This window comes from Xiphophorus hellerii, chromosome 20 (genome assembly GCF_003331165.1).
Source record: "Xiphophorus hellerii strain 12219 chromosome 20, Xiphophorus_hellerii-4.1, whole genome shotgun sequence".
Lineage (NCBI taxonomy): Eukaryota > Metazoa > Chordata > Actinopteri > Cyprinodontiformes > Poeciliidae > Xiphophorus > Xiphophorus hellerii.
This window is the reverse complement of record NC_045691.1, coordinates 2734807-2868157: the sequence shown is the minus strand read 5'-3', so window position 1 is coordinate 2868157 and position 133351 is coordinate 2734807. Positions and strand designations below refer to the sequence as shown.

Below are 133351 nucleotides of genomic sequence, written 5' to 3'. Positions count from 1 at the left end.
GACTCTGTGACGATTGGCAAATCTGGAACATAAAGCAGAGGTCTTCAGAAGGGCCCTGCGGGCCTGACGCCATACCTGCTGGCACTTCAAAGCAGAGGCATGCGCAGATGGAACTCTAATGGGCCATTCTTGAAGGGACAACACAGGAGGCTGGTAACCGTAGACAGTGTAAAAGGGAGACCGCCTGTAGAATTAGAAGGGAGAGAGTTGAGTGCATACTCCACCCATGGTAGGTTTTGTGACCAAGAAGAGGGATCATGTTCACAGAGCATACGAAGCTTGGTCTCCACTTCTTGGTTGATCCTCTTCGTTTGTCCGTCCGTTTGGGTTATTGAGAAAAGAAGAAACAGAAAAAACTAATTTCTGTTCAAAGTAATCCGTCAGCAGAGCTTCAGCGTCTCTGGTCTGGATATTAGTTACTTTCTTTTAGTCATGGGGCGGCTGTGTGACATGCATCTCATGAATCCTGCATAGTTCAGAGTCCATTCAGGAAAAAACACAGCTTTTCTTCAGTTTCTGCAATCAGGCAACCCATTTGATCAAAGCTGATAGAAAATTAGTTTGAAACATCTTGTTTTCGAGAATGATAGATAAACATGCCTGCATCCAAACAGTCTAACGTTTAAAATGGTTCAAGTTCAAAATAAGGTTTAAAATGGTTCGAGTTCAAAATAAGGTTTAAAATGGTTAATTGAATTCAAAATAAGGTTTAAAATGGTTCATAGAGTTCAAAATAAGGTTTAAAATAGTTCATAGAGTTCAAAATAACATTTAAAATGATTCGAGTTCAAAATATTGTTTAAAATGGTTCGAGTTCAAAATATTGTTTAAAATGGTTCATCGCGTTTAAAATATTGTTTAAAATGGTTCATCGCGTTCAAAATATTGTTTAAAATGGTTCCAGTTCAAAATATCGTTTAAAATGGTTGGAGTTCAAAATATTGTTTAAAATGGTTCAAGTTCAAAATATCGTTTAAAATGGTTCACCGCGTTCAAAATAATGTTTAAAATGGTTCGAGTTCAAAATATCGTTTAAAATGGTTCGAGTTCAAAATATCGTTTAAAATGGTTCAAGTTCAAAATATCGTTTAAAATGGTTCACCGCGTTCAAAATATTGTTTAAAATGGTTCAAGTTCAAAATATCGTTTAAAATGGTTCACCGCGTTCCAAATATTGTTTAAAATGGTTCACCGCGTTCAAAATATTGTTTAAAATGGTTCAAGTTCAAAATAATGTTTAAAATGGTTCGAATTCAAAATATTGTTTAAAATGGTTCAAGTTCAAAATATCGTTTAAAATGGTTCGAGTTCAAAATATTGTTTAAAATGGTTAATCGAGTTCAAAATAACGTTTAAAATGATTCGAGTTCAAAATATTGTTTAAAATGGTTCATAGAGTTCAAAATAAGGTTTAAAATGATTCAAGTTCAAAATATCGTTTAAAATGGTTTGAGTTCAAAATAAAGTTTAAAATGGTTCGAGTTCAAAATATTGTTTAAAATGGTTCGAGTTCAAAATAACGTTTAAAATGGTTCGAGTTCAAAATATTGTTTAAAATGGTTCGAGTTCAAAATAACGTTTAAAATGGTTCATCGAGTTCAAAATATCGTTTAAAATGGTTCAAGTTCTGGATCGTTTTATTTCGTTTTTATTCAGGCGTCATTCTAGATGGATATTTTTTCCACTCTTTTCAGTATGGTATCTACTGTATGTAACCGTTATTTAATGGCTCAGTGAGATTAAAAATCAGTTTTTCCAAGACCACATTGACAATTACAAATCAAAATACAATTAAAATACAATCTGGATAATAAAGAAAAGTAACAAGGACCAAACAGCCATAAAAGTAAAAAATATTAAAAATAAATAAAAAAGCTGGTCTGAAACCAGATACTTTCAGCCCTTTCCAAAACCAGATTGCGAATCCCAAATTAGCTGCTTTACAGTCCTTGACTCAGGGGAGCACCTGCATACTTTCTGAGGTGTAGGCGAACATGTCATCGGCACTCCCCCATCCCACCCCAATAACATAAACTTGTACAACTCATCTTTAATTAAAGTATCAATAATAATAAATCTACATATATGTGAATAAATTGCTGCCTACAGGGCAATTATAAAAGAATGAAACAAAAAACAGGGCAATATTTCATAATTTAATATATAAGTGAGCCAAAGAGCCACTTCTGTGTCTAGAACCGCCTATGAGCTGCAGGTCTGAGGCTTTTTTTTAGCATGTTTTCTATCATTCTTCTAGCTTGATAGGAAGCCTGATCGAAACTGGCAACCCACGTTAATAAAATGGTGAAATAATATTGTCCACAAAACACTGTATTTATAAAAGATATCAACATTTTTCCTACACAATCCTAACAAACGTTTTTAACGTTCTCTTCACAATATTTATTTATTTACTATTACTTTATTTGTATGATTTGTTCCTTAAATTGCCATTTATATTATTTTTCGGTCTCAGGAAATGACTGAGGGATGAAGAGACTGATGTTCTGGTTCTTTAGGTTCTGACGGGTCTGCGGTTCCTCTCCTGACCCATTCTGTCTGATATCAACAAACCCACTGTGCGCCACTGAATATCGCCGACATATTTTTTTAATGCCCCTATTAAACGTCACTGTGGTTGTTTAGCCTGTGTCTTCCCACTCACGTCTGTATTTTTGCCAGAGGTTTTACTTTAAGGACGATGTTTTATCGGGTGGACATTTTGAAAAGACGCGGGTTGATAGCAACTCACCGCGGCTGCGTAGCAACCGTCTCTAAGCAACCGTGACAACAGCGTCAGTTCGTGGGGGGAGAGGAGGGGGTTGTATTTAGGTCCCGCTACGAAAATTTAGCTGACCTTAATATTTTCCGTGTTTTGTTTTGGTCATTATTATTACACTTATTGTTGAGATGTGTGGTAGGTGTGTCTATCAAACATTTATAGCAATACGGAACAAATCGCGTCCCGTATTGGTTCAATACGTGGCGGAGACAACAACAACCTGTCATTGTAGCCTAGCTTAAGCTAACCTGAATATTTACAACTCTCTTGTTGATACACTGATATTAATTACCTGCCGTCTTTCAACCACTTTGAAAAGCTTTTCTTTGTCTCTCCAACATCTTTATCCCCCACCAGTGTTGTATAGTAACGAAGTAAAAATACTTCACTACTTTACTTAAGTATATTTTGGAGTACTTCATACTTTCCTGGAGTATGAAAATTTTTGATGACTTTCACTTTTACTTCACTATATTTCCGAACTTAATTGCGTACTTTTACTCCGATACATTTTCAATGTGTGGTTTAGTTACTCGTTACAAAAAAGCGAGAGAGAGAAACGCAAGTGCTTTGACCCCACCTACTGATTAGCAAGTAGCAAGTAGGCTACCGAACAAAGTCCGTAGCCTGCTTGCCTGGGCTTGTTCATCACCACCAATAGGATACTTCTTCTTCTTCTTCTTTTCTATTATGGCGGATCACAAGCAACTTTAAGGTGCATACCGCCACCTACTGTACATGAGTGTGTAGAAGCATTACTTCATATCTATTAAATTCTACTTTTTAATTTTGTATTCTTAAGATAAATAAACAATGCTTTCCTTAATTTGTGAATATCTGTTATGTTTCCTTCATTTCCTAATATACCTTTAAGATTCCATTCATGCCCCATATTTCTAACTATTCTCTTTAATTCTTCCCTTTCGAGTTCATTTGACTTACAGTTCATCAATATGTGTTCTACATTTTCTTTCTCTCCACATCTCTCACATTTATCATTATTTTTCCTCCCTATTTTATAAAGCATGTCATTTAAGTAGGTATGACCTACTCTTAATCTACTAATTATTATTTCTTCTCTTCTGTTTCGTTCATTAATGCTTCGAATTTGAACTGACTTTTGTACTTCATATAATCTTCTTCCTTTCTTATCTTCATTCCACATTTTTTGCCATTTCTTGATTTCTTTACTTTTAATTAGGATACACCTGTTTCGCTTCTCCCATTAAACACAAAGCAAGTCTCGCAATCAGTAGCAGTCACATGGAAATTCTATCTTACAAAAACTCCCCGTCCAACTTGAAGAAACACATCGAGGTAACTTCTTATGAAATGGTTATAATCCTCCTGTTTCAGTAACTATAGCTTGGTCACTAGGCACTACTGTATTGTGAAATCTTGACCATAAATGAACTTTGTTTGGCATTGTTTCAGTTCCACACGTGGTGTATTTAGCTTAGGCCTAATGTTGACTGTAGCAGGCTACCTAGACTCCTCTGTTCAAGGGGGGACAGAAGCCATAGCGATAGCAATTTAGACTAAATTTAACGAATATAGGAAAGGCATGCAAGTTCAAAACCAGGTTTACAGATGCCAATAAGCTGCATTTCCCTCCCAATTCTTTTTTTCTTTTGCATAATGACCAGTTGTGTGCACCACCTACTGACTGTAGCATTGACTGATTCACTGATTTGTGAAGTAGAGTAATCGTAACAGCTCTTTTTCTTCATGTTGGCCGCATTTTCTGTACTATTTATTTTTCTCATTTTCAGCACTGACCTTACTTGAAGGGAAAACTTAAGGCTTACAAAAACTTTGTATTTTCTGTCCTGGAGGGTATACTAAGAAGCTGGTTCAGTTGTAAAGCAGGTTAAGTTAACCTTGTGCTATAGGGAAAGCACCTAATTTTCTTAACTAAATGATGCCTGCAGGTATATCTATTAGCAGGTTTAATTTTGCCTGCACTTGGTTGGGTACATTATTTTAAGTGTATTTGACAAGTTTACCAAAATATAAAAAATGTCATTCAAACTGCATTTGCTTTGTTTTACTTTTTACTTGTACTTTTCATTACATTACTTGAGTACATCCATTTTTACAGTAATTTCCATACTTAAGTACAAGAAGTTTCAAATACTTTAAGACTTTTACTCAAGTAACATTTCAGTCAGTGACTTCGACTTTTACCAAAGTCATATTTTGGAGAGGTACTTGTACTTTTACTTGACTCTGAGATTTCAGTACTTTATACAACACTGTCCCCCACCCTTTTCTGTTTTGTGCCCCGGAGTTTTTTCTGCCGCCCCATCTTTAGCTTCCTGTAGTCGAGTGCATGCTACAATTCTAATAAAAAAATTAAATAAATAAAAAAAAACTCACCTCAGGGCCGCTGCCCAATCTACCTGTATGGGAGGGGAGAGCGGCTGGCTGGAGGGGAGAGGCGCCTAATCAGTGCTGTTCCTCTGTTATTTATCATTTCATACACAAACAGCTGTTAAGTACATAAAATGCTGACTAGAAAAAAAAATCCCCACATCGTTTTTTGCGCGCCCTCTAGTGCAGCGCCCCTATGCGTTGCATACACTGCATACCCACTTTTTGCGCCACTGTTTGTGATACTGAGTTTGGCAGCGCCCCCTGCTGTACGGGCATGCAAGTACTACCAACAAGACACTAAACTTTAACCGTGACAAATGGTAGGAAACTGCAGTGCAGTGTGGCTTTTAAAAAAATGTTTTATGACTCGCATCAGCAGTTTTGTATGGTTTCATTCATTAACTTGCGTCTGTGTTAAGGAAAAACAGCTGTACCCATCTTAAACAAAAAGAATTAAATCTTTTGACGAAAAGGGAAAGTACTGAGACGGTTTTAGGCAAAAAATAATGCGCAACTAAAGAAATTTACACGAAAATGTTCAAATTTGCACAAAAACATAAAGATAGAACTCTAACCTATTTAAACAGTTTGTCAGGGGGACCACCTGATTTAGAGGTTAGTTAGACTTTAAATAGTTGAAAATAAACTGTTGCATTTTGAATCTGGTAGAAGAGAAGGAAGATGCAGAATTTACAGAAATTTAAAAACATCACAGAATCTCTTTCGGACTGCTAAATCTTAATTTCTCAGTTTTGATGCATGAATTTGCCAGATTTTGGATCATTTTCTGCAGATCTGGAATCTGTTTTATGATGAATTAATTCAGGGAGAACACATTCTAGAGAAGTTAACACTTAAGAGATTCCACATATCTGAGGACAGCTGGTGGAATTAACTTCCTGAGAAAATCTCAGCCTGTGTTTTATCTCAAACGGAGTACTGCCGTATTTCTGACGGTCCGTGAACGCAGCACGTTCGTTTCGATTGAGGGAAGGATGAGCAGCGGTTGTATAATTTGGGTGAAGGAGGAGAAAAGAGGAGACTGAAGGAGTGAAGCAGGAGGAGCTGTGCAGGTGCGGCTTTTTTCTTCTTCTGCTCAACAGGTGCTTCTGTTCAGGTGTTATTCGGTCGGGATTCACGGTGTGCAGGTTTTCCGTTTTTTCTGCCGGTCCTGGTTTTATGTAACCGACGTTGTTCACCGGTTTTGGACGGTTTCCCTCTTCTATTAAAAAAAATCGTAACGAAGCTGGATGTTATTAAAATCAGAGAGAAGTTTCCTTATGTGCTGCTGATAATCTGTCCGCTGTAATAATCTAGAATATCCTCCAGCTTCACTGCAAACTTTCACCACCTGTTGGGTGATAATATTGATTTTCTAATAAATCATAACGGAAACAACCCAACTGATTCCTGATTGTCGGTCCAGAACCTCCACTGATTTCTGTTGAGTCCATCTTGGGTTCTGGATCATTATTTTTAAATATTGAATTTTGTCCCATGTTCTCATCCCACATAATCATCACTCCACTTCCGTGTTTCAGGGGAGAAATGGTGACCTTAGTGACCCCTCCTTATGGTCAATGTAGGCCAGGAAACTTTTATTTTGATATTCTTTGAGGCTGTTTTTTTTTTTTACTTTAAAGTTCCTCCATGTCTCTTCGTCTTGAAACAACTTCACCTCTTAATTTCAAAAAGTTTGGTGAGTTAGCTGAAACTGAAACCCTCATGTTTTTCTACACCAAAATTGATTTAGTTCAAACAGATTCCAGGTGAAACATTTAAAGCCTTGTGTGTTAAAGGATGGAAACTCTGGAAGCTTATGATCGCATTAATTTGGGTTGTTTCTGTTATGATTTAAAGAGAAAATACTGTTTGATAATAAATGGCTTCACCTTCACCCAGAATTAAAGGGTAATTATGGTTTTACTATATGCAGAGATTTTTTTAAAAGTTATACGTCAGTTCACACCCCGTTGACTGCTTTTAACTTTTATTATGATTGCATTAATAATAAATTTGATTTAAAGTAGCAAAGTCAGTTTCAGAATGCTTCACAAGATATTTAAAAGTAAAAACCACTGAATAAGGAAAACAGTTTAGAAACAGCCTTATAAAACAGCAATTAGTAAAATAGCACAAAATATATGAATAAAACATTTTCTAAAATATCTATAACTTCAGTAAAGAGGCACAAAAAGCAATCAGAGAAAAATATTCCAACATTTTTGTTTAACTTTGCAAAGATAACCTTCAGTAAATCTGACTTGTTCTGTTCGTATTACAAGCCTGTCACAATAATCAATAAATCAATTAATCGCACGATAATTTAAAACAAACTAAATAATTTCCATTTCCATGATTTAGTGTTTTTGTCTTTCTACCAAAAACTGGATGAAAAGTGTTCAGTTTTTGGTTTTCTGTCTCAAATAGCCATTTTTTTGAAGAACGGTTTTGTTTATAGAGATTTCAGAATAAATTTTTTGTTCCTTCTGTTGTTTTGTTTATTTATTTTGGATATTTCAAATGTTTTCCACAATCTGATCAGATGTTTGGTTGCTTTTCAAGACGTCTGCAGCAGCGATGGAGCTAAGGTGGGCTAAAAAATTATTGCTAACAGGAGGAGTTCTGCTTGTTCCTGTTTTCGCCCTCGTTACGTCCGTGGTGTTCTGGCCCGGAGTGCTGCTGAAGGCCTACGGCTGGTAAACACACACAGAACGCGCTGCCTCCATTAACGCCTCGCGCTTGATGAGTCACTGAATGACCTTTTACCTCAACATGTTCTTCATGTCAGCACTTCTCCATACGTTCTATCAGAGGTTTCAAACTCATTTTCATTTTGTGCCACATCAAGATTGTGAATGTCCTCATAGGGCCAGTTGTGGCAGGAAATATTGATGAAACCCATGAACAAATTACAAACATATAAATAAATAAATTAAATAAATACCTCTCTCTGCATTCTACTTATAAAAGTTAAATGGTATCGAACATCTTCTTACATTGATATAATCTGGCACTATGCAAAAAAATCTGCATTTATTTGAATGAATTATGAAAGCAGACTGTTTATTGATAAACAGCTCGTCTCCGTGGCTGCAGGGATCCTTATCAACGTCCATATCAGGGCTGGTCCAAGCCGTTTTGGGGCCCAGAGCAGATTTTCATTTGGGTCCTTAGAGGAAAGCCTGTCTGTTTGGAGGGACGCTCTGGATCCAGAGGTCGGTTCTGGGTTGCTGGGTCTAACCCTCTGCTCTCCTCCTCAGGTACATGTGCCTGTCGCAGGGCATGGCGGTCTGCTACTCCCACAGTGGAAGTTACCGCTTCTGTTATTCCACCCGCGGGACACCAGGGGGCGCCACGCCGACTCTGCTGCTGCTGCACGGGTTCTCCACCTCCAAGGAAATGTGGCTGTCTGTCATCAAGGTAACACACACACACTCACTACTTCAGATCACCGAGGTTCCAACTCAGCATTTCAGCCAGGTTGAGTTCTGAACTTTGACTAACCCACTTTTCTCTCCAGTCCTGTGGTTGTATATCTGTTGCTGCGTTTCGGTTCGTTGTCATTAGGGCCCAAGTCAAGATGCTGTTAGTGCACCAGAGGGTGGCTACTGTTTGTTACCACCCCAAATTTGTTTGTCAAAATGTTCACCTGTTGGGGCGGGGTGTGGTGGCGCAGGGGTTAGCACGCCCCACGTTTGGAGGCCTTAGTCCTCGACGCGGACGTCGCGGGTTTGACTCCCGGTCCCGACGACCTTTACCGCATGTCTTCCCCCCTCTCCTCACCCTCCTTCCTGTCTGCCTACTGTGGAAAAAATACGAGCCACTGGCGCCGCAAAAACTCTTCGGAGAAGAAAAAAAAAAAAATGTTCACCTGTTCATCAGATTATTTTATACCCTCCTCCTCTCTTCCCTGTTTGTGATTGGCCATGTGAATCTGACCAATCACAAACAGCCTCATCGCTGTCTTTTTGATATCGGGAATGTGTCACATCGCGTCTATATGTACAAATTTCATGACAGCAAGTCAGAAAACCTTCACCTTGATGACCTGGAACATGAGGGGCCTCAATCATCCTATTAGAAAAACAATATTATCAAGAAGAAAATAACAACTCTCAATAAAACTAAAAAAGTGGATGTTTTCCTACAGGAGACACATTTGCTGCCCCTGGAGTTGGAGAGACTATGCCGAGATTGGGTGGGTCAGGTATGTTATTCATGTGGCAGCAGACAAAGCAGAGGGGTAGCAATACTCATTCACAAGCAGTTACAGTTTAAAGCTAACCGGGTGGTTAAGGATGAGGACGGACGAGTACTAATAATCCTGGCGGAGATTCAAGGCCACATCATATTTACCGATACATATGCACTAACTCTTGTTGAAGGCAGATGCTGTGTTCCTCTGCTCCCTCCCTGCCCTGCTTGCTCTGTTTTTGTCCTGTCTTTTTCTATATTTTTGGAGCCTTTCTTTGCACATCCTCCAAACATACAAATTACGGATCTGGTCAACCGGTCTCTAAATGCAATTGATCAAATTTTCTTGACGAGAAGACTGGGCACAGGAGAGCCCTCTTGGACACACCCGGCGGGATACACCCTGGATTTATTCATGGTAGCAGGATTTCTGCTGTTTGGAGCTTGTGGATACCTGGCTTATTGACAAATTTGTGACGGACTTGGCCAAACGAGCGAACACTCAGACTTGTGGTGTGGACAGAGACGCAAATTGGATGTGAGTCTTGCTGAAACTCGCAGCCCATCTGAGGACTCTAAAACTCACTAACATGATGGAATCGATCTTGGAGAAGTTGCTAGCTTCGGTTCAGTGGAACAACCAAACTAATTTGGATAATTGGGAACTGAGATGTATCGGAGAGACTTCAGGGAAGACTGAAATTTGTAATCTACCTGACCTAAAACATTTTATATCTGAATTGGCTTTCCCTGTGTTGCCTTGGAAGGGCTGCATATTTCCAATCTCTTTGAAGATATGTAAACATAACGTTCCTTCCCACCTCACGCCTACTGTTATCCATGCAGCTGTGGAGCTGAGCACTCCCAAGGACATGTCTTGATAACAACATCTTATCGGACTTCTGCCTGGAGGCTGAGCAACGTGGTTTCATGGCCCTGTGATGTCACCGCCTCCACTCATGTCTTTGTTTTGTCCTTTGTTTTGTCTGATTGTTGCCATGTGCCCTAATGTGTCCTTTCCTCTTTTTATTTCAAAACTTTTATTATTTAGAAACTGTAGAGTACTCACTTTTAACCCAAAAAAGGAATTAGAATAAATTTAGAATACAGAGAAATAAATTTAAACTGTGGAGTACTCATTATTCCGACCAATACTATGCTTTTTAGATTATACTTACTTATCAGTATTTTTAGAAATTGTGGAGTACTCATTATTTAGATCAGTAACATGTTTTTTAGATTACTTTTTAGGTTAGGAATTTAGCACCCCCACATCTCTAAGATGGAGGCTAAATTCAAGGCTACTTCAGGACGCTGATTTTCTGAATGCCTTAAGAGCTCAAATTAACTTATTTCTGGAGACTAATCTCAGTACAGCTCCCTCTGCTGGTGCAGCTTGGGAAGCGCTAACAGCTTAAATCGAAGATTTTCTAATATAACATGCCTCATACAAAAAGAAAGCTACAATTGCTAGGCAGTAAGGATTTCTCTTTAGTCTGACTAAAAACCAGGAGCCATTTCTCCTTCTAGCACTGGGCTAGCACATTTGTTTTGCTTGTATTTACCCAGAAAGCCTTGCATTGTAGTCCACTTCCTGCTTTTGGAGCAGTGTTCAGTCCACTTGATGTTCACAAATGCATTCAAACCAAACCAGTCTTTATAGTTACATACTTTAATTTCCACCCACAGTTTCTACGTTCTGTGTCAGTTTTTGTTTTTGCTTCCAGTACCTCCCCAGAAACCTGCATGTGGTTTGTTTGGACATGCCTGGACATGAAGGGACGAGTCGAACTGGTGCAGAAGATTACAGCATCCAGGGTCAGGCCAGGCGAGTCCATCAGGTCCGTGCAAACGCTTCCAGCTTTTACCATATCAATAAAAACCATAAACTTGATTTAAAGACATATTGACACAGCCTGGATGTTCTAATTTTGTTGAAATAAAGCATCTTTCTCATCACATCCCTTCAGGTTGTGCTCGGTTTCCATGGAAACCTCTAACATGAGGCAAACAATCATGATTCAGTAAATGGTCTGAACTTATATAGCGCATTTCCAATCAAAATGTTGAATTTTGATGGTAAAAATCTCCAGCCTCAGACAGGAAGCTGCTGACTTTAGACACCATGTAGCTCACAAATCTGGCTAGGCTAGCTTCATTGTTGTGTTTATGAATCTATTGATTAGCTTTTCAGACTGATGTGAAATTGATTATTGTTTTTAAACACACAAGCAGTTTACATCAGTAGTTGGTAAATTACTGCAGTCCATAATCCTCCTGGTGGCGCTAACACCAGTCCCTAAGATGGCAACAACAAAATCTGGGAGAAAACTCCAGAGTCAGTTGGTTGTTCAACAACAATGTAATACATTTTTCAAAAACAGTATCTCCTGTTGATTATTCGTTACCCAATCGATGTGAGCATAATGAAAAATACTTTGACCTTTTTGAATTCAGCACCTGAAAATGATCCAAAGTATGAAATAAGTACTATAAAAAAATAAACTACAACTGAACAAGATTTAACTAAAAATAACTAATAGAAACCAGTTAACACTCTAAAAACTGATAAAAACTAATTGAATTAAACAAACAGTCACAATAAAACCAAACTATAATGAAAATCCAGAGTTATTATTATAAATCTGGTTTCTACATCATGAACCTACATCAGCATGTTGAAAATGGCCGCCCGTCTGTTTTGTGTCCGGTCAGTTCGTCCGCAGCGTCGGTCTGGATAAATCGCCGTTCCACCTGGTCGGCGCCTCCATGGGCGGGAACGTGGCGGGCGTCTACGCCGGTCTTTACCCGGCTGACGTCTGCAGCCTCACCTTGGTGTGTCCAGCAGGTAAATCTGCTGCTTTCTTCAGGTTTCACTTCCCTGTAAACCTCTAAGGCAGGGGTGTCCAAAGTGCGGCGCCAGGGCCATTTGTGGCCCTTGGCGTGATTTTGAATTTGGCCGTTCCATCACAGGTACAGATGGAAACCAGCTTTTATCTAATTGATTAAACTTGGCTAAATAAAGCAAGTTTTGAAAGAAAGTAACTCAAATATTTGGTAACACTTTACTTGAGTTGGTGAACATAAGAAGTACCGTTTAATAGTGTTATTATGAAGTGTTATTGTGTAAATAATGACACTTTTAATGGACTTTTAATGCAACTTTGCACTAAAAGTGTCATAATTTACCGAATTCTTGGTAGCAGTTCTGAACATTCATGAAGACTCCTTCATGTTGTTATGTCAGTCTTCGCTCCCCTTCAAATAAAAAGCTACCAAATCTTTTTTTAATAACAGAATAATTTTGTTCATTCAAGCCCATAGAATCTGAAACCTCAATGAAATTTCTTTTAATACAGAAAACATGTAAAATTATTCAAAAGTTTTGGATCTTCAATAAATAACAACCTTTTCCACAAAAAAACAGCAAAATCAGAAAACTTTAAATGCTTGATTTAAATTAAATCTTTATATTATTATTATTATTATTATTTATTTATGTTTTTTTTTTTTATTTGGCCTGCAATATTTTGTCTTGACGATATTTTGGCCAACATAATAAAAGTTTGGACAGCCCTGCTCTGGGGACTTTGTCTGCTTCTTCATAGATTTTCTATTTTTCTGGCTTCAGAAACGTTGGGTATTTTAATTTGGCGTCGTTCCTGGTGCTTTCTGCTCCTCCTCGCTTCCCTGCAGGTCTGGTTTACCCCACAGAGTCCAGCTTCATCGTCCTTCTGAAGGAGCTGGACCTGGAGAAGCCCATCGCGCCCATCCCGCTCATCCCCACCTCTATGCAGGAGCTGGAGGCCATGCTGAAGCTGTGCTGCTACAAATCGCCCACAATCCCCCACCAGGTACGGCGCCGAGCCCTCCAGGCTTCCCTTCGTGGCGCGGCGCTAACAGACATGTTGCTCTGATTGCTCCTGCAGTTCCTCCGGGGCCTTCTGGCCAACAGGATCCCAAACAACAACTTCTACAGAGAAGGTCAGTCTTCCTGTTTTCACTCTCCATCGTTCCTCAGATTTAAATAAAATAGACACAAGTTGCTAAAGTATTTTATTTTTTATTTCAGGACCAAAGTTGTTCAGAAATTTTACTCAAGTCAGAGTAGAAATACTTCATCATAAAATTACTCAAGTAAAAATAAAAAGCGTAGATACTAAAAATACTCCTAAAAGTAATTTTTTTTTCGGAAAAGTTATTCAAGTAAATTTAATTGAGTAAATATAATGACTTTTAGCGACTTTTATAATTTCTGTTCAGTTTGATTCTCCTTCCTAAACCTTAATCACATGATAAATTAAAATTAGCTCAATAATTTCAGTTTCAGTCTTCAAAGAGACGCTCGCCTTTAAAGACGCCATTTTGAGAAAATGCACTACCTGCAGCTTTTGCCTGTTTTCCCTTTTAAGCTGAATAACCATTATTACTTTTTAATACAGTTTGATGCCTTATTTTCTCATTTGTGACTTTGAATTAATCTTGTATGCAGTAATTAAGTTTCATATTCTATTTTTTACAATTATGTACAGTACCTGTAATTATTTCTGTAAAGTAATTATTCTGCAGAAATATAATATAAATCAATATATAGAATGTTGGGTTGTGACAGGTCTACTTATTCCTGTTTGGTTCTTTAATGAGTCCATTGTTTTTGCAATTTTTTACAATCAAAGTCTCTGATTTTGTGGTGCTACTTTGGAAATATTTGCAAGGATTTTTGTAATATTTTTTTCCCTCATTTGTCCCTTTTCCAAAATCTGCATACAAAAAACAACAAGCAGACAAATTGGACACAAACATTTTTATTCTTTAAAAAACTTCAAAAACTGAAGTGAAGCTGAGGCAGCAGTGTAATAGAAGAAATACTGCCACCTGCAGGTGGAAGTTAGCATCGCATAACCCCAATGTTTTTAACTATTTTTGTGGAAAATTTGCAATAAACTCACAATTATGCATTAGTGAGGAAAGAATTAGCGAAAGATTGCGAAAAGGCAGAGGTCAAGAAAGGTTCACCAGTTTGGTTGTTTGTCTCATAATCTGTGCAAAATTTTTTAAACTTCTTATGATGAGTAATAAATGATATTTGTTTAGTGTTCCTGGCGATCATTGGGGAGAAATCTCGGCACTCGCTGCAACAACACCTGAATCTGATCACAGCGCCCCTGCAGGTCATCTGGGGGAAGAACGACCAGGTAAATACGGCAATGCTGGAAAGTCTTACACACAAAAAATTATTCTGACCCCATTTGGACTTTGAATTTAATTCAGTCTCTACAAATGCCTCCACTTTCCCAGATCCTGGATGTTTCTGGAGCCGCGGTGATCCAGAAGGCGCTGCCTCACTGCCAGGTGGATTTGCTGGACAACTGCGGTCACGCCATTGCCTTGGAGAGGCCGAGGAAATTTGCTAACCTTGTGCTGGACTTCCACAATAAAGCAAAGAAACAAGCCTGAGCGAAGGAGGAGCCAAAACCAGAACTTAAAGCATTTATTTTAACTGACAGATGAGTCTCTTCTTGTTAGCAAAAATCATTCCAGGGGAGGAATTTGACTAATTGTTCTCTGAAAAAGCGTTTGTTTCTTTCTTTGTAGGGAAAAATTGGTGATTTTAACTTCACAGGAAACAAGTCTAAGAACCAGAGCTGAGGGTAGAGACTTTCCAAAAAGAAAAACTTCCCGTTAACAGGAAGAATTTCCATAAAAAGTTAACGCTGCACCAATTGTTTAAGTTGGTTAAAAATTATACAAGTAAGCTCAAGCAATGCCTCATATTGAGGATCCATCTGGTGACAGTGGAGGAAAAACTTCCCTTTAACAGACTTTCCAGAAATTATTTTAACACTTCACCAATGATTTAAATGGGTTAAGCCCGTGTGAACGTTACCTCTGTGACCTCCGACCTGCAGCTGCAGCTGTTCTCTCCACTGACAGTTGTCATCCATAAAAAAACGAAGTTGCGTGAAGCCTCATTGCAGAAAATGAGGCTTCGTGTCGTCCGGAAGAAATGAAATTCCATGAGGACGTGAATTGTTTCAATGCAAAAATAAAATCGGTTTTCACGTTTGAATTTTCAAATATCTGATCTGATCGTCTCTCTGAAAGGACCAATGATCACAAACTGCTCTCTGCTTTAGTTTACCTTCAACTGAGATGTTTCGTTCCAAAGTCCAGATTTCCATCTTTGAACTGCTATAAAACTCACTAATTAACATGTTTTATTTTTCTCTGCTCTGACTTTTTTTCATACAATACTTTTCCATGTCCCAAATGGCATCTCTTCTATGATCCCAATGACAACACGAACCTTCGGGTGTCGAGTGTCTCTCGGTTTCTGCGGATCATGGACACCTCAGTTTCGGTGTTTAGTAGGTAGGTTCTCCTTCCACTTCTGTGTGGATCTTCTCCCCACCAGTAGGTATTTTCTAGGGTGACCTGGGGTCGTTTCATCATTATCTGGGTGGCCCCCTGTCTCTGTCCTGTGAGACTTGTAGATGGCCTTCTTCTGTGGTCAGTTTGCTGTGTTCTTCTTTAGGGAAAAATATCTTGTGGGCCAGGAGTTATGGGTTGTCTGGAAAATTTTCTCTGGGGCTCTTAGATCCCCTGGAGTTGCGACCTGCGTTGAGATTTGGCCAGATACTTTACACCGGCTTTAGTTTGAGACCTGAGACCTTCCTGCCTACCCAGACTCCTTTCTCTTTTCTTAACACTGTTGCTCCATGCGACACGTTTTCACTGCCAGGGCTATCTGTGGAACTGTTGTGCATTGGACTGGCATTCTAACAAAAGTAATTTCTCCTCTTTTTTCTTTTTTTATTCCTCTAAGGGACTTCACATACCTTGCAGGAGAGATAATCCGTCTTAGCATGTACCACCCAGGTGTCAGGCACTGACCTCTGTCCATCCAGCTTGGCTTCTTTGATTTGAGCATTTTTTTCATCCACATCCTCCAACACCAACGTCTCATAATGGGTTTGAACAACGCCTTGCTTCTCGAAGAGACTCACTGTCACATGGCTCAACCACAATCTTTTTGCTTCATTATTCTCAGTGGCGTTATTAATCATTGGCCAGATGTCTTTGATGTAATCTTCACAGATTTCTTCTGGCCTAATTCAGGGAGAACACATTTTTAGAAGTTAACACTTAAGAGATTCCACATGTCTGGGTCACCAGGTGGAAGGAACTTCCTGAGAAAATCTCCCTGTGTTTTTATCTCTAACGGAGTCCTGCCGCATTTCCCACGGTCCGTGAACGCAGCACGGTCGTTTCTCTTTAAAGTGCGGATGAAAGGCTGAGCAACGATTGTGTAATGTGGGTGAAAGAGAAGAGAGAAGTCGGGAGGAGCTGAACAGGTTCGGTTCTGTCTCTTCTTCTGCTCGACAGGTGCTTCTGTTCGGTTCGGTCGGGATTCACGGTGTGCAGGTTTTCCGGTTTTTCTGCCGGTGCTGGTTTTATGTAACCGACGTTGTTTACCGGTTTTGGACGGTTTTCCTCTTCGGTAGGAAATTATTAATGAGGCTGGATGTTATTAAAATCAGATAAATTTCTTTCTGTGCTGCTGATAATCTGTCCGCTGCAATAATCGAGAATATCCTCCAGCTTCACTGCAAACTTTCACAGCCGTTTTTTAAAGTATTGCAGTTTTATCCGCGCCCACTTTGATCTACTAGTCCAGGTAAGCAGCTCATAAGTTTACATACGCGGGCAGCATTTCTCTTTCTTCCGTTCTGATTGATGTTCTTCCTGGATCTTTATTTTTCATTCGTGGTTTTTAGTTGGGTGATAATATTGATTTTCTAACAAATCATAACGGAAACAAACCAACTGACCCTGATCATAACCTGGTTTCTGACCAGAGTCTGAGTGTTGGTCCAGAACCTCCACTGGTTCCTGTTGAGTCCATCTTGGGTTCTGGATCATTGAATTTTATCCCATGTTCTCATCCCACACCATCATCGCTCCACCTTCCTGTTTTGGGGGAGAAGTGGTGACCTTACTGACCCCTCTCTGCATGTGGCCTAGGTTAATGTAGGCCAGGAAACTTTAGTTTAATTCACCCCCAGTCGGCTGTTTTCAACATTTATTATGATTATATTAATTTGATTTAATAGCAAAGTCAGTTTCAGAATGCTTCACAAGATGATGAAAAGTAAAAACCACTGAATAAGGAAAACATTTTAAAAGCAGCATTATGAAAACAATACCAGCAGAAAGCACTAAAATAACATAAAATATGAGCAAAACATGTAAAAATATTTGTAACCTCAGTAAAGAGGCACAAAAAGTATTCAAAGAAAAGTACTCCAACATTTTCTCTTTTTTTGGTTCACTTTACAAAGAAACCCTTTAGTAAATTGGATCTGTTCTGTTCGTATTGCAGGCCTGTGGCAATAATCAATAAATCAATGAATCAGCATGAAAGATTAAAACGAGCTCAGTAATCTTAATTTACATGATTCATTGTTTTTTTTCTTTCTACCAAAAGATGATCAGTATAATGTTTTGGTCTCAATTAAACATTCTTTTTTTTTTTTTTAAGTACAACATTATCGTTTCTCATGGTAACTTTATTATCGTCCAGCGACATTTGTTACTGTGACCGAATTGCAGCTGAAGTTCAGTTTTTATTGATAAAGATCCGGGAGGAAAAAACGATCTGATCAGATGTTTGGTTGCTTTTCAAGGCGTCTGCAGCAGCGATGGAGCCAACGTGGGCTAAAACCTTATTGCTAACAGGAGGAGTTCTGCTTGTTCCTGTTTTCGCCCTCGTTACGTCCGTGGTGTTCTGGCCCGGAGTGCTGCTGAAGGCCTACAACTGGTAAACACACACAGAACGCGCTGCCTCCATTAACGCCTCGCGCTTGATGAGTCACTGAATGACCTTTTACCTCAACATGTTCTTCATGTCAGCACTTCTCCATATGCTCCAAATTACAAACATATAAATAAATAAATAACTTAAATAAATACCTCTCTCTGCATTCTACTTATAAAAGTTAAATGGTATCGAACATCTTTTTACATTGATATAATCTGGCACTATGCAAAAAAATCTGCATTTATTTAATTCATTGGTTTTTTGCAATGAATTATGAAAGCAGACTGTTTATTGGTAAACAGCTCGTCTCCGTGGCTGCAGGGATCCTTATCAACGTCCAGATCAGGGCCGGTCCGAGTCGGTTTGGGGCCCAGAGCAGATTTTCATTTGGGTCCCCCGCCCCACACCAACATGTCAACACCAGATGCTTTAGCTCAACTACCAACCCTCGTTAGCATCATTTTTATGACTGTCAGGACACTAATGCAAAATAAATCTTTGATCTGAAGGAGTTTTATCCTGGTTAAATACAAGTTGAAGAAGAATTAACTTAAAATGTACCAATGTTTATATGACAGTTCATTTTCACCTTATAGGAGTAGCAAATAAAAAACTAAATTTTAAATGCAGAGTGGTATTTAAGTGTGCCATATTATTTTAATTATTTAAAAGTAACATCAGCTGAAAAACATTAAATTTATTTCAATTCCCCAACAGTGGCAGCAGCCAACAGAAGGAAGAGATTAAAAGCAGCTACGAGGGGCGTGCTGTGGTGGCGCAGCGGGTTAGCACACCCTTAGTCCGCGATGCGGACGTCGCGGGTTCGACTCCCGGTCCCGGCGACCTTTACCGCATGTCTTCCCCCGTCTCCTCGCCCTCTTTTCTGTCTGCCTACTGTCGCAAAAAATACGAGCCACTAGCGCCCCAAAAACTCTTCGGAGAAAAAAAAAAACAGCTACCAACTGTAAAAATAACATAGAAAATCCATTTTGTTTTAATAGCACGTTTTTTAAATTAATTTATTTTATCATGTTAGCTTTTTGCTCTGGAGGGACCCCTGGTGGAGTGGAGGCCCTAAGCATAACTGGCATTGAATTGGTCCAGATGGTGGCACCGTGTTCTGGTACCGAATTGTCTGTTTGGAAGGACGCTCTGGATCCAGAGGTCAGAGGTCGGTTCTGGGTTGCTGGGTCTAACCCGCTGCTCTCCTGTCAGGTACAATCGGCGCTTGCAGGGCATGGCGGTCCGCTACTCCCACAGCGGAAGTTACCGCTTCTGTTATTCCACCCGCGGGACACCAGGGGGCGCCACGCCGTCGCTGCTGCTGCTTCACGGGTTCGCCGCCTCCAAGGACATGTGGCTGCCTGTCGTCATGGTAACACACACAGTCAGGTTGAGTTCTGAACTTTGACTAAGCCACTTTTCCAGTCATGCTGTTGTTGATGAACTGTTGCCTTTCGGTTCTTGCCATGTTCCCGACCCGATTCTCCAGGTCGGGAACAGCAAGTTCTGTTGCTGCAGAACAAGCCCAAACAGAAAGGAAAGGAAGGAGTATTTGAACTGATTATTCAGGTTTTCCCTCTTCTAAAGAACGACAACACCTGTCATTTTCGTCATGAGACCTCAGCTCACCTCAACTCCACGACTCGGAATCTAAAAAACAAGAAAATCCCATTGAATTGATTAATTTGCATTTTATTACATTAAATCAGTGCTTGATACGAGAGGAAACTGTAACTCTGATATTTGGTCCAGAACCTCTGAGAACCAGCTTTGCTCTGGATCCGTGCTTCCCGGTTGGGATGGCCAAGTTTGTAATCAGTTCAGCGTTCAGAGCAGCGAACGTTGCATCACCTTTCTGAAAGGAAATTTGATGTCTTTTGTGCAGATCCACCATTTTGTTTCTTTTTTAGGTTAAGAAAGAGACAAAAACTTAAAAAGTTTGTAAAATATTAAAACGGAACATAGTTTGCAATCTCATGAGAAGAAAAATAGATCTGAAGACATGATTTGTGCTTTTGATCTGATTCTGATTTGGAAATTTAATAAACGGAAAAATGACTAAGATCAGCATTTTTTAATTGTCTATATTTAAAAAATATTAGAGATTACTTCATAGGTTTTAACCAAAGTGATTCAGAACCTTTATTGAAGGCAGGTTGCAAGTTGGTGGAATCTGATTGGTTGGCTGAAGACAGGTGTCTTTTCTCCAGGTGATGAGTTGAAACCAGTGCAATTAATCCAGGAGGGTTTCTTATAGACGGTCAGTGAGACCAAGAATTGGGCTGTTTTCCCTCCTGGAAGACCCGGTTCTACTAGAACCAGAACATCTGCTCCACCTCCAGCTGCTGTGGTTGTCTGAGTCAAACCAACCTGTTCCCCTCCTGGCCTGTGGGGGCACTGCACCAAGAACCACTGAAGGAAACGACACAAAAACCTCTGAAGACACTGAGAGCAACTTCCTTCTTCACCAGATGGAAACAAGATGGAGGCGTCAGATTTTAGTGTTGGAGGATTTCTCTTTAGTCTTTGGCTAAAGACCAGGAGCCATTTCTGCTGCTAGCGCTAGGCTAGCATGTTAGCTTTGGCTGTATTTACCCAGAATGCCCTGCACTGTAGTTCACTTCCTACTTTTGCATTCAAACCAAAGCAGACATACAGTAGTTACCCTACTTTAATTTCAACTCACAGTTTCTATGTTCTGTGTCAGTTTTTGCTCAATAAACTGGTTGCAACATTAATTCTGATTTATTTAATGATTTATTTGCTTCAGTTTAGGAAAATAGAAGGATCAGAACATTGTAATAATTTGTTTATGTTTGTTTTTGCTTCCAGTACCTCCCCAGAAACCTGCATGTGGTTTGTTTGGACATGCCTGGACATGAAGGGACGAGTCGAACTGGTGCAGAAGATTACAGCATCCAGGGTCAGGCCAGGCGAGTCCATCAGGTCCGTGCAAACGCTTCCAGCTTTTACCATATCAATAAAAACCATAAACTTGATTTAAAGACATATTGACACAGCCTGGATGTTCTAATTTTGTTGAAATAAAGCATCTTTCTCATCACATCCCTTCAGGTTGTGCTCGGTTTCCATGGAAACCTCTAACATGAGGCAAACAATCATGATTCAGTAAATGGTCTGAACTTATATAGCGCATTTCCAATCAAAATGTTGAATTTTGATGGTAAAAATCTCCAGCCTCAGACAGGAAGCTGCTGACTTTAGACACCATGTAGCTCACAAATCTGGCTAGGCTAGCTTCATTGTTGTGTTTATGAATCTATTGATTAGCTTTTCAGACTGATGTGAAATTGATTATTGTTTTTAAACACACAAGCAGTTTACATCAGTAGTTGGTAAATTACTGCAGTCCATAATCCTCCTGGTGGCGCTAACACCAGTCCCTAAGATGGCAACAACAAAATCTGGGAGAAAACTCCAGAGTCAGTTGGTTGTTCAACAACAATGTAATACATTTTTTAAAAACAGTATCTCCTGTTGATTATTCGTTACCCAATCGATGTGAGCATAATGAAAAATACTTTGACCTTTTTGAATTCAGCACCTGAAAATGATCCAAAGTATGAAATAAGTACTATAAAAAAATAAACTACAACTGAACAAGATTTAACTAAAAATAACTTATAGAAACCAGTTAACACTCTGAAAACTGATAAAAACTAATTGATTTAAACAAACAGTCACAATAAAACCAAACTATAATGAAAATCCAGAGTTATTATTATAAATCTGGTTTCTACATCATGAACCTACATCAGCATGTTGAAAATGGCCGCCCGTCTGTTTTGTGTCCGGTCAGTTCGTCCGCAGCGTCGGTCTGGATAAATCGCCGTTCCACCTGGTCGGCGCCTCCATGGGCGGGAACGTGGCGGGCGTCTACGCCGGTCTTTACCCGGCTGACGTCTGCAGCCTCACCTTGGTGTGTCCAGCAGGTAAATCTGCTGCTTTCTTCAGGTTTCACTTCCCTGTAAACCTCTAAGGCAGGGGTGTCCAAAGTGCGGCGCCAGGGCCATTTGTGGCCCTTGGCGTGATTTTGAATTTGGCCGTTCCATCACAGGTACAGATGGAAACCAGCTTTTATCTAATTGTTTAAACTTGGCTAAATAAAGCAAGTTTTGAAAGAAAGTAACTCAAATCTTTGGTAACACTTTACTTGAGTTGGTGAACATAAGAAGTACCGTTTAATAGTGTTATTATGAAGTGTTATTGTGTAAATAATGACACTTTTAATGGACTTTTAATGCAACTTTGCACTAAAAGTGTCATTATTTACCGAATTCTTGGTAGCAGTTCTGAACATTCATGAAGACTCCTTCATGTTGTTATGTCAGTCTTCGCTCCCCTTCAAATAAAAAGCTACCAAATCTTTTTTTAATAACAGAATAATTTTGTTCATTCAAGCCCATAGAATCTGAAACCTCAATGAAATTTCTTTTAATACAGAAAACATGTAAAATTATTCAAAAGTTTTGGATCTTCAATAAATAACAACCTTTTCCACAAAAAAACAGCAAAATCAGAAAAATTTAAATGCTTGATTTAAATTAAATCTTTATATTATTATTATTATTACTATTATTATTATTATTATTATTTATTTATGTTTTTTTTTTATTTGGCCTGCAAATATTTTGTCTTGACGATATTTTGGCCAACATAATAAAAGTTTGGACAGCCCTGCTCTGGGGACTTTGTCTGCTTCTTCATAGATTTTCTATTTTTCTGGCTTCAGAAACGTTGGGTATTTTAATTTGGCGTCGTTCCTGGTGCTTTCTGCTCCTCCTCGCCTCCCTGCAGGTCTGGTTTACCCCACAGAGTCCAGCTTCATCGTCCTTCTGAAGGAGCTGGACCTGGAGAAGCCCATCGCGCCCAGCAAGCCCATCCCGCTCATCCCGCTCATCCCCACCTCTATGCAGGAGCTGGAGGCCATGCTGAAGCTGTGCTGCTACAAATCGCCCACAATCCCCCGCCAGGTACGGCGCCGAGCCCTCCAGGCTTCCGTCCGCGGCGCGGCGCTAACAGACATGTTGCTCTGATTGCTCCTGCAGTTCCTCCGGGGCCTTCTGGCCAACAGGATCCCAAACAACAACTTCTACAGAGAAGGTCAGTCTTCCTGTTTTCACTCTCCATCGTTCCTCAGATTTAAATAAAATAGACACAAGTTGCTAAAGTTTTTTATTTTTCATTTCAAGACCAAAGTTGTTCATTAAAATGTATTTATGTGAGATTTGTTGGCAGAAATGTGAAAAATGAGGCTGAACTTTTAGCAAAGGTGGGCAGAGTTCCCAAAGTTCCCAAAAATTTTACTCAAGTAAAAGTAAACAGTAGCCACCAAATTACTCCAGTAAAGAAATATTTGGTTAAAAGCACTGAGTAACTGATCAGATTATCAATCATTTCATATTTTAAAATTACATCAAACAGTCGAAAATATAAAGTAAAGTTTTGGGATTTTTTTTTACAATCAAAATTTCAGATTTTGTGATGCTACTTTGGAAATATTTCCAAAATCTGCATATACGTAAAAAACAACAAGCAGACAAATTGGACACAAACATCTTTATTCTTTAAAAAACTTTCGAAACTGAAGTGAAGCGGAGGCAGCAGTGTAATAGAAGAAATACTGCCACCTGCAGGTGGGAGTTAGCATCACAAACTCAATATTTTTAACTATTTTTGGGGAAAATTTGCAATAAACTCACAGTTATTCATTACTGGGAACAATTTGCGAAAGATCACAATTTGAGACAAATAAATAGTTAACTAATTATTTGTTTCATAATCTGCACAACAAATACTTATAAGTTGTAAACTAATCATGGCGCTATTTCATCAGACAGTCGGTGTCTGATTTTGTTTTGTTTCCTCTGTTGGTTTAAACAAATACTATTTGTTTAGTGTTCCTGGAGATCGTTGGGGAGAAATCTCGGCACTTGCTGCAGGAACACCTGAATCTGATCACAGCGCCCCTGCAGGTCATCTGGGGGAAGAACGACCAGGTAAATAAAGCAATGCTGGAAAGTCTTACATTCAGATAAAACATACACTGCTCAAAAAAATAAAGGGAACACTCAAATAACACATCCTAGATCTGAATGAAAGAAATATTCTCATTGAATACTTTGTTCTGTACAAAGTTGAATGTGCTGACAACAAAATCACACAAAAATCATCAATGGAAATCAAATTTATTAACCAATGGAGGCCTGGATTTGGAGCCACACACAAAATTAAAGTGAAATAACACTACACGCTGATCCAACTTTAATGTAATGTCCTTAAAACAAGTCAAAATGAGGCTCAGTATTGTGTGTGGCCTCCACGTGCCTGTATGACCTCCCTACAACGCCTGGGCATGCTCCTGATGAGGTGGCGGATGGTCTCCTGAGGGATCTCCTCCCAGACCTGGACTAAAGCATCCGCCAACTCCTGGACAGTCTGTGGTGCAACGTGACGTTGGTGGATGGAGCGAGACATGATGTCCCAGATGTGCTCAATCGGATTCAGGTCTGGGGAACGGGCTGGCCAGTCCATAGCTTCAATGCCTTCATCTTGCAGGAACTGCTGACACACTCCAGCCACATGAGGTCTAGCATTGTCCTGCATTAGGAGGAACCCAGGGCCAACCGCACCAGCATATGGTCTCACAAGGGGTCTGAGGATCTCATCTCGGTACCTAATGGCAGTCAGGCTACCATGGCAGTCAGGCTAGCACATGGAGGGCTGTGCGGCCCTCCAAAGAAATGCCACCCCACACCATTACTGACCCACTGCCAAACCGGTCATGCTGAAGGATGTTGCAGGCAGCAGACCGCTCTCCACGGCGTCTCCAGACTCTGTCACGTCTGTCACATGTGCTCAGTGTGAACCTGCTTTCATCTGTGAAGAGCACAAAGCGCCAGTGGCGAATTTGCCAATCCTGGTGTTCTCTGGCAAATGCCAAGCGTCCTGCACGGTGTTGGGCTGTGAGCACAACCCCCATCTGTGGACGTCGGGCCCTCATACCATCCTCATGGAGTCGGTTTCTAACCGTTTGTGCAGACACATGCACATTTGTGGCCTGCTGGAGGTCATTTTGCAGGGCTTTGGCAGTGCTCCTCCTGTTCCTTCTTGCACAAAGGCGGAGGTAGCGGTCCTGCTGCTGGGTTGTTGCCCTCCTACGGCCTCCTCCACGTCTCCTGGTGTACTGGCCTGTCTCCTGGTAGCGCCTCCAGCCTCTGGACACTACGCTGACAGACACAGCAAACCTTCTTGCCACAGCTCGCATTGATGTGCCATCCTGGATGAGCTGCACTACCTGAGCCACTTGTGTGGGTTGTGGAGTCCGTCTCATGCTACCACGAGTGTGAAAGCACCACCAACATTCAAAACTGACCAAAACATCAGCCAGACAGCATAGGTACTGAGAAGTGGTCTGTGGTCCCAACTGCAGAACCACTCCTTTATTGAGTGTGTCTTGCTAATTGCCAATAATTTCCACCTGTTGTCTATTCCATTTGCACAACAGCAGGTGAAATTGATTGTCAATCAGTGTTGCTTCCTAAGTGGACAGTTTGATTTCACAGAAGTTTGATTTACTTGGAGTTATATTGTGTTGTTTAAGTGTTCCCTTTATTTTTTTGAGCAGTGTATTTTCGGAAATCAGAACATCAAAAACATTTGATTCTGAACCCAGTTAGACTTTGAATTTAATTCAGTCTCTACAAATGCTTCCACTTTCCCAGATCCTGGATGTTTCTGGAGCCGCGGTGATCCAGAAGGCGCTGCCTCACTGCCAGGTGGATTTGCTGGACAACTGCGGTCACGCCATTGCCTTGGAGAGGCCGAGGAAATTTGCTAACCTTGTGCTGGACTTCCACAATAAAGCAAAGAAACAAGCCTGAGCGAAGGAGGAGCCAAAACCAGAACTTAAAGCATTTATTTTAACTGACAGATGAGTCTCTTCTTGTTAGCAAAAATCATTCCAGGGGAGGAATTTGACTAATTGTTCTTCTGAAAAATAGTTTGTTTTTTTCCCCTTTTTTGTAATGAAGAAATTATGATATTAACTTCACAGGAAATGAGACTAAAAACCAGAACCGAGGGTAAATTCTGATTCCTGACTAATTTTTATTCTGTTTGTAAACTAAAAATATCGATGAATGAGTTAACAGAATGACTTTGCACAAATATTTCTCAAGGGTTGAAAAATTAAATTAAAAGAAGAGGAAACTGGGTTTGATTCTTTTTTTTTTTTTTGCTTGCGGTAACATCATTTAGCCACTGGAGGGCAGCACCCTACACCGCTTTAACATCTCTGTCAAAGAGTAAACAAACTATCCAAGATGTTTCAGTCCATGGATTTTTTTTCCAGACAACATCCAAACAATTAGATACAGCTCAACAGATAAGGAATATTCTGATAAAATTTGAATGCAAGTACTTTATAACATACCAAACAGTAAAATTTGTTTTTACTGTTTTAAATAGATTAAAACAAGTCACAGAAGAACATAGAAAACGTATTTGAGCAAGAATGTACTGTATTTCTTTTATATAATTTTTCCAAATCTTAATTTTAGCTCTGGTCAACATAAAGCAGTTCATTTACATTCAAAATACCCCAAGAATATCCAAGTTAAGTTTGCCGTTTGAGGAAAAACTCCCGATTAAAATGAACAAGATCGGTTCCTGTGACAGAGTGAGACCTCCTGTTCACAGAGAGTTATGAGGTGAGTGCGCATGCGTCAATAATTTTCATGGCGGCAGGGTAAACACGCTACAGTTCTCTTTCCACGGACATGTAGACGGTGAGTAAAAACATTTATGGTGTTCCGTCAGAGTTCTGGAGATTCTGATCCGATCCGGAGATGTTCTAGCGGCCTGGAGCTACTTGCTGCTCCGCCCTGACCTCCTCCTGGGGTTGGAAGGTGTAACCCCAGTCTGTCGGTGTTTCAGATCTGTCGGTGGTCCAGTCTGAGTACGACGCTGTTTTTGATTCTCCAGGCGACCGTTAATCCGTTCTACAGCTAAAAGTCTAAATGTCATAAAAGGTTCGGCATTTTCTGTCCCTCATTGTGGAAAGTGCTAATATAGATTCATCACGCATAGTTTTCATTTTGTTTATTTCAAACTACATGTCCTACGTTTTATTTGGAATAAAGGTATATATTGGTAAGAATAACATTTCAGTCTTGATTTTTTGTAATTTTTATGATTTTCTTTTTGTAGATATGAGCCTTTTAAATTTCTGAACTTTATTTTCCGGCTCGTCGTTTGTTTTATGTCCAGCGATTTGTCCAAAAGATTTTTAGAAATATAGTATTTTAAAAATGAGCTTCTATTAGCTTGAATGCTAACAGACTTGATTAAAATGTTCCTATTTCTTCTCTGTTCTGGTTCTGTTGAGTCCAGTTAATGATCCAGACCCTTAAAACCTTCGAATACATTTCTGTAAATAAAAACCTCTTAACTATTCATTAAAACCAAAACTCCTTGTGCAGGAAAACCTGTTAATAGAGGAGCTGTGGTGTGTTCACTGACTGTAGGAAAAAAATTTAAATGACTGCATCCTTCAGGTTTCTGATTTATTCGTTTGAAGAGATCAACCAACAGATTTCTGGATCAGCTGTCAGAAGTGAAAGAATTGGACCGCTATTTTCTGCCCTGTGACCTCTCAAGGTCATGTCCTGTGACCTTTTCCTCTTCAGAGTTTTCAGTCTGCAGAAAATGAGAGCGGGCACTGAGGAGGCAGAATCTTCTGGGTACCAACGGGTCGTACTGAAAAACGCTTCGCCGCATCACTACCTCAAAGTCCGTCTGTAAGTTTCGACTACTTAGACCTGTGTTTGCCAAAGTGGGGGCCGCGGGCCACCTGGGGGCCACCGGAGGGCACTGTAGGGACTTAAGAAAGTTGGAGGGAAGATAAGAAAAATAATTTACAAAATAAAAAAAAAAATTAATCCCAGAAATGTCTTTATTTTAAGTTCTTCATCATGTTTGTTTTTTGTTAATCTTTTTTAAAAAAATAATAAAATAATTAATCAAACTACTTTGTTTTTCAAGCTAGAATAGCAGCAAGAAGTGGAAAAGTTTCTGTCAAGACAAAATCCATGAAAACTGTGGGAATAAAATATCATCTGAAGTGATCAATATAAAATATTACATATTTTCTTATCAAAAGAGGGGATTGTGAGGAACAATGGTGATATATATGATCTGATAATAAAACTTTCTGCTGCAGAACTCCGTGGCGGTTTAAAATCAGACGGTGCGATGTTAGCATTTACGCTGAATTAATGTAATAATTATTAAATAGTGAATAAAAAAGTTGATGTTTGTTTACATATCTTGTCTGTGGGTTTGCTAAAGAGGTCAAAGGTCAATGCTTTTTGGGAATGTTTGGGAACCCTGTGCGCTGGTTCTGTTTGTTTGCGTTAAGTCCGATCTCCCCCCAGGGTACTGGAGGATGAGTCGGCCAGAGTGAGCGCCGTCGACCTGAAGACCTTCATCACTTCCTGCCTGAGGAGTTTGTTCGGAGAGGTGGGATCCTCACGGTTCTGCCCGGCCGCTCGGATCCAGACCTTTCCTCTGATAACTCGGTGCTGGTGTTCTTCAGGTCGGAGCGGCGCTGAATGTGGACGTGCTGAAGTACGATGAGGAGACGCTGACCGCTCTGCTGCGTGTTCCCAGCAGGTACCGGTCCGAAGCCGGCTCTGCCCGCAGATCCTGGAGCCGGTTTGGGTTTTCATTTCTCTCCTCTGGGTTCTGTTCCAGGGGTTTGGTGAAGCTCTGGAGCTCCCTCACCCTGCAGGGGTTCTACCAGAACCGGGCCTGCGCCTTCAGGGTTTTGCAGGTCAGTACATCTCAGTCATCAGTGATTTCCAAATTTAAAGGGGCAGTACCTTGTTAAATCGACTTTTTTTTTTTTGTTTTATGAAACATACCTAACCTTTAATCTCCATGGCAACCATTCAGCTGTTCAAAACGCCTGGTTGGACCTAGCCCCGCCTTCTAGACTCAGCTCCTTCAGACTAGCCAGCAGCAATTAGCAAACATCTGCTGAGTTCATTATAGGAGCTACTTCTCAGAGCAACCCTGGTAAAAATGTTAAAGGGTTAATAGAGGAGCCATGTTGGGACGGCTTCCTGGGGGCGGAGCTTCAGAGAGAGCAGGAGATTCTTAAAGAGACAGAGGCCCAATTTCAAGGCGCTGAAATACAAAGTAACTTTGATGAATGGATTTTAGTAAACGTCAGTGGATGTTTGTGGTCCCACTTTCCATTAATGTTCAATAAAAATAACAAGAAAAATAAATATGACTAATTACAGACTGTATGTTGTGACTAACAGTTTCCAGTTTAAGAAGATTTAAAAATCTTTCCCTATAAGATTTAAAATGTCCCCATGATCAGCCTGATTGGCTGATCATGTTTCCATCTTGATTCTGATTGGCTGATCATCTGAGGAAGATGCTTTCTGCAGCTGTAAGACTTTTGCTGCGTTCTTGTAAAACGTTGTCGCTCCTATCAGCGACGTTGCTGCCCGGCTCATCGCCAGGCGAACAGGAAGCCGCATCAGAACCACTTTCAGCTCAAAAAGTCGGTTTGTTCTCGACTCCAGAGCAGAAATGGAGCCAAACTGCTGAAGGAACAACAGGGATCCACGATCCGGACCGGACTCTGCTGCAGAACCTAAACTCAGGTTCTGATATGAGCGGTTCCAGCTGAAATATTAATTTAATTCTTTATTTAATAACCTGACACAAAGTTGTGTTTTCTTTATTTTTAGACAGAAGAACATTTATTTCCATAAATTAAACTCATAATTATGGATGAAAAATAACCAAAGTAATTTAGCTAAAAACTAATTCTGACCCAAATGCAGTTTGCTAAAAGTTTTAGCTTGTTTTAATTTTACTTGAGCAATTTAAAATTTTATAATGGATTTTATTTAATAACACAATATAAAGTTCTGTTTATTATTATAAGGGAAAAATTTAAACTTTTAAACTTATAATTGTGGCTTAAAAAGTAACCAGAGTCATTTAATAATAACCTGACTTGCATCATCTGAAGACAAATTTGCTAAAAGTTTTAACTTGATGTGATTTTATTTGAGTAAAAATAACAGAACTACTGTGAAAGCCATAAAACGTTTTAGTTTCTTCTAGGTGAGGTAATTTTCTAATTTTGCTTTTTTTATTTGTATAGCTGCATGCTGTTTGTATTTATGTTTCTCAAATACAAATATTTATGTTCACTATATTAGATAATTTTTTTATTTAACAATCTTTTCATTAATAACTTTTTTTATTGTTCTGTTGTATTTTAAAATGTTTATATAGTCAAGATTTTTTAATTTTTGTTAAGTATGTTTAATTCATTTTAATAATATTTTTCCTGTTATATTTCTGTTGCTGATTAAAACTACAACTCACTTGAATAGAAATAAACTTTATTTGCTGACTCTGACCTCATGGTGCGTTCAGGTGTCTCCGTTACTCCTGGCGCTGACTGGAAACAGCCGCGACCTGCAGCTGGACTGAAGCAGGATGACGTCAGCCTGGACGCCGCTCTGCGTTAGGCTCCGCCCCTTCCGCCTCCCGTTGGCCCCGCCCCTCGGACGGCGCCTCCACGTCGGCCAGCGCGCCTCCATCACCAAAGCGTTCTCGGCGCGCGACGTGGAGCTGTTCGCCGAGCTAACGGGCGACAGCAACCCGCTCCACGTCGACCCGGCCTACGCCAGCACCACGTCCTTCGAGGCGCCCATCGTCCACGGCGTCCTCATCAACGGCCTGATGTCGGCGGTGCTCGGCACCCGGATGCCCGGCCCCGGCAGCGTCTTCCTGTACCAGGAGATCCGCTTCCCGGCACCGCTCTTCGTCGGCGAGGAGGTTCTGGCTGAGGCGGAAGTGCGTAAAATCAAGATGTCGTTCGCCTTCATCGCCGTGACGTGCTCCGCCAAGGACAAGGTGGTGATGGAGGGGGAGGTGATGGTGATGATGCCCGAGAAGCAGCAGCAGGAGTGATGAAGATGGTGGCGGTTAAATCCGGGTCCCTGACAGCATTTCTGTCAATTTTAACTTTATTTAAGTGTTCTGTACGGAGGCCCCTGAGGGACATGCGGGAATGTCTTTCTTTTGCGTTTCCTCGCAATAAATTAGCTAACACATGGTCTGTTCTGTACACAGTCACAGTTTAATAAGTTAATTTAAATGTTCAAACGCCTTTAATGAGCCTCAGTAAAAAACTTTTTATACATTATTTACTCTTTGGTGTAAAAAACTGAGTGATTTTCAATCTATAAATTGCGTTTTCATGTTTGTAAGATCGAGATGGGAAACAGAACTTTATTAAAGGACATAATCAAAACTCAAATGACTATTAAACCATAAAAATAACTCAAAAATATTCCAGATAGTTTGTATTTTTTAAAAACTCCACAGAAAAGATATAAAACTTCAGATATCACACTAACAGTTGATGGAAAAACCTTGCAGCAGACTGGTACGTTACTGCGTGAGAACGCGAAAGAAAAAAACCTCCATGTCCCCTAGAGGCTTCCGTAGATTAGAGATGATAAACATGTTTGATGTTGGGTTTCTTGTTTCTTGTGTTAATGCTCTCAGTTTTGTGTGAAATCTTTCATTCAATAAAACGTTTGATATTTTCAAATTAAATGCTCTGTTTTTACTTTGTTGACGTGAAACAACCAGTTATTAGGTGAATTAAGGTTTCAGCTCACATTGGCTTAAATTGACGTTTTCCCTCCAATTATTTAAAAACCTCTTTTCAGATTATTTTTGTGTGATATTTTGATAATACGAAACATTAGGGCTAACTAGCTAGTTAGCCATACTTTCAGTTCAACCAGGTAAAAATTAATTGATCATATTTTGCCTTAATTTTCTCTAAAACATCCAAAGTCCATTGATTAAATGTCAAATTAAGGTTACCTTGTCATTCTCCACTTAAAGTTCAAGAAATATTTTATTTTTTGCCTGTTTCTTTATTTAAATTATCATCTGAAAATATTTTCAGTGACTAAAAAGAAAGTCCCTTCAGACAGATTTGAGACTGATTATGAATGAATGAATATGCTTTATTAATCCATCCATCCATTTTCACACACCTTTGTCCCTGGTGGAGAGGCGGCGTCACCCTGAACAGATCGCCAGCCTGTCGCAGACTTTATTAATCCCACAGGGAAAAATAAAGTATATTCATTTAGAAAAATGTTTTCTTGACAGGACTGGTAATAGAGTTAACGGGGGAAAAATCACATTACTTAATGATAAACATCTGACAAAGCGATGTACCGGAAGAGTCCATCAGATGGCGCTCCAACCTTGGAAATAATCAGGAACCGAATGGAGACTGAAGCGTTTTTCAGTCTGGATGTTTGGATCTCAGTTTGTTTCCATCAGCAGAGCTTTCAACGTTTACCTGCTCATGAAAACAACCAGATGATCATTTCCGCAGAGTTTCATCTGATCTGCTGTTTGCTGACTGAGATCTTCATCGGTAAGATTTCTGCTTTATCCATAGTGGTGATGAAAGGAAACATCTTCTCACTGAAGGTGTGTGTGAAGGTGTGTATGTGTGTTAGTATCCAGATCAGAGAATGTCAGTTTTCCTCTGTCCCAGTCCAGATTCACTCTGATCCTCTGGAGTTTCTTCTTTAATGAAAGAACTGTGGGAGCAGCTGGTGGAGATGCTGCTGACTATTTACATTCAAAAACCCCAATATGCAAAAATCCAGACTGTAAGTCTCCCTTCCTCTGGACAGACTCTGCTAACACACCAAGAGACCAATGTGAACCGTCTCCAACATGCTGTGGTTCCCTGAGTTAAAGCCCTGAGACGTCTGCAGCTCTCAGCTCCTCCTCTGTGGCTCTGACTGTGTCTGAAAGAGCTGCTATCTCTCTGCTCAGAGCCTCCATCTTCTCCTCCATCATCCCTCTCTTCTGCTCCTCTTCCTCCCTCAGTGCAGCCAGCCTGGCCTCCTCTTCCTCTGCTAGAAACTGATGAAGCTTCTTAAACTGCTCAACAATCTGCCTCTCTGTGTGTCGGGCCTGGACCTTCATGTGTTCTGCTGTCTGATCAAACTTCTCTTTAACTTCCTTCTTCAGCTCCAGTTTCTTCTTTAAAGGTTTCAGAGTTTCCTGAAGTTTCTTCCTGTGTTGCTGAGCAGCTTCATCGATGGGCCTGAATCTGTGGTTGAATCTGCAGACAGAACAAACTGGCTGCTGATGGTTCAGACAGAACAGTTTGAGTTTCTCAAAGTCCAGACTGCAGAGACCCTCTGAAACATTTTGGTTTCTCTGCAGTAGGAATGATTCAAACTCTTCAGAACCAGATTACAGGGTGGATTCAACTTCAAAGACCTTTTCTTACAAACCGGACAGTGTTGCATCCTTCATAACCCCTCTAGGGATAAGTGTGTAGGATAATGGATGGATGTCATTCTCACGCGTCTTCAGGCTATGGAAGACATTGTGACCGGATTGAGGAGCTCCTTAAAGTGCTTCTTTCACTACCCAACGATATCCTCAGTTTGGGTCTGCAGTTCCCCTCTTCACACACTGGGATGAGCCCAGTTTCTTCCTTCTGAGTTGCTGAATTGTTTTCCAGAAGTTCCTTGATGCCAACTGAAAGTCTCTTTTCAAAGTCTCTGTCCGAATTCCTCCCAGGTCCTAGTTTTTGTTCCCCAGCAGAAGGCACAGTGTTTCCAGCCTCCTGGTACTTATCAAGCCCTTAAAGCCTCTTTCAGCCTCACGGCTTCCATCACCACTGGTGTCAACTAGCAAATCCTGTGGTTTTAACCACAAAAGGCATTAAAAATCTTCAGCTTCTGGAAGCTGCATCCACAGTGACAAGTCATGAGCATGGTCCATATAGATTCCATTTTTCCAATCTCCCTTCAGGAAAGAGACCAATTCTGCAGCAGACATTCCCAGTTCACCCTGACCAGCCGTTGGATTCATCCGGTCTGTCTGGCAGCTTCTCCTGCCACCATGTTTAACTCTCCACCAGGAGGAGATTGTACACTCTGCCTTCACCAGGACATAACCCTGCAGGTCTGATATGACTGCTACATCAATCAGCTAAGAACAATTATGAACCACCTTATGGTGTTTGCTGTGGACATTCAGTGCTTTTCATAGATGTCCAACAACAAACCAATGCTCAGCCATCCTTTCCACTCATAGCCCCCCAGGTAACAACGTTGCTGCCCAAGGGGCTGTGAAGTCCAACTGCTGTTGGGTTCATTGTCAGAAACAACAGAACTTTTGCAAAGGCGCAGTCAGGGGCTTGTGAGTATTCCCAACGCCTGAACTTACATGACAGGATGAAGCTGGAATTGAACCTTCAACCTTCCGATTGCTCTATCTTCTTGAGACAGTCACACTAATGACCTTCCATACAGAAAATGTTTTCAGTTTTAACCAAAACCTGCTTAGAGAAGCTAAATATCCAGGATATTAACCAACGTTTTTACATCGGAGAATAAAAGCAGTTTGTAACAGTGAAGCTTCAGCTCTGAACCGTAAGAATTATTTTAATTAGAAGAGAATAAAGTGGGAAGCAAACAGAGTCCAGTAAAAATGCAACGTTTGAAGAAACTTCATTAAGCCTGAATTAAATCAAATCTAATGGGCCCGACTAGTAACGCAGGAAGGGAAAGAGGAGCAGATGGAGGGATGGATGGCAGGAACATTTATCCCTGACCTGATTCAGCCGTCAGGTACTGAGCTGCAAAACCTGCAGATCCAAACCACGGTTCTGGAGAACTGGGTGAGCCGGCATTTATTCATCACAAACAAACTAAAAACTCAGTTTGATCTTTAAAAGAACCACAAACCCACAGTTTTATTTCAAATTTCAATGGCTTTATTTTTTATGTATATAGATTTGTATATATTTATATATATATTATATATATATATATATTTATGTAACAACTTGTTCTCAGTTGCTTGATTATCATCTTTTGTTCAAACGACATGACACTAAGACCAGGGCATTCCACATGATCATATCTTACAAAAGAGTAAAGAAAAACCAGGAGTGTGTGCACACACGCGCATCCATCAGCGTGTGTGTGTGTCGTGCTTCTGTCTGCACGGAGAACCGAAGGTCACAGAAATAATGAGACGAGCGGACAGGGAGGAAGAGGAGGAGGAAGCAGGTGGAGAACGGGACTATTCTGTTGCATAGATCGAAGCAAACAGGAGGACGAGAGACAAACGGACGGGATGAGAGTCTCACACACACACACACACACACACACACACACACACACACACACACCCGTGGGGAAGCACAGGACGTTTTGGTCCAAATCTAAACCGAGGCTCAGAACCAGAACTGAGCGCCAACACTGAGGTGTCTGCAGCAGCCAGGTGGTGGCGCTGCAGATCTGAAGCTGCTGCTGTGAACCAGATGAGTTTTAAATGAAATACAATCTGAGTCGATATCAAGCAGTAAATACAGGCTTTTATTCTGAAAAACATTTTTCAAACATTTCTGACTGCATCAGCTTTTGTTTACTTTAATAACAATATTTCTAATAATAATAATAATTTCATTGGCCTCTTAAATTTGAACTGAAATGGATTCCTTGGAATATTTCAGTTTTCCCTCTCAGCGTCAGTCGGAAGCTGCAGAGGTAAAAACATTCACGCAAAAAAAAAAAAAAAAAACCCTCCAAAATGTTCCAGACAGTCCAGATGTCTCATGTTTTACAGCTTCAGACTGGTTCCTGTTAATCTGGTGTCACACCGGATCCGGGGGCGCCTCAGAATCTGGTGTGACACCTGAACCGGGTCGGATGGAACCATCCAACAACCAGAGAGAAAAAAAAATGCTTTGGACAAATCTCGAAGACGTGTTCATACGTAAAGCAGCAGATAATTTTTCAGAAACTGAATTTCTGACGTCAGATTTTAATTTTTGGAGAGGACAAAATGCTGATGGGAAAGTTTGGATTCTGATCCAGATATCGGAGGTTTAGTTTTTCGGATCAATTGATGCGATTGGTGAGAGTGAGCGATGAGTTCAGGGACAGTCTGTGAACCTGAGTGCTGTGATGGGGGATGATGGGAACAGAAAGATGAGATTCCAGGTTTGCTCAGTGTTTTCTCCTCTCAGTGTAACGGAGACTGACTGTGTGTGTGTGTGTGTGTGTGGGTGTGTGTGTGTGTGTGAGTGTGAGTGGAGTCAACAGTTGGGATGTGTCATTCCGTACTAAAACATGCAGAACACAGAACATTGAACACGGATACTGAACAGCTGCTGATTCTTTTTTCTGGGTTTTGTTGGGTTTTTTCTGGCTACACAGAACACGACGGAACCAATCGCACCAGGTCGGACATATTGCTTTAAACCACCAAAGTCTGTATATATGTCATGCATGCCACATAGATGATATCATGTTTATACAAAAATAACACCAACGCCTATAACTGGCTATCATAGTAATTACAGAAACTAAAACTTTCAGTCTTTTTTGCAACAAAGTTCAAACAGAGAACCGGATTTCTGCCTTCATATTTAAATCTGATATATATTCGTACATATCGGAGATAAATACACTCGGAATGTAAATGTGGCTTCCAGCTGTGATGTTCCAGTTCGTTTTGCAGACGATGAGCAGGGTCGTAACGGAAGAAGCTCCTTCATGATGGAAAACAAAGTTCTGCTGCTGCAGGGGCGTCCGGGATGAGGTCCAAGCAGCCGGACGCCCCGCGGAGCCACTGAGGCTACGGCAAGAGCAGAGGGACAATCCTGAACCAGGCCGAGGGAGGGAGGTGAGAGAGGATGGAAACGACTTTGGCAGAACATTCTTAAAGCTATGCTGGGTGATAATTGGCTGATTGGCCGCTCTCCCACTTCCTGGTTCGCCTCATTCGGTATGGGACATTATTTACACACGCGCCACCTGCTGGTCAGGGGCAGGAGTTCAGCAGGAAGAGGAAGTGATGTCAGAGAGCTTAGACAGTCCCACCCTCTCCACAGTATCCTGAAAGTCAGACGGAGCGCAGCGGCACCTTGTGTCCCGTTCCAGGCTCCAGAACCAGGCGCCGGACCGGAAAACGACTCGGCTCTAACTGCTGCAGTCAGAATCTACAGGATGGATAAGTCTGGGTTCTGGAAGAACCTCTGGCCCAACCCGGTTCTACCGGCACTAAGCTCAGGTTTTTTCTGGAATTCTGTTCTCAGGTCCGTCTGGACTTGGGTAATCGTCTCCGTGTAGAAACGGATCAGAGACCAAACTGAGTGTTTGAGACGAGGCTGAAATGTGGTTGGGTCTGAACACTAACCTCAGGAGTTGGTTATCGTAGGCCCGGTTCTGACCCAGAGTCCCACAGAGGCAGTAAACGGATGACTAACCCAACCGGCGCCGAGCTCTGGATGAGGGGCGGAGCCTGGAGCCGGACACAACATGATCCAGTGAACAAACAAACCCAGAAGTTGGAGGAATAACGATACATTCCTGTTTAATGTTGGACTCAAACCAAGTCAGAACCGTTACAACAAAGAAACCAAACTGGAGCCAGAGGGGCTGATGGGAAGTGAACAGCCAACAGGAAGTAAACAAGTCACTGCAGGTTTGGGAGCCCTAACGTCAGGTGACTCGGACGCCACACGTGGCAGAAACATTGGGAGCTGTAAAAACAGAGTCCACGGCAGATTCCTATCATTCAGGTTCTGAACGCTCACCAAACTCCTCAGCCTGTACACAGATTCATACATCTGCAAAATATTAAAAAGTACTCAATATAAAAATACAGAAGAATTGTAAAAAATGAACAAAACATTGAATTTTATATGAACACCATGCAAGAAAGGTTTCCTACTCAGGTAAACAGTAAGATTGAGGAGAGGAACAGATGAGGGGGTCAAACCGCTTCTCATGTAAACATCGGAGAGGTCCTTCAAACACGGTTCGGCAGTGACAACTGAAGAGTTTCTCCTCGCTTTTTGGTCGTGTTTGGAGGGCAGGGTGGGGCCTCTGGAATAATGACGGAAAACAACATTCTAGAAAATATGGCTCTGAGTACTTAGAAAAAGCTCGTCGAGGGGAAAAGATTAACCAAGTCATGGAAAATATGGCAGTAGTAGCACATCGGCTCCGTCAGGAGAGGCCGACGGCTGTTTGAAGGGATCGGACGCGCCGCTGCGGGAAGCGGCGGGGACACAGTGGATTCAACTCTACAGGCCGACTGGTGACATCATCAGTCTCCTATAAACCTCAGCGTGGCCTCCACACTAACGCCTGTCCAACACAGCAGGGCAGAGCGGTGTCGCCGGGGTAACGGTGATGATGATGAGCAGACGCCGGCTCCGCTGCTGGCCGTGTGATGTCACTGACAGCTCATCGAAAATCAGACAAATGAGGAACGACGGCAGACGACTCAGGAGCTCCAGGAGCGCTCAGCGAGGAGCGATCTGGGAGAGCCTGGCGGAGAACCATCTAGGAACGCCCAGTGGCAATCGATCTGATAGTGCCTGATGGCGAACAACCCAAGAGCACCTGGTATCGGAAAACCCAGGGACGCCTGGCGACAAGCGATCTAGGAACGCCGGATGACGAATGACCCAAGACCGCCCAGTGGCGAGCGATCAGGGAACGCCCAGCGGTGAGCGACCCAGGAGCTCTAGAACTGCCCGTTGGTCGAAGACGCAGGAGCACCTGGCGGAAAACCCAGGACTTTCTGGCCGATCCAAGAGCTCCAAGAGCTCCTGGCGACAAATGATATGGGCAATCCAGGAAGGCCTGACAACGAGGGACCCAGGAGCTTGTAGCTGCAGACACTGAGCCTACTGTCCATTACTGGCTTTAAATGCTTTGCGCTCTGCCAGTCAGTGTCTGCAGCCTCATTCTGACTCTGTTCATGGCTCCACTTTAAGGGAACTTCCTGCATTGATCCAACCAACGGATCAGTACTGCAGTCAGCTCCTTCTGAATGTTTAAACTCCTTAGTGTTTGATGACGGGAGCAGAGGAAGCTTCGTTCAGCTGCCTGAGGGGGCGGGGCCTCTGTGATGGAGAGGTGGAGCTCCAGCCAGGCCTCCATCATGCACAGCAGGAAAAGTGGGCTCTACGTTTGAGTCGGGGCAAACGCTAAACACGCTGGTGTTTGAAATGAGTTCTGATTTTTTTCTGTGATTTTTAAAGGGGGGGTATTATGCAAAATTTTGAGCTGTACATCAGGTTATGATGTTATTCCTCCAGGAGGCAACACCTGGAGGCAACACTCCAGGTATCAAAAACCTACCTGGAGTGTTGCCTTGATTCTTTCATGCATGTTTGAGAAATCCTTTAATCTGCATGGAAACCACTCTGGGTGAAGAAATGTGTAGTTTAACTGAGCTGCAGTCTCCAAGCAGAAAGTGTCAGAAAGAGCAGGAGCTTCTAAAGGTGACAGAGTCCCAATTTCAAAGCGTTAAATTGTAAAGAAATTTATTTTAGGTCATGTTTAATATATACAGCATTTTTAGAACTGAAGGTACAATAGTTACTTGATTGTGTTATAAAATGGCACTTTGTGCCTGGAAAATACATAATAATACCCCTTTAAGTTGAACCTGACCCGGTGCAGCTCAGATGGGCCGACCGGCGCCGGCGTCTCCGCCGTGCGGCGTCAGAGGGGAGGGGAACGAAACGAAGCGGTTAGTGTTTAATGCGACGGTAGTGATCAACAGAGCCAACCATGTCGTGGCGAAACAGCAAAAGATCTGCCGGATGTTTCCTTCAGGTTCTCCAACGTGGGACAGACAGGAAGATCATGGAGCTCTGAACAGAGACGCGTCCAAACAGCTGGACTCGCGGCCATCATGAGACTCAACAGGAAATCAAAACATGCATCAGGTTAAGACAGACGCTGCAAATAAACCGGGGCAGGGGGAAACAGAACCCGGCTCAGACGGGACGAGGTCGGAGAGCGGGTCGTCTCTGCATGCTGCCGTGTTGGGAAGAGAACAAACTGCCTTCCCATGATGCACTGCAGCATGCAGAGGTGAAAAGGGGAGGAAGATTTCTATAAGTGAACTGAGGGAGTCTAAACGAGAAGCAGGTATTCCTGGTGAGGAGGCTCCGCCCCCAGCTGATGGGATGGAGGCGATGGAGGAACAAACTGAACAACATCACAGTCAGGATGGAGACAGCGTGGGGCGAGGATGTGTGCTGATGAGAGGGTGAGTCATGATGCCCCTCCTCAGAGCAACAACCCAGCTGGTGGATGTGATGAAGAGAAGGGGAAGGAGGAGGAGCTCCTTGCTGCCAGGTGCTTCTCCTTCGCCGAGGATCAGTGAAGTTCCTCGATCGCGTCGCTGTTCTCCTCAATGATGCTGAACCGAGGCGCCTCCTCCTCAGAATGCGGCAAAAACTCAGGATGGGCCATGAAATTATGGATGGAGCTACGGGAATGTGGACTCTCCACCTCGAAGATGGAACTACGGAACGCGTTCACCACCTTAATCTGAAACAAACAGAGAGAAGACGTCAGGAGCAGGAAGATGAACAGCAATCACACTGATTTTAACAGGCAGCGGGGCTGATGGGACATTCATGAGGTGTGGGGGTGCATCCGGATCTGGGCAGGGAGATGCAAAATCACAGATCACAACAATTACAACGAAGGAACGATGACTGCAAACTTTGGAGGAAAACCGAGAAAGATTCTTAAACACAAGAGGACCAAAAATGCTCGTCATGATGTTGGAGGCAGCTAAATATGGACACACACACACACACACACACACACACACATCTAGGCATCATACAGTTATTTCTAACACCCCATCACACCACAAGGATGCTCCAGCCTGCCTTCCACATAAACGACCCAATCTCCATCACGGCTGCTAAACCGGCACAACCACTACTACAACATCACAGCAACAACTGAGTCAAAGTGTCACCTAATCTCATGCAACACTAAGCAAACGCTCCATCTACACTCATAAAGATTCATTCATGAAGGTTAAACTGATGGCATGACCTACTTTCTGATCAGTTTGGCTAATAATAATAATAATCACTGAAGGGCCTTAATAGAATATTGAAGCTTCATTCCCAGAAATGTGTTTATCTTTACTTGTGGAAAAGAAGGAATAAAAAGCTGAAATTACAAAAACATTACAACACTCCATTCTGATGCAGTAGGTTAGTTCACACCCTTGATCCCAGCATGCACTATTCCAACCAGGAGAGCATTAAAACCCCCCTTCTGTTCCTCACATTTAGAGCCCATACTGTTTTCCAACACGCCACCACAGTTCCTCACTGCTCCGCAGTGATGCAGCGCTTTCATTTTAAAAACTACAGACTTCTGCATGAATTCCACATAAAGACTCCCCGTTAGAGATTAGGTGGTCCAAACCAGAAAAAACAGAACAAAGTCACTTTGACCAGTTCTGGACTGGGTTTTCAGACTTCCTGCAGTTTAAGGCTTTGTCCACATGTAGCCATTATCTGGGAAAACTAATACATCTTCGTGCACTTTGGCCTTTCATCCACATGAAAACTCAGTTTAATATCAGTAAAAACAATTATTTATAAAAACTCTGATCAAAATGGAGATTTGAGAAAACTCTTTTTAAGTAAACACAATAAGAAATTTAGGATCCCACACATTACAGCCTATGATAAATAATGCACCGATATCCACTGGCTATCTGTCAAACTTACTTTCCCAATCAACATCCTCTTGTGTTTTATTAACTTTATGTTCTAATATGCAATTTAAAAGTAGTTCAGCCTGCATACCTGTCCATACTGATGATCGCCACGTTTAATTCCTAACAGGAAGTGGAGTTCATTTTGAAGCAATCTGATTGGCTGACACATGTCTTAGCATTGCTCTACGATGCCCCCTATAGTTCTGGGATGTTAAAACAACGCTCAGAGAGGATTTGTGCGAGTTAATGTGGATGAAAACTTCTCTGGAACAGAAAACAATGAAGAGAAGATATTTGTTTCCATAAAGATCGGCTTCCTGTGGACAAGGCTTAAATTTCCCTCTGGGATGCAGCACTCCCTGATCCTGAACAAGATCATCCATTTTACCACAAACCGGGACGGGAGGCTCAGGTAAATCCTGACTAATATCCGGTTCTTTTCCGGGTCAGCAGAAATAACTCTGAACAGTCACACTTCCACCTGAACTGCCGTTAGATTCCTCGTACAGGTCAGACCGTAAACTTCACTCCTGAAGCCTTTATCCTGTTGGGTTACCATGACAACCGCAGCCTCAGAACCAGAAACCAGGGCTCAGTTAGAGGAGGTCGGGCCTCAGCGGGTCATGAAGTCATGTCAACCATCAGGGTCACTGGGAGCCTTCGGAAAACACAGCCCAACATAATCCCGCTCTGTCCTCTGGAGACCTTTCCTCTGATGAGGCGGCGGCTGCCGATCACCCTGATTTATACGCACCAGCACACACTCTCTATTATAATTAATAACCTGCAGCTCAAAGCTGAACCACAGGGGAGCTGCAGCTGAGCGCACACACCCTCACACACACGCACGCGCACCCCTACACACATGCACACACAAAGTTTAGACACTGCTGGATGTTAAACCATGAGAGACTTGCGGAGCCCGAAGGATTTAAACCCATAAAATGATCTTGGTAACCAGGCTGCTGCCTCTGAGCAGCGGATTTATGGATCGTTTAGCCTGCAGGGCGACCAATCAGAAGCTTTCTTCTCTTCTGTTTCCGATTCGACGGCTGCAAGTCTCACCAGGTCTTTACACGAGTTCACAGGTCAAACGTCCAGAACATGCAGAAGAAACGGCTGAGAGCAAGCTGAAACTGAAAGAGATGAAGATGAAGCAGAGGAGGCTGTCTGCATGTTCTCTGACCCTTCTACGCCTGGCTCCTGACCTCTGACCCCAGTAGGGATGCTCCAGTACTCTCAAACACTTTCTGGGTGGCTTTCCTCCTGCAGAGCCGTTACTTCTTCGCCTTGCTGGTTCTGGTTTGACTGGGGCTCATTTTGAGATTTTTGATCAGAACTAAAACTCTCCTGGCCTCCTGTCTAGTTTGTGATCAGACGAGGACATGCAGACACCTGTCAGGGACAGACGCGGTTTCATGCAGATTAAACAGAGTCCAGCCTGGCTGAGGCGCCGTGTGAGCTGGCCTCCAGTCACACACTCACTGCCTGCGGCGGAGGAGGAAGCAGCAGCAGAGGCCGGAGCCCCTGCTGAGTTGGTGAGAGAGGAGGAGGAGCTAAGCCCTACATGGGTGGGGCTAGAGAGAGTTTTGGCGGCAGTGGCGTCATTGTGCTGGCTGACGACGGACGGCTGGCGGCGCAGGGCACCGGGCACCGCCGCCTGGCCTGTCTGGAAGGTATAGACCACATCCATCTGGGGGAGGACAGCCACAGTTAGACAGCAGAGACAGAGCGAGAGGACAGCAGGACGGGGACATGTCCACAGAGGGGTTAGAGAGGACAGAGAGTTAAACAAAGGCAGACCTGAACAGAGTTAGGAGGTCAGAGGTCAGTGGAAAGGTTCCTTCAGGCTCCAGAAATCCACCAGAACTACGTCTAAAAAAGGATCTGCTGGATTTCTGTCCATCAGCAGAAAACAAACCCTCTCCTTTTCCGACATCAGAGCCGCACATTTCTATGAATTTCACTGACGTTTTATGATATGATGGATGAGTTTCAGACTATTGAATATAATCTGTAAAGTGTGGTTCTCATTTTTATTCAGCTCTCTGTACTGTGATGCATCTTAAACAACAAATTCAGAAGCTGCTTAATGTTGGTCTGCATCAGAGGCGGGGAAGAATCAAGACAATCCTGGTAGCAAATCTTTTAGAGGCTGCAGAGACTGGGGTGGAGCAGAACCCTGAACCCTGTTCAGTGGCCTAGTCAAAGACCAGACCTAAATTGAGCTGAGAATTTGAATACTGATGTTCTGCTCCCAATCTGAACTGGAGATGTTTAAACCTGGACGTGACAAACCTGCAGCAGACGGTTGAGCTTTTTGCTAACTTTGAAATGTTTAGCGCTCTTAGTTTCCCCTAAATTAATTTTTCAGAAAATTTTTTAAAGCAATAATTAATTTGGCTGTTTCGTAAACTTTCGGTTAAATAAAGTTCAACATCTGTGTTGAGGTTTTGGTTCTCGACTGTTAAGTATTCTTTAAGTAGCTAGACGTTCATGCTCTTATTTTGAAGTGGATGAAGACTATTTACGCATCAGTAATGTTTCCTTACTTCACAGGATGCGGAGCAGAAAATGACGTTTATTTCTTATCTACAGTTTAAAATCTACCCATGTCCTGCATGCCTATTGTGGTCAACAAAGCTAAACCAGCAGCAGAGTTAGGAAAAGTCAACTTCTGTAAAACTGAAACCTTTAGAGGAAGATCTGATCCAAAGAATCACTTCCTGAAGAGAAACCCGAACAGGAAGGTGTGTAATGGCAGATTTGATCCAGTCGAGGGCAAAATAACACATGGGGGTATTAAGATGGTTGAATTTAGTGCTTTAGCGTTAGCGGAACTAATGTTTGTGATTAGCGGTTGGCATAGCTAACATTTTACCGATGCTCACCGCTGGATAAAACCTTGAGGTTCACTTTGTTAACCTGAGCATCTGATCTGTTCTTCATTAAAGAAAAATGTTTTATGTTTTCGCAAGAAATCAGAAAATGAATCAGGCTGGAAACCAGGATAAGGTTCTGCTTTGGTTCCCTCCAGGACAAACACCACAGTCCTGAGGAACACCGTGAGTTTGATGCGTGAAGAAACAGAACCATGAGGGAGAAACAAACATGGAGGCAGAGAGAAGAGGAAGTCACGGAGGAACCGCTGTGATTTAGAGACGCGTTCATCCGCGGGACGGAAGCGGAGCTGGATGAATGGAGAACGCTCAGAGGAACGCAAGCAGCAGAAAGAGGAGAAATGTCATTTGGAATGACTGATAAAGTCTCAGCGACGAGGTGCTGCTTGTACCAATTATTCCCCCTCTGTGTTTGACTGCTGAGGCGTCAAGCGGAGCAGCGCCGCCCCACCGGATTAGGGAGGAGGGCGAGACGAAGAGGAGCACGGAGAGATAAGAAGCTAATTAGCTCGCCTCCCCGTCCTGCCGTCCTCCCGTCCCAGCAGGACGATCGTACTGATACACAACAACAAGAGGAAATGGCTTTCTCATTTCTCAGGTGAGCGCTTCGACTGGATCTTGTCTCTCTGAAACATTCGGACCTGTTGGGCTCCGAATGATCTGGTGCCGATCAGATCCTCCTCAGTGGAAGACCAGACAGACAGGCTTAGCTTATCCTGGGCTAGCGCTGTAGTTAGGCTGCTGTAGGACATAATCCACTTCTGCTCACTCTGGTACTTTCTCCTACTGCTCTCCATCGATGGATAATCTACAGCTGCTGCCATTAGCGCTGTTCTTTATAATGTTTCTGGTTCTGTAGTCGATTCCTAACTGGTTAGCTTTCCGAAAGCCCAGTTAGAACCACATGATTAGAAGCTTAGAGAGCATGAAGACATTTTAGCTATAATGACTTGACTATATTTCTGCAAACAGAAGGCTTGCCATCGCCTCATTAACTAATAAACCAGGAGAGTTTTGTTTTCTGATGCTAATCCGTCATCTTCCTGTTGAAGCACGAAGGTTTTACTGTTTTTGGAGTGCGCTGTCTTTTGATTGGTCGCTGTTCCCCATGAGCCCGCCTCCAGCTCACGATAAGAGCAGTTATTCGTGCTGGTGCAGCAGCAGACTGGTGCTGAGTATCCTGTTTTACCAACCAGTTTAACAAACTGGCTACAATGTGTGTACTGACTTTTATTAGCGTTAAGAAGATTCTGTTATTATTGTTTTTATGTTATTTGTTGATGATGTAACAGAGTCTCTCTTGTAAATGAGTTTCAAGAGATTTTCCTGTATAAATAAATGATTAATAAAAAAAAAACAATCGGGACTAAAATAGGAGTTTAAATGTGTCGATGCGATTGGACGGATCTTAATTGATTGAATGCAGAAATGAATCAGCAGCAGTGATAATTCACACACTGAGCTGCTTCTGTTTACCGAGAAGAACTACGAACTGTGTGTGGGCGTGTGTGTGTGTGTGTGTGTTGGCTGCTGCTACTGGACGTGGGTGTTAGCATCAAGGCTAATGAAGCCAGCAGGGACAGAATGGACCGACTGGACATGTTGAGGCTCAGTGTGTGTTGATCCTGTAGGAGGATCTCACACACACACACACACACACACACACACACCCACACACACACACACACACACACACACAGTATCCAGCCTGGTTTCCATGCCAATGTGTGTAAGTGTTGCACTAACTAGAGGATAACTGGTCCTGTGGTCTGTCAGAACTGGTTGAACTGGTAACCAGTTGTAATCCTGACTGGTCTTAGCCGGAGTGTCTGTGGCTGTCAGCGGGTCGCCTGCCACTTTAATTGGAGGTTTTAATGAAGAGGTTCTGGGCTGCGGATCTGCAGCAGAGTGTGAAATTAACAGAACCTCGGTCTTGTCGCTGAAGACAGGAGACACTGTGAAGCCGACACGTTGCCCAGTTCAGCAGAGCTTTGATGTGAGGAGTAAAACTAGTTTGAACCGGGACGGTTAGCGGTACCTGGGTCTGGATCCGGTTGAGCCCTCGGAACCAGAGGATCTGGCCTCGCCGCAGCTCCATCTCTGCGTGGTCGATCTCGTCCGTGTCCTCCGTCAGCTCCTCCTTGTGGATCTCCTCCTTGGTGATGCCGTGGCCCGCTTCCTTCAGGAACTTCAGGTGGTGGGTCGGGATGGCCGAGATCAGCTGAGGACGGGAGAACCAGTTTACTTCCCGCTTTCCAGAACATCCTGCCAGTTTGGACTGGTCAAGCTCGGCTCCACCAGCAGTGGAGGAGTTTCAACATTTAGTCCATAGTTTAAATAATTCTAGTTTCCATGTTTGCTGTTGGCAGGCCTGTCACAATAAATGTTGCTGGATGATAAATTATCCCATAAGTTATTGCAATAAATGATAATATAATAACTACATAATAATGCAATGATAGGTTCTCAAAGATCAATAAATGTTAAATTTTAATGAACATTTAACACTGGAACTGCAGGACATTTTAAAAATCCATTTACCATTTTGTTGATCATTTATCATGATGTGTTTCTTAACAGAATTTAGATTTATCACTATCACAATAAATTCCAATTAATGATTTTTAAAACTCCCAAAAGTGTCTGCATCGTCAGGATTGTTACTTTTACTATTTTCTCTTTTTTTTTTGTTAATTAGAGTATAAATATCCCTAAATTTGAAAATGTGATTAATACAGTTACTGTGTGCAGTTTAGTGATACAAATCACACTTCTTTATCTAACTGGTGTCCTAAAAATATTTTTCAAGATTAGTAATTGTTGAGCTCTGACTAAAGTTGCTTAAAAAATTAGTAATAAATGGTTCTTATTGTCACTTTAATATTTATCACAATAGTACCTCAAAATAAAACTTTAAGTTCAGATCGCACAACTTTATCTAAAATAAACAAAACAACAGAAACAACAAATAAAATGAAATATAAAAACAAAATTGTCTAGTTGAGACCAAAACACTAAACTGAAGACTTTAATCATTCAGTTTATGGTGAAAAGAGAGAAACAATAAATAATGCAAATGTAAATCATTGAGTTTGTTTTAACTTATAGTGTGATTAATTGATTTATTGCAAAGCTGTTTGGTTCGGTCCAATCAGCTTTCATCTTTACCTCAGTTTGAGCCAGAGCGCCATCAAACCACACAGAGGGACTGATGCTGCGGCTCGTTCTCCCTCGCAACTCGTAAACAGGAGCTCATTGCCATGCCGATGGTTGCTACGGCAACATGGCAGCGGCACAAAGCTCCCCTGCAGCCAGGTGTGTGGGTGGAACTCACCTGTCCCCACAGCAGCTCGCCCATTCCCACGAAGACGCACCACAGCCACTGGTCGATGGTGAGCGGCGCGCAGGAGAACGGCTTCCCTCCGAACTGAACGATGATGATCTGAGCAGGAGAGGAAGAAACGGACCGTTTTTCATGCTTTCACCAGAGGAATCCAACACCAGCTGTTTGTCCTGATCACCACCTGAATGTGGGTCAGATCCTTCCTTTTCCATTTCCCACCTGGAAACAGATCTAGAATACAACAGCTACCAGACAGCATTCAGCACCTTCCAAAGCATCAGAATGTGCTTTGGAGATATTCTAGTTATTTATAAGTCTATAAACAGTTTTTATTTAAAGACTTTAGTTGAACGATTTTCTCAGTCACTTTAATATATTTTGGATTATTTCCTATACCTTTTTGACCGTCTCAGTAGGTCCACCTTTCTGTTAATATTTTGGGGTTTAGTTTGAATGAATTGAGAGCATCTAATTTTCTCTTTTTCTTCATAGAAACTTAAAAGCAGTTGAACAAAAGAAAGTTTTTTTTATTTAAATAAAAAGAATGTTTAGACCCTCATTTTGGACGTAATATGATCATGATGATGATGATGGTACCTGCAGGGCGAAGGTGCCCAGGACCACGCTGCAGAAGATGGGGTTCTTGTACACGCCCTCGAACACGTTCCTCTCGCCGTGGATCTTCCTGGCGTTGATCTCATTGAAGAGCTGCATCATCACGAACACGTTGAAGACGATGGTGTAGTGTTCAGACGGCGGGGAGTGCAGCGGAGCGTTGCGGCCGCTGTCGATGTTGAAGAACTTTTCCCCTGAGAAACGACCAGAAGCTGTAGCTACAACCTGCACGCTGTTAGCATTAGCTAGCATTGAGCTAAGCTCACCTGCAAACAGCAGAGTGAAGATGATGATGAGCTGGAACACGGCGTGGCCCAGAATGTTCTTCATCATGGTCCGGGAGATGAGGGGCTTGTCGCGGCCGTAGGGTTTGCGTAGCAGCAGCGACTCGGTGGGCGGTTCGGTGGCCAGGGCGAGGGACGCCAGAGTGTCCATGATGAGGTTGACCCACAGCATCTGCACGGCCTTCAGAGGGGAGTCCTGCAGAGCGGAGCGTCCGTTAGCTCTGAGGTCAACAATAACACGACTTTCAAAGCAGTCCTTTGGGTTTTCAGTTAAAACCACGTCTGTCACCATGGTAACCGACAACAAAGTCTCGCCATCTTGCTAGTTTTAGGCTCAAATAAATGTTTCCATATGGTGCCGTTTCACATCTTTTCTCCAACACAAATAAATTCGCTTATTAGCGATTAGCATCTAAATCTTCTGTAGCTTCACTATCTGATTAATGGAAATATGAGTTGTGATGTGGCAAAAGGTAAAAGGTCACGATTTGATTAGTCCAGTCGTAATAAGCAATAAACCAATTTAAAGCATTATACCTTATAACAAACTTCCATTTCGATAATTTATTGTTTTTCTTTTCTGTCTTTCTACCTAAACTCTTCAGCCTGGTGTTTTGGTCTCAACTAGTCTTTTTTTGAAGGATAATTTTGTTTTCAGACACTTCATAATTCATTTTATTTGTTGTTTTGTTTATTTATTTTGGATATTTAAAATGTCTTCCAGCTCCAGTGTAAAATGTTCTTTAGAATTTAAAGTTTATTATTTTGCCAATACTATTAGATAACTTCAAAATGGTCTCAAAAGAACAAAATTAACATAAATTGCAATAACTTCTGGGAAAGTTTGTCATAGACTAAATGTAGTTATTGTGCCAGGCCAAGATGAGAAATTCAGGTTAAAACAACCTGATGTTTATCTTTTAAATAACAGTAAAGAAGAAATAAAATCATTTTATGAGTGTGACTCACTGCATGTGCCATGTCGGTGCAGAGAGCGTGTATGTTCACGGCGAGGCTGTCACTATCTGGTCACATTATTTTACTTCGTTAACACCCCCACCTCCAGATTGTTCAACACAGACCCACTTTAATGATGCGTGTCAACATGCCGGTGGCTCAACACGCACCAAGCGCCGCCGCCGCTGCTGCTGATGGGGGAGAATCCGAGCCCGCAGACCTGCTGAGTTCCTGTTTTATTTCAGGACCACGGATGTGACGGGTTGCCATGGTTTCAGGCTGAATCCCGGCCTGGCTGATGCTGCCGGTGCTGCAGAGCGGTTAGTTATCACTGTGCCAGCTGTGAGCTTCTTAATTAACACACAGCCTCCAGATGTTCTGCTCTGCCGCGGTTCAGGAGTTCAGCTTCCTGGTCGCATCACTTCCTGACACAATGAAGACGACCAGAAACTATCATCTTCTTCAACACTTCAGTCAGAGCCCTCTTCCACGGAAATCACACGATTCAATCAATAAGCGACAAATTCACTAATGTGTTGATTAGCATCTGATTAGCTGGCTGGAATTACTGCTGCCAGACAGAAACGACATACAAACATATTTTTATTAAATCAGTTCAAACTAGAGTAGTTAAGGGTTTTTCATTATTGTTTAGTCTTATTTTGTTGAGTTTTTGTTTGTCTAATTCAGTGTTAAGAGTTTGACAGTTTTTATTAGTTAAATATTGCTTAGTTGTAGTTTAGTTTTTATTAGTTATAGTAGTAGTTTTAGTTTTTTCATACTTAATTACATTTTTAATTTAATTTTCAGGAGCAGAATTCACCTAAAGATTGTGATTACGTAAACATCGATTGGATAATGAACACTCAACAGAAAGTTGTTTTCTCCCAACTTTAGGTCTTGCCATTTTGTGGGTTTCGGTAAACGCCGTAATTTGCCGACAGCTGACGTAAACTGCTTGTGCGGGACAGAAATCTATTTCACTTCAGTTCGAAAAGCTAATAAATAGCTTCATAAACACAAAAAAGAACACTACATGTACAAATTCAGATTCGGCCTGGAGGGGTGGAGACGGACGGTTACCTGGGTGATGCAGGCACCGGTGAAGGCCACGATCACGGCCACCACGTTGACGGTCAGCTGGAACTGCAGGAATTTGGAGATGCTGTCGTAGACATTCCTGCCCCACATAACGGCCTTCACGATGCTGGTGAAGTTATCGTCGGTCAGGATGATGTCGGACGCCTCCTTAGCCACGTCGGTACCGGCGATGCCCTGCAGGTGAAACGCAGGATGAGCTGCACATCTCTGCAGGATGCTAACAGAGCCCACAAAGGGATGAAATTAGGAAGGAGCTTCAACGAAGACATCCTGGTCAGAGGACGGGTCAGCAGAGGTCTTCCTCTGATTGCTTGGACCCGTGATTTCATTCATTTGGTCTCAACTCAAAGTCACACGACCACAGATGAGGGTAGGAAAGTAGATCGACAGTCCGTGGTACCCCATGGTGACCCCCACAGGGTTCCCATGGCTCAACGCTTTATCTAAGTTCACAAAGCATATGTAGACTGGCTGGGCGAACCCTGGAGACTACTGTTGAAAATTTACCACTGATGCCTGTTGATGAATTTTAAACACGTAGCTGGATTCATAGTGGCAGTCCTTCGCTGCCATCTGCTGGTCAGTGATGTTATGAGTTCCTTCAGGATTTTTTATGATTACTGATTTTGTAACACCTTTTTCAAAAAGTTGCAAATCTTTTAGCCTTCATATTTGTCATAACATGATTTTACAAAAAAAGATTAAATTCTTGCACATAACTTTCCCTTTCCTTGTCTTTTCTTATCAGGTTATAATCCCTCCTTACCTGAGAAAACCCTGCATCATCATCATCATCATCATCAGCCTCACCGTCCTGCTGCTGGCCTCTGGTCTAATGTCTCCTCCCTGACTCTTTGCTCTTCTAGTGTGACAATAAAAACGTATTTTAAATATGTGAAAAGAAACACTGAGAACAACTTCTGTAGAGAAATGAAAGCTGATCAGGAGTATTCCTGGTATTAATTAGGTTATAAGGGATGTAAAATAGGTAAGGTCAACATTATAATATTCTTGTTAACTAGATTTATATTATATACTGCAATGGATCATCATTTAGCTAACATTATCTGAATGTAACAGCATTAATCAACTTTCAGGGCTTGTTTGGAAGAAAACTGAAAATTTTTGTAGCCTTTTTGCTCTGGTTAATTGCTGAACATGACGCAGACGCACTGTGCAGCAATCTCTCCTCAGTCATCAGATCCACAGGTGTAACTGCCGTCAGCTTGTATACGCTTGTGATGCATTTAAAGACGGCACAGAAAATCACCTTTCCACATCTTAACAACTGATTAAACACCTAGAACACCTGGAACTCAAACACAGAGTACAGCAGTACTCTGTGTTTGTTTAAACAGAAGTAGTAAATCCTGCAGCACATTTTAAAACGGTTTAGCGTCACACCTGCTTTCATCTTGTAGGTTCGCCTTTCAGGAGACGTGAAACAGGAAGTTAAATCAGAAGGGGGCTGCAGGGATTGGTCAAAATTCAGCCGAGTTGCAGTGATTTATCAGAAAAGAAGGACATCCTGAAATATATCTGATTGCTCAGATTTGTAGAAAAATTGCAATTCTGGTCAAAATTTGTGAATGATGAGTGAATTTGCATTAAAGGTTGTTCTAACTTTGGGTCAGAACATCACAGATCCAGCCTGGATGGACCAAAAGCTTTGTGAAGCTTTACGAGCTAAACTGGTATGAATGTGGAAACTCCTCATGAATCCCAGGAATCTCTGATCTGATCTGAAGGAGGAGGAACCCTGCAGGCAGGAGAGAATCCAACCTCAACATTTATCGATTCATAATTCCCAGCAGTCTCCATGAATCCAAGACACCGTTCATTTTCCTCTTTAGCTGCCGGAGCGGAGAAACTCCAGCTGGGATTGAGACGAAGTGAGGGAAACGGTTACCATGGCAAAGCCCACGTCGGCTTTCTTAAGAGCAGGGCCATCGTTGGTGCCGTCTCCCGTCACGGCCACCACCTGTCGGGTTTCTCCCACCGTGCTGTCGATGATTCCTGACACAGAGGAGCAGAAGGTGAGGAGGAGCACCTGAGGAGGAAGAGGATGAAGAGAAAGAGGAGGAGCAGCTCACCTTTAACCAGGGTGTGTTTATCCGTCGGCGATGAACGTGCCAAAACCCGAAGTTTGGGCCAGACTTTGTCCAGACGCTCCTGTTCTACCTTAAAACCAGATTACGGATATAAATAACAATAATAATGGTAATTTAATGGCATGTTGTAGTTTATTATCCTTCTTTCCTACTTATGGAAAGTTTCTGTTTATATAGATTTGTGGTGCATTTCTATCCTGAAGGAAAATATATAAAACTTCAGGTGTTTCACAACAAGATATAACATGCATGGAAAGACCTCATGAAAACCTTATGTAATAGCAGAAAGTACGATGGCCACCGTAAGGAAGGCTTACAGTATTCAATAATGCTGCATGAACTAATCAGTACATTATTGCGAGAGAACGCAAAAGAAAAAAAAATTCCCCATGTCTCCTGGAGGGCTCCGTAGTTATGAAGGTCCAGCTGCAGCACTGCAAAAACACAAAAACTTACAAAGTATTTTTCTTGTAGTTTCTAGTGCAAATATCTTAGTCCACTTAAAATACGATGAAACTTACTTTTCACCAAGATACAGGTCTTAAGTTAATAATTTAATATTGACTAAAAAAAGTTCTAGTTCCATTGGCAGATTATTTCACTTATGACAAGACATTTTTCCATGTTATAAAATGTTTCACATCAGCGGAAATAAAACTTTTTTTATACACATTAAAAAATTACTGACCTACAACAAGCTCCTATTTCTTGCTGAAAAGTTACTTGTAAATTAGTTTTTCTTATTTTAAGAATATGAAGATATTTGCACTAGAAACAAGACAAAAATTACTTGGTGAGATTTTGTGTTTTTGCAGACAGGTCAGGCTCATCACACTTCAAACGCTCCTTCAGCTTCAATCAGTAGCTTTCATAACTGGAGAAAAATTGCTATGCTTCCAAAATAAGAAAAAACAATACAATTCTTTCATGTTGCACTTTTATTTAACTTATTTTGTCTGTAATAAATTATGTTTGATAAATTTTTAACAGCAGTAGAAATAATTATTGTTTATGTCCTCATGTCTGGTTATTTTCCAACTTCTATGTGAAAATCTTCAACCACCTGGTCCAGATAAAACAGAAATATTTTATTATTAATAAAAATATCTGAGTCCACATAAAACGTTCAGATTTTAGTTTGAGCAGCAATCATCGAGGATGAGAACTTTAATGAAAAGTTCAGGACGATAAACCCACCCCAAATAATAAAATAAGTTTTTATAAACGCATAAAGTTTTGTTTTAATAGACATTTAATCTCTTCAGTGATCTCTGAGTGTTTCTACCTCTCCCTTGTCGTTCCTGATCTGCGTGTTGAACTCTTTGCCCTCCATACAGAGGAACTCCTCTCCTGGCAGCAGGATGCCGCACTTGGTGGCGATGGCGCGGGCGGTGTTGATGTTGTCCCCGGTTACCATGCGCACGGTGATTCCCGCCCGCTGGCACTTAGAGATAGCCGCGGGTACCTAGAGGGTTGGAGCAACATGCTGTTAGAGGAAGTGATGCTGAAATATATATAAATATATACAAATATAGACACGTTGCAGGGTGTCGCAGCTCCATGCTGGAGGACAGAAAACTGCTTGCTGACAATGACTGGCATTGGTTTTAGCTGTTAAGATGTCAACATAACATGTTAATCTAAAATGTACGTGTGATATATAAAAGTAAAAGGGACACAGTGCTTTGCTACAAATTGTCAACACTACAACAACTAAATAAAAAGGTCAGGAAAAGGATTTAATTAAAAAAGGGAGAGAGAGAAGAATGTCAGTTATGCTAGCCTGACTTTGACAACTTTGGAATGTAGATGTGCTGCAGAATTCTGTGTGTTTAGGTTAAATTAAAACAAATAAACAAGGCGACCCACACACAACTCTCTAACAGATCATCAGCAGAGCAGGTGTTTAAATTAGCTAATCAGCCACCGCTGTGTTCAGACAATCATTTGTTAATAATTGTAAAATAAACAGCCTGAAAACATACAACTGTAACCAACTGAATGTTTTGTTCTTTGTGTGGGAAATCTGGTGTTGAATCCTGATACATTTGTGGTGTTGTTGGTGGTCAGTTGCTATGGCAACAGGTCTGTGTGTAACATAGCAAAGCAGAGATCAGGAAAAAAACACAAGAGGTTTTGAGTTGTTCTTCATCGTTATTTCTGCGTTACTTTTCCCTTTGCTGTGACGAACTGGACTAAATTAATAACACCTTCATCTCCAGACTTCATTTAGTTAACAAGACTGTTCTACTGTGGCAGCAAGGCTATGGATGACGTGAAAGAATAATAATTTTGCCCTCCAGCAGGTGTGCATGTGAGAAATTTGCAGATGTAAACTGTAGCAAACTAGCTAGCCATCTAGCTGTGTATTAAAGTGTATATCAGCAACTACATAGCAGTAGCCTCAACTGCCTCCAGAACGGATCAAAGATGTCCGGGCGCGACTAACTTTTGCCAGACAGAAAAATCTCATTACTTCAGAAGCAGCTTCTGCTGCTTTTACAAGAGAACTGAACCAGGGGAGTACCTCGGGTCTGACGGGGTCCTCGATGCCCACCACGGCGATGCAGGTCAGCTCGTTCAGGATGTCGTTCTCGTTGTCCCAGTTGGGTTCCCCGGCCTCAGCAGGGAAGTCCCGATACGCCACGCATATGGTCCGCAGTCCATCGCACGCCATAGGCTCGATCACCTTCTTCACCATCTCGTCTCGGTCTTTGGTCTTGAATACACGGGGCTGACCCTTAGCGTCTAGGATCCGGGAGCACCTGGTGAAGAGCAGAGGGAGAACGTTCAGCCAGCATGCTGGTTTCTAAGTCCAGCTGGAGCGCTGAGCGATTCAGTTCTCGGCCCAACCACTGCTGAGGGTTTTGTTTCTCTTGCCAACAGCCGTCGAGGATTTTGCTTTCTGCTGAGTGGCCGCCGTGCGTTTTATTTGTTCGCCAAAGAATTGAAAGGCTCGCAGGCGGCTAAGTACTGTGTTGAAATAAAACACTAACAAGCATTTAGTTCTCCTCCCAGCCACTGGAGAGAGTTTCCTTTGTCTGCCCAACTGCTGCCAAAGGTTTCGTAGAAACGAAACGCTCTGCTGGTGCCGAGCTGCTGACAATTTCGTTTCTACGCCTACCAGCCACCGAGCATTTCGTTTCTGAGTGTTTGCTTCTGAAATCTTCCAGTTAGATGGGAATTTGTTACATGCTTACTTCCTCAGGACGATTTCCGACGCTCCTTTGCTGTACATCCGGAAGCCTCCATCAGCGTTCTGCAGCACTGTGCTCATGGACTTGCGGGAGGAGTTGAATGTGTAAACCTTGTACATCTTTTCCTCTGGGATCTCGTCTCTGATTGGCTGGTAGTCCCTCTTCAGGTCCAGCACCAGACCCAGCAGGGCGCACTCCGTCTTGTTGCCGACGTGGCGCGGGAGGCCGCCTTCCTTCTCTGGAGGCTGAAACAATAAAACGTCAAACACCTGCTCTGCTCCGCGTCTGGTTGCCATTCTAGAGATTTCGCCTCACCAGGATTTTGGTGGTGTAGGCGGAGTTGACGGAGATGCTGTTGACCAGGGTGTCCAGCGTTCCCGGGTTGATGGCGTCAGGTTCCGGGACTGTCCTGTAGTGCGCGTCTCCGATGTACGCCTGCACCACGGTCATGCGGTTCATGGTCAGCGTGCCCGTCTTGTCCGAGCAGATGGCCGTGGCGTTGCCCATTGTCTCACAGGCGTCCAGGTGGCGCACCAGGTTGTTGTCCTTCATCATCTTCTTGACGGAATAGGCCAGAGAGATGGTGACGGCAAGCGGCAGCCCCTCGGGAACCGCCACCACCAGAACCGTCACACCGATTATGAAGAACTTGACGAAGTACTGGATGTAGATGGGCGTGCACTCGGCCATCCAGGGGAGGCCCTGGATGGCGAACGTGTGGATGACAAAGTAGAGGATGAGGATGATGACGGTGAGGGCGGACATGAACAGACCTGGGGGAGGAAACAGAACCAGAACATGTTATCAGCGCCGGTACCAGCCCAGGTTCTTCTGAACATTCCCGTCGTTATCAGGTCTTTAAGAGGAATTAATTGAGACGTAATCGATGATAAGTGGATTCTCAAGTTTTCTGATGCATCACATTTATTTGTTTACATTAATCAGCCCCTCCAGAATTTCACAATTCTTTACATTTTTAAAGTCACTGATTTTGCTGTACTACTTGAGAAATATTTGCAAAATGTAATCTTTATTAAAGCTATCATCAAAAACCTATATATAAAAGAAAAGAAGAAAAACAACAAGCAGACAAATTGAACACAAGCATTTTAAAGAACAAAAATCAGAGTTTCCTCCAATGTTTTATAAGCCTGGCAGGCTGCAGGCTTTATTTTCTCCTGCCAGGCTAAGCATCATTTGTTTATTTATTTTAAATAAGGTACTTAAGAGTAACAGTGATAGCAAAGACTGGTGAAACTAGGTGGCTTATAGTTGGAACATTCAAACTTCAAACAGCACATCAAAAACCTGAACCAAGACATTATTAAATAAAACGAGAAAAACGCCAGAAAAATTCATCTAATAAATAATTTAATTTTGTACCCAAAGAATATTTAATATACATACAGTATATGCTGACTCATAATGTTCATTTTAGACATTTCTTCAAATTTATTTACTTTTAAATGTGACCACAGATCCACTGGCTGATTAGGATTTCACTGAAGTACCAAAAATCAATATTTATTTTAAATGTATTTCAGTGTGTCTGCCATTTTAAGTTGGTGTCTAAATATTGCCAAGAGTGTCTTCCAATAACAATTATCGAGACATATTTTTAAATTTCCTGTCAACTTTGAATATTTTTTAACATAGAAACAATGGGCTACAGGTGGACCGCTGGTGGTGCGCTCTAGCGCCCCCTAGCATCAGGCTCAGCAAGTGAAATACTTCAACTTTGTTACTCACCACATCGATCACTATAACAGTTAGTGTCATAGCTGATCGATGTGTGATAGTGATCGATGTGGTGTTATAGTGATCTGATAAGTTATAGTATAACTTATTAGATCAGGTTGAGGTAGAAGTAAGAACTACTGCCACCTGCAGGTGGGAGCATGAATCACTTAAATGTCACGATCTTTTTTCAAAAAAACTCACAATTACACATTAGAGTGAAAAAATGCCAGGATCTGTTGATTTTGTATGAATTTCTGAACTCAACGAACTGATTCATATAGCTTAATGATTCTGATCAACACTACATGAGTTCAGATAGTTTGATCTTCTGCAGCTCATCCTGGCAGGTTCCTGTTGGGGCGACAACAGGAACAGGAATGATTTTAGTCTAGATTTGCCCTATATGTTCAGAGCTGAAGATAAAACTGAAACATTTCATCGTCTGTTTCTGATTCTGAAGCATCTCGTCCACCGTCCTGCGACCCAAATGTTTCAGTCATGTAACGGTGCATTAGGGTCAATTGAAATGAGACAGAAAACACCTTCAATTTCAGGATGAATTCTGTTCCCAATACAGAATCCATCTAATAAAACTAAGTGCATTTTGACCCCCGAGCTCAGCAACCAATCAGCTTCTCTGCTGAGCCGTTAAAGGAACATCCCCACATTCATGACTGCTATAATAACCCCACAAATACAAATAATGCTCTTGAGAAACATTACCATTTGTAATGATTTCTTTAGGACATTACTCACATAAAGAAGTGTGATTTCTATTGCTAAAGTGCATTTAGTCATATTTTTTAATTTACTGAAACACCGATATTGAAGAAACAGTGGAGAAAAATAGTACACTGCAAAAACGTGCAATATTACCAAGTAGTTCTTGGGTAAATTTTTTAGTAAACCTGAATTAAGACAAAACTAATTTAAAGGGAGCTTATCAGAAAGACATAAAAGCTGGATTTAAGTAAATAATTCCTTACTATTGGTTAAAAAGAACTAGTTCCATTGGCAGATTATTTCACTTCTAACACAGGGAAATGATCTTGTTATAAGTAAATTTATATGCCAATGGAACTATTACTTTTTTCCAACATTAAGGAATTATTTATTTAAAACAAGCTCCTATATCTTGCTGAAAAGATGTTTGTAAATTAGTTTTGACTTATTTCAAGAGTACTAATATATTTGCACTAGAAACGAGACTAGAAATACTTGGTAAAATTTGGTGGTTTTGCAGTGTAAAATGACAAAACAGTTTTAGGAGGTTTTATTTTTTTAAGCATCATTATTCTATTGTGGCAGCAATAAATCAAAATCTTATTATGATAATAAATTTATTATGATAAATGCCCAGCGCCCCTAGGTGTGCATGTGTGTGTGGGTGTGTGTGTGTGTGGGGGTGTGTGTGTGTGCACTCCTCACCAGCCTTGCCGATCTGGACCGCCAGCCGGGTCAGCTTGCCCTGCAGAACAGACTTCTCCTTCTTGGTCACGTTGACCTTCTTGACCTGCTTCACCTCCTCCTTCTCCTCCGACTCGGTGGCCTCCTCGCTCTTCAGCGGCTGGATCTCCAGCGCAATGCCGTCCTGGGTCTTGGCTGGTCAGGGGTGGGGAGGGATTTCAGGGGAAAACACGGTGAATGACGGATGCGGTGAAGATGAGATGAAAACAAAAATAGGTTTAATTCCATGAAGAAAAGCAGGAAATGCAGAGAAAATAAATTGATGAGTTGAAATGAATGAGAAAGGAGGAAAGGAGCGGAGAAGAGAGGAGAGAGGAGAACGTTCAGTCCGGGCTGGAGGAACACGACGGAGACCCGTCAACACGTCCTGCAGCGGCTCTGACCGCGGCCACGCTGCAACAGGCTGCATTTCCATAAACAAACTTCAGATTTGCATCCTGCTGCATCAGCCGGGAGCCGCTCTGCAGCTGGACTCGGCCGTCTGTAACCAGGACGCCGTGGGCAACCGTCTCCACACAACAGCTCTGTGTTGCAAATGCTTTCACAACACCAAACTTTCTCACTTTTGGTTTCTTTGAATCGGAGGTTCAGTGGGATTTTATGTGACAGATTAACAAAAAGCAGTGAAGTGGAAGTATAATACAAATCTGAAAAGTGCGGAGTGCATTCAGCCCCCTTCATTCTGATAAACTTCAAAACTGAAACAAAGATCCAAACCTTTGGATGTGCAGAGGTGAACGATGTAGACTTCAAGTTTTATCATGATATTTTGTTGTATTATTTTGATAACAAGAAAAGTGACAATAAGAACCATTTACTACTTTTTTCAGAGAACCGTACAGTTATGACCTTAAGACACAAACAAACACAAACACTGCTGTTGAAATGAGTGTTTTTAGGACACCAGTCTTGTGTCAAATGTATTGATATTTATTGATACTCTAATTGAACAAGCATTGCAAAAAATATATTGTTAAAAATCCCGACAGGTTTGGGGGATTTTCAATATCATTAATAATAATTTATTCTTACAATAGCATATCTAATTTCTTATTATAGTAAAAATTTATTATGATATATTATAAACAATACAATAAACCCCAATATGAAGTCAAAACACAGGCACACCACACTTTTCAGATTTCTGCTGATCAAAACATGTCCACACTGAATTTTGTGTTGGTCTGTCACAGAAAAAGCATCAAGTTCAGAGGTGTGAAAACTTTCCGGGTCAGCTGGGGGTTTGTTTACTAAACCACTCTGGGTCGCAGCTGACCTCTGACCTCCTGCTGAAGCACTGCTCTGACCTGGGTGATGCTGACACCTACAGGGAAGTTTAATAACGTGGGACATTTTAAGGTTTTATCAGAGTAAAGACGATTATTGGTTTATATCTGATCAGTTCTTGTGTTTTATGAGGAATCAAAAAATACTGTAATCAAAACAGTGAAAACAAAAATAGCTGAAACCGTTGATGAAGACCTGCCTGGTTGGACATCAGAGGAGAATCCCAACCTGCAGCAGGAGCTTCTGGTAATTAATCCCACACACAACATCATCATCATCATCATCATCATCATCACAGCACAGGACATGTAACATTCCAGATGTGGGAATGAGTCGTGTGTCAAACCAGGAAGCCGTGGAGCTTTATGCACATGGTCCACTCTGACAACAAGCCACAACACTGGACTAACAGGACGGACCCACGGACCCACGACAGAACCAGGAACAGGCGCAGCAAGGCACCATGGGAAACGCACGGCGGTCAGAGGAGGAGGCGTGTCTGACGGGGGGGAAGCGACTCCACAAACCAGATGAACTCAAAGGATCACCCCGAACAAAATGGAGGAACGACAGCGATGCAGAACAGCGAAAAGGAGGAAGAGGAGGAGGAGGAGGAAGAAGAAAAAGAGGAAGAGTGAATGAGTGAGGACACGCCCACCTGGTAGTGGGGATGAGAGCAGAACCAATGCTACAGAGGTCCAGCAACACTGGAAGGGTGCAACTCCCACAGACAGGTCCACTTCAGACCAGAACCAGTTCAGACCAGAACCGGTTCAGACCAGACCAGAGCTGTTCCCGTGTTGCTGGGATCAGTGAACCCAGAACTCCTCAGAACCCATCCTGACGTGTGGATCTGGACCAGGTTTTCCTCTTGGCGGCCGTTGTCAGGGCGACGGTGGGATCAGAGCCGATGATGCGTGAGTTCCTGCAGCATGTCTGCAGCAGATGATACGACGGCAGGAGGCCGGCAGCAGGGCGGCGCCGCAGAGGAAGCCGGACATGTGTTGGATCGCATGGAAGGTGGAGGACAGTTGGCGCGTTCTGGACGACGACCCGATGACATCATCAGCGCACGCTGTCAGACAGGAATAGGAGCGCGGAGCCTCAACCCAGACCTGATCAAGTTATCGTTTCAGAATCAGTTTTTATCGTTTCGTTTGACCTAAAGTGGCTTAGATCATGGAGAGCTAAACGTTTCCATGCCAACGACATGCAGCTTCATCTCTCTGTGGAACCAGTACCAGATCCACTAGAATCCACTGTTACTGGTTCTGCTGGTCCATAAATGGTTTGGAGCTGAAACACTTTGAGTTCCTGGTCTGTAGGAACCATGCAGAGTGATTTGCTGACTCAGTGCTCCAGAACCAGAACCAAACAGGGTGAGGCAGCGTTTAGTTTCTCTGCCTGAAATCCTGAGATGTTCAGAACCCGCTGGTTCCTATAAATTAGAAGTGAAAACATGTTTTAATGTAGAATCAGACTGATAAATGGTTTATTGAACCTGATCAAACACTGAAACTGGACACCGCCGCGTTTTAACATTTGTTTTTGATGTGTTGGGTCACTTTAAGGCAATGCTGAAAGCTTTTAGTTATTCTGGTAAAATCCAGCCTCTTGCTTTACGCTTCGCTTCGTCCAGCAGGTCTGGATCGGGTGACTGCTGCTGGAGGCGTGGCCTCTGGCCAAGTAAAAAACAACTGGATCTGATTTTACCCAAGCTAAAGTTGGGCCGGTGTTAGGTCAACCAGAAAGGATGCTACGCTAATGAAGCTTAGTGGAAACTGCTGGAGCAGGGCCACAACATTTTGCCCTGAAATAAATATGTTAGACATTCCTCTTTATCTGCCTTTCATTTCATTTTAGTTTAACCCAGGAACCAAACAGCTAACCCGGAGCATTAAAGGTTCTGATAACTCTAAGCTCATCATCCTAACAGGAAGGGGCACAGAAGCCGTTCTTCCATGTCTGGGATCATTTTACATGAATCCAGTAAAAGTAAAAACATCAAAACGATTGGCCGATAAGAGATTACTTTTATTTGTATCCAGCAGTTTCCTGATGAAACCTGTCGCTGCCTAAAGCTGCAGTAACTTTTATAACAAATATTTTTTTTCATATTTGTTAAAAGAGTTTCCATGTTGTGACAGTTTGGTATGAGACAGATAATCTGTGAAAAAGTCGGGCTCCTCTGCCTTCTCCTGGTGCTAACCAGAAACAACCAGTCAGAGCCTGTCAATCACAATCTTGTGGAGCGCTGCTCATCCTTCATTCCCCGTCCCCGTTTGAAACGCTGCAGCTGCATTCACAGTCCTATTGTGAATGCTAACACTAGTTAGCATAGCCACCAATGATGGCGGATAAGCAGATTTCCGCCAACAGTGATTTGTTTTTCCACCATTAGTACATTTAGCAGTGAGTACATGAGGTTGATTGACAGCGCTATGATTGGCTGTTTTTGGTCAATAGTAGCTCTGGAAGGAAGTGGAGGAGGTTGATGTTTTCACAGATTATCTGACTCATAAACTAAAGCGAAATGGAGACAGTTTTAACAAATGTGTAAAAAACATAAGTTTTTATAAAAGCTGCATTTGCAGCTTTCAGTCCCTGATCCTGATCCAGTTCGATCTTTAGTCCCACTGCTGAATGAAGGGTCAGTGGTCATGACCAATTTTACCATAATTATTATTATTATTCTGATGATGAAGATGAATCTTAAACCTCTTGTTTCATCATGACTTTATGTTATGTTGTGACATGAGGGAGAGCAGCTGGAGGAGGTTTCCCTCCATGCTGAGCAGATGCTGCAACACCTGCTGGCGGCAGCTATTTAATTAATGATTATTATTTTTGTTTATGACAGAAATCGCTCTGATCCGCACCAACCCAGGTGATCTGGTCCGAACCGTCGGCCCACTACAGAAAACATTACTGATTCTCTATCGCACAGGTTTCCCTGCTGCCTCCTTAAAAATCAAGCTTTTAGAACATTCCCACCGCTGTGGTGGTTACCACGGCAACAGTGGCCGTCACAGGTGAGAGTTGCACCCTTGGACAGGTAAAGCAAAGCGAGAGATCGTCCCCTCTAGACAGCAGAGAGACAAATGGGTTGGAGACTCCCGTCCTGCTGCTGCTGGGAGGGAGGAGCAGTGAGGATGAGGAGGAGTGTGGGGGACAGGTGGATGAATGAAGAGGAGAGGGGAGGGAGACAGGTGGATGGATGGAGGGGTTACCTTTGTTGCGATTTTCGGGGGGTCCTTGTTTTTTACCTGTTCGGACAGAGAGAGAGGGCGGAGTGCTGATAAGATGGCTCAAAGGAAAGATCAAATCAAGCTGAGGGAGAACAAAATTCAAACTGATCAAACCCACAGGTGTGTGTGTGGGCGTGTGTGTGTGTGTGCTGTGGACAGAAATGGACGCATCAGAGGAGAGAGACGCTGACATCCAGCAGTACAACTGGCGCTGAAGGTGGTTCTGGTTCCAGGTCAGAGCTGCTTGATATCAGAACCCCCCGTTCTGTTTCTACAGGTTTCTGGAACCTGACGGCCATTTTTAATCTTAGTTCTGCTAAATAAAACTCATTTACAGCCGCAAATGTTACATCAACTTTTGAAAAACAAAAATTTTTTTAAATAAATATTTACCACGAGGAATTTGTTATTTTATAATGAGCAAAATTTTAAAACTGCTTTTAGGTATGAAGATAAAGAAACTAAACTTTTCAATTACAATAGACCTTTGCTCAGGCCCAATTAATATCTTATAGTTTATATTTTAGAAAAAATATGCTAAACAACCACAGTTTCCAATCTTATAACAAAACTAGTTCTAATAAATATTGCTGTTAACCTTAGAATCATTCTGCAGTGGAATTTTACTGCAAATATTCCATGAAATAACAGAGAAACCACCAAGACCTGCATTGGCTACTACAGTATATTGTAAAGAATCTGTGGTTTCTGTATTATTGTTAGCCAAAGTTAAGAGCTAATGAGAAAACTCCAAAGAGCCTTTTGTGAATCAGGGTTTAGATCATTGGTCTAATGTGAGAAGTGAATGTTCAGCAGATAAAAGGCTGATCAGAAGAGTCAGAGTGAGGATCAGATCGCTGGTTGCATGAAGGAGCTGAGTGCTTTTATTGTGAAGGGAGGTTCAGTCTCAGGGTGTGTTTCTAGGAAATGAGAGGATGTGACCAGACATGAATGAACGTGTGACTGGTGCAGCTAGACAATGCATGTAATTGTTTATATGGGCACAATGCTGCAGGCCAAAATGAAGATTCTTTAACTTGCCATCATAGAGAAGCTGCCGCGGTAGAACAAGTTACAAAATGAAACCTGGAGTCTTAGGTATTATTAATTTAGTGCAGAGCATCTCAGAAAAAGGAAAATAACTCAGAAAAATTCTTGAACAACTCAAAACCACTCCTATTCTCCTTTCTTTCTTGCTCTCTGTTCTCTCCCACAGATCCGTTGCCATAGCAACAGACTGACAACTCCAGTTGTATATCATGATTCAACACCAAAATACACGCAAACATTTCCCACACAAAGAACAGAACATTCAGTCCATTACAATTTTATGTTTCCAGGCTTGATGTTTATTTTGTGATTATTAATAAGTGTTTGTATGAACATTAGCAGTGGTTGATTAGCTACCACTGCTATTAGCTAAGCTAACACAGTGGTGGGTGAATAGCTAATTCAAAGTAGTGATGATCTGCCAGAGTTGGTGTCTGGGCTGCCTTTTTTTTAACTGAACTGAAACACACAGAATTCTGCAGTCCATCTGCATGTTAAGGATGTCAAAGTCAAGCTAGCATAACTGACCTACTTCCCTGTCTCTTACTATTTTTTTTTATCTAGATGAAACTTTTTCCTGACTTTGTTATCTAGTTGTCATAGTGCTGACAATTAGAAGCAAAGCACTACATCCCCTTTTCTTTTATATATCACAAATACATTTAAGATTTAGCGAGTTATGTTCACAACTTGAAGCTAAAGATAATGCTAGTCATCATCGGTGAGCAGTTTTTTGACCTCCAACAGGTTGTTGGGGGGGCGGGCTCTTCAACAGATCTATGAGATCTGCTTTGTGTCTGTTGTCATCAGGATCGACAGCCTGGTCCGGATCAGACTCAGACCAGAACCAGAGTGCAGTTCTCCCGGATCTCGGGGCTTCTCTCTCTGCTGAGCGTCCATTCAGCCAGCTCAATGAAAGCCTGACAAACTCAAACCTCAGCTGGTAAAAGAAACAACCAGAAGGGACAAACTGAGGAGGTGAGGAAAGGGGATTCAGCGGGATCACGAGCGGATCGGAGCCGGCCCGGTTGGAGACCAATATGGGACTCTTTAAACCGACTGAGCAGCAGCTCGGTTCAGTCTCCAGAAAGCAGCAGGAATAAATGAGACCATGACGTGGAGCAGAGGAGGCTGTCCGGAACAAAGCAAATATCAACGTCTCCTCTGGACAGCAAACCCAGAAACTCAGCGTGAACAGCCACAGAGAGGCTTTTTATGTCTTTCAAAGCAGAAAAATGATTTTAAATTCTCTTTGAACAGGTCTTAAGGAGAACCTGACTGAATTCTTCTTCAAGACCAGGGATGCTTTCTAAAGCAGCAGGACACTGACTGAAGGACTGCCGACCCTAACTGGATAAAACAGGAAGTGAGGATGAAGAGCCACCTCTCAATACACAGATCATCTCTGGAGAAACCCAGTATCAGTGATGACCTTAAAGTAAGGAAAAACATAAAACTGAGGGAGAAAGACTGTTGATGCCCCGGCTCAGCAGGGGCATCAACAGTAATAAAGTCGAGTTTGTTGTAATAAAGTCGATCAGCAGCTCTGATGTCTACAAACCTCAACTAGGAGACATTCTTCCTCTGTGTCTGAGCTAAATGAAGGAGAGTATCTGACTGCAGCTAAGGCTGCATCATTGACACCATCCTTGTTCAGTCAGCTTTAATCCAACTCCTGACAATTTGACTAGTCACTAGAAAGTCCAGTGGTTTGGGGTTTAGGTCAGTGAGAGTGCATAATCCAACTCTGATGTTGACCAGAGAAGTGAGCTCTGACCCGCCTACAAACTTTGGTCTCGGTTTGTTGAAATGAACTCTGGTGCGGCTTGAATGCATATGTGAACAAAAAGTGGACCCGGGACCACTCCAAAAGCAAGAAGTAGACTACAGCGCAATGCCTTCTGGGTAAATACAACAAAAACAAACATTCTAGGCCAGCAGGAGAAATGGCTCATGATATTTATTAAAAGAAAACAGAGAAATCCTCCAAATGCTAAAATCTGATGTTAATCCATTCCTGTTTACATTTCATAAAGAAGGAAGTTGCGCTCAGTGTCTTCTTCAGAGGATTTCCTGTTGCAGTTTTGGTCCCCAGTCGAATCAAGTCTATCAGGTATTAAGCAGCCTGAACCTCCTGTGCTTCCGCCAAGCATCAAACATGAACTGAAACTGGTTTTTTAAAGCATGAAGGGAAACATGGTTTAAACAGAATAAACGTTTCCGGCTAAACTTCTACAGCTCAGCTGAAGAAAACATGGAACTGAATATGTGCAGAAAAGTGAGAATAGCATAAGTCTAGCCTGGCTCATCATATCAAGCATCCCAGCTGCTGAGTGCTGATGGCTGAAGCAGAGTAACTAACATCTAGTTTGTTTGACTGAAAGGTTCTGTAAAAGTTCTGTCTCCAGACTCCACATCTCTCTGGTCTCATTTATTCGTTGATGCTTGGAGACGACAGTTGGACCCTTCAATGTCTCTCCTGAAGGACAGCAAGAACCCTCCCACCAACACAAGCTCAGTGGAACCGCTCAGAACCTGACGGATCGAGCCTCCAGACCTCCAGCTGACCTATGACCTTTCACATCACACCTCTTGTGCTTCCTGTCTGAGTCTCACCTTTTTTGACTTTCTTCTCCTCGTCGTGCTCACTGGAGCCCAGCAGGGTGAAGATGATGCCGGTCTGGGAGTTGAGGCCAACGGCCGACACCACCATTCTGCCAGAGCCTTCCATCACATGAGTCCCTGCGGTTCAGAACCGGGTCATTATTCTGGCCGTGATCCTGCTTTCTATTGATCAGCAGGTGAAAGTGGACCAGAACCACTCACCAGACAGCAGCATGGGGTCTTTGTCCAGGGACTTCCGGACCTGATCCGACTCTCCGGTCAGAGAGCTCTCATCCAGCTTCAGGTCGTTGCCTTGGATGAGGATGCCGTCGGCGGGAAGCAGGTCTCCTGCAGGAGGGGTCAGAGGTCAGGGCTGCAGCTTGCCAAGAAAACTTATTGGAATAATTTTGATTCAGTAACTTTGAAAGAGTTGCTTTACATGTCTTTGATCATTGTGTTTAGTTTTTCATTTTAATCAACTGGTATGAAGAGAGAGGTTTGGTGAATTAGCCACGGCTAATAAACAATGTGAGGAAGGCATCAGATTGTTTTCATCTATGTTTCTTGCATCTATCCCTGGTAAATGCAAAATAAAACCAACTCAAATAAAAATTTATCATTTATTGAGAATAATCAGTAACCAAGGGATGGATGTGACCCACTCACCGTACTTGATCTGAGCGATGTCTCCCACCACAATCTCGGCCACGGGGATCTGGATCACCTGGCCCTTGCGGATGACGGTGAACTTCTGCTCCTGCTCGATGCGACTCTGGAGGCCACGGAACTGCTTCTCCTTGGACCAGTCATTGAAGGCCGTGACCAGAACCACGATGATGACAGAGAACAAGATGGCGGCTCCCTCGATCCAGCCGGCCTGCGCCTCTCCCTCGTCCTCCACGCCGCCCCCAGCCTGGCCACATGCTGACAACCAATGAACAACCAATGAACTTGTTTCCATGAAGACAACCTCCAGGTTCTCCTTTATCTTAGCAACAACAGGTTCTAAGAGTTTATTTTTGTTCATTCTGATTAGAAATAGCTAATATCCTTGCTTGCTTTCTGAAGGCAACATCCACAGTAAAGTGGGTGCTGACGCAGAGTGACATCAACTGTTAACCTTATAAGTTAAAATCAGTCACAGTAACGACTTTAATAATAATCTAGCTGATGATACCACTAATATAATCAAACAGAATTTGATAAGAGGGTAGTCAGACCTTCAGCATTGCCCCCTGGTGGATGGTAGAAGGACAGGCCCAGGGAGATGATGGCAGCGATCTCCAGGATGATCAAGGTGACGTCCTGCAGCGCCTCCCACACCAGCTGCAGGAACGTCTTCGGCTTTTTGGGAGGGATGAAGTTCTTCCCAAATGCAGCATGGCGCTTTTCTAGATCGGCCGGGTTTCCAGACAAACCTGCAGAAACAAACAGCACAGACATTAGCTCTGATGATTCTGGACAACTGCTGCAGTCTAATCATGATGGATTCTCCTCAAGTTGTCTTAGAGGTGGAGCTCTAGCGGGAACGGAGGCGGGGCTCTAGAGGGAACGGAGGCGGGGCTCTAGCGGGAACGGAGGCGGGGCTCTAGCGGGAACGGAGGCGGGGCTCTAGCGGGAACGGAGGCGGGGCTCTAGCGGGAACGGTTTGCCAAAATTGCAGACTAATCTCAAATCGGACTTCTCCTGTTTCTGGGGTCGTCCCCCTCAGCTGAACCACCTCAGCTGACCCGGACCAGATCGGCCAGGCCCCTGCTGGACGCTCCATCTGCTCGACCTCCGGAGCCAATAATCAGCACCTACTGGGCAGTCCTGGCCCGGTTCCTGGTCAGGCCGGCTCTCTGCTGCTAACAGCAACAGTCGGATCTCAGAGTGGGTCGAAGAACCTGCAGAACCAGAGGTCCATTCCTAATGGTTCCTTCACCACATTCTGGGCCCAGAACCTCCCTGGCCATATAGATGTAAACGTTAGAGATGGTTCAGAGTCTGGAGGTCCGATGAGGTTGGAGATGGTTCAGACGAGGTTTCCTGACTTTAACCCATAAAATAAACTTCATGAACCTAAATGACGGCGCTGGATCCAATCCCTACCCAGGTTCTGAACTCAAACTGTGGTAGATAAAATGCTGCTCTTCAGGTTGTTCTCAGTACTTCAGGTTCAGACAAGAAATCTGGAGATAAACTGATAAAAATGATACTATCTGTCATTTGTTTATAGATTATGATAAGTTTCCTCGAATTCCCCTTTAATTAAATATGAACTGGAAGCTAATGGAGACCTGAGCTCTGGGTTACTGCATTCTGGGAAACGATGAAAACAGTAGAAGCTAAACCATGAAGGACTGATTACATATGATTAAGGCGTTGCAGTGAGAGCAGAGCAGGCTAGCCTGCAGCCTGTCCATCAGTCAGTCAGGCTAGCCTGCAGCCTGTCCATCAGTCAGTCAGGCTAGCCTGCAGCCTGTCCATCAGTCAGTCAGGCTAGCCTGCAGCCTGCTACTGAACAGCCCTCTGAGCTTCCTGACTGAACCGCAGACATGCTGCTGCAGATCTGAACTATGACGGCTTTACAGGACCAGAAACATTTCCAAATAATCCAGGGAAACCTTCTTTAAGACAGCTGACTGGCAGTGCACAGCAGTAGGTGGGGGGAGGGTTGGTGCTACAATATTCTATGAGGCAACCAGCTGCTGGAAACTAATCTGCTCTGTCAGGAGAATAAACTGAAAATGGAAGAGGAATTTCAACTTTAAACCTTGGTTCAACTTTACGCAGGAGCCGGGCCTGGTACCGGGTCTGGAAGGGAACCGGGTCTGGGAACCAGACCGTGTCTACATCAGGTCAGATCAGGTCAAATCAAAGTTTACACAGGAAAACACAAAATCTTACCAAGTACTTTTGGTCTAGTTTTTAGATATCTTAGCAAACTTGAAGTAAGACAAAAATAACTTACAAGTAACTTTTAGCAAGACTTGTTTTAAGTAAATAATTCCTGAATATTGATGAAAAAGCTCTAGTTCCTTTGGCAAATTATTTAACTTATAACAAAACATTTTTCCCATGTTATAAGTTAACTTATCTGCCAATGGAACAAGAACTTTTTCATGAACAAGCCTCTATGCTAAAAGTAACTTTTAAGTTATTGTAAAGCGATTTATATAAATACACGGCAAAAACACAAAATATTACCAAGTAATTTTGGTCTAGTTTCTAGTGCAAATATTACACTTGAAATAAGACAAACATTGTAGATAGATAAATGACAAATTAAAAATAAAATAAATATATAATAAAATTGGTAGTAAAATAACAAATAAATAAATAAAAACCAAGACATACTTCACTTCAGCAATTTCCCAAAACCTGAATCAATTAAGTACTCATTCTTTCCCCCCTTTTTTCACTGGTGTTAGAAACAATGATGAGTTTTCAGTCTGAACTTGCAGTCTGGGTGCTGCCACAGACAAAGCTCTGTCACCTCTAGACTCTAACCTGGTTTTAACCAACAGAAGCTTGTCATCTGACCGCAGTGCTCTGGGTGGAGGGCAGATAATAAAACTTAAAATAGGGAGCCAGAGAAAGGTGTGCAGAATGGGGCTGATAGACGGGCTGCAGCGTTTTTCACCCTCTGCAGTCGCTGCCGAAAAGCTCTGGTCAAACCCTAAATACAAAGAATTGCAATAATCTGAAAGTGATGTAATAAATGTGTGGATAGATCTCTCCAATTCAGGCTGAGGAAGATAAGATTTTATCTTCGCACAGATTCTCTGTTGAAAGAAACTGGCTTGGATAAGAGCGCTAATATGATTATGAAATTTAGACACAGGATCATCACACCCAGATTTTTCAGGTGCTGAAATAATTGCAGCTTAAAGACCTGAAACTAGGCCTGTTTGCATGATTTTTTTTTCTTTTTCTTTTCGTCAAAATGTTATTTATTATGCAAAATTTAATAAAAGTCTTAAGTCTGGTGTTGAAGGACAGAATAGAATAGAATATACTTTACTGACTTCAAAATGTATTTTATTAATTGTTTCTGTTTTCTCTTTAATCTGGGATGCTTAAGTGTTAAATTTTCAATAGAATTTAAAGTTTATTGATCTTTCAGAATGTGTTCTTGCATTATTATGCTATTACCATAATATTACTTGAAAAGGCTCTCATAACACCAGTGTTATTGTTTATTGCAATAACTTCTGGGACAAATTAACATCCAGCAGAATATGTTATCACGATAGGCCTGGTTCTGGCCCATCGGAGCGGTTCTGTAGTGACGGACCAGAACCAGAACCCAGAGAGGATGTGGGAGGTGAATCTGGTCAGGTGATGTTTGATCAGCAGATGATCATCATCAGTTTTAATCGATCATGCTGCAGCAGCATCGGGTTTGTCACCGACAGTCCAGCTCCCGTCTGAAGGGAACGTAATGAGGCTGGTAGGATGGATTTTAAAAATATCCCAGCAGCTGTCAGAGCGTTGCTGATCGATGTTCAGAGCCAGTTTGATCATCTGAGGCTGAAAGCTGCTGTCACTGAGCAGCACAACCAGCTTCACACAACCTCCTCTGGCTCCTGTTCTTGCTGCGGGTTCTGGTTCTGGTTCTGACAGCTGCTCAGCGTCCCACAGGAGACCAATATCTCAGCCCTGAGCTGAAGCTGCAGCAGCCAGAGATGGTCCGATCAGATATTATCTGTCTCAGGTATCAGTAACAGTGTTCCTGATTCCATCTATCCAATCTATTCTGTATTATTCTATGCTTTGTGCTCTGAGCGTCGTCATGGCTTATTTATTCTAAATTATATTTATTACTCCTAATTGCACTTTCTGAATCATTTGAAATAAGGTTAGTTTCAGTTGGTTTTTTTTACTGTTTAATCAAGTTAGTTAAACTACTGTTTTAGTCTTATTTGTTACATCAGCTTTTATTCTCCTAATTAACGGAACAAATCGAAGTTGTTTTTACATGTTTGACCACGCTGATGAAGCTGTTGGTGTATTTCAGCAAGCTGCTCTGGTGCAGTTATAAATAAATGAGTAACTCACTACATTTATGTTTGTGTTTAGAAAAAGAAACATTTAAAGTCAATGCAGCTGTTTTTCTGTAATGGATCGGCATCAGTCGATATCAAACATCAGACATCGGCATCGGAGGTGAAAACAATGGATCCCAGACAGTGATGGGTTACTGGTCCGACTCTATCGGGTCGGCCTCTCCTGTTCCGGTATCGATTGGGTCAGAACCAGACAGAGACACCATGTTTCCTCCTTCATCTCTGAGCTCCAGTTTCTGTCTTTCAGTAACGTCAGAGAGGACGAAACATTAAAAATGAGCTGAAAATGTCTCGACTGGAATAGATGGTAAATCATTATGTAACCATCCTCGGTTTTTTTAGCTGTTTTATTTTTGCATAGTTTTGGTTTTCTTAAAGTCTTCCATTTGCTTTTTGAAATGTTATAATGCAAATAATGTTTTTTCTGCTCCTGACTCATTCAAATGCATTTTTAATGTAATTGTTCATGTTGTAGAAATGAAAATCTCTGGCATTTTCCACAAGGTGAAACTATTTTTCAGAAGCTTTTAATCTAATTATTTGTGAGGGAAAAAACTCAACATTTTGATGAATTTTTAATCAATAACTGGGTCAGAATCAATTCTGCTGCCACTGAAACTCCCACTCAGGAACCAGGGGGTCAAAGGTCAATAACCAACTATGAACGGACAATTTAAAGAAACATAATTTCTATGCCTGTAAAACACCGGACTGGTTCAGCCAATCTGAGACTTTTCAAGCTAAACTGTTTTCAGGTAAAACTGATAAAGAACCATCAGGTGACCAGCAGAACCCAGCAGAACCCAAAAGAACCAGCCTCCTGGACTCAATCAAGCCATGAAATGATCTGGGTCACTTCCTGTTCTGCAGTAAAAGAGTGGGTTTCTGACCCAACAGCCGATCCTCAGCATCCACACTGAAATATCTGTGATTAGTCCTGCTCAGCATCTATCCATTGATCAGTTTCCATGGGAACCAGCTGGTCTCCATGGAGATGAGGCCACGCTTGTGCTGGACAGATCTGCAGCTGCCACTGAACCCGGGGTTCTGCTGAGAGCTTCTGAGGAGTCAGTATCTGATTTGCAGTCAATGACTCAGAGCAAAGCAGATCTAATCAGTTAAAACTAGCTTAAAATGTCGTCATGGAAACAGTAACACACGATAAAAAAATACTCATCTGAGAACAAATCCTTATTCATTTTTACTCAGCTTTATTTTTCCACGAGTCACTGTAAACATGTGATGCATGCAGCAACGAGTCGTCAGCATATTTTGTTACATTTAAACATAAACTGCTGTTATTAGAGGTATTTTGTAATTTTAAATAAATCATCTCTTATTTCTCCTCCTTTAAATTTGTTTTTGAGATAAAGGAGCATTTAATGGACTCTTGGTTTTTAATTGTTAAATAATTTTTTACCTTTCTTTTAGAATATTTAGATAATGATTTGTTTACTTTTTAAATGTCTGACCCACACCGATCTGCTGGGTGGGTCCAACCTCTCCAGCTGAATGTTATTGAGGTCAAATACAGTTTGATGAAGAGAGTCATCTGTCACATGTATGACATTTACTACTGGTATCCTCTCCGTAGAACCCCAGACTCCCTGTAACATCCTATTAAAGCTGCAAAAACAAGAACTTTGGTTTGTTTTCCTGAACAATACTGAAGCGCCTCAATGCTAAATGTGATGCTAACGGCAATGCTAACGCTAATGCTAACTCTATGAGTTTATGAAAAACAGCCAACATGTCTGGATCTGAAGCGTTTGCTGCTCTAAACCAACTGTTTGCTCTCCAACATGTCAAACATCTGCAGACGTTCATGATGAAAGATGAAACTTCTTTTCTGACAGCTTCAGACGTCCTGGATCAGACATGCTGAGATGAAAGCTAACAGAGACAACAGCAACCAGCTGCCATCTTCTCACCTGAGTGACACCACAGCCAGTGTTCCTTTGTCCTAAAATAGCAGCTTATTTATAGAAACCATCTTTAAAGCCTGTCATCATGAAACAATTCCTGCTGACTGTTTCTCAACATGCTGGAGGTTCAGTCCAACAAAGACCGGGCTCACAGGCAGAACTCGGACCCAAAGTGGGTCAGAACCCGGCTCTCTGAGGGGACATAGCGGTCCAACCAGGGACACCGACCAGACCAGAGACATCTGCAGCTCCCACATTCATCTAATCTGATATTTCACTTTTAAATTCAGCAATGTTTAAATAAGGTTTTGTAATCTAAAAACAGAAAAATAATGAAAATCTGAATATTTCTGAATTTCTGCAGATTAAATGTTATAAACATTTGATTCTGTTGCAGCAACTCATTAAAAATCCACTGCAGCTCTGATGATGGCCACCATGAAGCAGGAACTGAGTCATCAAGGCCGTTAATATAGGAGGTCAAAGGTTAGGCCCATAATTATTCATACTCATGGCAGCTCTGTTAATTTGAGGATTCTTCTGACTGAATCAAAAGAAACGGGGAAAAGCAGCTGTAAGGATGACTGGAGAGGTCAGAAGTCAGATTCAACCCCAACACCTTCCCTGAGGGACGTTTCCTACCAGTGGGCGCAGATGATCTGTTCTGACCCGGTTTCGTTTGTCCAGAAGCTTAAGCCCTGCCCCTCCAGTATCAGCAAAGCGAATCTAATGAAGCTTCTGTCATTAAAGGAGTAACTTCGACGTCCTCTGATTATTAAATGGAGCAGAGCAATGATCGGTGGAGCCATTAGGGGAACGGGCTGGAACTAATTTCAATCCTGGAATGGACCCATGGAAACACACACACGCACACCCCCACACACACACACACACACACACAGAGACAAACAGAGGGATCAAAGGCTGAAGGAGGGAGGAGTAAACAGCAACATGTCGGCCATTTTCTACTCTGACACAATCTGGTGTTCTGGGGTTGGGTCCGTTTCCTCTGAACATGTCAGAACATCTGGGAGCTTGGTGAGTCGGTACTGATCCATTTCTGAACCAGAACCATACGCGGTTCTGCTGATCGGTAAACCGGACATACAGGTTAGCAGAACGCTGCTGCTCTACAGGTCCAGTTCTGTCATCACCTCCCTTCCCGGCTCACACCAGCAGCAGACCCACCCACATGTAGAACCAGCCCAGGTCCAGAACAAAGAGGACCAATCAGAACCAACTCGGGTTCTACTCCTCTGCAGAGTTACAGGAGAGGTCAAAGGTCAGTTTATTTGGTTCTGAAATGATCAAGAAGCTACTGGTTGGTAAGATATGCCAACATCCCATAATAATCCAATTTATTATGAAGCTACTTGTTGCTAGGAGTTGCTAACATCCCATAATAATCTAGTCCTGCTTTCCCAGTGAACCAGTCTGGAGTCAAAATGGTTCAGCTACCTGTTTCATCACATCAGACAGAAACTGGAACCAGGACTCGAGTCTCAGACCACGAGTTCCAGTCCAGCCTCTGGATCCAGCCCACAGAACCGGTTCTGGTTCTGGTTCCTACCTTCGATGGGCGAGGTCTTGAGCTTGCGGCAGATGTTCTGCACGTCTCCGTGACCGTCCTGGATCTTTCCGACAGCCTCGGAGCTCCGCAGCTCCATCAGGTCCTTCAGCTCCTGCATGCTGATTCCAAAGTCGCCGTCATGGCCGCCGTCATGGCCGCCCTCAGCCACCGAGTTCCCCGGAGGGTGGTCGGCTGTGTTGTTGGCCATGTCGATGCTGCTGGCGCTCCTCCTCTGTCCGGGCTGGCTGACGGGTTCTGGGTGCGGTCAGTTCTGGCGGGTCGCGGTTCTGGGCAGCTAGGTCTTCTCCCCTCTGGAGGCGGCTGCTAGAGACGAACGCTGAGCTTAGATCCGGGCGTGGACGAGCATGCTCCCTCTGATCACCATGGAAACCAGGAAGTAAACATGTTGCCACTCTGCAGGGAAACAGGAACAGGTTTAGAAACCCAAACAGCAGCAGAGATCAGAACTCATTACAGACCCAGAACCATCCAATCAGATCCTCCAGAAAACCCATAAAATCCTTTGTTGGGTTTCCAGAGTTCGGTGTGATGTCAGCGCACACAGAGCCACCATATTCCTTGTGTTTCTATTATTTTCCACTGAATTCAGGTTGACTCAGAACAAATCATTGGAACAAAAGCATGTTGGCTTTTGTTCCAATCCAATATTTTTGAAAAATTTTCTAATTTTAAGAAAAATATTCTTAAAATATTTTTAAGAATATTTGTAATAAAGAACAAACTGGACCAGAACTGAAAACACAAACCTTTCCCTCCGCTCTCTGAGGTCAAAGGGCAAACAAGTTTCATCATGATATTTATCCCCACTACAATTATCCATCCAGTCTTTCTGACTTTAAATGCATCAAAGCAATATTGAGTTTTTTTCCTGCTGTAATGATAAAAACATATTTGAGTCATTTCTCTGCTGAATTGGCTGTTTTTGTTGCCACGGAAACAGCAACAACAGTGGACTAGTGACAGATCGTCCCCATGCTGGCTGGTTTCACTTCTTCTTCCTGTTGGTAAGGATTTCATTCCCACCAGAAATGTTTGAACTCGTTACACTAATAAGTCGCCTCCAGGTCAGTCCGAGTCGCATTAAACACGTCGAGCAGCTATAGATCTGAGCGCAGCACCGTTTATATACCTACACCCACACACACACCCATGTCAGTCCAAAGGTGGCATCTGAGGGACACACCCAGTCATTCCTGATGGACTACAAAGCAGAAAGCAATGCTGCAATTATCAGATGGCCTTATGAATACAAATATGCAGCAGATCAGAGGACAATGAGAGACATGTCACAGGGACAAGGTCATTACATCAGCAGTGAGGGGGAGGAGCTTCCTGTGCTGCATCAGGCTAGCTTAGAGACACTGAGAGGCTGAACAGAAACAGAACGTGTTAGGAGACAACTGCCGAATTGTGGACGTCCACTGAGAGTAGGTTCATATCAGAGGAGCTGGCGATCCGTTCCTGATGATCTGGTCCTGACGATCTGGTCCTGCTTTTATCTGGGTCCCAGGAAAGCGGCAAGGCAGCAGGGGATTCTGGGAAACTTTTAGTTTTCTCAGCAACGGAGAAACTCTGGACAGTTCTCCAGTTATTATATATTAATAATCCTCTAATATTAGAAACATCAGTTGGATCTGAGGCATTCTACCCAGAATCAGTGAGCCTGAGCATCAGTTTGTGTAGTATAGACACGTTGCAGTGTGGCGTCATGTGCACAAAATCCCCAAAAAACTTCTCGCCGATGATGACTACCATTGCTTTTAGCTATCAAGTTGTCAATATAACACACTTAATCTTAAATTTATACGAAATTTCAACACTTCAACAACTAGATACCCAGGTCAGTGAAAAGTTTTAATTGAATTGAGGGAAATGGAAGTAGATCAGTTATGCTAGCTTGACTTTGACAACCTTAACATGTGGATGTGCTGCAGAATTTGGTGTGTTTCAGTGAAGTAAAAAAAAAAAAAGGCGACCCACACACAGATTGGAAGTAGAGCAGGTGATTAAGTGAGCAAATCTACCACTGCTGTGATCACTCAATAATAATCACAAAATAAACACCAAGACAGAAAACATGAAACTGTCCATAATAGCTGTAGACATGTCTGGTCTGATGCAGATACTGACGTTAGCCTGGATCAGCCACTGACGGGAATGGGACGATCTGTTGGAAATGTAAAAATCCCACGTTATGGGAATCTGTGAACGCACCAGCGACCTCAGTGTGAACATGACGAGGCGTTTAGGTTCAGGTTTAGAGCTGACTCAGCAGTTTGTTCAGGCTGCCGGCAAGCGAGAGAGAGCAGGACGTTCAGCAGATAACAGGAAGGCTGAATTCATTAGAGGTTAGCTTTCAGACAGGTAAGAACCTGCATTCTCTAAAGTATTCACACCCAGGGTGTAGCGTTAGCTAAGGTAGCTCCACGCTAAGCTGCTAACAGATGCTAAGCTGTTTTATATTGACTGCCATGTTCCTGATGCAAATCACTCATGAAATCTCACAACTGGAAAGATAAGAGGAAATGTTTCATTTACGTTATATTCTTAGAGCTGCTTCTGTTATAGATCATAAAGCCTGGCACCAGCAGGTTTGTTGTGTTTAAACTTTGAGGTCAAAGGGCAAACAGGGATGTCACATTGAGATCAGAAATCTGTAAGCAGGTCAAAGTTTAAGAACAGAAATTATTCAAACTATTTTCTTAAAGTTGCTTTGTCAGCAACAGAGAGAGGCTTCTTTCAGCCAATCAGGTGGGATCAGGCAGAAAGGGGGCGGGGCTTTACTGCTAACTGTTAAAAACATCCAAACTGTCATATTTTATGAGACTGAATGAAAAGGTTGTGTTTTCTAAGCTGAACTGACAGAAATCACAACAGTCTGGTCCTGATCTTCCTCTTCTTCATGTCCCCTCTTCTTCCTCCCCCTCCTTTCCCTCCTCCCTGCTCTGAGCCTCTGCAGACACACCTGCTCTGCATACTAAAGGAGCCTGCACCAGCCTTCTCAACACACACACACGCCTACACGTACACACACACAATGCAAACTCTGGTAACACTCTCCACTTGAAGAGGAACTTCTTTTCCTGCATTAGAGCCAAACACACACACTCACGCACACTCTCACACACAATCCGTCCCCCTGTGACTCCATGCAGACGTTTCCTCATGCAGAGAGTGGCTGCACAGCGGGATTGGCCAAGACAAATGCGTGTGTGTGTGGGTGAGACGGAGTGTGTTGCAGCATGCCACACACACACTCCAGTTCCTGGGGCGAAGGAGGCGGCAGGAATGCAGGAGACCCCACCCATATCTGCAGTCACATGACCTGAGAGGAAGGAGGAAATCCCCACACTGCAGAGAGATGACGAAGAGGAGCAGGCTCGCTGTACAACACACAGACACACACAGCTGCAGCTTTCTGCATTCAGAGCACGCTCTGAGCCAACCTGCAGCTCTTCAGTCTGATGAAGCTCAGCTGCAGAGACGACTCGTCCACCTGACAGGATGCAGCTGGGCTGAGTTCAGCCTGCAGCCTGCAGTTATCCACATCAGCGACCTGACTGGACTCAGGCCTGATTTTTACAAATGATCCCAGCTGCTTGGACATGTGGTCCTAAATGCATTACCTATCTGATTTTTAAAACTGGAAGACATTTTAAATTTCCAAAATAAATAAGCAAAACAGCAGAAACAACAAATAAAATAAATTATGAAGTTTCTGTAAATAAAACTATCCTTCAAAAGCGGACGAGTTGAGACCAAAACACCAGACTGAAGAGTTTTATCATCCAGTTTAGAAAGAGAGAAAAGAGATTATTGAACTCTTTTTAATTTATCACATGATTAATTGATTTATTGCTTATTGCAACAGGCCTCGTCAGAGGTCAAAGGTTCTCCAGGAAGTGTAACAACTGCTGGACAGAGCATATGAATAAATAAGGTCGCTAGTCTGAACAGAAGCAGCTTCAAGAACCAACACAGAGCAATGAAGAGAAATCAGAGCAGAGATGAGATTAGAGTTTTTTCTCCAGGTCCCCCTTCAACCACAACCAGAACCAGAACCAGCTGTAGAACCCAAACCCAAACCAGAACCAGAACCTGCTGTAGAACTCAAACCAGAATCAGCTGCAGATTCTGTGTGAACAGAGAACCTGCCGCGGCCTTTGAGCCAACCAGGAGTTTGAGGTTGAATGTTGGAGGACAAATACCTGACATGATCATCATCACCACCACCAGGTGTAACATGTTTTCATCAGCAGCTGGACTCAGTCAGGCTGCTTAATGAGTGCAAATGTCAATGCCAAGCTGACCAAAGCAGGACCAGGGCATTCTGGGTAAATACAACCAAAACAAACGCGTTAGCCTAGCACTACCAGGTGAAATGTCTCGTGGTCTTCAGACAGAAATCCTCCAACTGCTAAAATCTGAAGCCACTCCATTTCTGTTTACATTTTGTTGCGCCCAGTGTCTTCTTAAGAGGTTTTTGTGTCGCCTTGAGTGGTTCTTGGTGCAGCGCCCCCACAGGCGAGGGGGAGAACAGGTTGCTCAAAGGGTTTGGTTGGTTTGACTCAGAGCAGAGAGAAAGAGAACCACTTCAGCTGGAGATGGAACAGATGAAGTTTTTAACATAATCTAGCAGACTATCAAAGGGAAACATCCTGAGACTGGGGCAGCTCTTCACTTCTTTACGCTGCTCTAAACATCAACTGTCTCCATAAATAACTTCAGAGAGCCCGAATGAAGGGATTAATAACGGTTAACATTTACTGCCAGTTTTCTACGACATGCCGACAGCTGCTAAGTTCTGCAGCTTTAATAAGAACCGCTTTGAGAGCCAGATCAGGAGAAACAGGAACCTGCAGCAGCAAAAACATTTCTCCCATTTATTTAATTTATTTCTACTAATTCATGTTTGTTTAAATATTTTTTCTACAATTTTACTCCGTTTCCAAATCCTCTGATCCATCACTTTCAAACAATAAAATCATCATTTTCTCTGTTGCTATGGAGACCCATTTAGCTGAGGTGACCAGTTTTCTCTGATCCGGACCGGTTTTAATCTCTGTTTGATGTCCGACCCGCTGGTTCCCATACGGGAGAACAGGAACGAGAAGCAGGAAGCAGAGGGAATAACTGGATCTAAGAACAAAAGCGCCCAGATTATTATTATTATTATTATTACTACTGAACCTTGACCTGGTTATTATTTACTACATGATCCTGGTTGATGAGTCTCAACACAGAAACTCCAGAATCAACTTTCAGTTTTTTTCCCAACTAAAGCGTTCCATCGCATCAGGAAGGTTCGGGTTATGTTGGGTCCAGCTCAGGGTTTAACCCGATCCCCAGGAGGTTCTGCTCTCATCTGAACCTGTTGGCTGCAGGCACCGCCTGCTGACTCATCACCGCCACCCCTAACCCCATCTGGAGGAGTTCCTGTGGGAAAACGATGAGTCAGCAGACCCGTCCGGATCAGAATCTCATGGTGTTTTCAGGAGGAACCTCAGAACCAAACTGAACTGTGATAAAACGGACCGGGCCCTGGAGCAGCCTCCATCTATACCAACCAGGTCAGGACCAGTTAAACCAGTTTGTTAAGAAAAGGTCGGCTGGGCACAGGCCTGTGACCTCTGCTGCACCCTGCAGAACCAGCAGAACCACAGAACCGTCTGGATTGGACCAACTGAATTATGCTACATTATTTTCCCTCCAGGTTCTAATTCTGCTTCATGGATCCATCCAGCGGTTTGAGGCTGAAACATGAGTCAAACATGGGACTAAGAAATCTGACTTATCGTTTTAGAAATTCCACTGTTTCCATTAGTTCTTCTGAACTCTATTTTAATCATATTTAACAACCCAAAAATCATGTTACTATGGTGTGAAAGAAAAAAAAATCAACAAATCAAAACCAGAGATAATTTTTATGTTATTCTGTTTCACAGCAGACAGCTTCTGACAAAATGTCCAGAAAAATTTTCTCCTATTTCATAACTGAACTTTACCCAAATAAATAAATAAATAAATACATTCCAGTTATTTATTTTTGTGTGCCATGTCCATATGTAGAACTAAATCAGATCCAATAGTTTTCAAAGTGACTTTTATGTCGTTGAGGTGAGACATGTGTCATAATTCTGCAGCAGAAGAAGCCAGACGGTAAATCTGGAAGTAAAAATGTCTGAAAATGATAATTATGAGCTGATGAAAGCAGTCTGAGTCAGTGAAAGCATCACATCCAACCTCACCGCTCCACATCCAAACAGACTTCTGCTGTCAATGCTAATCCAGCTGATTATCAGTTATTACTGATACCCAACAGCTAAGCTAACACTGTTTGGTTGTAGCCGTCTCTCTGGTTACGTTACAGGGAACGAAGCACAGCCAGCTATAATTAGGCATGCAACACAAACATTAGATGGGTAACACACCGTGGAGACCTGCAATGGGAGCACTGGGAGCACTGAAGAGCTCCCTGTTCTGGAGGCAGCAGCAGGCTCTGTGTTTCTGTTGCTTATCAGAGGAAATGTTAGAGCAGAAATCAGTTTGAGCTAAAGCTACCCAGCTAGCTGACCAGCAGAGGAAACAGCAGGCTGACCAGAGGAAGACCAACCGGACTGCAGACGACAATCCCACGTCCCAAAGCCAGGGTTTGTCTGACCTGGTCCAGACATCAGCGCTCCACAACAACAAAACACACTTAGAGCTTGTAGAAACCAGCGTCAGAAGCAAATGTGAAGAAAACGTTAAAACCAGCTAGCAAGGCTTCGCTCACCCAGCAGGTCTTCAGGCTCAGTTATGATTTTTTTCTTGGGATCCATTTTTTTCTCTTTGTGGTCGTTCATTCTACTGATTAAAATAGAGATGCACCATTCCAATATTAATATCTGTAAAAAATTGGAAATTGGGTATTAATGACAATGTGCCAGATCTATCCAGTCTAATTCTATACTTTGTGCTCTGAGAACTGTCATGCTTTATTTATATTATATTTAAAATAATAATTTTCCTAATTGCACTTTATGAACCATTTGAAAGAGGGTTTGATGCAGTTTGGTTTTACATGTTTGACCAACTTTTTGTTTCAGTCTTATTTATTTTACATTGGCTATTTTACTCCTAATTGCACAGACTGACTAAAGTTGTGTTGATTTTATACAAAGCTTTTAAACCCATTAACCATCAGATCTGAAACGTTTCCAGTTTGGACACCAGCTGTCAGTGAAGCTCAGAAACGCAGGCTCAGCAGAAAAGTTCTGAAATCAAACTTTCTTGTCGCTGCTCAGGAATGAAGGGAATTTAAATCACATTCATGGTTGCCATAGTTACAGGAACAAAGCTTCATCCTGAACGTAAACACACCAGATCTCTCTTCACTCTCATACTAAACATCTACAGACCCATTTAATAAAGTTCATTAATCTCAGTAAATCCATCATATGGAACATTCTGCAGATTAAACAGCCTGGTCTCTTAATTATGATGATTTAAAACTCCACATTTGAAATGGGAATATTACATTAGAACAATAAAAAAATATTTTTTAAAGCAGAAATATGGGCTTAGCAATAAAACTATGTTTAATACCAGAATAAAGGTTTTCATTTTTAAAAAACTGATAAACGGGACATATATTGTAGTTTATTACATATCACTGTATATTTTATACAGTGAAAACTCTTTCATATACAAAGTTCAGGCTTATAAACCTCCATTCATGTGACATTTATGATAATCTAATATTATCTGACATTCCTGACCAGACAGAACAGTTCTGTTTCTATTTGAGTCCTAATTATCCATATATTAACATATTTCAGTTATTAGATTCCTCCTTCACCTTTCCTGACTCTTCGGTTTGTGAAAACAACATATGGTCCCTCACCAAGTTTATTTTAAATGCATTACATGCTTCCCTATCCAGTACAAGAGCTAAATTATAATCAGAAAACTTTGTTTATTAAATAACTAAGCCTGCATAGCGACACGGTCAGGGTGTGATTTATGAATAAATATTAAGCTGCAGCTGCTGACTGCTCCTCTATATCTGGCTGCCTCATGTGATCAGAAATACTTTCTGGCTTTAGTTTTTAAAATGCCATGTCATTATCATTAAACTTCACTCACTTTTAAAAAAAAAAAAAAAGAAAAAACAAAATGAAACTAGCCTAGACTCAATTTGATGACAGAATGGGCTGAGTACAGGGTAACAAGTTTTATTTTCTTTTTGGAGTACTTTCTGTGAACAGTATGAATTGCGTAATTTTATATTTTTATGAACAATTTTCTGTATGTTGTCCTCTAAGAGCTAAAGTCTGGTTCAAAGCCTCTTTTCATATTTTTATGCTGCTGTACATGTTCACTGTTAAATAAACTATATACACATACTTGTTGTACCGTAGAGTGTGTTAATGTTTGGTTTCAGGTTCTGCCTGCGGTTAAAATCCGTCACCAGCTGTCTGCTGTGGTGTTTGACATCATGTCTTTTGTTTTCATATCCTAGATCTTCAGCTGACATATTCCATGAAATATGAACAAATAATTCATTGGTACTCTGACTTATCCAATCCTTTTTAATAACCTTTGAGTTTATTCCAACCAGGCAATCTGTTCATGAGAGAAAACAGAATTTTTATTTAGATTTTTATCAGACAATACTGTAATTTAAAGAATCTGTTCCATATTTAATTTCCCCATCACAGCGAAGCACAAAAATCTCATTCATACTTACAATATATATGTGGCCTTACATATATAAGCTTTAGTTTGGCTTATATCAAACTAAAGCTTGATATATTAAAAAGAATGTAAGATAATTTATTTATGGTTTAAATATAAAAGCAGTGAAATGTAATGTATTATAAAACAAAAGTGAAAGTATTTGAATAATCATTAAAATAAACACTAAAATAATTTAGATGCAAACCAAGAAGGTGTTCTTTTTTTTTTCAAAAAACATAACCAGCAAATCCTGAAGATTTTTCATTTAACCACTCAAGCTTATTTCATACAATATTAGAATAATATGTAGAATATTACATAAATAATTACATTCCAGCCAAATAAGAAACAGTCATTTAGTGAGGACTTGATCATCTCCAGCAAAGGATGAATCTGCAGACAGAAAATCCTTCTAACGTCATGTGTACTGAAAGTGTAGGCAGATCTGATCATTATTTATTGATTAGCTGATTAATAACTGGATGCAAAAGGTGATTAATAGGAGATTTATTTTACAGAATGTGAACCAGGTGAAGCTAAAGATGCCACTAAAGGACTTCTGGGTAAAACAGATTTACATACAAAGAAGATTTTTCATCTTTAGTGGAAAATATTGATATTTTTGTATGGTTTTGGCTAAATTACTGCTCAAACTGTTCTTTCAGCAAACTGAAATCTGTTTATTTCAGTTAATGATTACCTTGGTCCCTAAATGAGTTGATTTTTTCCATTCATCACAATTAATCAGGTTGTTTAAGCCATAAAACTTTCTCATTCTTAGTTTTTAGCTCAGCAAAAGGCAGGACAGGTAATTGGTGAAAATGAGAAAACTTAAAGTCTTCATCACATACAGCTTCTGTCTGAGCTGCTGCTTGTTCATATTCCTGAACCATTTTCTTGTTTGAGGGGGAACAGAAGCTCCAAGAGGAATTCTGTTTGAATTTTGAAACTAAATAAAGTTTTAAATCCTCCACCCAGATCCTGGTAATCCCAACCAGCTGCTCTGATTCTCCTCCTCATCAGCAGTGAAGTGACCCTCACACCATCAGCCTCTTGCAGCCCTCAGCAGCACATTACTCAGGCTCAGATGACTGTTGGTGGAGCATCTTGTGACTGAGAGCAGAGCGGAAAGAAAGCCTCACAGTCTGCTGTTTGTTGGGCTGAGGACCAGTGGGACAATGTGTCAGCCTGAATCCCAGGAATGTTTGGTGTCAGAGAGCGCAGAACATGTGAACGCACAAAACACAAGCTGCCATTGATATGACTGAGTGGGAGGGGTGCAGGCTGTGTGACAGGCGCATTCACAGGAGGAATGCGATCTACGAAGGTGACAAAGGAAACATGTTTGTCTCTCTCACAGCCAGACAAATGTAGCTGCAGGAACCCGCTGGGCACAGAACTGAATTCACAGGTCAAGTTCAGGTCAAAATAATAGATAAATAAACATAACGGCGTGTCTCATTAGCTTAGAACAGGGGTGGGCACTCCTGGTCCTCGAGGGCCGGTGTCCTGCAACTTTTAGATGCATCTCTACTTCAACACACCTGAGTCAAATAATGAGGTCGTTAGCAGGACTCTGGAGAACTTGACTGCACTTAGGAGGTGATTCAGCTGTTGGATTCAGGTGTGTTGGACCAGGGAGACATCTAAGAGTTGCAGGACACCGGCCCTCAAGGACCAGGATTGCCCACCCCTGGCTTAGAATGAAGACCAAACGGGTTCCTGAGGAACCACACACTGGAACCGATTCATGATCAATTTCCAACAGCAGACAGGCAGCAGGTCATGTTACTGCAATAATCGCTTCAGATTCACATCCCAGCGTTCTGCATCTGAAACTAATGGAAGTTCTCCAACTTTACTCACACATGATCAGCTGGGAGGGAGAACAAAAACAAATCATGATCTGAATTATCCAGCAGCCATGTTCCTGATCCACAGCAGGCTTCAAGTCAGACGGGCCGCCAGGAAGGAATCAGCACCATCAGCTCATCATGGCATCTACTGGTGGCCACACTGAGGCTAATACGCTTATTTTTTGCTTAACGCTTTAGCTTTTTGCTAACTGTGCGCACTTAGCTTCCCCTAAATTATTTTTCCAGATAAATTCTAATTTACTTGGCTGTTCTGAAAACTTTCATTTGAATAAATTCAACATCTGTGTTGAAGTTTTAGTTATCGACTCTTCAGAATTAGTCAAGTGGTTAAATGTTTATATCCATGCTCTTATTTTGAAGTGGGAGAAGAGTTTATTCCAAAGTTCTGCTTCCTGTCCTCAAAGTCTAATATTTTCCTCCTAGAAACTTTGATCATATGTCTAATAAACAACAAACAGTAGAAAAAGGGCTCAACATGTGAAAATGACGTTATTTATATAGTTTCCCCCTGGTGACATTTTAGGAAACCAGAAACTGATGAGAGGAAAGACGTCAGAGAAAAAGAAGAAACATGCAGAAAGTTCAGGAGGAAGTGATTAAAGGTATTTGGGTTTGGGTCTGAATTAAAAACAAGTTCATGAGAAAAACAGAAACCCTGCAGATAGAAACCAAAACAGCTGAGATTCACAAACAGAATCACGTCCTGAAGCTTCTGAAAGCAGAAACAAGACCACACACACACCTACACACACACACACCCATACACGCGCACACACACGCAGTGGGAAATGTTCCATATGCTCACACTAACAGAGAGTGAAACACACCCTGTTCTGTTTTTCCTGTTCAACTCTGAGCCTCTTGAGTTTCTCTGAGCTGCTGATCTGTCCCAGTGAGACATGAACCGAACCACAACACCAGACCGGACCGGACCAGAACACCAGACCGGACCGGAGGAGGTGGGATGTTTCCTACCAGCGGCTCCGGTTCATCTCCCTCTGTCCTCCTGTCCCGGAGCCTCTTCTGCAACTGAGCATTCGGATCAGAACCAGCGTCGGCGCTGATGGATGACTGCCTGATTGGACTCGGTCACCGTGTCCAAACGCAGCCACGCCCCGACTGCAACACAAACACAGAACTGAACTGCATTCCTCTGACCCATTCCCACTGCACTGTCTGCTCTACGGGACAGGGACCTGGACCGGAACAGGGGCCAGAACCAGACCTGGAGGGGCCCGGAGCAGTCAGCAGCAGGTTCCTGCTGGCTGCACCTGCGGTCACCGTGACAACAAGCTGACAGGAAGGTAGAAGCAAACCGCAGTAGGGAGTCTGTGCAGCGTTGGCGATCTGAACAGGAACCAGAACCGAGTGTCAGCAGGGTTCTCCAGCCGACCCAACCCGACCGGCTCGTCTCGTGACTCTTCCCAGCCACATGATCACAGGAAGAGCCCAGCGGCCCAAACACACAGACTCAAGCTTCACGGCGAAAACGTGGCAGAAACGTCATGAAGATCTGGACAGGATCGTGAACAAAACCAGAACCAGAATTATTTCTGGAACATTGATCAGCGCATTCAGCATTCTGCAGCAGAAATAAAGATCCAGTCTTTAGACTCTCTAATTACCAACCAGAGCTCCTCCCTGCAGCATTTAACACAATCAGGAGAACCCGGAGAAACCCAGTACCAGTAGAACCCGGAGGAACCCGGTAGAACCTGGAGACTCTTTAACATCCTTTACTGTAACATCTGGACTTTATCGTAAGTTTTCTCTGTATCCGAACAACCTGGGCCACCAGCAGCAGATATTTAATAAGTACATACTCCACATAGAAAGTACTCCCCGTCCAAAGTCCAGAACTCAACCCAAAACAGCTCAAACACCCAGCAGAGACTGGAGTCTCTCATCAGAATATAGGACTGGACTTAAATGGTTCTGATTGGATCAGCTGATCAGATTATCTACATCTCAAATGGTAAAATTGTTCTGAATAAAGAAGTGACTCAGCAGCACCATGACGGTTTATACAGAACACGTGGCCCAGTCACATGACTACCACCAGAACTTTCCGGACCAGAAAGTGGGTCGGACTGCAGCTGAGTTCCATGTAGACTACAGTAGAAAGCGACCGCAGGTCCAACCAGAGGAGAACCAGGCGGAGACAGCATCATGCTGAATCACTGTTAGATTTACAGTCACACTGAAGCCCGTTGGATCAGAACCAAATCGGATCTTGAAAGAGAAGAAGCTGCCAGATGTTTGAATCAACTTCAGTCCAGCATGTAGGTTTCAGCTCTTATTGTGATGGTCTGAAAGAAGTTGTGTCTCAGCATCAGTTGTTCTGAGTGTAAAAGGACCATCAGGTCTGGTTCTGATGGTCCAGGCTGGTACGTTAAGCCGACCTTCTGAGCCCAGCCCACATCTTGTTAGCAGTTAGCTTACCTAGCATTAGCATACCTAGCATTAGCATTAGCAGCTAGAGAGATCTGGAGAGAAGAGAAACACGATGGCTCTCCTCGAGGTTCGGTTCGGACAAGGAACCAGAATCAGAACATCTGTCCTGCTACGACCCGTTTCTGTAAAAACTAAACCATGGAAGGTAACCAGAGTCCAGCCTATTTCTGTCTGAGCCATGTCTGGTTTTGCGCCAGCGTGAACCTCAGTCTGAGGAACGGAACCAGGAAGTTAAATTCGACCCAAACCACAAACACCTGCTGGCTGCCAGAGGAGCAGGAAGTGAACCCGACCAGAGGAAACCGACCAGAGGAAACCACCCGGGTTCCGGTTGGGTCCATCACAAGGACCGGTAGAGGATCTCACAGCAGAACTCTGATTTAAAAATCATTAGAATGAACATGCAGATCAGCTGTGGAGGAAACAACTGGACTCCACTCTATCTCTAATCTCTGCTCCTCTCTCTCTTTATCAGCTGTTAACATGCTGCACAGGAATGCCCAGTAAGCTGCCTGACTAAAAATACACACAGACAGATAGAGGATCCCAGACTCTGTCCTGGAGGCGTTAAAGTGGCAGAATTATGTGTTTTCCAGACACACAGAATCATTTTATAGCACAACTGTGTTACCTTAGGTTGTTAGAAAGTTCTTTGAGATAAGAAATTTGACTTCACAATGTAACACCTTAAAACAGGGCCTCTGTCTCTTTAAGAAGCTCCTGCTGTTTTTGAAACTACGCATTCAGGAAGTCGTCACAACATGGCTCCTCTATTAACCCTTTAACAACGTTTTTACCAGCGTTATATTGAGAAGTAGCTCCTATAATGAGCTCAGCAGCTCCATCAAGTGTTTGCTAATTGTTGCCGGCTAGGTGTTCCAGCACCTGAGTGGGGGAAGACTGCTTTGTGAGGCAGAAGCTTGAAAACTGCAGCTCCGAGGAGGGGCTGCACCTCGAAGGCGAGGCTAGGTCCAACCAAACGTTTTACACAGCTGACTGGTTGCCATGGAGATCAAAGGATTCTCAAACATGCATAAAAGAATCAAAGCAACACTCCAGGAATTAACATTATAATAATGCAAAGTTCAACAACTAGACTTTACATAATACTACCCATTTAAAGGACAGTAGTCCTCCTGTCTGTTAGACCAGAGGACTACTGTCTCGTGTCCTCTGGTCCAACAGAACCGCCAGCAGGAACCAGGGCCAGTCTGGTTGGTTCCTCTGGGTTCCAACATGGTGGCAGCTCTAAGGTCAGTGATGTGAGAAGCTCTTCTAGAATCAGAGGAGATGCTGCACCAATCAGAGAACATCTTCACTGCATGGAAGAACTGAAGATGTTTTTATCTTTAATACAAGCTGAAAGCCAAAATCTGAAAACTGGTTTTAATAATAAATAACTTCTCAGTGAGAGGCGGTTTAAACCTAGACAGAAACATTTTCAGAAGATAAAATATTTCTTCTTTAACAGAATACAGCAAGGTGAGATGTTAATAATAACGAACAGCTGTGAACTCTGACAGCTTCCCTATTCAGCTGCTTCTGACCTCAGAATGAGCCTGAAGACCTCAGGATGATGAGACAGAGGCAGCAGAAAATGGATCGTTTTCCATCTTCACACAGACATTAACAAGCTTCATTTCTGGAAACGCGTCTCCAAGAAGGAGAGGCGCTGCAGTCTGAACCAGAACCACAAACCCGTCAGACACGTTCACAGCAGCCGTCAGCACCTTTCTGCACCCATAATTAACATGCTAACGGTAGCAGCTCCATGAGGTGACAAACAGCAGTTAAAGTTAGAGCATTGAGAAAAGGAGAGCGAGTAAGGAGCAAAGCAGAGAAACGTCCTTCCTCTCTAAAGGATGAAGATCTGAAGAAGCTTCAGCTGCTGGATTTACCTAAAAATTCACTAAATGCTCAGAAATCTCTAGACACGTAGCATGAAACCTGCTAGCCTAGCATGTAACCTATTAGTCTAGCATGAAACTTGCTAGCCTAGCATGAAGCTCTCAAATCACCTAGCATGAAACCTGCTAGCCTAGAATGAAGCTCTGTAAACACCAAGCATAAAACCTGCTAGCCTAGCGTGAAGCTCCAGTCACTGGTTCAGTCAAGTCTTCACACAGATACTCTGGTTCTTCATTTTTTCATATTTAGTTTCTAAACACATTTTAAAAGTTGAAACAATTTAGTCAATAGATCCATTTCATGACCTCAGAAAAGTTCCTAGAAAGGATTTTTTCTTTCTGCACATATGTTATACAAATACCAATGTATTGTATTACAAACTTATTTTATAACTGCACTGGTAGAGTACACTTAAACACACCGACAGCTTCACAAGCAAACACATCTAAAAACAACTTTAATTTGTTCAGTTGGTGCAGTTAGGAATAGAACAGCAAATGCAAAAATAAACTGCAACAAACCTATCAAATAGTTCAGCAAGTGCAATTAGAAATTCTAAATATAATGTAAAATACATAATAAATAGTTGTTGCTCAGAGAACAAAGCATAGAATTAGACTGAATAGATAGGGCTTATTGTCACAGACACTCGGTCTAGAATTTTTTTCAATATGCGGACCGATGCAGATATTAATATGAGCCTCAGCGTCCATCTGCCTGCAGGTGATGAAAACGCTGCAGGATGCGCTGTTGCTGCAACATCGCTGTGGTGAAATCTCTGTTTGCAACAGTAGAGTGTGAAACTCCTGCAGTGAAACACGCCGACCTCGGCCCAGTCAGCCAACCTCTGGTTCCGGGTCAGACCTCCGGTTCCGGGTGGGACGGATCCGGTTCACGCCTTTGCTTCTGGGATTATTGTTGAAGCAGCAACAGGATCCTCTCATGATGATTAATGAGATTAATGATCAAACGCTACAGATTTACTGGTCGATAATCAATAATGATTCCATTAAACCAGCCAGTGTCCAGCGGAGACAGCATTTGTAGGCAGCGTCTTACCCAAAGAATAACAGAACTAACTGATGAGTTTCTGCTGACCACCTCATGAAAACTTTCAGCCGGTAATAATAATAATTTCTGCTTAGTGTGAATCAGGACCTTCATTCATTTAATAAAGGCTCTGTGCACCCCACCCCCACCCGCTGCTGCAGGCCGGCTTGCTGCCTGCGCCCGCAACCTGCCAATGTTTGTTAGTCTCTAATAAAACCCAAACGAGTAAACAAATGTGATTATGGCTGAATTGAATCTTTAAGCAACTGATTTAGAAGCAAAGTTACTGGGAAACGATGAAAGCTGAAGCCGATTAGATCAGCGACTTGATCTAATGAGACAGCACGACTAACCTCCACACACACACACACACACACACACAGCCACACTACCACCCACTGAACACCTGCCAACACACACACAGCCGTTATGCAAGTGTGTGTCAGGAGGACGAATTCAGATAGTTCAGTTACAATCATCCATCCAGCTGGACATCAGCTGGGGGACAGGTCCAGAACCAGAACCAGAATCATTCACAACGAGAAACATTGTCTTAAAACAACAATGTTATTGTTTATCATGATTCATTGTTTTGCCCAGTGTATTATAAGCCTGGCAGGCCGCCAGGTTTTACTTGGCCCCCCACCAGGCTAACAATCCTTAGTTTATTTATTTTAGTGTTTTTATTTATATTTTTGTCTTTTAAAGACTATTTATATATGGTGTTTAGGTATTGTTAATAATATCTTCCAATACCACAACAGGTGATATTTTAAAAATTTCCTGTCAACATTAAACATTTTTTAAGTCAAAAACAAGGCGGGCTGGGCGTGCCGTGGTGGCGTAGGGGTTAGCGCAACCCATGTTTGGAGGCCTTGAGTCCTCGACGCGGCTGTCGCGGGTTTGACTCCCGGACCCGACGATATTTGCCGCATGTCTTCCCCCTCTCTCTTCCCCCCTCTCCTTCAGCCTACTTTCATATAAGGGACACTAGAGCCCACAAAAGACCCCCTGGAGGGGTAAAAAAAACAAAAACACACGGTGGGCTGTTGGATGACTGTCCTAGGACTGTTAACACTGGGCTTAGCTAGTTTTCTGGGGGAAACCCTGTGATTACCTCGATAATTTATCATCCAGGCCTAGCTGTATGTAATCATATCATCATGTGTAGTGGAACAGAACCCACTTCCACCATGGGACTGGTGGGAAGAGTCAGTGGGTGAGTGTGGAGCCCAGCTGGCAGAGCAACAAGCAGGGGAGCCCCGCTCTGCCATGAAATAATGATGAAGGCCAAGCACTCCATCATAGGACTCTGCGGAGCTTCCCCATCTTAAATATAGCTGCAGCGCTGCATTAATAATTAATGCTAACTAGCATGAGAGGCAGAGTGCTGCTGGATGCGGCTCAGGGCCGGGATTCCTTCCTCCCTCTCTGGGGCGGCCTTCATGTTCCACCACGTTTAAACACTCTGCCACTGTTTCAGTCCAAACAGGAAATACTGACACACTGACCGATGTGTCAGTGTGTCACACTGACACACCGTGTCTGTATGTGGAAACACATACAGAATGTGTATGGAAACACATACACACATACATCGCTTCAGAAAAGGCAAAACTCAAATTTTTTTTACTCTTGGTTGAGTTGGTTTCTGGTTTTTCATTATAATAAAGAGTTAACGCGCTGAGGGGAGATGGAAACAGATGTGGTAATTAGGTCCTGATGTAGCAAACATTCACATCCACTCCTGCCTTACCAGAGCAACCGAACTCTCTCTCTGCTCCGTGCCAGTTTCAACCTATACTTCCTGTTTATTGCAGCCATGTGCAGTTTCTGATGACATCACGCTCTGGTCAGTCTGGTTGATTCACTCTGAACCAGCAATGGAAAAATGCTCAAATTGCATTTTTTTTTTTTGCAACATTGTAAAAGTTGCAAAAAAGAAGGAAACATAACAACAGTAAAATGACCATGTGCTATATTCATCTCAATCACTGAAATGACTTTCTTCTCATGCAAAAGAACAGAAATCATTAAAATTAAACAACTTGTTGCTAAAAAAAAGAGAGAAAGAGAGCAGCTGCATCACTTCCTGTCCAACAGCGTGCACTTTAATATCAATTCCTTACCGTTTGGAAGAATTACTGAGGACACTTCCTGTTTCTGTTCAGCATATTATTTCCATAATTATCCAGATTAAAATGTCTACTTTCTTCATGTTAAATATTGCAACTCATCAAACAATAAATTACTTGATATTTAGGGGCATTTCTAAACTTTTTTGCCATCTGTTAAATTTAGATAACTTTAATTTTAAGTTGTATAATCCTGAAAGATCTAGAGTAATCTAGACTGTATCCTCATTTTTAAACAGCTTAAGATGTAGAAATATTTCCACAGGTTCCAAATAGAAGTCAAGAGGGCAGGAAAATCATGCGTTTTATCTTTGTGTGTGGTTCTTAATCAATGGGCTGGACTCAAAGATAAAGAAAGTAAATCATGGAAGAAAGTCTGGAAGTCAACCATTGTTCCAGTTTCTTTACTACAGATTGTAAATCACGCACTGACTGCACCTTTAGACATTTTATCAGGTCAGCAGGTCTAATTCAAACTTTAATCACTAACTGAGCTCTGCATTTTCCATTCCTTTTACAGAGAAAAGACACTGACCATGAAAGTGATCAAAGTCTCAGGAGGTCAAAGGTCAGTGGAGCCTCTGAAGGAATCAAGTCAGACTGATCATTAGTCGCTTCCAACAGAAAGAGGAAATAATATCTAAATGTTCATCATTTTAAGCTTCCTTCTTCACGAAACATTAAAAACATGGCGTGGCGACAGATTTTAGAGGTTAGAAGATTCACTTCTGACTTTGGTTAAAGACCAGGAGCCATTTCTCCGGCTAGTGCTAGGCTATCACGGTTGATTTGGACTTATTTTCCCAGAATGCTCTGCGCAGTAGTTCATTTCCTGGTTTTGGAGCGGTTTCCAGTCCGCATGGCTTTCATATATGCATTCAAACCAAACCAGAGTTCACTACAACTGAACCCAGACCGACATTTGTAGGCAGACCAGAGTTCAGTTTTTTGGTCTGCATCAGAGTTCAATTAGTATTCACAACTCCCCAACAACTGAACCGGACTAACGGACTAGAGTTGATTAAAGCTGATTGACCAGGGCTGGTGGGAACGATGCAGTCTGAACCAGACTGGAGGAACATCACCAGAACCATTATATGGACTCAGGAAACTCATGACTATTAGAAAAAGCAAAATGACTGGAAGAGAGTGAGTTAAGCTGTCAGTGAGCTGGTGAAGTGTTGATTCTTGGTTTCAGACCATCTGGAACACCTAACAGAGCAGCTGCAGATCACAGGCAAACATGAAGACACCTGAGCGTCCAGCAGGACATTAGGAGGACAGAGACATCGAGTCAGCACATGTCACTTCCTGTGCTCCTCCTCAGCAGCAGCTTCTGTCTGCAGGTAAACATGACTCAGCGTTTCCTTTCTGAGGATCAGCTGCCTTCAGCCTCTCAATAGCCAAGTTTCCATCAATATTTTGAAGCATAGGCAAAATTCTAAACAACTTCCTCAATTTAAAAAGAAAAGTATTTTGCTCATGTGATGTGGTTTTTGGCTTTTCCAAAAAGGAGTTAATCCAAAACTATTTGCGTGATAAGTTCTGACGAAGCAAACTTTTCCAGTCCCTGGTATGTCTGTGCCTTACCAGAGGCACCAAACTCTGAAAAAGTCCAAACCTCCAAGATGGGAGGATTGTAGCCAAGCGAGAGGAACTCCAGGCTGGGGTGTGAGGAACGCTGAGCGTTAGCAACTTCTACTTCCTGTTTGCTCCAGCCATGCGTAGCGCCAACATCTGATGACATCACATTCTGCGTTGTCTGGCTGATTCACTCCAAACCAGCAGATGGAAACACGAATAACTCACATTTTCCTTTTATGTGACATTTCAAAAGTTTCCTTAAAATTCTCATGACAACTGGATGGAAACAAAGTTAATGCTTCAACAGCCCATCTACAGTACATCCCCGCTGCATGTAGAGCTGCATGCTCTACATGCAGCTCTACATGCTGCATTACAGCTCAGTCTGATATGAACCATGCAGCTCATATATTATTATTGCTCCAGCTAACCCTCATCTTCATCACTCCTCTTCATTTTCTCCCATCAGTCTCTGTTTGATGTGAAAATAGAAAGTAATGGAAATATTGAGACGTAAATCATTAACGGGTCAGCTGACCCAAGTTCTTCACATTCAGAACCAGCGATCGTTTCTCATGACCGTCTCACTGTATTCTGATGTTAACGGCACTAACTCAACTCTAACTGGTCGAGTTAATGAGCGGTCACACCCCATCTATAGGTTGCCCAGGTGACCGAGGTCTGATCCAGGTTGGATCGTTGTTCACTCACGGAAACGAAAGCAATAAATAACATTAAAAACAGACTGAATCTCTCTGCTTTGGGTTCATAAACAAAACCCAGATAATGAGAACTCCATCCAGCTTCTAGGAAAAAGATCTTTGTTTCCACCCCAACAGGAAAGTTTGACTGAAAAGTTGCTTCTGATTAACATTTCTCCTGGAACAACTCAGGCTGGCAAGCGTAACACAAATGAAGACTTTTTCACCCAAAAGCAATCCGATCTGTTCCACTTCCAGATGTGGAGCTAAACAGTTTTCAAAATGTCTGCAGACTGAAAGGTCATGTCGCATTTTATCTTTTACATCATTGATATGAGACGCGACATAATTCTGATGGTAAATTTTATCACCTTTCTTTGTCTGGTTCTGAGCTGGTGACCATGCTGTCTGCTCTGAACAACTTTAAAATCCATCAATAGACGGCGGTGGCCATCTTTACTGTCTTAAACAGAACGCTGCTGGGTGACGGCTACGTTCTTCTTCTGCGCATTGTTTTGGGATCAGAAACTGTTTACATGGAAGTCTGACTGCAGTTGGGTTTAAATAGAAAGAACGAACATGCAGAAAAATATTTAAAAAATAAAACAGATTTCAGCTAAAAAATAAAAATAAAAGAGCTTTGTAACAACTTGATCCCCTCATAAACAAAACGTGTCACTAAATATGTCAGCTACAGAGAGCCGGAAAGGACAATATTTAAATATCTAGCTGACTGCAGTGAAGACTGTTCTCAGTTCGGTATCAATATTCAGATTTTCCTCAACTTGTGAAGTGAAAACACTGAAAGCTGAAATAAACCAACAGAATATGAAGTCATAATCTGCTGATTTGATTTATTGTCAGAATCTTGTTCCATGTCTGAATGGAAAGTCACAAGTTGAAACTGGTTAAACATTCATCTCATTATGCAGCAACCACTCTAAATCATTCTAGTTAACCATTTACCCACAGCTGGAGTCAAACCATGCAGACTGCACAGCTCCGGCCGGTTCGGTTCTGGTTCCACCCAACTGGACCAGAACTGCACCCCGAAATAAACTTTATTTCTGATTATGTATTATTTGCTTCAAATCTGCAGTAAAGAGTTGAGTAAACTATAAAATTCATGCTAAATGGTGTTTAGAACGTCAGACATCTAACTGTTTGTTTTAAAGGTATTTTTCAGATTAAAATGATTTTTGCAGCAGCAGTTTAATGTGAGACGTTCAGCATGGAGGAGATGACTTCATCGCTCATCACAGATGGAGGCGGACGTCGACGAAGAGGAGATGTTTTTCATTTTGCAATCGCAGATAAAGAAATTAAAAGAAGATTTCTTCCAACTGGCCGCTGCATCAGTTGAGGCTCCCACGCTATGGTAATGATGGAGCTGCAGCGGGTTCACTGCCGGACCGGACCGACTACCAGAACCGCTCCTCACCGCTGCAGCAAACACTAAAGTTGGATATTGATCCAAACTGATCAGTGGAGGAGAATCACTGCAACCAACTAATCTTGTAAAATCTGCTGTTTTCAGACGAAACTTAAGATTTCAGGTGTATTATCAGATGATTAAACATCTAGTCAGGATTTTGTCGGTACGGCTTGTTAATGATGGAAACTACGGCCCAGTTTGAAGCAGAAACTGGCTCCAGGGGCAGAGGAGATCAATCAGTTCTGGTTAGCATGTAGGCCAGCTAGCCTGGAGCTAACGCCACGAAACGGTACGCAACTTTAGAGAGATGCATTCAGAGCAACATGGACCTGCAGGACAGACAGCAGAGAGGATTCACACAGAGAGGAGTTTATGAACTGGAGATCCAGAACCAGAACCAGGTATGACTGACAGACCGGTCCACCAGGTCATCTCTACACATTCACAGTTAATAATCATCCAACTGTTACCAGCTCAGCTACTTTCTTGCTATATTTAGCAACATTTCAGACAAAAACAAGGCTGTTAAAATCGGAATCGGCAGATCAGGCTTTTTAAAGATCGATCAGAAAACTGAAATCAGTCCACTCCTTTAAATAAACAAATAAATATAAATATTTTCAAAACCTTTTTTTCAATCATGCTTTCTGGGAGTTGAGCTGCACTCAAAGTCTAACTAAGTAAAAGCTGTAATCTGAGATGGCGCCCTGATATCACTCTGAACCGTGGTGAAAAATAATAAATAAACTCTGATTTTCCAGAATTTAATCTTCATAAACAGCAAATTCCATTAAAGGCTAAAATTAATTCATTGCACAGCCATACTGGATATTAAAAAATACTAATTGATGCAATCATCATTTAAATTGACCCTGATGATACATTTTTTTTATCATGTTTATAATTAATTCACAACAAATTACTGGGCTGAAGCTTGAAGTGGGCGTGGCCCGTCCCTACTGGAGCAAACCAGTTTCCACCCCAGCAAACTCCCAGCATGCAGCTGGCAGGAAGGATTCGCTCCACATCCTTCAGCAGCCCAGAGCATCACACCACCAACACCATGCTTCACTGTCAGCATGAGGATCCTCCTAAACGTTAGTTTTCCACCAAATGCACCAAGATAAACTCTTCCTCCTCAGTCAGTCTCAGAATATTTCCCAGATGTATTTTGGTGGTTAATCAAATTTTTAAAAAGTAGCATCCTACAGATTTATCATTTACCCGCTTAAACTTTTTTATACAATTATAAAAATATTAAAAGATGCAAATAAAAAATTATTCAATTCCCTTTTTAAAATAAGAAAATAAACACTGGTAACAATTTACTTAATGGGGCGTGCACAATACTGACATGAAGTTGTCATGAACATGAAGGAGTCTTTATGAATGTCTATGACTGTTGTCATGAAGAGTCTTTCGGTAAATAATGACACTTTTAATGGAAAGTTGCTCTAAAAGTTGCATTGAAAGTCCATTAAAAGTGCCAACTTTGCATTAAAGTTTAATTATTTACAAAATAAAACAAAGTTACCACTTTTAATGCAATTTTTAGAGCAACTTTCCATTAAAAGTGTCATTATTTACCGAATGACACTTCATGACAACAGTCATAGACATTCATAAACACTCCTTCATATTCATGACAGAGGTTATGTCATGTTTATGACAGCATCATGTCAGTATTATGCACACCCCGTCAAATAAAGTGTTACCTAAACATTTTATCATTCCTTGATTATTTGTAGCAAATAATGCATTTGCAGTTAGAAAAATCCTTTTAATATCAACATGTGGAAAACTCCAGTAGAAAGCGCTTTCTGCTGGACTAAACATCAATGCAGTGTAGGATTATTGTACTGAATAATCGATTAATAACTGGATACAATAAGGTGATTAATAGTAGGCTGGTCACAATAAGCAATAAATCAGTTAATCACGTGATTCAGGCATCCATTAATTTATTTTATTTGTTGTTTCTGTTGTTTTGTTTATTTATTTGGGATATTTAAAATGTCTTCCAGATGCAGTGTTAAACGTTTATTAGAATTTAAATGATCGTCGATAAGGTGTTCTTGCATTACTATGTCATTACTGTTATATTACTTAAAAATGGTTTCAAAACAAAGATATTACCTTTAATCGTGATTACTTCTGGGACAAAATTTATCATTAGTCATAATAATTAATAGAAGATTTTTTACAAAATATGAAACCAGGTGAAGCTAAATCTTTAATACAATAAATATATATATTTTTGTACAGTTTTTGGTTAATTACTACTCTCAGTGTGTTAATAGAGTCTGTATACTCCAGTTTACGATTAATCGATTATTCAATTGGGTGATTATTTGAATCGTCTCAGCTCTTCTTGTCTTATTTGCCTGATACAGGCTGAAATTGTTGCTTTCCAACCTGCAGATATTAACATTCAGGGAGCAAACAGCGAGAAATTCCTCAGCAAACAACCAGGAAACTATGGATATGAACTCCAGTTCCTACTTCACATTTCAAATAAACATTCAAATCTGATTCAAATGCGCATCATTTCCATTCCTCTCTGCAGCCTGCATGTCTGTCGGGGGGGCTAAGCTGCAGCAATGCCCTCCTTGGAGGTCACAAGCCGAGGAGGAGTCACGCAGCCGAGATGCGGGATCCCCCTCCTTCCTAACGCAATAAGGCGGGACACACCCAGCCGGAGAGGAGGGGAGGAGGTGGGAGGAAAGAGAGGAGAGAGCCTCATCCACCCTTCCAGGCGGATGACGTAAGGACGGCTCTTTATGCGCTAAAGCCCCGTTAATTAGAAGAAACGAACTAGGTGAGGATTTTTCCACCTCCACTGCAGGAGCCTGATGTTGGGGGGGGGGGAAACCACTCCGACCAGCCCGACGAGCTGAGCCAGCTTGATACCACAGATCCACCCGGGCAGTCCCCAGAGCAACCAGTGGCACCGGGAGAAACCAGAGACTCCCGAAAACTGGTTCCAGACCCCCAGAAAAAAAACACCCGCAGCGCCATCCACACACTGCGCCACTTTTAAACACATTCCCCGCAAACCCAGCGCCGTTCGGCTCAGTTAACACCCCCAACCAGGTTACTGGGAACCAGCTCCCCCAGTTCGGCAGGGTTGTGGGGCACAGAAACATCCTGGGTGAAATGGAAAAGCAACTTTAGCCGCTGATCCAGCCAGTCTCATGGAAAGTGGCCACTTAATGGAAGTTTGATGATTCAAACCCGATAATAAAACCAACTCGACGCGTTTTAGCGGCATCCGCCTCGCGGTGCGGGTAAACCGGGAGATCACGGGCTTTAACGGCCGAGTCAGTCCGTTTCCGAGCCCCCAAAAACGGGCGCAGGTCTCCATGGAGCTCTGACTGCGGATGGAGGAGGCACGTACCGCCGCGGCTGTACCCGAGCTAACCGTCCGGAACACGAAGCCGCGGGGGGGGGGGGGGGGGGGGGGGGGGGGAAACGAGCCGCGGTGTTTCCACAGCTGGAGCCGGGATTAAAACCCGGGGATCCAGATCGACGTGAAAGTGGATCTTAGTGGGTTCGCCACGGCTTCACACCTGTGGATAACCAAGGCGGATAATAAGGAGGAAAAACAGCCGGAGTCCGTTTCCTGGCGCAAACAGCCTCGATAATTAGCAATAAAAAACCCTCCAGAATTTAGAGAACAAAACAGAACATTCAACATGTCGGATCCGCGTCTTCCAGCCACAAGTGGACATAAAGTTTAACTGCGCAGGAATTAGACGGTACCTTCAACAGGCGAGTTCTGGTCCAAATCACGTCCTGCTACTGAGTCCGAACCGCGGGGCAGCGTCCTTACTGGGGCTGGTCCATCTCCCAACAGGGCTCCGCGGTGGAACAACCTCCGAGCAGCGGGGAGGAAGAAGAGGAGGAGGAAGAGGAGGAAGGGGGGGACCTCCAACTGGTCTTCGTCCCGACGTTGAAACCAGTTCCTTCAGCAGCGGAGAACAGACTCTGGTCCTGGGGGCGAAAACGAACCGAATCCAGAAAAGAATCGATAAGGAGGGGCTGAAAAAAAAGTCACCTCCCCACTCCTGGCGCTGCAGGTCCGGTAAATGGAGCCCGTTCGCGGCGGTGCTGTTGGGTTTCGGACTCGGTGGGTTCCGACAACGACTACATCCAGAAAGAGACCCGGGAAAACTGCCGGAGCGACGTCTGCCGCACGAGCCGCGAGAGGCGGGGCCAGGCCGGGATCACCCTGCCAGCTTTTTAAGGTGGCTCCGGGAGTTAATTAGATCAAGAAACAGAAACCATTAGCCCGGACCGAACCGGACCGAAGCACATCTGGACCGAGACAGCAAGTCCAGGCTGGGGGAAAGCGAAACTAGTCCACATCCAGGGGGGTTTAACCAGTTATGGGAGAGGAGTCAACCCCCCAGTTGACCTGCTCACCTTAACGGCGCTTCATGTTGCGCTAACCTTTAATTTAAGATGCAGGAGGGTTGCAGCCTCTGGCCCTGTTTCTGTTTGTTTTGAAGGTGGGGAAGGCTGGCTGGGTTGATGGAAATGGTTGACAGTTTGGCCGTGGTGCATTTTGGGATCAATATTTGTCTCTCTTTTTTTTTGTTGTTGATCGCATCAAGCCTTTTGAACTAAATTTAGCATCACCAGAAGTCGGTCAGTATCAGATCTATACTAGAGTGGTAAGAGCCATACTGTAGATTAAAATCCCTAAATTTATTTTATTTTTGTATTGTAGTTTCTCAAGTCTGCCTCAAAAAAGAATTTGTTTTCATTTGCTCTCAAATTATATTTTTTGCACTTTGTTTTATTTTTCATTTTCTACCATCATCAAACTTTCAAACCTGCTCCTGCATTATTACACAACACTTAAACATTCTTTAAACGTCTGTTGTTTGTTAAACCATAATTTTACTAATGAAAACACAACAATATCATTAAATAGCCTCATCTTTTGAACGTAGAGTTATAGAAAATGATGTGATCAGAGATGGAGGCGGATCTTGATGAAATTAGTTGGGGTTTTTTTTTACACTCTGCAGCCATAGAAAATGGATAAATAAATTAAAAGAATATTTCTTCCAACTGGCCGTTCCATCAGTTGTGGCTCCCACGCTATGCTAATGATGGAGAGGCAGAGAGCTGCAGCTTTAGTTCACTGCTGGACAATAACAGGCGAGATGATGAATCTGGTCCTCTGGTGTTTCCTCTGCTGGTTCAGCTGCTCCAACAGTAGGAAAGCATTCCTACGTATTTAGCTTTTCTTTGTTTTTTAAATGGAAAACCTTTATTGTTTGAAAGTTCTGTTCACAGAAGGAAGATTTTAATCTTTTCTGGTGAAGGAGGAACAATCTCTCCTGACATCAGTCACTCCTCCTCTGACTGCAGCATCACATCTGTTCCTCCATGATAAATGAGGCACCAGCAGCTCCACCAGCAGCTCCACCAGCAGAACCACCAGAAGAATCACCAGCAGCTCCACCAGAAGAACCACCAGCAGCTCCAACAGCAGCTCCACCAGCAGAACCACCAGCAGAACCACTGCTGGTGGAGCAGTTTTCAAGTTTAAATGAAATATTAAAGGGACAGTATTATGTAAAACTGACTTTTTTGAGCTTTCCATCATGTTATAAAGTTATTTCCTCATTAAAAATATAGTGGAATGTTGCATTGAGTCTTTCATGCATGTTTGAGAAATCCTTTAATCTCCATGGCAACCATTCAGCTGTGTAAAATGCCTGGATGGACCTAGCTCTGCCTTCGAGATGCAGCTCCTCCTCCACTCAGCTCCTTCAGACTAGCCAACAGCAATCAGCAAACACCTGGTGGAACTGCTGATCTCATTATAGGAGCTACTTCTCAACGCTGGGCGTTGTTAAAGGACTAATAGAGGAGCCATGTTGAGATTTTAAAGAGACAAATTTCAAGGCATTAAATTAGGAAATCTAATTTCTTTTAAGCAATATTTGATATATAAATCACTTTTATATCAGCTAGTATAATAATAGTTTATTATACTGTATGCCTGGAAAACACGTAATACTGTCCCTTTAAAAAACAATTTAAAGTGTAAAAGTGTGGCCCAAGGTATAATTTCTGGATTGAAAAGATTAAATTACCAGTGCCCCATGTTTTTGTAATTTTGCCTATTAAGATTCACATTTCTCTCCTCTATTGGACACGGCCCCGCCCTGGAGACGGGACGGCTAGCCATCCAGGTAACAAACTAAACCAGAGGATTTGCCTCCTAAACCTCAGATGCAAAAGTTAAAACTTTATTTGCTTCATTTCAGTCTAGACAGAGCAACCTTACCTGCTTTCTCTGCTATGGCCGCCACCAACTGCAGCCATAGTTTAAATGCTTAAAATGTAGCTCTGAGAATAAAATTAAAAATAAACTAATTAAAATGTATCTCATATATCAGCAGTGTCCAAAGGTTTTGCCATTAGACTCAAAAATGTAAAGTTGAGAGCATTTGAGAGCCACATTTTTCTATTAAAATTGAAAAGCATTATTACTTAATACATTTATTTATTTATTTTGAACAGACAAAAAGTAAAAAGAGAAAAAAACAATAAAACAAATGATCATGCCGACTGCATGGAACTTTACTCATATTCATTGATATACTAAATAAGCAATATTTTAATAAAGCTCATTTTTGTAAAAAAAAAAAAAAAAATCTGCAAATTATTATTGATGATCTGAAATATCAATAGGGTTCTGCAAAGTTGCTGTACTAAATGACAGGCAAGTATTTTCTAAAATTTTAATTTTTGGTTTATTTGTTCTCGATTTTTATCGCCTTTTTCTTTGTGTTTGGCAACAAAGGTTGAGCAGCTTTTACTGGATTTCACAAAGTGTAATCAATCAGAACAGAAACATCTCAAATTAATCACAAACTCACTCCATTTTTGAATTGTGGACAAAGGGGGCAAACAAAATCATCCAGAGGGCCACAAATGGCTCCCGGGCCACCCTTTGGACATCCCTGTCATTAATGCAGTTACTAAAATAATTCCTGATGACTTCTAATTTACTCGTATCTGTTTTATTGCAAATACAGTAGAGAGGTTACCTCTGTATATTAAACATTTCTTTTAAAAGCTTCAACAAGGCCAAATAAGCTGGACAACATTATAATTTATATGCTACTAAAATGAAGTTCTGTTCAGTAAAAATCTGCTTCTGGGTATAAAAACTGGTGTCAGGTTTCAGAGTATTCTAATATGTAAATAATATCAACAGACAACTTGTTATCCTGTTCTCAGGGCTTTTAGTTAATGTCATTAATCTCAACTCTCTAAGAATAATTTCTGTCATAAATCACACTGGCTACAAGCAGAAGTATAGATTATTCTTCTCACTGTATTCTGTTGGCTTCATGAAGCTACATGCAGGTTTGTACTCAGACGCTCTGTAGGATAAAGGAGGATTTCATTACTTTATTAGAAAGTAATTGCAGTTTATTTATCAATAGAACTATTTATAAATGTATACATTGAGTTGCAAATTTTACTATAAAAATTTCTATCTATTTTTCTGAGCACAGTTGATTTCATCAGCAGAAAAGTCTGTTGTTTCTCATGTCTCTGAAGACACATAATGAATATATGGTAAATTTTTGCATTTTAAGCAATCTATGGTAATTTTGTCATTTTATTAATCATAAGAATTCCATAAAATGAACTTAAAATGCATCCTTGTTTTGGATTTTTTTTTCTGTGTTTTTCATCTACAGATTGTTTCGTAAATGTTCACTGATAGGTGTTCTTCTTTTTCATCAGCAGTTTCAAACTATTTTATTTGGACATTTTTAATGAAAGATGACATTAAAGACAAACATAGTTTCGTTTTTAATCCATCCTGACATTCAGTATTTCAGGATTTCTTGTTTTCAGCTCCTCAGTTTGGACTTGTTGGAGCTTTTATCAGCAACACGTTGCCTGGAGATGATATGGATTATTCTGTTGATCAAAGAGAAAGTGATAAATGTTTTAACTGCAGGCTCAGAGTTTGATGAGGGGGTTGGTGTTGCTGCAGATCCTCTGCTGCGTCGGTGACTGCAGTGCAGCGCTCGGACTCCCCGCCTGCAGCCTCAGCGCTCCAACAGGCTGTTGTCACAACAGGCTGGTGTGTGTAATGTCAATACAAGGAGAGGAGAGTCGACCAGGTAAACATCATCATGTGCAGCTTGAACATTGATAGGATCAAAGGCCATCTTTAACCACGAAAAACACCACTCTTATTCCTTTGATTTGCAGAGTTGATATAATGTTTTAATGCTCTCTATAGTGGGGACTGAAAAACAGACTCTCGACACACTTCATTACAGAGTATTACATAAATGTGACTTTTTTGAGCTTGACATCGTGTTATAAAGTTATTCCCTCATCAAAAACATACATGGAGCGCCGTCTTGATTCTTTTATGCACATGTGAGAAATCCTATAATCTCCATGGCAACCATTCAGCTATGCAAAACACCTGGGTGGACCTAGCCCCGCCTTTCAGATGCAGCTCCTCCCCCACTCAGCTCCTTCAAACTAGCCAACAACAATTAGCAAACACCAATAGCCCAACTTGAATCGGGCTATATATCAATTTCAGATCAGTGCATCTCTAATGGGATTATTTAAAAAAAAAGACAAAATATGCACATGTATTAATTAGTGTATTAAAGCAGACAATTTATAACAAGTGAAAATGAAAATAAAACTGTGCAAACAACAGAGATGTACTAATACCAGCAGGGAAGTAAACACAGGTGAAACCAGAACTAGAATCAGGCTCACTGTGAGTTGACCAGCACAAAATGCTCAAATTAACACAGAACCTACTGGACCAGCTGGAAAAAAATAAAGAGATGAGGACTAAAATCTGTTTTCCAAGGCGGGGGACCCGACATGTGACCCAAACTCTTTCCAAAGGTTGAGTCGTCGCTGGACTTTCCTCAAATGCTGAGGAGAAAATATCATGAGAGACTCAGCTCAGGGTAAAGAGTCACCTCTCCATCTGTTCATAGCTGCACAGACAGCAGGAGTTCACACACACACACACACACACACACACACACACACACACACACACACACACACACACACACACACACACACCCACACCCCCCCCCCCCCCCCCACACCCACACACACACGCGCGCACACACCCACACCCACACACACGGGGGAATGTTTCCGTCACTTCAGAGGACATCAGCACCATTTCCTGTCAGTTTCAAGGAGAAACGCTGTAAACAAAGGCACTGCTTTCAGTCCCTGGGCAAAGCGAGCCAACGCTGAAATCTAACAGATAATATTAGGAAAAGTTTGTTTGTTTTTTTTCTTCCTCCCCAAAGCAAGACGGGGACAAGGACACCCTCACCAGAAAACAAAGAGAGAGTGAATACTATAGATATTTGAAGGATTTAGTCTGAAATGTCCATGAATCCTCAGACTCATCAGGCTTGTTTCTTGTTTGCACACTATTGATTTTTCCTGGTAAATCATCTGCTTCGGTTCCAGCTCTGAGTCAAGCTTTTCCAGCCACAGAAGATGATGTTACCACACATTATGCATTATTATTAGTGGCTTCGTTAAAGGAACGTGTTGCAGGGGGAAGCAGCGCTGCAGCGGGCCGCTGACGGATCTGCTTGTCTGCAGAGTAATGGTGTCGTTCATCACGGGGTGACGCGTTATTGGTGCTTCTGCCCTGCGGACCGATTCCAGCTGCTGCTCTCAGTCAGGGAGCAGCAGCTGGAATGCTCCCTGTGGGGAAGGGAGTCTCTCTGCAGAGGCCACTGGGCCACAGGCCGGACAGAACAGGACGACACACACATTTCAATCTGCCTGGGTTAAAGGATTTCTACAGGTGGCATTCTCTCACTTTGACTATGGAGCTAAATACCTGCAAATTTTAGGAAATATGAAACACTTTCATGCAATTTGACCAAGCTGAATTAGAAATAAGATTTTTTTTGTACCCCTCCAGGGGGTCTTTTTGTGGGCTCTAGTGTCCCTTATATGAAAGTAGGCTGACAGGAAAGGGGGGAAGACATGCAGCAAACATCTCTGGGTCCGGGAGTCGAACCCACAAGGACTCAAGGCCTCCAAACATGAGTCGCACTATCCCCTACACCACCACGGCACGCCCCCAATTAGAAATAAGATCAATATTAATTCATATAACTAATACTTTTAGTAAGAGAGCGACACTTTATCTAGTCATTAGACTTGAATGATTGAAGCTTTATTTTATCTGTATATTTATATATGAATTCATTTACCTTTATGCATTTGCTCTTTTTGAAGTGCAAATGCATAAAGTTTTTATTTAAAAAACAAAACATTGATTACAGAAAGAACAGCAAATGTTTCCCTGAAATGATCATTAGCATGAAAACTTATATATAGACAGTATACATTAATATATGGATAACACACATTTATACTTTTTCTTTTTTTTTAAATATATATCTTTCTTTTAGCTGAATTTTATTTTCTGTTATTTTACTTTTATTTTTTACCCTGAATGTTGATTTTTGGGTAGAGGATCTTCAATGATTGTTTGAATGCATGTTTTCAAAAACTCAATAAATATATTGTTAAATAAAAAACCCATGGAGATGAAGGAACTTGAACCAGAAACAGCAGCACTTCTGCAACAGGATCCAGTTTCTCCCATTTCAGTGGCTGCTTTTCTGATTTAAATATCTCTGACTTCACCTGTTGGACTCCCGGTTCCTCCTGTTACCTCTGTTTCTGTAAGTTTTTCTTGTTTATTCCCTTAAATCGTTGCGTGATAATGATTCTGCCCACTTCCTGTGTGTGTTTAGATCCTAAACAATCACAGTTTATGTCAGGAACGGTTTGGGTCAGCCTCTCTGGATGTTTTACTTGCAGCATAAATGAAAATCTGTCAAGATTCACAGTTTGTGTAGGTTTTTACTTATGCTGTCTGTAGAAAGTATCCCTGGTCCACTGCTTCTGTTCTTTTCCATTCTCTCAAACTGACCACTTTTCCTTACTTCCTTCTCCTACTACTCCATAATTTGAATTATTTGCTACTAATCTTGTGTTTTCTCTCAGTTATTTTCTCTCAGTAGAAGCTACACCTGGTCTGGGTTCTGTTTATGTCATGAAGTGCGGGTGTGAGGTGGTGAGGCAGAGGCAGCGGACCCAGGTATGATGAATAAGATGATTTAATGGATAAAGTCCAGAACAACACAGTCCAAAACAACGAGCAGCAGGCACACGGACACACTGACAACGAATAGACTAGACATAGACGAGGACCCGACGAGGAACAAGGAACACAGGTGGAGTTAAATACACGGGAAGGTAATCACAGAGACGAGACACACCTGGGAACAATCAAGGGGAGGACAGGACAACGAAGAGACTTACGGACACAGAAACTCTAAATAAACATAGAAAAACACAGATCCTGACAATACCCCCCCCTCAAGGGCGGCTACCAGACGCCCACAAAACAAAAACACAACAAGGGTGGGCGGAGGGGCGCTGGACGGGGGGCCAGAGTCCAGAAAAAAACAAAAAACAACCCACTAGTGGGCGGAAACACAGGAAGGGCCAAGAGTCCAAAAACAAACAAAAAACTACCCACAGGGTGGGCGGAGGCAAAGGAGGCGGGAACCACGGAGGTGGTCCGGCGGTCGACCGCGGCGCTGGAGGCGGGAACCACAGAGGCGGGAACCACGGAGGCGGTCCGGCGGCCTCCGCGGCGCTGGAGGCGGGAACCCCGGAGGCGGGAACCACGGAGGCGGTCCGGCGGCCGTCCGCGGCGCTGGAGGCGGGAACCACGGAGGCGGTCCGGCGGTCGTCCGCGGCGCTGGAGGCGAGAACCACGGAGGCGGTCCGGCGGTCGTCCGCGGCGCTGGAGGCGAGAACCACGGAGGCGGTCCGGCGGTCGTCCGCGGCGCTGGAGGCGAGAACCACGGAGGCGGTCCGGCGGCCGTCCGCGGCGCTGGAGGCGGGAACCCTGGAGGCGGTCCGGCGGCCGTCCGCGGCGCTGGAGGCGGGAACCACGGAGGCGGTCCGGCGGCCGTCTGCGGCGCAGGAGGTGGCAATGGGGAGTCCCGGGGGCCGCCCTCAGACGGCGATGACGAGCCCCCCGAGGCAGGGTCTCTGGTGGAGCACAGGGGGTCTCAGTGGGAACGCCGGGAGTCTGAGTCGGAACACTGGGAATCTTATGAGGAACGCAGGGGGTCTTGGTCGTCGGGGTCTCGGAAGGAACGCAGAGGGTCTCGGGAGTCGGGGTCTCGGAGGGAAAGTAGAGGGTCTCGGTCTCGGGTGGAACGCAGGGAGTCTCGGTCTCGGGTGGAACGCAGGGAGTCTCGGTCTCGGGTGGAACGCAGGGAGTCTCGGTCTCGGGTGGAACGCAGGGAGTCTCTGGAGGAACACAGGGAGTCTGAGTCGGAACACTGGGAGTCTCGGTCGGAACGCTGGGGGTCTGGGTCTCGGAAGGAACACTGGGAGTCTCGGAAGGAACACTGGGAGTCTCGGAAGGAACACTGGGAGTCTCGGAAGGAACACTGGGAGTCTCGGAAGGAACACTGGGGGTCTCGGAAGGAACACTGGGGGTCAGGGTCTCTGGAGGAACGCAGAAGGTCAGGGTCTCTGGAGGAACGCAGAAGGTCAGGGTCTCTGGAGGAACGCAGAAGGTCAGGGTCTCTGGAGGAACACTGGGAGTCTCGGTAGGAACACTGGGAGTCTCGGTCTCTGGTGCGCCGGCTGGAACGCCGGCTGATTCGGCCTCGGGTGCGCCGGCTGGAACGCCGGCTGATTCGGCCTCGGGTGCGCCGGCTGGAACGCCGGCTGATTCGGCCTCGGGTGCGCCGGCTGGAACGCCGGCTGATTCGGCCTCGGGTGCGCCGGCTGGAACGCCGGCTGATTCGGCCTCGGGTGCGCCGGCTGGAGGTGAGCCGGAGCGGAGCCTCGGGGCTGGCTGCGGGGGCGAGCCGGAGCGGAGCCTGGGAACCGGCTGCGGGGGCGAGCCGCAGCGAAGCCTTGGAACCGGCTGCGGGGGCGAGCCGCAGCGAAGCCTGGGAACCGGCTGCGGGGGCGAGCCGCAGCGAAGCCTGGGAAACGGCTGCGGGGGCGAGCCGCAGCGAAGCCTGGGAAACGGCTGCGGAGGCGAGCCGCAGCGAAGCCTGGGAAACGGCTGCGGAGGTGAGCCGGAGCGAAGCCTTGGGACCGGCTGCGGCTCCGGAAGGCGACGAGGGGCCGGGTGCACCGGCGGCTCACGTCGCTGTCTCCGAGCGGGCAACGGAGGTGGCGGCTCCGGAAAGCGCCGAGGGGCCGGGTCTGCCGGCGGCTCACGTCGCCGTCTCCGGGCTGACAGCGGAGGTGACGGATCCGGAAGGCGACGAGGGGCCGGGTTCACCGGCGGCTCACGTCGCTGTCTCCCCCGGCGTGAGTAACGGCGGGGGCCGAATCCGGAGGGCTTTGGGGTGGTGACTGGTGGGATCAGGCGTTGGCTAATCGCCAGGGTGTAGTCCGACTCCAGTCCCAACTCTTCCAGCAGCAGCGGAGATGGCAGGATCTCTACGTCCCTGTAGAGATCCCGCTGAGCCAACTCCAACTGCTGCTGGAACCATACCTCCGGGTCGTGCTGGGCCATGAGCTGCTGTCTCACCATTCGGTGTGGTCGGGTCCTTCTGTCATGAAGTGCGGGTGTGAGGTGGTGAGGCAGAGGCAGCGGACCCAGGTATGATGAATAAGATGATTTAATGGATAAAGTCCAGAACAACACAGTCCAAAACAACGAGCAGCAGGCACACGGACACACTGACAACGAATAGACTAGACATAGACGAGGACCCGACGAGGAACAAGGAACACAGGTGGAGTTAAATACACGGGAAGGTAATCACAGAGACGAGACACACCTGGGAACAATCAAGGGGAGGACAGGACAACGAAGAGACTTACGGACACAGAAACTCTAAATAAACATAGAAAAACACAGATCCTGACAGTTTACCTGAGATTCCTTCCTGGAGGAGGCCATCTGCTGAGAAAATGCTGTTATCAACTAATCGTTCTCACTCTTCTGTTGTTAACTTTTTCCTTGTCTCTGAAACAGAAAGTACTCCTGGTTCAGTTCATCTGTTTCTTTGCTCAGTCTAAGTCAAACCTCCAGTCAGTGGCAGATGCCCGCTTGTACTGAGCCAGGTTCTGGTTCTGGTTCTGGTTCTGTTGGAGGTTTCTTCTTGTTCCCTCTCCACTGTCGTGGAGAGGACATTCACTGAGTGAATGGTACAAAATAAATTTAGCACATTGTCTATTTATTAACAATTATTATCAATGTGACACTGAGCTGTCAGCTGTGATTGGCTGCTTGTATACATTTGTTTTTGTCTGGGGAATTAAAGGAAATCCAAGCAGACGGAGCGGCGCCGCTACTGGCAGCACAAACAAAAAACTGCAGCACAAACATAGCAGAATTGATTGACACCAAATTTGTTTGATTTTGTAAATGTAAGAGGAATGGGAACTTGACCTCTGGATGCTTTTTTAAATTAATATTGTTAAAATTGACACCAATTTTGTCGGATTTGGGTAATATGGGAGAGCTGATTGACCTTTTGACCTTTAAACTTTCATTAATATCTTCAAATCAAAAGCAGCACAGACGACAATTTTTGCTGCAGAAACATTTGACACCAATTTTGTTAGATTTGAAGAAGGTGAGGAACCAACTTCACTCAGGTGCGTGACTCAGCCTCTGGATCTATGATCACAGGATCCAGTTTGATTCATCTGAACTTGGACTACAGAATCCCCCCTATGGACTACATTAACAGTGAGTCTGTGTGTTGATGTTAAAGAAGATGATAATGCAGTTTGGGTTAAGTGCTGAAGATGGATGTATGGTAATGAATGTGGCTCTGGAAACATCAGTGAAAGGTTTCCTGAAAACTGGAGCCTCCTCTGAGGGGTTGGACTGGACTGGACCGGATTGGATCGGACCGGATTGGATCTGACCGGATTGGATAGGACCGGATTGGATGCTGGCTGGAGGCTTCCAGTGGGCGGTCTCAGTGACAAACCCAGCGGCAGCTCTGATTGGACGTGTAGTCCCTCATTGGCGTTCCTGCCAGAGGAGGCTCTGTTTCCTGAGAAAGTTTTCAGAATTAATTTTGATTAAGAAGTGGAGTTTGTGATTGAGATCCAGCAGGCTTATGTAAGGCGGTGACTTCCTGGGGTCAGGATCCACCTACACCGCAGCGGGCTGACAACACACCGCGCTGAGACACATACTCCAGCTGGAAACATAAATCTCTCCATATATGCACTGACAAGGGTGACTGGATGTTGTATCCATGGCTACCTTCTCACGTAATCTGTATTATTTTTATCACAAAAGCCTTTCTGTTTTTCCTCCAGAGCCTCCTGATAACATGATGCTGGTATACACACAGTCGCTGCTATATGAAGACGAACCGGAGCTTCCCATTGTCTCTGAACCGGAGGATGGACGAGTCAGGGGAGGATTTTAATGAGAAGAGACAAGCAGAGCTTCTCTGTTTTCACTGCATTTCTTCTTACTTGATGAAGCTGAACATCTCATCCTCTCATCCGACTGCGGGTTTCTCTCAATGGGTTCCTCTGCAGTAAGCAAGAACTATGACTGGACAGTTGGAGTGCGTTCACACAAACCCTGTTTAGTCTGCTTTAATCAAACTTTAGTTCGTTAGTCTAAAGTTTGGTTCGTTTGGGGATCTGTGAATGTGGAAACAAACTCTTATGTACCAAAAAAAGCGAACTCTGGTTCACCTAAAAACCTGAACTCTGGTTCTGTTTGAATGCGTCTGTGAATGCAAGCGGACCGGAGATCGCTCCAAAAACAGGAAGCAGACTATAGTGAAGGGCATTCTGGGTAAACACAACCAAAACAAACCTGCTAAGGAGTGAAATCAGTCATGTTCAAGAGAAATCCTACAACCGCTAAAATCTGACGCCACTCCATTTTTTATTACGTTTTGAGAAGAAGGAAGGTGAGCTAAAGTGTCTTCATCGAAGGGTTTTGTGGCAGTTGTTCTTGGTGCAGCGCCCCCACAGGTGAGGAGGGGAACAGGTTTTTCAAATCAATCAATCAATCAATCAATCAATCAATCAATCAATCAATCAATCAATCAATCAATCAATCATATTTATAAAGCACCCTTCATACTAAAAGCAACTCAAAGTGCAATTACCCACATGGAAAAACACACAACTGCATGGAAAATGCACAGACTAAGCAGAAATGATTCAATTCAGGAAGTACAGTTAAGAAGCTGGGTCTTGAACCTGCTCTTAAAGACAGTAACATTTTCTGTGCCCCTCGGGTTCTCTGGCAGACCGTTCCACAAACTGGGCCATAATACTGGAAAGAAGCCTCACCATCAGCATGAGTTCCGACTCTGGGAACTGTTAGTAGTCCGGTGCCAAACGACCACAGGGTCCGGAGAGGTTCATAAGGTATTAGCAGCAAGGTAAGATGGTGCAAGACCATTAAGACATTTAAAAACCAGTAAAAGAAACTTAAAATCATTCCTGAGACGTACTGGGAGCCAATGCAATGATTTTAAAACAGGTGTGGTGTGAACCTGGCTTCTGGTCCTGGTCAGCACTCGAGCAGCAGAGTTTTGTAACAGCTGAAGGCTGAGCAGAGGTTTTTCAGGGAGACCAGAAAGAAGCATTACAGTAGCCTATAAGGCTAGAAATAAAAGCATGCATCAGTCTCAGTATTAGAGAATAGGGTGAACTCTGGCTATATTTTTTAGATGATAAAATCCTGTTTTAACTATTTGTTTAATATGTGGAATAAAAGTGAGCTCAGAGTCAAGAAGAACAGGCTTCTGACTTGTTTTGAAGGTTTAAAAGATGCAGTTTGTAATTTTGAACTATAATTTCTTTCTGATCCTCTGGTCCAATTATTAAAATTCTGTTTTGTCCTGGTTGAGCTGGAGAATGTTCTGTGCCATCCAGTCTTTATGTCTGAAATGCAGTGATTGGCTGAGGGTCATCCTGAGACAAAAAGATGTATAACTGAGTATCATCAGCATAACTGTATAAGCTGATTCATGGTTCCTGATGACTCCACCAAGCGGCAACATGCATAAATGACATGTTGCAAATGGTTGGTTTGACTCAGTGCAGCGAGAAAAAGAACCAAAGCAGCTGGAAATGGAACAAATTTAGCAGTTTTGGTTCCCAATTAAATCAATTCTACCAGACTATCATGTGTGAATGCATCCTCAAAATCATCTGCCATCAGTAGTCATACTCTCTATCTGAGACCAGATACTTACGTACACTGTAAACCTCACTGGCACTAAATCAGACTAAACTGCTTCCTCACTGGAGGACCTGACGATGGGATTGAGGATGTCTTAGAAATATTCTGGTCAAATATACAACATAAAAGGATAATACTGTACACTCAGATTAAAAGTAATGTGCAGCTGAGTAAGCTAATTTAGAGTAAACAAGCTCTACCTGCTGCTTGCTATTGATTCAACCATCAAACTACATCAAAATGGGGTGAAACTGAAAGTAGCAGAAGTACAAATGAAAAGATGGAAAGATTTCAGGGCTTTTAGAGCTCTTTATCCACACCACTTAGAAGGATCACAGGAAAGCCTTGCTGCTTGGAGAGAAAACAGGCCATCATCAGTGATTTTAAACAGGAAACACTGGACTTATTGGTTCTGCTGAGAGGGATGAGGTGAAAGAAAGATGGAGGCAGAAGGTGGGAAAAAGATTATTATAAATGAAAGGCTCTGCTCCAGGAAACAAACAGGAAGTGTGTGAGCAGATTTAATGCACCAGATGCAGTTTTGTGTCTGACCTTGATGAAACGAGAAAGGGCGTCTGTCCGTATAAACCTGAAGGATTTATGGAGTCCTCTGGAAAATGAAGAGGACGTCCAAGACGGCAACAGGTCTATGCTGGAACCTGGACATAAACCAGCTCACTGGATCATAAATCAGGCTGTCTGGTTTCATTCTGCCTCTCTTCAGAGACCAGAAACTCTCTTCCTGCTTCAGCTGATCAGAACCGACCCGTCTGCAATGTTCTCCCACCGATACCGCAGGTTATCTGGTCTGAGCAGCTCAATTAGAGACCAGAATTAAGCTGAACAGGAAGCAGTTGGATGAAAAATGATGTATTTTTACTAAAAATCAGAAAACTTTAATCCAGAAAACAGAAACTGGAGAAGACAATCAGAGGATCAGATGATCAAGTGGAGATTTGATCTGGAGAAGGACTTTGGTTTAATTTTCAACTCCAACTTTCATTTAAAAAACAAAACAAGGCAACTCAAATAGTTAACTTTAACTTCAAACTCATTAGGCCTCTTATCTCAGTCTGACCTCAACTGCATGATTTTACCACACACTGAATATTGCTTCACATCATTTTCATCAGAATTTTCAGTTATTTAAGAATTACTGTCTTATTGATCCGTTTTTAATGGGTAAAGCCAATAAAAACGTATCTATAGAGTTTTATTAAAAAACAAAAAGCACTAGGTCGACCTTCAGAGGGGACTGAGAGGTTCAATTTAGAAAGTCTTCATTCTCAAAAAATGTTTTATCAATTAAAAAATGTTTGTGCTGGAACAAACTGCCTGTTATTAGACAGAGCGCCACCTATCTTTTCTTTAAAGCATGGCATGGTTGGCCAGGACTCAGCACTGCGATCAAAGAACCTCAGCGACCTTTGAGAAATTTCAGGTTTTGTCAGGATCTGTGTTTTTCCGTGTTTAGTTAGAGTTTTTTGTGTCCTTGAGTCTCTTCGTTGTCCTGTCCTCCCCTTGATTGTTCCCAGGTGTGTCTCGTTCTGTGATTACCCTCCCGTGTATTTAACTCCACCTGTGTTCCTTGTTCCTCGTCGGGTCCTCGTCTATGTTTCGTCAATGTCCAGTCTAGTCGTCGTCAATGTTAGTTCTGTGTCGTCAGTGTTTCCGTGTGCCTGCTGCTCGTTGTCTGGACTAAGTTTTCTCATTAAAACATCATCTATTCATCATACCTGGGTCCGCTGCCTCTGCCTCACCACCAACACCACACCGCTTTCTGACAGAAGGACCCGACCATACCGATCGGTGAGGCGGCTAACATGGACCCAGCATTCAGGAGGTTACCTCCTAAAGGGCAGAGCGGCCCGAGGCGGAGGTCCGGCAGGGAGGACAGGGAGCTGGCTGAAGCCCTCGCCGACCTGCAGCGGGAGCTATTCCGGGGGACAAGACTGGTGTTGGCACCCCCCGGATATGGCCCCCGTCGATACCTCCGTCCGGGAAGCCAGCGACCTGAGCCGCCGGTGGAGCCGGCCCCTCGTCGCTTTCCGGAGCCGCCACCTCCGCTGCCCGCTCGGAGACAGCGACGTGAGCCGCCGGCAGACCCGGTCCCTCGTCGCTTTCCGGAGCCGCCACCTCCACGGTCAGCCCGGAGACAGCGACGTGAGCCGCCGGTGGACCCGGCCCCTCGTCGCCTTCCGGATCCGTCACCTCCGCTGCCATATCGGAGACAGCGACGTGAGCCGCCGGTGCACCCGGCCCCTCGTCGCTTTCCGGAGCCGCCACCTCCGCTGCCCGCTCGGAGACAACGACGTGAGCCGCCGGTGCACCCGGCCCCTCGTCGCTTTCCGGACCCGCAGCCGTTTCCCAGGCTTCGCTCCGGCTCACCTCCGCAGCCGTTTCCAAGGCTTCGCTGCGGCTCGCCCCCGCGGCCGGTTCCAAGGCTTCGCTGCGGCTCGCCCCCGCGGCCGGTTCCAAGGCTTCGCTGCGGCTCGCCTCCGCGGCCGGTTCCAAGGCTTCGCTGCGGCTCGCCTCCGCGGCCGGTTCCAAGGCTTCGCTGCGGCTCGCCTCCGCGGCCGGTTCCAAGGCTTCGCTGCGGCTCGCCTCCGCGGCCGGTTCCAAGGCTTCGCTGCGGCTCGCCTCCGCGGCCGGTTCCAAGGCTTCGCTGCGGCTCGCCTCCGCGGCCGGTTCCAAGGCTTCGCTCCGGCGCACCCGAGGCCGAGTCAGCCGGCGTTCCAGCCGGCGCACCCGAGGCCGAATCAGCCGGCGTTCCAGCCGGCGCACCCGAGGCCGAATCAGCCGGCGTTCCAGCCGGCGCACCCGAGGCCGAATCAGCCGGCGTTCCAGCCGGCGCACCCGAGGCCGAATCAGCCGGCGTTCCAGCCGGCGCACCCGAGGCCGAATCAGCCGGCGTTCCAGCCGGCGTTCCTTCCGAGACTCCCAGTGTTCCTTCCGAGACCCAGACCCCCAGCGCTCCGACTCAGACTCCCTGTGTTCCTCCAGAGACTCCCTGTGTTCCTACCGAGACTCCCAGTGTTCCTCCTGAGACCCTGACCTCCAGCGTTCCTCCTGAGACCCTGACCTCCAGCGTTCCTCCTGAGACCCTGACCTCCAGCGTTCCTCCTGAGACCCTGACCTCCAGCGTTCCTCCTGAGACCCTGACTCCCAGTGTTCCTTCCGAGACCCAGACCCCCAGCGTTCCTTCCGAGACTCCCTGCGTTCCGACTCAGACTCCCTGCGTTCCTTCAGAGACTCCCTGCGTTCCGACCCTGACCTTCTGCGTTCCTCCTGAGACCGAGACCCCCAGTGTTCCTCCTGAGACCGAGACCCCCAGCGTTCCTCCTGAGACCCTGACCCTCTGCGTTCCTTCCGAGACCCCGACTCCCGAGACCCTCTACGTTCCCTCCGAGACACCGACTCCCGAGACCCTCTACGTTCCTTCCGAGACCCCGACGACCAAGACCCCCTGCGTTCCTCATAAGACTCCCAGTGTTCCGACTCAGACTCCCGGCGTTCCCACTGAGACCCCCTGTGCTCCACCAGAGACCCTGCCTCGGGGGGCTCGTCGTCGCCGTCTGTGGGCGGCCCCCGGGACTCATCATCGCCGCCTCCAGCGCCGCGGACGGCCGCTGGACCGCCTCCGTGGTTCCCGCCGCCACAGACGGCCGCCGGACCGCCTCCGTGGTTCCCGCCTCCAGCGCCGCGGACGGCCGCCGGACCGCCTCCGTGGTTCCCGCCTCCAGCGCCGCGGACGGCCGCCGGACCGCCTCCGTGGTTCCCGCCTCCAGCGCCGCGGACGGCCGCCGGACCGCCTCCGTGGTTCCCGCCTCCAGCGCCGCGGTCGGCCGCCAGACCGCCTCCGTGGTTCCCGCCTCCAGCGCCGCGGACGGCCGCCGGACCGCCTCCGTGGTTCCCGCCGCCGCGGACGACCGCCGGACCACCTCCGTGGTTCCTGCCTCCTTTGCCTCCGCCCACCCTGTGGGTAGTTTTTTGTTTGTTTTTGGACTCTTGGCCCTTCTTGTGTTTCCGCCCACGATGGTGGGTTGTTTTTTGTTTTTCTGGACTCTGGCCCCCTGTCCAGCGCCCCTCCGCCCACCCTTGTTGTGTTTTTGTTTTTTCTGGACTCTGGCCCCCCATCCGGCGCCCCTCCGCCCACCCTTGTTGTGGTGTGTTTTTTTTTTGGGCGTCTGGTAGCCGCCCTTGAGGGGGGGGTACTGTCAGGATCTGTGTTTTTCCGTGTTTAGTTAGAGTTTTTTGTGTCCTTGAGTCTCTTCGTTGTCCTGTCCTCCCCTTGATTGTTCCCAGGTGTGTCTCGTTCTGTGATTACCCTCCCGTGTATTTAACTCCACCTGTGTTCCTTGTTCCTCGTCGGGTCCTCGTCTATGTTTCGTCAATGTCCAGTCTAGTCGTCGTCAATGTTAGTTCTGTGTCGTCAGTGTTTCCGTGTGCCTGCTGCTCGTTGTCTGGACTAAGTTTTCTCATTAAAACATCATCTATTCATCATACCTGGGTCCGCTGCCTCTGCCTCACCACCAACACCACACCGCTTTCTGACAGGTTTTAGTTATTATTTTTGTGACATAATGTTAGAAATAAACATTTTTTAAATGAGCATTTCGATATAAACCTCTTGAAATAGATTTTTCCAACTTTCTATACAGTTTTTATTGTATTTCTTATTTTATGCATGAAGTAGTGTGAATGTTTCATCTTGTGTTTGTTTTTATTGGACTAAGATAAAACAATTAGCAAAATGCTAACTTCCAATCTTAGCAAAAGATTGGAAATTAAACAACTGACTGACTAAATGCACTGTCCCATTTAAATAAAATCAGTCAGATGGCAGCTGAGACACTAAATAGTGAAACTGAAGGATGAGGAATCTTAAGGAATGTAATGAATATTAAAAGCAAAATGGGATAAATCCCAAACAAAGTGGAACCAAAGGACAGCAGAGGATTTGCCAGTTCAGGTGAAAGGTCATCAGACCCATAGCGGGCGCCGCCGTTCCTTAGCCAGCATTGATCCGTGCAGCTGCTCAGGGAATCCCCTGCCGTCAGCCTCAGCACCGAGGCGGCTGCAGCCAGCTGGCGGCTGATGGATCCGGGTTAGCAGGTCGGGATTCCCTCCAGGCCTGGAGCGCTGCTGGAGGTCTCCATCGTGAAACGCCTGCTGGCTGAGAGAGCCATTAAACTTTCATCACCTTCAGGTTTCCTTCAGCTGCTGCTTCTGGAATAAAACAACTGACTGACAAAAAGAGTCTTTAACTGAGATCATCTGCATGTAGGAGCTGATTGTTCCTTCTGGATGCTCAACATTTTTAATACGACTGACGAGGATAAGTTTGCATACAGCAGAAACACAATCGCCCTCACAGCTGCAGCTGAGACCAGACCCATCCCTCCATCTTCTTCTCCAAATTACACACTAACTGTGTTTTCCGGTAGACTCAGTTTGACTGGGGACCAAAACATTTTCAGCTGCTGCAATTCTCTTTTACTGCTGTTCCCCTTCTGGCCTGTGGGGGCGCTGCACCAAGAACCACTGCAGCAAACGACACAAAAACCTCTGATAAAGAGAGTTAGTGCAACTTCCTTCTTCACCACATGGAAACAAAAATGGAATGCAGCCAGGAGAGACCTTTAACCCTCTTCTCCAAAGGCATGGCTTTGTCTCTATTTGCAGATGCTGGGTGTTTCCTCCCCATTGCAAAAAACGGAGATTCCGGATTTTGCAATGGGGATAGTAGAAGCTGAGCCAAGCCTGGTATTGCGCACAAGCCATTTGATTGGCAGTAGACTGCTTTCATTGATTCCTCCTCGACCAACAACATCTCAACCAATCTGCAACGAGACCGTAGTAGTTGGCAAGCTGCAGCTTGCTGAATCTTTGGTCAAACTTTGAGGTTTTTATCAACTGTGGCGGTAGAGCGCATACCATGTTAACTGGACAGGGCAAAAAACAAATACTCTAAGAGACTTCAGAGAAACAAAGGTAGACGTGCCAAAATGAGATGATCGGAGTGTCAACCACTGCATAGTGAGGAACACCCAACCTGGCTGGAACCGAACCAGAAACAGGACAGAGTGAGACTCTATGGAGAAGAGGCTTTAGCAACCCTGATGATGAATACCTGAATGTTTCATTATTTAAAGATTGTGAAGATGAATTTTCTGCTTCTCCTGCCGGGATCATCTCTGGGCCTCCAAGTTGCAGCTTCATGGTGAATGTGGAGGCCAACATTCATCTGAGACTTTTTCCTTTTCTCATCTCATCAGTTCATCTCGGTCTGCATGCTGGCAGCACAGCAAGAAGATCCTGGCTTCAAATCCCAGCTGGGGTCTTCCTACATGGAGTCTGCATGATTCATAAGACCAATAAAATTATGGACAACTCTGGTCATCATCTACACGAATGCTTCAGTCAGAGGCTTCATCAAATTTGCTGTAATACACACCTCTACAGGAGAACTTTAATGCCATCACTATCTACAATAACTCTGAAGAATTTGAATTAATGTAAGTTACAACATTTAATGAAGTAATTATGAATTTGCATGTCCTTCCTGTCCATGCATGAGTCCTCTCTGGGTACTCCGGCTTCCTCCGACAGCCAGAACCAAGACTGTTGGGTTAACTAGTGTTTGACCTGCGATGGCTGGAGAGATGAACCCCCCAGTGACCTGAACAGACGGCGGATATGGATGCAGCTGCACCATCAACATGGCGGCTGGACTCCAGGTTTTAAAGCAGGTGAGTTTCCATGTCAACTATTAATCTCCTCTGCAGAGCTCAGTCTCTTCTAACCAGCCTAGATTCGGTCTGACGTCGTCATTTTCCCTCCACTCCTCCTGAAGCGTTTGGTTGGATGGATGTCTCGTCCTGATGCGCCTTCCTGAGATGAAACGGGGCCAGGCTAAGAATAAGTTCTGCTGTTCAGACTGTACCACCGCTTCAGGCCCACTTCTGATTTGATTTTCTAACTTCGTCTTTGAAAAATGACCCACAAATGAAATTAGAGTCGTTATTACTGTGTTCTCTCCATCAGCCGGCGTATCTGGGCCCTGAAACAGGAGCTCTGCGGTTTGATTCCTCACAGACACATTTTCTAATCTGCAGCCAACTCTGAACACGATCCGCCGTCTGTGTTCAGAGGGTTTCCTCCTCTGCAGCGAGACATCAACACATCCAGCGTGTTCCTGCAGCAGCAGAGGTGTGAGATGGCAGGTTGGGGTGTGTGTGTGTGTGTGTGTGTGGGTGGACTCTGGCCTTTTCCCCTCGTCTCCCACATCCTCCAGCTCTGCCGCAGCATTAGCATGCAAACGGCAGCTGCAGCCCTACACCCCATCGCTCATTTCAAACAGCAGCACAACCTCAGCTCCCCCCCCCCACACACACACACACGCACACGCCAACACACACACACACACAGTGTCGCACTATGACCATGTGCTCCTATTCGTATATCACAGCAGCAGCAGGAACGGCGCTCTGCTCATGTCAATGAGACGTTTCAACATTCAGCCCACGCATCGAGTGGCACACACAGCTAGCAGCCCACACACTGGAAGCTGTTCCCACTCAACCAGATCATCACAGCCACATTTCTTGTTTTTTTTTTTTTCACTTTTCATCCAAGTAAACACCGGAGTCGGGCTGCAGAGGAGCAGCCGCCACCGCCGTCCGCCCCCTCAGAGCTGGAACTACTCCCTGGAGCTGCCAGGAGTCGGTGGGGTAATAACGGAGCGAAATGAAGCCGAAGCTCCGCAGTGGAAATAAATCCACTCTGAGGCGGGATGTCGGTGAACCTGAAACTGCAGGGAGGCAAAATGAACACAAGACCTGGTCCGAGGAAACAAGCTGATGAAGATTTACCGACATCACTGGTTTCCAGTTGATTACAGAGGGGTCAAAAGTTCAAACCGGGTCAGGATGGTGAGAACCATCAATGGCTGCTCTGTAGCGCTCCAGTCTGGAGGTCAAACATGTCTAAGATAAGATTCCCTTCTGTTGCAAGACAAGCATCAAGCTTCCTATCTGTGGAGGAAAAGTTTAGCCAGAACCCTGCAGGAGTTCTGCCTCCTGAGTCGTAAAAAGAAACACAGTGACCCGAAGGACTGAATGTCTGCATGGAAATAGGAACTTCTTCCCATCAACGGTTTTTATGCACATTGTGACGAATTGCATAAGAAAAGGTAGAACAGCCAAATTTAAAATAACTTCCTTAACTTTGTAAATGTAGTTTTTACACTTTCTTAAGGCAGTTTTTCTGAAAAAGAGTTAATTCATTGAAAGGGAGATTTAAAGTTCTGACAAAGCAAACGCTTCCATCCATTCTGCACATTACAAGAGGCACCAAACTCCGAAACACTTCCAAGTCCAGGCCTCCAGGGCTTGGAGGTGGTTCTGAGGGGTGATTTGTACTCCATGCTATCAGCATCCTCTACTTCCTGTTTATTCCAGCCATGCATAGTGTCCACATCCGATGACGTCACGCTTTGGGTCACCTGACTGATTCGCTCCAAACCAGAAGATGGAAACAAGTCACGTTTTATTTTTTCTTCTTTTTTGTGACATTTTAAAAGCTTGCTCACAATTTGCATAAGAATTGGATGGAAACCTAGCTAGTGAGGACTTCTCCAGGTTGTCCTCCTGAACGTCTTTCCAGGACATCTCAGAGGACCAATCAGATGTCTTCGTCCTGGAGACGCTCTGTCCTCCTCAGACGTTGTCCGTGATCCGGCCACTGGCCTACGGGTCGTCTCACTGCCTCAGTGAACTCTGATTTTCCCCCAAACCTTCCTGTTTCTGGTTCTATTAAGGACGGCTGCAGAGACGGGTTGGACCCTACAGCAACCCTGTGGGTTCAGTTCTGGTTCCGGTTGCAGATGGTTCGGTCCGACCTAAAGCTGAATCAGTGAGCGGTATCAGATGGTCAGACACAACAAAAACGCCTGAAAATGGATGAAAGAATGAAACCCAAGAAGAAGGGAAACGTGTCCCAAAGCGATTCTGTCGTTCCCGTTTAGCTTCTGAGGTTTTTTTCAAGGACAAACAGATGAAAGCTCCGAATGTTAAAGGCAGAAAATTCACTTTAAAACAAAAAAGTTTTGTCTAAATCAGAAAAGCCTCAAGCAAGTTCCTCCCTTTATGGATGTTCTGCATCTTGTTTATGAATATTTATTGTCAGAGTCTCTGACAGCCAGCGAACTTGGACCCAATCTGTTTCCATAGCAACACGGTCCAATAAAATAGCACTCGTCCCGTCACCGACAGCTTTAAAGGCTGATTTTATGAGTTATGAGTTCAGGTGTGGAAAAACTTAAAAGAGTTCAACTATGAGCTGCAGCAGGTTCTAAGTGTTTAGATGAAAACGAGCTGCGGCAGATCTTCTGGTTCTGAATGAAGAACCTGTTTGTGTTTAAATGATTGTGTGGTGCAGCAGCTTCTACATGCTGTTTTCTACCTTGTTGTTTCTGCAGCTCCCTGCAGCCCAGAGCCAGATCCTCTGATGTGACTGAATCATGTAGGCGCTGCAGCGCCTGCTAGACATCGACACCATGGCAACAACACAAAGCTGCGTGCTTACATAAAGGCGACCAGAGATCCAGGAGAACAAGGCAAACCGATCAGAAACGGGGGAGCTGATGCTCGTTTCATCTGAACCCGGATCAACGTCGTTCACGCCTCAAAGCGGCAGGAACAGGACAATCAGACGCACTCAGAGCTGTAGGTGGATGACCGGCCAGCGGACATGATGGAGTCACCAAGGTCACCGCAGGAGGAACCTCTGCAAGACTTCACATCTTAATGCTTCACTGGTAACTGATATTTCAGAATAAAAGCCCTGCTGAGAAAACTTAATGGACTTAAAGGGCTAGAAGAACTATGTACTCTCCAGAAACATAGTGCCATCTGATAGCAGTCAAGTAACTATGTTGTCAGGTGTTTTAAAAAATTCTACATTTATCAAATATGACTTAAAGAAATACTACTTTCTGATTCAACACCTTGAAATTGGGCCTCTGTCTCTTTAAGAAGCTCCCTGTCTTTTTGAAGATCCGTCTTCAGGAAGTCATCACAACATGGCTCCTCTATTAACCCTTTAATGTTTTTACTAGCGTTGCTCTGACAAGTAGCTCCTATAATGAGCTCAGCAGTTACTGCAGTTCCACCAGCTGTTTGCTAATTGCTGCTGGCTAGTCTGAAGGAACTGAAGTCACAGGGTTGAGCTGCTCTGTGAGGCAGAAGCTTGGAAACAGCAGCTGCACCCCAAAGGCAGAGCCGGGTCCATCCAGGCGTTTTGCAGCTGAATGGTCGCCATGGAGACTAAAGGATTTCTCAGACATGCATGAAAGAATAAAAGCAACACTCCAGGTTTGCTTTTGATAAAGGAATAACATCATAACATGATATGAAACTAAAAATAGTTTAGTTTGATTGATTAATTGATTTTAAGAATCAGTTGGTAATCTTAGTGTGACTGAATTAAAATGATTATTTTTGGTGCTATATAAGTAAACTGAACTGAAATAAATTGAGCTTCAGGTCACAAACCAAGGTGCATCATGGAGGGAAGTGAAGTGAGGGAGAAACAGTCCTGATCTCAATTGGTCCTCCTTGTCCAACATCAGTGTCTGACCTCATAAATGGTCATTTGGGAGAAAAGTTTACCTTCATCCAGTCATAGATTAAAATTTGAACGTTACTCAATGTTCATCTGAGGGAACACTGTTGTTTTTCGTCTCCTGACTGATGCATTTCTACCTGCAGATCCTTTGATTTTCCTCTCATTAATTAGAATTTTACTGGTTTGAATGTTTTTATTAAGGCCTCAGAAATCTGACATTTTACCTCCATTAATGTAAATGAAGCTTCGCCTTTTGTTTTAATAATGGATGATTTCTCTGTTCTCATCGGGGATAAACTGTTCTGGTGGGTGGCTTCATGCATTGTTAGCACTTATATAACACATGAATAAAGATGGTGGTGAAAACATCTCAGTTTGGGTGAATCACAGCCGTTGGAGTGCAGAAAAACAACAGGTAGCAGCGAATCTGTCACCGAGCTGCTGGGAGCGGCGAACGCTGTTTCCTCCAGAGCGGCTGATGAAGAGGAGCTGCTTCACATCTTCATCACCACTACCGTCAGCAGACACTCGGATCTCCTCCTATTGGTTCACAGCCAGAGGTGGCAGAGAACCCAAAAACTTTTACTAAAGTAAAAGTAAAAAGTAACCATCCAAGGAATTATTTATGTAGTAAAAAAGTATTTGGTAAAAAGTTGAGTCAAGTACTGAAAACTGATCAAATTATCAGTCATTTAATATTTAATAATTACATTATCTGATGGACCAAATATGAAGTTAATTGGAAATGTTGAACATATTTTGAAAATGACAATAAATTTTATGAATAACAAAAAAATAAAATCAGGCAAAATAATATTTTTCCGGTAACACTTTATTTGACGGGTTGTGTTCATGACACCGTCATAAACATGAGTAAGTCTTCATGAATATTTATGACTTGTCATAAAGTGTCATTCGGTAAATCATGACACTTTTAATACGAAGTTGACATTATTCAAAATGTCTTTGTTATTATAACTTGTCATTAACCAAGAAATCATGATCTGACATAAATTTGTTATAAAAGTATTACTGATTAAACTTTAAAAATTATGTAGCTTTATGTTATTAAAGCTAACGTTTAATCAGTGTTTTTTTTTCAGTTGGTGACAGACAGGAGGATCATGCTGACTGGCAGCCAGAGCAGAAGTTGATCAGTCCCAGGTGAGGCTCGCTGTGCCTCACCAGCTGCGCTTCCGACCATTTGAATGGGAAAATGAGAAAATTCAGCGATTTTGAAGAAAAAATAATCAGAATTGGTTAAGCTAAATGAAAAATAGGTACTTCATACTACAAACCACAAGGTGAAAATAGCAATCTAAATTATTTTGTCATTATATATTATTTTTCCATGATATTTCGCCTGACCGCATGTCACTGGTTGAAACCCAATTGAGCTCACAGCTGCACAGTAATGGGGCTTTTGGGAAGATCGACCCTTTCCTGGTTCAAGCCAAGAAAGGGTCAAAGGTCGATCAGGACGACGCTCCGACATGCAGCTGGTTCTGTTATTGACCCAAATCCCACCCTATAATTAGAATGGGATTGTTTTCATCACTCACAGATTAAATGTGCTGCTTCAGCGTTGACGGCACATTAACGTTGACCGACTGGAAATTTAATTAAATGTTAGGAAACAGCCATAAAATGAAAGCTGGCTTCACGGCAGCCGGGCTCTGACCCAAACTCCATGCCTGGTTCTGCCTGCTCGGCCCACTGGGCCTTAATTCAGTCAGCAGGAACTGTGAACCAGTTTCTGGGACGGCCAGCTGAAGTCTGGAGCTGCTGATGTTCAGGGTGAAGGAGGAAAACTGAGTCATCCCAACACGATTCTGGGTGATGTCTCATCGTCCCTCCTGACGATTCCGGTCCCGCCTCGGGTCCGTTTCTATTTCTGCTTGTTTCAGAGATCTGAAGGAGAAATCTGAAGCAGCTACCAGAACCTTGTTTAACAAGAAGGTCGACACAAACATCAGGTGTCATTTCCTCCAGATTCCAGGTGGATTTTAGAAACAATCCAACTTCATGTCATAATTATGAACATATTAGTCAGAAAAGACGTAATTTTATCAGAGTCAGCATTTCTAGTGTTGCTTTGAAAATCTATTCTAGATAAGTGATAAAAATATATCAATATAGATATATAAAATAAAAAGACGGTATATCTAAAAATAAAAAAACAAATAAAAACATTTCCTGAAATGACTTTGGACAGTAAAAATACCTGTACTGTACTTTTAAAATTGGACTGCCACTTTCTAAAAATACATATGGTAGTTAGGACTTACGACCAGTTCACTCGGTTCCGCCATTTTGGATGCAGCAGTTATGATGCAGAGCCACTAGTCGATAAAGTTCCAATTCTCCAGTTTTTACATGGTTGCAATCTATGCACTCAAACCTTTGGGATTTAATTATTCTGCTGCTGTGATTGGCTGTCGGCTGCTTCTGTAGCTGCCTGATCACCTGACATGGCTCACTATCACCCTCTAGTGGCTGTGTAAATGAAATCCTCTCCATTCCTGATCTGCATGTGGGCCAAGTCTCTATGTTGGGTTTTCCCTCCTGGCTGCTCTGTCTGGTTCTGACACGATTCTGTCGGACTGAATTATACTTACCAGCTGCTTCCTCACCGACCGACTGTTGCTGGCTACCGCTCCTCCAGGACCGTAAATATTTCACCAGGTGTCGCAGTGTTTGACTTCACTTTCTGAGTCATCCGTCCAAACATCCACCTGTTGCAAGATCGGCTCCAGAAATATTTTGGTTTATTCAACCTGTCAGAGGAAAGATTTCACCATGTTATTCATACATTTATAAATATCAGTGTTCCAAACTAAATATTTAATTCACAAGCTAAATATTTAGTATAAGCCATATATTTATCTTGTAAATTAATTATTTAGTTTGCAAAACAAATATTTAGTTTGGAAAATAAATACTTTGTCTGGAGCTAAATATTTAGTTTGGAAATCAATATTTATTAAGTTTGGAACTAACTAAATATTTAGCTCTAAACTAAATATTTACTTTTCAAACTAAACATTTATTTTCCAAACTAAATGTTTAGCTGGCTAACTAACTCATCCACCATCATCATAAACACTGGAGTGCCACAAGGCTGTGTGATGAGTCCCTTCCTCTACTCCCTCTTCACCTACGACTGCAGACCTGTCCATGGCTCTAACGCCATCATCAAGTTCGCAGACGACACCACGGTGATCGGCCTCATCAGAGATAATGACGAGGCCGCTTACAGGGAGGAGGTAGACCGTCTGGCTGAGTGGTGCGACAAAAACAACCTGCAGCTGAACACCGAGAAGACCAAGGAGCTTATCGTGGACTTCAGGAGGAACGCTGACCCACATCCACCCATCCACATTAAGGGGACAGTGGTGGAGCGTGTGGACACCTTTAAGTTCCTGGGAGTCCACATCTCCGAGGACCTGACTTGGACGACCAGCTGCTCCAAACTCATTAAGAAGGCGCATCAGCGCCTCTTCTTCATGAGGACCCTGAGGAAGAACCACCTGTCCTCAGAGATCCTCACGAACTTCTACCGCTGCACCATTGAGAGCATCCTCACCAACTGTATTACAGCTTGGTACGGGAACTGCTCTGTCTCCGACCGGCAGGCGCTGCAGAGGGTGGTGAAAACTGCCCAGTATATCGCCGGGGCACCGCTCTCTGCCATCAAGGACATCTACAGGAAGCGGTGTTTGAAAAGGGCCGGGAAAATCACAAAGGACTCCACTCACCCAGCACACACACTCTTTTCCCTCCTGCCCTCTGGGAGGCGTTACAGAAGCCTACGGACCAGAACCACCAGGCACCGGAACAGCTTCTTTCCCACAGCTGTCACGCTTTTGAACGCCTCCTGACATAAAACATAAACTATAAGGACTGTACTCCCCTATCCTCTCATACAACAATAACACATGGACTATCCTCACACACACACACATCACGGACTGTTTTCTTCACACACACATACAACCTGTAAATTTTATCTGCTATTATTTATCTTGTATTATATTATATACATATATAATCCATTCCCTAACATTCTTGTACATTCTGTATATTCTGTATAATCTGTGCATACAGCTCCCATATTTATATTTATACACAATATCTACTGTATATCTCTTTGCTATAACCCCTTATAGTCCATACATACATAGTCTTGTACACCTGTAAATAAATATTTATATCTCATAGAGCACTTCTGGATAGATGCAAACTACATCTTGTTGCTTGTACTTGTGACAGTGCAATGACAATAAAGTTGAATTCTATTCTATTCTAAATATTTAGCTCATAGCTAACTATTGTAAGCTACTTTTTTATGTAGCAACCTAAATATTTACATGTTTGGCTTGGAAAATAAATATTTAGTTTCAAACTACATATTTAATTAGCAAAATAAATATTTAATTTGGGGCTAAATAATTAGTTTGCAAACTAAATATTTACCTTGTGAATTAAATATTTAGTTTGGAACTTTGACATGAAAATATGACTTTGAAAGATGAGAATTTTTCTCTCCAGGACATCGAAGACATTGCTGTTAATTTTTTACAGTGTAAATTTACAAATGGCAACCCCAAACCGGCCCGGTTCTGGTTGTTTACCAGCAGCTCTCTGCTGTCCCAGGAGTCCGGAGCCGTCTTCGTCCCCCCGAGCAGCAGCGACGCCTCCTCTTCCTCCCCAGTTCAGGGCCGAACGGATCAGATCTGAGCTCTCTGGGAGAATCAGCTGCAGTTCTGCCTTTGGCTCCCGCATATTAATGCGGTTCTGATTCAAACGCAGGTTCTTTAAAGCTGCAGTGACTAACTTTCAGAAAAAAAATATATTTTACATATTTGTTGAAACTGTCACTATGTCGTGATAATTTAATATGAGCTTCTCTGCCTTTTCCCAGTGCTAATTATAAACAACCAATCAGAGCAAAGAGGCTGGTCTTAGCACTGTCAATCACAATTTGGTGTGGCGCTGCTCCTTCCCAACCCTTTTTCAGCTTGAAAGGCTAATAAATGCATTTATAAACATAAAAACAAAGGATATATCTATAATTTTGGTATGTTTTAACTTTATAAACACACAGTATAGTTCCAGTTCAAGTTCTAGTTTTTCCCTATTAATTTCTGTTTTTCTTTATTTCAGAAAATGTTTTCTTAATTTCAGCTTTTGTTATTTTGTTAGTTTTAGTGAACTATAATAGCCTTGGTTTGCATCAGAGTTTTAAAAGTCAGAGATTGAGACCTGCGGCCAGGTTCACAGCTTTTCATACCAGAACATTTTATCCCCGTTCTGGATTTTAAAAGACAGATTCATGAGGAGCAGGAATAAACCCGGGGAGTTTATTCCTGCTCCTCGGCTGCTGCTGAGCCGTCCGCCGAGGAGAAAACAGCTTCAGGAAATGCTTTCCCTCTCCGTAAGGCGAGGCTCTAATAACCAGCCTGTCCAAACTGTCCTCAGCTAAAGCTGCTAGCTGCTGTCAGATCTGCTGCTGCTTCACAGCATCAGGAAGCCTCCATTAGCTCTTCATTAACCTTTGACCTTTCTGCAGATTCAGGAGATAAAAGACCAGGTGAGCAAGAGGAAAGTGGCTCATCTACCACTTTCCTAAAGGGCACCTAAAGGTGCTGGAGCTCCACGAGGCCTGAAATCTGGGTTTGGACCTGAACCTTCAGAGCCACATAAAGATGGTTACAAAGTCAGCCTTCCATCACCTGAAGAACATTTCCAGGATTAGAGGATCGATCAATCAATCAATCAATCAATCAATCAATCAATCAATCAATCAATCAATCAATCAAGTTTATTTGTGAAGCAGAAGGCATTTCAACATGCTTTACATCATAAAAGCACAAAAAAGTCAACAACTGAATCATTACATTTTGTCAAGTGCCGTCGTTACACAGCAGGATGTTGATTAATGGTTTATGTTTCTAAAGCAATTCTAACCTGGTGGGTTTAAATCTAGATTTAAAGTAACTCAGTGTTTTCTGGAAGTTTGTTCCAGATTAGTGGTGCATGGAAGCTGAATGCTGCTTCTCCTCATTTGGTTCTGGATGCCGAGAGTTTTGCAGAACCAGAACCAGAAGACCTCAGAGGTCTGGGAGGTTGCTACAACAGCATATCTGTAATGTATTGTGGTGTTAAGCCACAATTCATCTTTCTAAAGTTCCATAAAGATCTAGAGAAACTCATCCGGGCGTTTTTCTTTAGTCACTGATTACTGCAGCAGCTGATCCAGAACGCTGCAGCTGGAGTTCTGACTAAAACCAGGAAGATAGAGTACATCACCTGGTTCTACATCACCTGGTTCTACAGTCCTTCACTGAGAGAACAGACTTTAAACTACTGCTGGTAGTTTAGAAATCCCTGGCTTAAAGATCTGCTGCTGTTGTCATAGCAACCTTCCAGACCTCTCAGGTCTTCTGGTTCTGCTTTGCGTCCAGAACCAGAACCAGAACCAAACATGGAGAAGCAGCATTCAGCTTCTATGCACCATAAATCTGGAACAAGCTTCCAGAAAACTACAAAACAGCCGAAACACTGAGTTCCTTTAAATCTCAACTAAAAACCCACCTGGTTAGAGCTGCTTTAGAAACATAATAAATGAAACATTGATCAATAATCTGATGTGTAACGATGATTTTGATTACAGAATTTGACTAAATGAAATGTTTGGTTTCTCAACGGTTGATTGTTTTTATGACTTTTTATTCTTGAGTTTTATGATGTAAAGTGCTTTGAACTGCTGTGCTGCTGCATCAGCTCCCTGATGAAGACATTTCATCACACTTCCACAAAGATAGCGGAGGCGTTGACATGTTGTTCATCCGACGACCTCTGACCTCGGTCTGAGTGGGCTGAGGACGGCGCTGACTCAGCGTCTGCAGCCTCTCGGGGGGGACAGGACGTCCCAGAGGATGGGTCTCTGGGGGACAGATGTTCCACATCTGGGCCGGAGCGGATCAGCCTCACCTCACCGCCTGCAGCAGGACAGAGTGTTCCTCCAGTCACATCCAGGATGGGTCCAATCAGAACCAGAACCTGCTGCTGCGGCGCTGTGGCATCGGTCTGCTGAACACACGGAGTATCATTACAGGCAGGAGGTTCTGGTTCTGTCCAGAGTTTCTCTCCCTTCTTCAACTGCAACCACTGATGACCCAGTTTGGACCCAGGTTCAGCTGCTGGACAGACGACCT

General features: G+C 43.3%; 5 protein-coding genes across 13 annotated transcripts; 4 read left to right on the top strand and 1 right to left on the bottom strand.

The window, feature by feature from the left end:
- Positions 1 to 6134: 6134 nt before the first annotated feature.
- Positions 6135 to 15576, top strand: LOC116710351 (monoacylglycerol lipase abhd6-A-like). Of its 2 annotated transcripts, XM_032549363.1 has the most exons (10): positions 6135 to 6231; positions 7724 to 7857; positions 8422 to 8581; positions 9312 to 9368; positions 11083 to 11196; positions 12071 to 12203; positions 13052 to 13209; positions 13285 to 13339; positions 14450 to 14550; positions 14654 to 15576. In XM_032549363.1, exons 2-10 carry the CDS (start codon positions 7739 to 7741, stop codon positions 14810 to 14812), a joined length of 1056 nt encoding a protein of 351 aa, XP_032405254.1. In that variant the 5' UTR covers positions 6135 to 6231; positions 7724 to 7738; the 3' UTR covers positions 14813 to 15576. The 2 variants fall into 2 exon arrangements, with proteins under 2 accessions (XP_032405254.1, XP_032405255.1); XM_032549364.1 differs by lacking the exons at positions 6135 to 6231; positions 9312 to 9368 and having other exon boundaries at positions 7675 to 7857.
- A 1003-nt stretch (positions 15577 to 16579) lies between these two features.
- On the top strand, positions 16580 to 26525 carry LOC116710352 (monoacylglycerol lipase abhd6-A-like). 2 transcript variants are annotated; one of them, XM_032549366.1, is made up of 9 exons: positions 16580 to 16710; positions 18043 to 18176; positions 19392 to 19551; positions 21012 to 21125; positions 22000 to 22132; positions 22998 to 23173; positions 23249 to 23303; positions 24099 to 24199; positions 25925 to 26525. In XM_032549366.1, the coding sequence occupies exons 2-9, from the start codon at positions 18058 to 18060 to the stop codon at positions 26081 to 26083; spliced, it is 1017 nt and encodes a 338-aa protein (XP_032405257.1). In that variant the 5' UTR covers positions 16580 to 16710; positions 18043 to 18057; the 3' UTR covers positions 26084 to 26525. The 2 variants fall into 2 exon arrangements, with proteins under 2 accessions (XP_032405257.1, XP_032405258.1); XM_032549367.1 differs by lacking the exon at positions 16580 to 16710 and adding an exon at positions 16717 to 17033.
- A 224-nt stretch (positions 26526 to 26749) lies between these two features.
- On the top strand, positions 26750 to 30829 carry rpp14 (ribonuclease P/MRP 14 subunit). 2 transcript variants are annotated; one of them, XM_032549370.1, is made up of 7 exons: positions 26750 to 26989; positions 27138 to 27232; positions 27890 to 28000; positions 28637 to 28721; positions 28798 to 28874; positions 28956 to 29034; positions 30669 to 30829. In XM_032549370.1, the coding sequence occupies exons 3-7, from the start codon at positions 27909 to 27911 to the stop codon at positions 30723 to 30725; spliced, it is 390 nt and encodes a 129-aa protein (XP_032405261.1). In that variant the 5' UTR covers positions 26750 to 26989; positions 27138 to 27232; positions 27890 to 27908; the 3' UTR covers positions 30726 to 30829. The 2 variants fall into 2 exon arrangements, with proteins under 2 accessions (XP_032405261.1, XP_032405260.1); XM_032549369.1 differs by lacking the exon at positions 27138 to 27232 and having other exon boundaries at positions 26764 to 26989.
- On the top strand, positions 30695 to 31859 carry LOC116710353 (hydroxyacyl-thioester dehydratase type 2, mitochondrial). The gene has a single exon (XM_032549368.1). It carries the CDS (start codon positions 30732 to 30734, stop codon positions 31206 to 31208), a length of 477 nt encoding a protein of 158 aa, XP_032405259.1. The 5' UTR covers positions 30695 to 30731; the 3' UTR covers positions 31209 to 31859.
- A 3800-nt stretch (positions 31860 to 35659) lies between these two features.
- LOC116710278 (plasma membrane calcium-transporting ATPase 1-like) lies at positions 35660 to 102548 on the bottom strand. 6 transcript variants are annotated; one of them, XM_032549250.1, is made up of 21 exons: positions 101966 to 102545; positions 76318 to 76731; positions 68992 to 69189; positions 68438 to 68695; positions 67994 to 68119; positions 67784 to 67909; positions 64100 to 64135; positions 59544 to 59717; positions 56691 to 57148; positions 56379 to 56620; positions 55706 to 55943; positions 54464 to 54643; positions 53161 to 53248; positions 52977 to 53083; positions 51050 to 51241; positions 48992 to 49205; positions 48708 to 48919; positions 48102 to 48209; positions 46806 to 46988; positions 43435 to 43560; positions 35660 to 40666 (listed from the first exon to the last, which is right to left on the bottom strand). In XM_032549250.1, the coding sequence occupies exons 2-21, from the start codon at positions 76523 to 76525 to the stop codon at positions 40493 to 40495; spliced, it is 3648 nt and encodes a 1215-aa protein (XP_032405141.1). In that variant the 5' UTR covers positions 76526 to 76731; positions 101966 to 102545; the 3' UTR covers positions 35660 to 40492. The 6 variants fall into 6 exon arrangements, with proteins under 6 accessions (XP_032405141.1, XP_032405139.1, XP_032405140.1 ...); XM_032549244.1 differs by having other exon boundaries at positions 40548 to 40666; positions 43353 to 43560; positions 101966 to 102542; XM_032549245.1 differs by lacking the exon at positions 101966 to 102545 and adding an exon at positions 87912 to 88033 and having other exon boundaries at positions 40548 to 40666; positions 43353 to 43560.
- Positions 102549 to 133351: the final 30803 nt, after the last annotated feature.

Excerpts from the sequence above, each read along its gene's own strand:
- LOC116710353 (XM_032549368.1), top strand. The coding sequence starts at position 30,732 with ATGACGTCAGCCTGGACGCCGCTCTGCGTTAGGCTCCGCCCCTTCCGC.
- LOC116710352 (XM_032549366.1), top strand. The coding sequence starts at position 18,058 with ATGGAGCCAACGTGGGCTAAAACCTTATTGCTAACAGGAGGAGTTCTG. Across the intron at positions 21,126-21,999 it reads AGGCCAGGCGAGTCCATCAG|TTCGTCCGCAGCGTCGGTCT; the intron begins GTCCGTGCAAAC and ends GTGTCCGGTCAG. Across the intron at positions 24,200-25,924 it reads TCTGGGGGAAGAACGACCAG|ATCCTGGATGTTTCTGGAGC; the intron begins GTAAATAAAGCA and ends CCACTTTCCCAG.
- LOC116710351 (XM_032549363.1), top strand. The coding sequence starts at position 7,739 with ATGGAGCTAAGGTGGGCTAAAAAATTATTGCTAACAGGAGGAGTTCTG. Across the intron at positions 11,197-12,070 it reads AGGCCAGGCGAGTCCATCAG|TTCGTCCGCAGCGTCGGTCT; the intron begins GTCCGTGCAAAC and ends GTGTCCGGTCAG. Across the intron at positions 12,204-13,051 it reads CACCTTGGTGTGTCCAGCAG|GTCTGGTTTACCCCACAGAG; the intron begins GTAAATCTGCTG and ends GCTTCCCTGCAG.
- rpp14 (XM_032549370.1), top strand. The coding sequence starts at position 27,909 with ATGAGAGCGGGCACTGAGGAGGCAGAATCTTCTGGGTACCAACGGGTC. Across the intron at positions 28,001-28,636 it reads CACTACCTCAAAGTCCGTCT|GGTACTGGAGGATGAGTCGG; the intron begins GTAAGTTTCGAC and ends ATCTCCCCCCAG. Across the intron at positions 29,035-30,668 it reads GCGCCTTCAGGGTTTTGCAG|GTGTCTCCGTTACTCCTGGC; the intron begins GTCAGTACATCT and ends TGGTGCGTTCAG.
- LOC116710278 (XM_032549250.1), bottom strand. The coding sequence starts at position 76,525 with ATGGCCAACAACACAGCCGACCACCCTCCGGGGAACTCGGTGGCTGAG. Across the intron at positions 59,718-64,099 it reads CCCCGAAAATCGCAACAAAG|CCAAGACCCAGGACGGCATT; the intron begins GTAACCCCTCCA and ends ACCCCTGACCAG. Across the intron at positions 57,149-59,543 it reads GGTCCAGATCGGCAAGGCTG|GTCTGTTCATGTCCGCCCTC; the intron begins GTGAGGAGTGCA and ends TTCCTCCCCCAG.